Source organism: Glycine soja, chromosome 17, assembly GCF_004193775.1.
Source record: "Glycine soja cultivar W05 chromosome 17, ASM419377v2, whole genome shotgun sequence".
NCBI lineage: Eukaryota > Viridiplantae > Streptophyta > Magnoliopsida > Fabales > Fabaceae > Glycine > Glycine soja.
The window spans coordinates 39,145,050-39,282,282 of NC_041018.1; the positions used below are offsets into that span (position 1 = coordinate 39,145,050).

Below are 137,233 nucleotides of genomic sequence, written 5' to 3' on the forward strand. Positions count from 1 at the left end.
TGGTCCTCTTGGAGAGGTTTTGAACCTTAGTAACAATAATAATAACAGCAATGCAAGTGATCAATGTGGCAAGAACAACAACAACACTTCAGCTCTCAACCTCATGAAAGATGATGACGATGATGATGGGTGGGACAATAGTCCTCCTCCAATAGGGTCATCACCAACTGGGGTGCTTCAAAAAACAGCATTTGGATCACTTTCCAACAGCAGTGCTGGGAGCAGTCCAAGAGGGGCACCAGAGAACAACAACAAAGAATAGAGATTTCTGATGATTCCTTGTTTTCACGTTTGAACTGTTTTTTGTTGTTGTTGTTCTTCTTCTTCCTCAAAAAATTGTTTGGGAATGGATTGGCGTTTGTAGAATGTGTGGACCACAACAACTCAACAAGAGTTGTAGCTGGCTAGCTACTGTCTCTTTCACTCCAAAGTTCTTCAAAATCTTTGGTTTCACGGGTTTGTACTATTGTCTGGTTTTATATTTGGAATTGTTTAACTTGAAAAAATTACTTCTGTTTTCATCTTAACTTTTATATTGTTTTCATGTATGCCGGGTGTTTTGAAACATAGTTATGCTCTTAGGTTTTGCTTGGATAAATATTTTTTATAATTTTTTGACTCATATGTTTGAGGTTTTTGACGAATGATCAATTTTTTTTAGTCTTTAATAAAAAATTTCATTGCTTTAAATATTTGATATATAAAAAATTTTGTTGAATTTTTGTTATCAATTAAGTGATAAGGTGATACTATTTTAATGATTTATATACATTTGAAAAATTTATTTGTAATATGTAGTCATTACTTAACTAACATTAAAAATTTAAAATAAAAGTTTTGATGTATCAAGAATTCGATGCAACAAATTTTTTTATTAGTAAAATTAAACAAAAATCAATTACTTATTGAAAATCTAAAATATATTTAAGTTTAATTTTTTCTCATCAATTAAAATTATTTGATACATGAACTAATTTGTACTAATTTTTTCATATTAATTTTTCTAAAAAAAAAAATTTGAAAGATAAATCAAGAATTACAGAGGACACGAAATGTGACCCTCTAAGAGAAAAAGATACACGAAAGTTTACATCAACATAATCTAACAGCATTAGAAAGATGTGAAAAGCACACTAGACTTTGAAGGCAGTCACTAGGACTTAAACACCAATTCAGAAAAGCAATGCTACTCGAGCAATGTGAACATCAGGTACTACTTCATTGAAAATGGCCTTCAACAAGTTACAACATGCAAAATTAAGAACTGGATCTTCAATAACAAATCCACAAAACGCATAATGAACATCTTCAATAGCAACTCCCCTACGCAATAAGGCATCTGGAGTTGGTACCCTTGAAGGGACAACACAATTCCAAAAAGATTTAGAAAAAACAGAAAAGTTTAAGTCCATACCTTCCCCATCAAGGTTTTAGAACCGAGAATGCACCACAAGATCCCCAAAGCCAAACATCATGCTCATCTCCAACCAGAAAAGCACCATTGTCCAAAAACATGACCCAATTGTTGAACCAACTCCTCCCCATTGCCATTGCCACTTCCAGCCCGAGTCTATAAGTTAATTTTAACATATAGGGAAATTTGTTCCATATTTTATATATATGTTTTTCTCTAATAAGTATTTATGAAAATTTTATTAAAACAAACGTTAGTCATTATTTAATTTGTAAAATGAAAAGAATTTATTATAATTTCATTTTCTGAAATTTATTAAAATAAATTAACTAGAACTTTTTTTTTGACAAACAAATTAACTAGAACTTGTTTATATAAAAAAATATCCTAAACAATTAAATACATCTTACTAAAGTGGCTTAGGTGATCCTACTAAAAAAAATTATTAAAAGCTTGTTCACTTAAAAATGAAAAATGAAAAGTATTATAATGTTCATGACGGTGTAAAGTATTTTTGTATTATTATTCAATCATAAATTAATGTAATTAGTAAATTTATTATTTTTAATATATTTTTGAACGTTAAATTTATTATAATTTATAATTTGTTGATATTATAAACTTTTAACATTTTCAGTACATATAAACTAAACTGTTTATAAAAAAAAAATAAACTCCCACAATAAACTATGAGAAAAATAATACAAGTTCAAATGTAAAAAAAAAAAGAAAAAAAGAAAAAATAAACATTGCTGGAAAGTTTTTAGGGAGACTTATAATTCTATGCATTAATTTGCTTATTGCGTTTTCGAAGATTACACCCCTCACAGCCCAACATATGTATATATATGGGTGACTTAATGTATGTCCATACTCCATACCCCTTTTGTTTCTTTTTGGGGGGTAAGTTGCCATTTGGCACCGTTGAGCAAAAGTAGAAATGCAACTTGGGCACACAACTGGACCATAAAACATTAAAACCTTTTGTCCATCCCATCCCTCTGTCACTAAAACCATGCATTGTATTTGGATAGAATTTGCAATAAACAGTGATTAGATAAAGAAGACACTGTTCTTATTCTAGTTTATATTTAATAGTATGTTTGGTTGAAATGATGAAAATAGAAAATAAATATTTAAATTAAAATAATATAAAAAGTGTAAGATCCGAGTGAAACCCATCTATTTCTCCTCCATCAAACACAAGCGAAATTGATATTGTCTCCTAAATTTGAAAGAGAGATAAGGAATAAAAGCAATACAACTAAAATGGTCAAAGGGAAGAAAAATAGAGAGCTTTGTGATGATCTATTTCGTCGCATTTTCCTTTTTTTTCGTGGGATATATTTAATTTTTCCATTCACATTTGCTCTTAGACCCTCAAATCTTTTTTAAACAAAAAAATCTAATATACCTTAAAGAATACTACATGTCTTTTCTAATTTATCTTATTTTAAATACTAGAATTAATCAATTATCCGTAATCTTTCTACAATTTAATTTTTTTTATCTATATATATATATATATATATATATATATATATATATATATATATTTAAAATATTAGAAATTTAAAAAATTATATAAAAAAAAAAATCAGTCCCCCCTTTAACATGTTTATCTTCCACCTATAGTTTCATGGGTTGAAACTTGAAAGCATGTTCTATCCGAGGGAAACAACTAGGAAAATGTCGGAATAGTTGTGTACTAAAAGTTATCTGTTTGGCATTTTGCTCTACAACAATCAATCATTTTACAAAATCATCAATGAACCATTGTTCGAAAAATGCCTCAAAAAGAAAGGTACTTGATTTTGCATTTTTAGTACGCTGTGAATGGTTTGGCTTTTTGAACACAAAATGACCACCATGTATAGATGACCATGTGATTGAGTATCTCTAAAAAACGAAATCAATTATCGAGTATCTTGATTATGTGCCTGGGATTAATTTTTGTGAATGGCATAGTTTGTGTAATGTTTTAAACTAGCCACACAATAAAAAAAGAAAAAAGAAATTCACACATTAGTTTTTGTGATTAACAATTCAATTGCACATGGATGTAAAAAATTGTTTAGGTAATGTAACTAGTACAATTATTTACTGAGGAAAAATGGCAGTTTATACTGACTATTTAGTGTTGGAAAAAAGTGGTAAAATGGAGATGACACAAAGACTGAAGCAAGCACAAGCAAGAAGGAGGTGAAAATAGCAACAACAGACCAAGAACATGAAACAAGGGTGCAATCACAAAACACATGGGTGCAGTCAGTAGGAAAGCCCAAGAGGGTCATCACAAGACCTTCTTACCTCAACGACTACATATGATGAGGCTGGTATGAAGGGAAGCTGACGTGGTTGCGCAAAGGAGAATCCACAATTGCAGAATTGTTGGTTGATGGTACTGCAGGGGACAACATGATCACAATAAAATTAGCCAATGATTTGGAAAATATTCCCTGAGCATAAGAAGACAAATTTTGTTAGTAGGGAAGTTAGTATAAATAAGCAATTGTAATAACAATAAGACAGAAATGAAAATACAGCTTCTTTTCTCTCTGTGTCTGCTTCCCCTTTCCCTCTCTTAATTCTGGAGGAGCTGGCCTCGAACCCAGCATTATCAGTTTCTGTGTCTAACAAATTGGTGCTTTCGTTGCGAATCCACCTCCATGAGTTCCTCAGATAAGCTTGATGAGGCTCTGCTTCGCCTCTCTAACCATCAGGCCCTCCTTGGTGAATCCATGAATACCCTCACTCAGAAGATTGACGACCTTCTGACTCGGGTCACCCCATGTTTTCGTCTCCTTCTAGCTCATACACACCACCCCACCACCTGTACCTACACAAAGCCACAAAATGAAGCTCGAGGTTCCACTCTTTGATGGCACAGAACCTCTTGGTTGGATTTTCAAAATCAACCAATTTTTTGAATACCACAGAACACCAGAGAATGAAGGACTCACCATCACGTCGTTTTACATGGAAGGGCACGCGCTTTCGTGGTTTCAATGGATGACGGCCAACGGCCAGTTCACGTCGTGGACCGTGTTCCTCTAAGCTCTTCAGACACGATTCGCCCCATCCCAATATGATGATCCTACGGGGGCACTATTTAAGCTCACTCAGAGAGGGTCAGTGACTCAATACCTCTCTGAGTTCGAAGAACTAGCAAATCGAACCATTGGCCTTCCCCCGCCGTTCTTGCTCAGTTGCTTCGTCTCTGGGCTCACCCCAGAGATACGCCGTGAGGTTCAGGCGCTTCAGCCACTCACTCTGGTCCAAGCTGCAGTGCTGGCGCGCCTCCAAGAGGAGAAACTCTTGGACAACCGTCCTCCACCGCGACCAAGACCTGTTCCGCCAGTCCCAATCCCAGCCTTGGTTCCGCCTTCCCCACCACCTCATTCCCCACGCCCTACACCATTACCACCCCTCCTCCCTACTCCCACCCGCACTGCACCACCCCCAATACGCCGTCTATCTCCGGACGAAATCGCCTCACGACGGGAACGCGGTCTCTGTTTCTATTGTGATGAAAAATTCCATAGAGGACACAAATGTGCCTCTAGGATTTTTTTGTTGATTGCGAACGAAGAAGACAACCCCACTCCTCATATAGGATCCCCTAACCCGCCCCCCGACCCGCCAGACCATATTGATATTACTAACCCGGGCCCAGCCCAAATTAGCCTAAATTCACTTGCGGGTCACCTCGCCTCGGAAACCTTACAACTCATGGGCCAACTTTTCGGCCACCCTGTTGTGGTGCTCGTGGACGGTGGCAGCACCCATAATTTTATTCAACAGGAGCTCGTCACTCAATTGCGCCTTCCCTGTCAGCCCACTCCTTCACCATTACGTGTTATGGTGGGAAATGGTTAGAATCTTCAATGCACCAGCTTTTGCAAAGCCATCATTCTCGACATTCAATCCACTCAGTTCACCGTGGATTTACATGTCCTGCCCATTGCCAGAGCAAATGTGGTTTTGGGAGTTCAGTGGTTGAAATCCTTAGGACCCATTCTCACTGATTATAACTCCCTTTGCATGCAATTCATTTATGAGGGTCGTATCATCACACTTCAGGGAGACAAGGAATTCACTCTAAACCTGATAACTTCATCTCAATTTCGTCGTATGTCGCAGACAACAGAGACAGACCTGTATTGCCATATCTCCCTTATTGAGACTGACTCCATCACATCTCAGAACTTCCATCAGGATAGTCAAAAGCTCCTCACCAAGTTTGCGAGCCTGTTTCAGCAACCAAACACCCTACCCCCGGAATGTGAAATTGACCATCACATTCATCTTCTTCCTCACTCAGCTCCCATCAATGTCCGGCCATACAGATATCCCCACTTTCAGAAGTGTGAAATCGAAACACGAGTTGACGCAATGCTCCAAAAGGGTCTGATTCAACCAAGCACCAGCCCCTTATCTTCCCCGGTGTTGCTGGTGAAGAAGCATGACGGCACGTGGCGGTTCTCCATGGATTACCGCACCTTGAATGCAATTACGATTCATGATCGTTTCTCAATCCCAACGATTGATGAGCTCATGGATGAGCTTGGTGGTGCTCGTTGCTTCTCTAAACTCGATTTATTGCAGGGATATCATCAGATATGCATGCATTCCGACGACTTCCCGAAGACTGCCTTTCGCACCCATCATGGCCACTACGAGTTCAGAGTGATGCCATTTGGGTTGTGCAACGCGCCTTCATCCTTCCAGGCCACAATGAACGCCATTTTCCGCCCTTACTTGCGTCAATTTATCATTGTGTTCTTCGATGATATTCTCATATATAGTCCCTGCTTTGCTGACCATTTTCTTCACTTAGAACTCGCCTTTCAGGTACTCTCTGCTCACCACTTTGTTCTGAAACTCACCAAGTGCTTCTTTGCTCAAGATCAGGTGGAGTACTTGGGCCACTTGGCGTCCTATCGTGGTGTGGAGCCCCTCGCATCAAAAGTGGTGGCCATCCATAACTGGCCTATACCTCGGACAATTCGAGCAGTTCAAAGCTTCTTAGGATTGGCTGGATTCTATCGTCGTTTTATACGAGGGTATGCTTCTATTGCAGCTTCTATAGTGTGGTTTTTACACTTTTCTGATGTTGTTAGATTAAGCTGAGGTAAACTTCTTTGTACCTTTTCCTCTTCCTCTTACATGGTCATATTTCGTGCCCTTTTTTAATAGAGGGTTCTTGATTTGCCTTTCAAAAAAAAATTAATATCAAAATATTTTAGAAAATTAAACTATTTATAGTAACATTATTACATAAGTATATTTAACGACAATTTTTTTAAGAACCATGGTGATGAAAATTGTATTTTTGGACTCATGCTCACCCACCCTATTATCATCCTTATACTTTATAGGCTTAAATACTTTTTTAGTTTTTTATAATTTAACATTTTTTTATTTTTGTTCCTGTGATTTTTTTGTCCTTACAAAATGTGTTTTTTTATTTTTTATCTTTAAAATGCTTTGGATAGTACTTTAAACAATAAAAAAATACTTTAAACAATGAAAGAAATGTTATTTAAAACACTTTAAGGATTACAAATAAAACAACCAAATTTTAGAAGGACTGAAATAAATAAAAAATTATAAGAATGAAAATGAAAAAGTGTTAAATTATAGGAACCTAAAATTTATTTAAGCCTAGTTTATATTGATTCATCTTACCCATTGACTACAATCATTATTTGGCAACCATCAAGATTCTCACTAAATAGGATTATTATAAACTAAGTTCCAAAACGTTATAAGTATTCTTTTCATCATGGCTCTTTAATGTTTAAGTTCAATTGACGATAAATTTTGCGTATGTTTTTGTCAACAAACATAATTTCATAAAAAATCAAGGAAGGTGATAATTCTTCATTTGCAAGCCTTTTAACCTCCTGATATGTCCTTCACCTTGGTCCAATGTGTTAAATTTTTATGTTTAATTCAATCTTCTAAAATTATACGATTAAACTGTACATGGACAAATTAATAATCCGTATTAAATAAAAAAATATGTTATCGAAAGAAGAAAAAGATATCAAAAGAGAAAAATGTCGTTGGAAGAAGCACGTGGTATTGGAAGAAGAATGAGTAATCAAAAGATAGTTATCTAAGAAAAAAATGGTTAAGAACATTGCAGTAAAATTCAGGTTGTGAGGATATTTACAAGTTTCAATCCTTATTAAAAAAATATAAGTTTGATATTTATAGAGAACAAATTCTAAATACTCATGACAATTACAAATTTTAGCAAATCTCTATTGTCGATAACTTTGATCTTTGATCTCTATTATTAATAACTTTATCTTCATTCTTCACTGTTAATATTTGATCTTCATATTTTGATAATAAAATATCAAAAGACCAATTTTTTATATTGAAATAAAAAAAAATTGTGATGTTAATAGATTCATACATATTCTTTTTCTACCTTGCTTCTTAAGAAATTACACCAATTATATATTCTTTCTTGACCAAGTCTCTTCAAGCTTTAAACAATTTTTCATTGTTTTAAAAAAATACCTATAGATCAAAAACCAAAGAGAAAAGAAAAATTTAGTAAAAATGGTAAAGATAAAAAATAGAGAGAAAAACAACAAGTTATAAATTTAGGGGTGTTCGTAGGTCAGTTTGGGTTGATTTTGGTCAAATTCAAGATCCACCCCAATCAAATTTGATCGGTTCGGTTCGATTTTCACAATTTTTTTTTAAACTCAACCCAATCCAACCCATTCATGAACGTTTTGGTTCAGTTTGAGCCAACGAGTTATCCATTTAAATTTGATTTTTTTTTCTTCTTAGAACTACTATTTATATCATGATTCATCTAAATATCTAATATAATTAACACAATATTATCAAATGTTTAAAAGTAGTAAAATTGATTCATTTAATATCATCAACATAATATTTTAAAATAGACTAATACAAATCAAAGTAAAATATTCTTCAACGAGATTTACTACAATAGTTTGAATCACAACTATTTCCTACAAACTAATTTCTTACAATAAGCTTTGCTGGAACCAATTTTGCTACAATCAGACTTGTTATAACCAAATTTGCTGAAATAAATAAACAAAATATGATCCATTAATATTATAAACATGACAACAAAAATAAATATGAAAAAAAGGTGAAACAAATAGTAATATATCTTAAAGTAATATCTTAAGAAATTCTAACACTTGGAATCTTAGTATTAACAGTATTTAGAGTCAAACAAAATAACTCTAAAATTTTGATCGGTTTTAATCGAATATATAAATTTAAACTCGTGATCCAACTCGTACATGAACGATTTAGATCAGTTCAATTCAGTTTTGGCTCAAATACATAAATGACCAAATTCAAACTATTTGAATCGATTTGAGTTAATTTTAATTTGCGGATAATCCGTACCCATAAACACCCCTATATAAATTCACTAACCAAAAGAAAACACATGCTATATATTCAAACTACACTTCAAGTAGCAGGTATAAAGAACTCTATAAACTAATGATATAAAGGCTATTGTCAAACATTTATACTTTGATCATAATAAAAAAATCCACATATTAACGGTTTGGACTTACCAAATAAAACCTAGGTCTCTCTAATAATTAGTACCCTATATGGAGTAGCAGTCCATCCACCCTTCATTTTAAGCATAGCCTTTCCCTTTGTCGCTAGAAACTTACCTTGTGACCATCAATAATGCCGAAGAGAATCTTCACCTAAGCACCATGAAAACACCTCTCAACATCTGTAGCAATGATTTCAATGACACAAGCATTTTCCTCCGTTTAAAAGATCGCATTAATTCAAAATAGAATTAGAATTTAAATAGCATTTTGACAATACGTGAACTTCCCATGCATAAATGTTCCGCATACTCTACTTAGTGACCAGATATATAGCAGCCTTTCCCCACCAGTGGGTAGAATATCGCAAGCAATATGTCATGTAAAAGACAACCACACATGGTGGATTTTACTGTTTCATCATAACTTCTGCACCTGCTGCTAGCTAAAAATTGGAACTGTGTGCACTATTACATTACATTAGTCACATGCATGAACCTAGAAAATTTAATAATAATAACATGGTGAACATATATAAATCTTCTTAATTATATGGAGTATAAGTGAAGAGCTACAAATTCCTAAGTATTAATTCATACATGTCCTTTATATTGCAGCACATATATGTATCTATTCTTTGGTTTAGAAAAATTGTCCCATAGTTCTTTCTAAGAAAAAAAAATATTAAAGTGAATTTGTCTATCATAAGATTCGATTTAGAAGAATATTAAGAACTAAAAGATTTAAATATTATTGCTAACTTATGTCTAGGAGTGGTAAAAAAAAAAAAAAGACTCGCAACATTTTAAAAAAATTATCAAACAAAATGTTAAATTTATCCCATTATACATTAACGACAAGTTGGTGGTCAAAATAAAATATGATACGATAACTATTTAATGTTATTATAATTTGTTGGCTGTTAAACCAATAACATATGATAATATTACCTAATTGAATTAAGATCAATATAATAGAATAAACTATCCATCTCTCTATTATGTGATATAATATTATAATAGTTATTATATATAATTAGATTTAATTAAAAATAAATATAAAAGGTTAAATATTATTTTATTATAATGTTTGAAATGTCAATAATACCCTATAGAGTATAAAAAAAGAAATTTTTACTCATCTAATCACAAATTATTCTATGATAAGCTCACTGACTTTAAAAATCATGCCAACGATTATTATTAGTCCACGCTTAAATAAATAATTTTTTTTAGTAAAGCAGTAGCACTTTGACAATTCCAGCATAACATAGGTACGTGTACAGATTTATAGAGCTAGATTTTATCAGCATATAAGTACTAACAAGGCCAAGAAAAGGAAAGGAAATATTAAATTTAAAACCATCGTCGTCTCAATGTTCCTTGATGAAGCAAACTACCTACTACATATTCAAGATAGCTTACTCCAAATTAATCAACATCCGTCACTCTCATTCAATTTGAAAATTATTTTTTAACCAACCTTTGCAGGCGTTTAAACAAGACTTTCTAACCACGCAAGAAAAGTGTGCACATCGCCATTGGCGTCTATTTTGGTTACTAAGAACTGAATCAAATGCGCGTCTACGGCCACAAAATCGTGTTTACACAGTAAAATTTGTGTTTGGTTAATTTTAGAGATGAAAAGAATTAGTTTTCATTTTTTTCAATATGAGTTATGTTTAGATCAATTTTATCAAAATCTAAAATAAATGAATTGATGATAATGATCATTACTTATCAGTTCATCTTTAATTTGAAATTTCAGCGTACCATTCTGATTTTCTTCGACACAAGTAATATAAGTGCACTTGATTATTTATTCCCTTGGTACCCCAAAAGACAACAATAATTTTGGTGGCCATTGGAGAAATTCAGAATCTAATCATTTTGATGCCCATTGAATTTGATATATTTCCGAAGTGTTCATGGTACTTCTGATCCTTAATTGTAACGAAGCAAAAACAAGAAAAAACACAGAAATCCTAGATAACCATTGCATATCCACGGCATAATATATCAAGAAGAGAAGAAAATGAAGATGATCTAATTTGAAGCTAACAATAAAATTAAATAAAGAAGACGCTAGATAATAATTGGATCTTATAAAAACTTTGTACCCTTGCATATGCAAAGAGGCTGTTTCCGGATTTGAACCATGACCAACAAGTTACCAAGGCACAACTTTACCGCTGCACCAGGGCTCGCGCTCAATAATTGGATCTTATATTTTTATTTATTTATAATGTATGTAGTTAGAAACTTCTGATTTCCATTGGGCTAAATCCAATGAATTAAATCATTAGTCCAGGTCCAATGATTTATAAACTTTATACTTTAAATTTTTTGTATTTTCTAATCAAATTGAGAAACTTGTATTTTTTAACCTTCACTGGATTAAATCCAATGGATTAAGCCATTCATTGAACCCAATGAACCGATTATATCTAGCCTAATAGGCCTTAGACCAATCATTATGGTAAGAACATATATTCTCATATCTTATCATCTATTAACTATATGTTAATCATATTTCACTTGAATTATATTTTATATTCATGATTTCTAAAGATAAAATATAATTATATTTTTCTTGAATTATTTCTTATATCTATAATTTAAGGAGATAAGATATAATCTTATTTTACCATGATTAAAGAGTTCCATATAAATCACTTCTCATCCAAGAAGATTAAAATACACTTTTATACATTAAAGTAGGAGATCTTTAATACTAGAAAAAACCTTATTTGAGGATACGAACGAACACTCACTAAAAATAATCAACTAGATTTGAATATTAGTTATAAATAAAGTCTATATACAGTTGATAACAATAAAATGGTTGTAAAAAAATTCTGTTATAAAATGTTTCTAATAATTTCTCAAAAATATATATTGTTAAAATTATCTTAAGATGGTTATCTCATAGTGGCCGGAAAATTTAGAAATATTCTTCACCAAAAAGAAGTTTTGGCTATAAATTATAATTTTCAACCCCAAAATTGAAAAATGTGACACATCATGTCTGTCACGGTTAATTAACAACAAAGCCCTTTTTCTACGCTTCCTAGTTCCAATAGTTCCAAGTACCAATCATGATTCATGACGAGAACCTGTGTTAGTGAAGTGCATACTTTGTATCATTTGTCTTCTCTCTGTAGATTAATCTACAAGCTATAACCCCTCTTCACCAGAATTTAGATTAGCCGTTATTATTAATCACAAATCACGTGATATAGCATAGTCTCCTTTATTAATTAACAACCTAGAGAGACTAGTACTACTTACTTGTACATTGCAAGCAACAACAACAACTCCATCATCAATTCATCACAATGGAACAAACCAATTACAATGATGTTCATTGTGTAGAAACTATAGTAAACGTTCCTTTCTCATGGGAACACAAACCTGGTCTCTCTAAAGTCACTACTCATGGCCACCACAATGGCACTAGCATGGTGCTTCAGCCTCCTCCATGTTCATCATCATCATCAGGATCTGGAAGTGATCACAAACACAAAGTGGAGGAGGAATCTCAGATTCTTCGTGCCGTGCAAACGTCGCTCAGAATCAGCTCTTTTAGGATGGAGAGTCAGAAGGAAGAAGACCCTTTTGTTGAAGCTTACAAGAAATGCACACGAAGCCCCTTTATACATCAACAGAGTAATAGGGTCCAAAAGAACATTAGATCTAGGCCTAACATATGGAAGTACGTGAATTTTTTTTCTTGCAAGCACTCTGATGATGTTTGTGGTAACAAAGCTGTCCATACCTATAAAAGTTGAGATGATATCTTGAATTGTTTGTTTACAAAACATCAACAGCAAAACCTTGTCCCATTAAGTGAAGTCGGCTACATGAATTCCCTGACATCATTTTGTTCGGTTAAAAACCAAAGCTCCAGAAATATTATTTACTATCTGATGATCTCTCTTGACACTCGAAAGTCTTTCTTGACGCCATTCAGGCTTGAATTGTTTGTTTATTGGTTGTTGTTTTTTCTGGGGGGATCTTTATGTATTTACTGTATTTACTATATGGCAATTTAAGAGTGTCATAGATCTTTTGTATAGAAAAGGATTGGTGAAAATAAAACAAGGAAGAAAAAGCATAGCCCTTGACTAGTTTATAGTTTTCTGCAGCCTTGCATATACATGATTCAAAACAGATTGTCCCCTTTTATCTAATTTATAACCGTGGCCTGCTATGAACATTTTATGTGTTTGGATTCCATTGGAGCTAATCAAATGTGCACACTGTTACTGGCTGAGTTCTAGTAACGGTCCAAACCAAAGCCAACCGCTTTGATGATATTTGTGGTCCCAAAGCTATCTATACCTATAGAAGTTGAGATGATATTTTAATTGTTTATTTACAAAAAATCAACAACAAAGCCTTATCCCATTAAAGAGAAATTGACTACACGACATAATTTTGTTCGGTTAAAAACCAAAGTTTCAGAAATATTATTTACTATTGGACAACTTTCGCCGAAGTCTTTCTTGACGCCATTCAGGCTTGAATTTTTATTTGTTTTCACTGAGGGGATCTTAATGTATTTACTATATGACAATTTAAGTCAGTTTTTTGGTATAGAAAAGTATTGGTGAAAATAAAACAAGGAAGCAAGAGCCTTACATATTATCTAATTTATAGCCGTGGCCTGCTATGAGCGTTTTTATGTGTTTTGATTCCGATGGAGCTAATCAAATGTGTACACTATTACTGGCTGTGTTCTAGTAAACTGTCCAAACCAAAGTCATCAGCCGCAGCAGTAGACTTAGAAAATTCCTTAATGAAAACGACAAATAGCTAAACTGATTCAATGTTCCTCTGTGATCTTATTAACAGAACATGTGGTCTTATAGAAATATGGATTTTGTTACAATAACTAAAATTAAAAGAGTTATGTGTGTAATCTGATTAAAAACTATATATCTCAGTTCAATTTGTTAAATTCCTTAGAATGTCTTCTTGTGCAATTTGATGCTTTTTGGAAACTATGTTTTGAACTGGTCTAATATATAAGAACTAAGAGGAGGAACAAGTCAACCACATGAGTTTTGTCTTATACTCTTCTAACTTTTTGCTATTGTCTTCTTTTGAGTGATGCAAACCCGTGTGAACTTGGTCTTCTTTTCCCAATTCCTTTGTGTCATTATTTTCCAAACCCCAAAACTAAAATTGTCTATGATTACGTTTTATGTGGTTGTCCATTGAGACTATGCCATTGAGAACTATGTGATGATGGTAAGTGGACCAAATATATCAATATCTAAATTTATAATGGCCTCATCATAGATTTACACTTCACCACCACCTCACCTCAAGTCACATATATATAAGTATATGGTCTTGTCATTATTCCATTAACACGAAAATCTGAGAAGAATCAGAAGATGAGTCAACCAATAAGAAAGATAAGCTTCTCATGGGAAAAGAAGCCTGGTGTCTCCAAAGTAACAACTACTACTCATGGTGAAAATCTGATCCCAAAAGAGGAAGAGTTTTTGGCCAAGTTGCCACCACCACCTTGCACACCAGAAGAATCAAGTGCTACTCATCATCACAAAAACCACCACCCTCTTCTTGATTTTCAAATTCCACTTCCTCCTTGTGCTTTTCAGCCTCCCTTTTATAGAACTTCCTCCAAGAGGGGCCTTTGGGTTCAAGACAAAGACCCTTTCTTAGCAGCTTTCAAAGAGTGCACCAAGAATCATCAGAAAACTAGTGCTAAGGTGAACAAAAAGTTGATCAAAGATGGAATTGAGGCAAGGGTAAGGAAGAGCATGTCCTTTTTCTCATGTACTCGATCATGCACCGTTCATGACACTAATTTGGTCAGGATCTCTCATCTAGACAAAGATTAATGATATGTTTTAACTTTCTTAGTTTATGTTCTATTGAAGAGATTTCTGTACAAGTCAAAATCTAGTATAATAGGTGTGTGAAGAATAATCCAAGTGAGAATGATTATTCTGCTACTGCTAAGTACGATTTCTGTTCATGATGGAGAGCATTATGGTTAGCTTATTCTTGTGCTTCCGATGGCCATTGTTGACTAGAAAATCAAAAGCAGTATATGTATGAATTCAGCACTCCACGTACCCGTGTATGACTTTGCAATGGATAGTTATTATCTTCTAAAATACTACTATGTCTTAGGCATACCTTTGAAAATTTATTTAGGAAATTTGTTTAGTTGCATACATACAACTTGAATAAATAGTGTTGATTGAAATTTCAATCTTGTGTGGACTCATGATCCTTAATGAAGATTACTTACTATTTTTGGTGGGATTACTTCGTTCTAATACCATCATAATTAATGAAAAAAATACAACTTGAATAATACATACCTCATTTTCCTATTTGCAAATTTAGGATCCGCACCGTGGTTTAAGTTTATTTTACAAGCACTTCTCAAATTAGTTAATAGTTCGGTTAGCTATTAATTTAGGACCAGTTTGGTTTTTTAAATTGAAATGTACAATAATTCAGGTCAACTTTTTATTAGAAAAATTCAGTTATTTTTTTGTCATCTAATTTATTATTTTTGTTCAATTTATTCCTTTACTTTTTTTTGTTTAATTTAATACTCTAATTTTTAAAAATAATTTAATTTGATGTTTGTCATCCATTTCGTTAAAATTGTTAATGATAGGATTCGCGTGAGATGCCGTGTCCTTCCCTTAAGTAGACTAGTTGACACAAACTTCATGTTAGACATTCATTCTCGTTGGACTAAATTGAACTTTTTTGAAAAATTAGAAAACTAAATTAAATTAAAAAAAAATTAAAAAATCAAATCAAACCAAAATAATAGATTAGAGGATAAAAAAATTAATTTAACCTATTTTTTTCTCAGTTCGGTTCAACATCACTCCAGTTCGTTTTTTTTTCCTACCCCTACATACAAGTATGTATTTAATAACATGTTTTATTTCACAAACTTGTCAAAAAGTATTTATAAACAAAATTGAGTTAAAATGAATTAAACATTAAGTTACAATTAAGTTATGCATTTCTATTTTGGGAAAAGTTTGATAAGGGAACTTATTAAAAGTTGAGGGGTAATTTCCATTTAATGGAGAAGTTTTATAATTTTATCTTCTTATTTTTTTTTAAGAAAATGTTATTTGCCATGTTTATCGTAATTGACTCGATGGATATATCTTAGTGGTAATTATGTTATGTTATAGAACAAAAAATCTACAAGGGCCTAGTAGAATAACACTTAGTCGCCTCAAGTTAGGAATATAAGAGTTATTCTTGAATGACAAGTTACGTTCGGATCTTAGATAATATATTACCATTGATATATATATATATATATATATATATATATATATATATATATATATATATATATATATATATATATATATATATATATATATATATATATATATATATTACCATAGATAAAATATTACCAAAAAATAAATAATTGGGATGAATTATCTGCAGCCTATTTAAAGAATAAAGTAACAAAAGGTCTATCTCAATTAATTAAACAAAGTGTGTAAGTGTTATAAAATTTTTAACACTATTTTAAATTTCTATGAATAAAAAAGAGAATAAGGTGAAACAAAGAATTAAGATAAAATTAAATTAAATTTAAATCATGACCAACGATAAAGTTGTTTTTATATTATAGCCCAATCAAATGAGGTTAGAGTTTTGGACTTTTGGGCATGATTCCTCCTCTTTAGATTAGTGGGATATTGATTTTTTTTCTCTTCTTATTTCGTGAATTTACTTGGGAAATTGGACTTAGCATTTGAATGATTTTGAATTTCATAATTGATGTATCAAGAATTTGAACCATTGCCAAAAATCCATAAAGTTTTGATTTTATTTTCATGATTTTTAAATTGCCTATTTTTTATTCAATTGTGACAATAATAATTGAAAATGAGATCTCATGTATCTAAAGTCCATTGCTCGATCATAGATTAACATGGGTTTTATTCAGCGAAAAAAAAAGATTAACACGGGTTCCATTCTTTATGCTTATAATACTTTTACTAGTTGTGTTGAAGATGAAAACCAAAGACGAATCAACACCAAATAGTAAAAGCCTAAAAGGGGTGTTAATGCTACGATGAGGACAACATCGACTGTACCTCCAATTTACTATTGAGACCTCTCATTCTCATGAAAAGACCAAAATACTCCTTTCCCCCATTTAAATCTAAACACTCTCATACACTCCACCTCTACTCTTCTTCCTCTCCAATAGGGTTTAGGGTGTTAAAAAAGACAACTGAATTGAATTGCATGAAAATTGATTTGAAAAAAAATACTTAATTTGAATTAAATCAAACTGAACTAGAAACAATTCATCCAAACTGAACCGAATTGTTTTTTTTTAGTTTAGTGAATTATTTTCTCAAATTTGAATTGAACTATCTTTTGAACCAAACCAAATTATTATTTTTTGTATTGAAATAGGGGGTGGATAGTCAAACCCGTCAAAGTATATCCTTAGCACAAATTTTTTGGCAATTGTTTCTTGCACTTCAAATGTTTTAAAATTCCCACATTATTCTTATCTTATTCTGGAATATCTATTTTAGAATATAATTTTCCTATTATAAAATAGGTAATTTGGAATATCTTATCCAATTCTAAAATGTTTGTTCCAGAATACGATAAGCTATTCCATAATAGATTTCTACATTACCTATCTTATTCCAAAATACTTATTTTGGACACCCCTTTCATGGCACCGACATAAATACACACATTATTTCTTCAGTTCTTCACATATCATCGCAATTGCAAGATCACGTGAGTACTCTTCACATCCAGTGGGCATGGTGGTGTTGGGTGGTTGGGTGGAGGTGGATGCAGCGGTGGTGTGTAGTGGTTTTAAAGGTAGGACACAATGGTTAGGTGGGATCCTGGTGAGGGGTATTTTGGTTGTTCGGGTCTTTTGGGGTGCAGGAATTTAAAAAAGGAGCAGAAAGTAATTCCCAAATATTTTTTATTGCAGCCCAACTATCCTCAGGGGAACAAGATTCGAATCCAAATCCAATGCAAGCAAGCACATGGCGCCATGGCGATGGCAATGGCATGGAGTTGTAGATATTAATTTGAATGTGTTTGGATAGAAAATTTTAACTGGGGAAAGTAATTTATTAGAGAATTTGAATTTTTTAATCTAAAATTCATTGTTTGGATGTTTTTTTATGAAAAATTTAAATTTTGAAATTTTAAAACAAAATTTTAAACAACTAAAAATGTAAAAATTTAATTTCTTTTTAAAAGGTGAAAAATTGAAATTCTCTTATGGATAGAAGAACCTTCTAAAACATTTGTGTGTTTCCTTTATCACCTTCATCCTCTAAAAGTTCTCAAATTCTTGTTCTCGTGATTCTTAGCTCACGCTGATGATTCTCTTCTTCGAGAAGTACCGTCCAAGCTCACAGAGCGTCAACTGGGTGCGGGCATATGGGGACATATAGAACTGCACCCACTAGTTAGGGGAGCAACTGTCGCTGCCCATCAAACGATGAAGGTGCTCGTCGGTGTAGAGGGCTTGGACAATGCCTTGTGTCGTTGACTGAATGTTGTAGTCGAGTGTGGTGGTGTATGCTTTCGTGTCATGGTTTCCATGGGACTTCTCATGCATTAGTATTATTCTTTTTAGAAGCACACCAACCATATTTTCTTTTCCCTTTACATTCATTTTCTTTCACCCTCACAATTTTTTTTTTTATCTAAACACTAAATTTTGAAAATAAAAGAATTTTAATTGAAGTATTTAAAATTCTTAGAATTTAAAATTATGAGCAATTTTAAATTCTCTCATCCAAACATACTATTAGGGACTTTTACCAAAATGATGTAGTTTTTTTTTGGTTTTTCCATTTGGGGAGACCTTTATTGAAAGGATGCAATTTTTTTTTTAGTTTTTTGCATTTGAATTTTGATTTTAAATTATTACTAAAAATTAGATAAGTCATGTCTTGACTTATTATTTTTTTTATTTTTATAATTGAAGTTGTAAAATTTTTTACGACATTAAAGTTGTATAAATTTATTTTTGAACTTACGACTTTGAAGTTGTGAGTTTTTTTTTTTTACAACTTTGAAGTTGTATTTTTTTTATCTTTTAAAGATTTTTTTTAGGATATTTTATTTATTTGTATTTTCTTTTCTTTTGCTTTCAATTTTTTTTTAAAAATTGTAAATAATTTTATTTATTTGACTATTAAATAAATATTTTTAATTTTAGTTGTTATTAGTTTTATTTAATATCTTATATATATATATATATATATTTTATATGATTTTATTTAGTATTATATATATATTAATATCATTTTTTTAAATATTTTATATATATTTTTAATATTGTTTTATTTAATATATTTTGTATATTTAAAATTCATCTATATATTTTTAGTAATGTTATTGAATTTGATTTATTTTGTAAATGGAATAAAAAACTAAAATAATGATATTTAATATATATTTTTATTATCTCATTAAATACTTAAATTTTAGAAAACTAAAATTTTAAAACAAATATTAAAATATTTTATTACTGATGTTAACTTATAATTTATGAAATAATATTATTTTTTTATATAAAGGAATTTACTATTAACAACATCTAATAAATTAATAATAAAAGTATTTATTAAATTAAAAACAACATAATACATTAATATAAAATGAATAAGATAAATTAAAGGAAAACATAAAAAGTAAAAATTATATTAATCGTTTATGAATAGTTAGTATGATTATGCTAAATAAACATGTAATTTTTATTTAAATGTCTTGAATTTTTAAATTTACTTGTTCTAGAATTTTAGTTTTTTTTTTAAATTTAAGTATTTTATATTATTTACTTCTTTTACAAAAAAAATTAAATTTAATAACATTATTAAAAAATATAAAATATATTAAATAAAATATTATATAGAAATTATATAAAATATTTTTAAATAAAAAATATTAAAGAATATATAAAATATTAAATAAAACCATATAAAAAATATATACAAGATATTAAATAAAATAATAATAAGAAAAATTAAAAATATTAATTTAATAATTCAATAAAATTATTTACAATTTATTTAAAAAATTGAAAACAAAACAAAAGAAAATACAAGTAAATAAAAAATTCTAAAAAAATACTTTAAACATAAAAAAAAATAAAAAATACAACTTCAAAGTCTTAAAAAACGCATATAACTTTGAATTCGTAAATAAAAAAAATAATCATAAAAATTTTACGATTTTAATTCAGAAAGAGATATTACAACTTTAAATTTATCATTCGCATCAGTTAGGAATTATCTCATTTTTTGTAATAATTTAAAATTGATCCCAAATAAGAAAATTGAAAAAAATTTACACCCTTTTGGTAAAAATTGGTTGTTAATTAAGTAATAATTAGTAATTAAAATTCCATAAATGAAAATTGTTTTACTCTTACTTTTTTTTTTATCACATTCGTCTTCCTCAAAATGTTTTACTCTATGCTGTGGTTTTTTTCCCGGTTGTTTTGTGTCATGTACTGCAAGCTCTCTTAAAACCCTAGGACGTTGGGTTTCGATTCGTAGCCACAACCAACGAAGTTTCTGTCAATTCAGCTTGACCGACGATTAGCTTCTTCCACCTTTGCTCCCTATCTGCGCCACCAGTAAGTATTTCATCCCTATTTGTCGTGAATTCTCTAATTGCTCGCAAAATTGATTCATTTAAGTGAAATGAATCTAATCTATTAAAGTTTCGATTCTATACTTGTTAGGTTTGCAACGACTTACTTAGGTTAAGGTTCTAGCGGAATAGGCAAATCCAGGATTTGACGAACGTATTTTACTATATGTATTTGTAATTCTCTTATTTTCCTTTGAACGAATGATATTCGTTGCTGTTTTCGATTAGGATTTGATAGATTGAATATATAAAACAAATTGCCCAGCGTGATTAAGCCCGTGACCTTTCCCCTCTTCCCTTCTTCCTTAATCATCCAACCCACCATATATCTTCTGTTTGCTGTTGTAAGGTAAAATGAACCAAAAAATATGAATAACTAATTCTGTTTTCTCTAATGGCTGCCTTCAGTCATCCTTTTTTCTTTTCACTTTTATTGATATAGTAAATACTTAAAATGCTAGAAAATATGAATAATTTTCAGTATGTGTATACATATATTGTTTTTTTACCCTGATGACCATCCGCTTGTAATGGAACTAGGAAGCGAAGGTATAACCCTGTAAAACGCTATGCTGTCTGTAAATATTCATTTTGTGTACAAGCTTTTTTCTTACCTTGCATTACAAATACATCATAATTTATCAATGTAATAAGTCATGAAGATGCAATTGTATTTTGTTCTGACTGATGCATCCTCTTCTAATTTGCAGGAACCGTTTGTGTTAAATGGCCAATAATTCTCAACCCTCCAGCATGCAGGTAACATATTTCTTTCTCAATACTAACCAAGAATCTTGTTACAATGCAATATTTGTCTAATGTCTAGTAACTTGCTTTGGTTGTGTATAGTGTTAGGAAGTCCCACATTGCCTGCCTCAGTTCTTGGGGTGCAACTTATATATCTGTTGGGCAACTTCACTTAGGTCCAATTGGTTTTAAGTTGAAATCTAACATATAGTTAGTAACATACCTGCTTTGAATATGAGAATATTAAATGGTGATATGAAGAATAGCTAGTGTCTTAGTATTCGGCTTCTTTTGTTTTGTTTGTTTCCTTTTTAGAGTTAATTAATGCTGTCCCAGTTTTCGCTGTACATGATGCTTCTTAATTTTCATTTTTTTCTTTCTGTGTAACTCTCTCCATGTGTCTCTGTGTGTGTGTGATTGTTGGGTCCTCAGTTTTGGTTACCCTCATTTATTCAAATGATTTTTTTCTTCTTCATGTTATTAACTACAATTTCTTGCTCTTGAATAAGAATCTATCATATTTTTTTCCATCACTCTTATGTCCTTTCATCTGCAGTTTCGGCCAGTCATTCAAGCTCAGCAAGGGCAACCATTTGTTCCAATGAATTCACAACAATTTGGACCTGCAGGACATGCTATTCCTTCTTCAAATGCGGGAATGCCTGTCATTCAAGGTCAGCAATTGCAGTATTCTCAACCAATGCAGCAGTTGACTCCAAGACCAATGCAGCCTGGTCATCCTGTTCCTTCATCACAAGCTATACCTATGCAATATATTCAGACAAACCGGCCACTGACATCCATTCCAACACATTCACAGCAAACTGTTCCCCCTTTTAGCAATCATATGCCTGGCTTGGCTGTTTCAGTAGCAGCTCCTCATTCTTCATATGTATGGGCTACCTTAGTTTTTAGAGCTTTGCTGTTGTAGTCGATTACTAGATTTCTCTTGAGTTGTTTAGTACCTTCTATTCTCTAACATCATTGTACACATTTTCAGTTCACACTATCTTATGGTCAGCAGCAAGATAATGCAAACGCATTGGCTCAATACCAGCATCCACCTCAAATGTTTGCTTCTCCTGCTGGTCAATCTTGGCCATCCTCTGCATCTCAGAGTGTTGCGGCTGTTACATCTGTGCAGTCGGCTGGGGTGCAATCATCTGGTGCTGCATCAACTGATACGGTGAATGTTCTATCCATTCTTATCTTTTAATGCATATTACTGATGTTACGTTCAAATGCTTTTGTTTATACAAGCTGTGGATAGAGCTTGTTTGGAATTCCTATGGTGGAGCTCTCTTTTCTTATTTTTTTTTGGTATTATAGTTGTTATTTTTATGATAATGACATCAATACTTTCCAATAAGATGATAATTCTCTTGTCGTAGTGTTATATCATGTTTTCCCCCTATAGATGTGTGCTAAGCAGTCAATCCTAGATAGTGGTGTGGAGTCGAAGTCTAGAAAACAATATACATAATTTATAATTTTATATGGTAAGATAATTTCAGTATGGTGGGAGTCATTGTCTTGGGTGGGTTTTCGGGTGTCTTCCCAAACCACCCAAGGCAATACTTTATCCAACACATACATGGAATGGTAGGGGGAGTGAGGTCTAGCAGATGGAAGTGGTGGTGGTTGGCATTGACATGGAGCATTTGGCAGCAAAGAAACAATATTATATTCTCAAATGGGTCATTTGATGCTAACAGAATCTTAGACAATGCAGTCTTCTTATTATGGACGTGGCTCACAAATTTGGAGAAGGATTTCAACATGCATTTTAACTACTGGTCCTCAAACATCAGAGCAGCATTTCTCAATAGAGGAGGATAGACTATTAGAGCAAATTATGTAAAATGATATTATACCAGATTTTGGTCCCAACCTTTATGTATTGGGACTAATCTGGAATGTAGTTTGTAATTCTAGTACCACTGGTACTCAATTAATAGAATATTATTTTTGCAGGAAAAAAAAAATTTATATCATACACATAATGCTGAAAAATAGAAAAATACACAAAATTAAAGAGTAAAAAAGTAAGATGTCTCAGAGATTGAGAATATAATTGCAAAAAGAGATGAGAAGAAATAGGAGAAGAAAGGTTAAAAACTGAGAGAAGTGGGAAGCTAAAAAGGGGAAACACATGTGCTGAATGTTCACGTAAAAACAGGGGAACTTAAAGTAGGAAAACAAAAGGCTTAATAGGGGTAATTTGGTAAAAGGCTTAAATGGAAAAATGGAAAGGACGTCAACAAGAATTAATACAGGGGCAAAAATATAAAAGAAGGTTTAAAAATTAGAAAACCCAGAATCAAAAACGAAAAGGTTCTCTTAAAAAAAGAGAAAGAAAATGGAAAGTTAAAACAGGGGCGTGATTTCGATTCGCTTAGGTGTGGACAAGATTTTACCCAGAAATTGAAATCGAGGCTGCTTACGCATGCGGCCACAGCAATTTTGCTCCAAAATGTGGTCGCATTTGCACCTGCTGCGTCAGCAAACCAGCTCCACACCAACTAAAAGTGTTGTGCATGTACCAAATCTGTGGCTGCTCTCCGCTTGCCTATGTTGTGTGTGTCTCACTTTTAAAGAAAAAGTGTTAGGGATATTTTTATTCAGTTCTTTGTTTCTGTATCTTCCTTGGTCTGTTTGAACTTGCATTCTCTGCTTACCTTTCATTTTCTGCTGTGTCTGTGCCTGTGCCTAGGTATCCGTCATGGAATTTTATTGTAAAAGAATTGTGACTTTCTTGTTATGATATCATTTGAAGCAGATTCCTTGAGAGTAGCTAATTGAATCTCGGTAGTTCATGAAGTTTTTGATAATGCTTTACATTAAATGTGATTCAGTGAATTACATTATTTCTATGTTAATCATGTATTCTTCTGTTATATTATGATTTATGACAAATTTGAGCTAATATTATTACAATTCTCAGTATTTTGCTCTGACAAATTTTAGGTGACTAATGCTACTAACCAGCAATCCTTATCTGATTGGCAAGAGCACACTTCTGCTGATGGGAGAAGGTATTGGTTAACATAATCATATTCAGCTTTGCTAGCAAACACTAAATATCTTATATATTTCCTATTAACTATTTGTCAAAATAATATAATTTTTTGGTGCTTTTGTAATTCTCATTTTCTAGAATCATAATCAGAAGTTCTTGTTTTCTCAAATTAACTAGATATTATTACAACAAGAGGACAAGGCAATCAAGTTGGGAAAAACCTTTAGAATTGATGTCACCTATAGAGGTGAGTTGTTTTGATAATTTGTTGCTGTTCTTGTGAATGTTACTTTTTATTATCTGTTGGACATGCTTTGAAAGTGTAATGTGGTCAATCAAACTGGTATCTTATATGGATGTTGATCATTTCTACAATGTTTTCAATGATCATAGAAGGTTTATGGTGCGAATATCCTTTTATGTGCATGTGCTTCCACTGATTTGTAGATATCATGGCAAGTCAGGAGAAATTTTAACAACTGCCTATATGGTCACTGTGAAGGCGGGGGTAGCACTTTCTCAAGGCAGGCAACAGTTTGCTATTTACAATCTTTTTTTTTTTAAAACATAAATGTGAGGTTGGTGTATAGCTGTGGTTCTACAATACCATTAATTGATGGTTGGCAACATCCTTCCCATCCCCTTCCTTCAGCCACTTTTTAGGGTGATCTTTATGGTGTGTGTGTGTGTGATATCAATTGTCTCTTTTGTAAGTAAGTTTGGTGTTTTTGCACACACACACACACACACAAGAGATATATGGTGTGGTGTGATTGTGTGTCTATATATATTACTTCGTGCTTTCCTTTTCTTTCTTCATCTCTCTGTTTCTTTACCTCCTTCCCCTTTTACGATCTTGTGGTGGCTTATACATTGCAGTGGGGTATGCTTACATATTTATGCATAGGAGTATAAAAATTCTTCTTTATTGTATAATTTCTTGTACTGTGTTAGTTGTGGCAATATTATCGTATAACAATTAACTCTTCAGGGATGTTTTCTTCTTTCCTTTATTTGGTTAGTCCTTACCTATAGTTTCTTGCAGCAGCATGTGGTTAATTATTATAACCTTCATATGATGATCTTTCTTGGGTAGTATACTTTTAGCATTTTCAAATCCCACTAATTTTGCTGGATGTGACAGAGAGCTGATGCATCAACTGTTTGGAAAGAATTCACTTCAGAAGGAAGAAAGTGTGTTTGCTTTCCTATTATATATTGTATACTGCACCCATTTCTTATACACCTTTTATGTGTCATTAGTTTGTAATAATTCATGTAATGTTTTATGTTTTGGCTGTGTGGCATCTTGCAGGTATTATTACAACAAGGTTACTCAGCAATCAACGTGGTCAATACCAGAGGAACTTAAGGTTTGTTATTAATGATTATATTTGTATTTGTTTTTAATTTTCTTCACATCAGCATTTCTGTTCTTACCCCAAATTGCAATATTTCCATTCAGTTGGCTCGTGAGCAGGCACAGAAAGCTGCAAACCAGGGAATGCAGTCAGAAACAAATGATACATCCAATGCTGCAGTCTCCTCCACAGCAACACCAACACCAACACCAACAGCAGTTAATGCAGCTAGCTTGAACACTTCCTTGACATCAAATCATTCAAATGGGCTTGCTTCCAGCCCATCTTCTGTCACACCAATTGCAGCAACCGATTCTCAACAGTCGGTTTCTGGATTATCTGGGTCCTCTGTTTCTCACTCTATAGTTACCCCAAGCACCACAGGAGTAGAACCAAGCACTGTGGTAACTACGAGTGCTGCACCTACAATAGTTGCAGGAAGCTCTGGACTAGCTGAGAATTCACCTCAACAATCCAAAATGCCACCCCTGTATAAAACTCTGTTCTGCATGTTTATTGTTTATTTTTTCGCTGTCGTAGTTTTCAATACTGACTTGTGCATTGAAAATTTACCTGCAGTGTTGAAAATCAAGCATCTCAAGATTTTGCTTCTGTAAATGGATCTTCTCTTCAAGATATCGAGGTAATTATTATAATTGATAATTGATAGTTTTTTTTATTTATCATTAATTAGCCTGTACAGATTCTTAGACTCTTGAGATTTATATGGTATTAAGTGCTTGCTTGATTTGCTTAGCAATATGGTTTTGTCTTAAAATCTGTTTCCTAAAATAATTTTATGCTGCTCAGCAATCAATTCCTCCTCTAAAATTTATTAATTTAAAATTGTTTGCAATACAAGTTTTTTTTTAATAGCAGAAACGCCTGACAGATGTTTTCTCATTCTCCTATTTTGTGGTCCTAGGTCGAAGATGTGTGCCATCTAGAGTGGTGATGCATGTAGTGAGGCAGACTTGGTGTGCATGCCTGTTTTCTTTGTTTTAAAAACCAAAAACAGTCTGTATATAGGAGTGGTTATCTTCCTTTGTAATCATTAGATTAACAAATTAAATTTTCAGGGCCTGTATGTTTCCTATATTTGAAAACTTTTTATGTTTTTAAAAATGAAAAAATTGTTTGACAAGAGTAATTTTTGAAAATTGTTTTCAAAACTAACATCTCTTTTTTAAGTTTTCGAAACCAAAAAACCAGAACATCTCTATGTTCTGGTTTTCTACTTTCAGTTTTCTATTACTCCTGTTCTTCCTATCTTATTATTACTCCTATTCTCTAAAAATTAGTTTTTTATAACTGTTCTATAAAATAGTTTTAAAAAACTAAAACAAAGAATCAAACACACCCTTAGTCACTTCCTTTCAAATATTTTTAGTTTTCAAGTTGGTATCAATGCCCCTGATCTTGGGGGCTATGCTTCTGCATCTGAAATCTATCTGCCTTTGTTGCATTTCTGATCGCTCCAAATGCCTGGCCTTTTCTGAGACACCTAGCACCTACTGTGCATATTAAGCCCAGCATAAACATTCATGCACTTACACAAGCCTATAGAACAAATACATGAAACAGAATACTAGAATAAATTTGTAAGGTGTTATAGTCTTAATCTGTAATTGATCACTATTTTAAACTTTTGTTTAGTACCATGTCAGATTTTCAACCACCTAAAAAGCTAAACTGTTAAGAAAAGGGACCAACCATGTGTAGTAGGATTATGTGACTATAGAAATTCTAGTTTTCATTCAAAGTGGTGACATCAAGATTTATTTTTTGTACTACTGTTTATATACTTAGGATTATGGTGGATCATGGTGGTCAGCTACAAATCCGCCATATAAATGTGGTAGATGGTGTTGCGGCAAATGGTGGAAGCATTTTTTAATTATGGTTTTTAATTCTATTTTATACATGCATAATATACAAAAAATGCATAATTAACAGAATAAAAAATATATAGAATTAGAAAACAATTAAAAATATAACAATTTTTTTAAAAAATAAAAATATAATAGAATTAAAAAAATGAAAAGAATAAAAGAATTAAAAACCATATTTAAAAAATAGTTAGAAAATATAATAAAAATGTAACAGTTTTAAAAAAGAGTTTAAAAGATGATGGGATTAAAAGAACTGAATAAGAAAACAAAAATAAAAAATAATAATTCAAAAAAAGAATTAGAAAATATAGTTAAAAATAAAACGAAATTTATAAAAATCGAAAAATAAATAAAAAAGAATAATATTTTTGATAAATTAAAATAAATATTAATAAAAATAAATTGTCAAAATTAAAAATGGAATCAAAAGAGTAATAGAATATATAAAAAGAGAGGTAAATAAAACAGTTAAAAATAGATTAAAAAATAAAAAATAGTGCTTTTAAAAACAAAAGTTAAAAATAATATAATTAAAAAATAAAAGATAAATAATATTTTTAAAAATAATAAATAAAGAGAAGGAAATGAAGTAGAGTAAAACAATAGAATTCACAAAAGAAAAGAAGTGAGGAAAAAGAAAGAGGAAGCGTACAGAAGATTTGTACTTGTACAGATGCAACGAAGAAGGATGAGAAGTTGTCAAACCTCGAAAGTATGAGAGAGGTGGAATGGAAGGTCATTCATGGGCTCGATTGATAGATGTTAATGAAGCATGGTTGAAAATGAAAATCATTTGAAGGGTTTTCATGGCATGGGTTTGGGTCGGGTCACATGACCCAACCTTTTTGCCTTCTGTTTTTACTTGTTTTTCTTCCATTTTCTGCGAGACACCACAACTGCCATGGTCGCCATAGGTATGGTGGCTGCCATGTGAAACCTGCTATACCGCTGCCATATTGTCTATCTGTTTTCCGTCATGACTGCTATTTAACAACATTGGTCACAATTGAGAATAGAAAACTTCAAAAGGACAGTCATTAATTTGTTATCCAATCATGAACCTTTATTTAATTTACATATTTTTTCTTGCAACTCCTTCAGGAAGCCAAAAGATCATTGCCTGTGGTTGGAAAAAATAATGTTGTTCCACCTGAAGAGAAAACCAATGACGATGAAACCTTGGTATATGCAAATAAACTGGTAAGAATTCATGTCATGGAAATTTTCCTTTATTAAAACACTTTGAAGGTATCTTATCCTTTTCTACCATGATATATAATGCCACATTAAATTGCTCTGTTAGGAAGCAAAACTTGCATTTAAAGCTCTTTTGGAATCTGTGAATGTTCAGTCTGATTGGACATGGGAACAGGTAGTTGATGTAACTTGAATTTTTTGTACTCTTTTTTTTGGTGTGTGTGTGTATGCTGCAAATGCTAACTATTAGTTTTTAATTGTAATCCAGGCAATGAGAGAAATCATCAATGACAAAAGATATAATGCCCTAAAAACACTTGGTGAGCGAAAACAGGCTTTTAATGAGGTGAGAAACAGGCCTCACAGGGAAAATTGTATGCTTACCTTGAAGTGGATACTTATGCTTGCATCAACTCATTCAGTTGCGCGATATAGTTGCGTATCATTTTCTATGATTTTGTAATGATCCTGTGTGACTTTGTAACATTGAATCAATTTAATCTTTCATTCAGTATTTGGGTCAAAGGAAGAAGCTGGAGGCTGAAGAGAGGCGCATGAAGCAGAAAAGAGCCCGTGAAGAATTCACAAAAATGTTGGAAGTATGTTGAATAGAATACCTGATTATTTTGTGCTTTTATTAGTTAACTCTTTATGCATATTATCTTTTCAGGAGTGCAAGGAACTTACATCATCCATGAGGTGGAGGTATGTCTCTGCTTGTTTGGTTAACATTTTGTTTCTAGTTGGTCTCCTTAGGTTGAAATAATCCATCTTAAAATTTCTTATTGTTTACTGTAATCAGCAAAGCTATTAGTATGTTTGAAAATGATGAACGATTCAATGCTGTTGAAAGACTAAGGGACCGAGAAGATTTATTTGAAAGCTACATGGTGGAACTTGAGAGGAAGGTGATAATATGTTACATTCTGCTTCCTAGTGAACCTTTGCAATCATTACATACCATTTAAAGTGTAGATCTTGTGCCCAAGAAAGATGCATATTTTGTTTATATTTGTGGATTTTCTTTACATACTTGTAAATTTTGGGAAGAATCTTGTTTTTGTTTGGTGGTTAGTGGGCCTAGTGGCAGGTAAGTGGATGTTAGTCACATTGTAGCATTTTACATTTTGATTTGTGTATGTCTTTATACAATCAAGGGAAGGAGTTGAATTGTATCATTGGCTTGAGTAAAATATATATTGAAATGCTTAACTTAGTCCAGCATTCCAGCTTGCATCTCCTTATCTTATTCAAGATCCATTCTTTTTTGGAAGTAAATGCAATTTAAGGGACTTGTGATTTTTGTAATTTGTTTGCAGATTTTTCAGTGCAGGCAGGCTGTTATTTGACTGCCTTTTCTCAGGAACTGACTTTGTGTGCAATATTATGGTTGCTTTATTTTTCTGGCTGTTACATTGCAGGACACTAAATTTATTAAATATATCATTATTGTAATTAAAATTATGGTTGGAGTTGAGCCACTTAATGTAATTCATGTGAGAAGAAACTAGTAATAAAATGAAGGGAAACATGGATGGTAGAAACTAATAATCAGAACTAAAATATCACTATTATTTGCTGAAATTCACTCATTCATTCTCCAATACTGAACATAGATTCAAGAAACAGAGGGAATGTAGTTACATCTCATAAATAGAGCTTTAGACTATTTGAGGTTACTATCCAGTCCTTTCTAAAACCTTGTTTAATTTCTGCATACCTCAATCTCTAAACTCTAATTCCTTTCCCTCCTCTTTAATGCCTTCCTGCATATTGTACTCTCCCTTGCTTTCCATTTCCCTTTCTCTGTAAGTTAGGTTGTTGCAGTCCAAAGCCCTATTCTTTCCCTTCCTCACTAGTCCTCACTGCCCAGGGCTTGTATTATAAGATTCCCCCCTGCTTCTCCTAAATCTCATCGTAATACACCCCTTACATAGTGGTAGGGATCTATCAATAGAGTTTATTAATTACTATAAATGAAATTTTCATTATTGTCACCTTTGTCGACATCTTTGATATGACCACTCGCAATAGCTTGATAGATCTGGTGGAATAACTGTCAGCTAGAAATATAGGAATCTTAATTTTTTCAATTACTTTTGTGCTAGGTTGTTGTGGCTATAGAAGGGGAAAATAATAGTTATTTTGATGTGAAATCAAGTACATTGTTGACTATTGAAAAATGGTTATATGTTGGAAACTTTTCTTTGATATTACAAACAAATAGTGCACTTGATTATTTAAATCCAAGATTAAATGTCCAAAAGTGTTTCTACTATATCAAGCAAACAATGAATCTGACTGAGCATTGTTTGCTCGACTAGATTTCCATTCTCAAATTATATAAGCCTCATTCACAAAGCTAGAATAGTTTAAACACCATTGATAAGCGACATTCACACACTGAAGTCCAAGCCCATTGGCTAAATAAAATAAGAACTAAAACAAAATGGTAAAAAAGCAGGTGCTCTCTGATATGCAGAATGTAATTTCCTTAACATTTTGGAGTCCAAATTGCATGCTGAGATGCTTGATTGTCACCATTCTTCCAGGAGTTGGATGTTGGAAAGTTGTTTATAGCACTAACTTATGTTCCAAATTTGTCTTCCCCTCTAATTTATGTAGTCAAAGTGTGAACTTTTTGTTTTTTTGATAGGCAGTCAAAGTTTAAAATTTAAATTAGGTGCAAGGAGAAGAATCATATTACCTCTTTCTAGTTTCAACTTGCTATTTGGAACTATGAATAGATTTTAGGGGAAGGTTGATGGGTCGTCCACTGTTGATTGTTTTTAAATCTGGGGTGGATATCCATCTATTCCCGGAAGTCTAGGGTGGTTGCTTATAATGCTGATTCATGGTTTATTTAATCTGGATTACTGTGTTCTATTTGTTCCAAAGAATGCACAGCAGGCAGTTGGTACCTGGAACTGGGAGAATGAATCCCTGTTTAGAATAAAATATTACAATGAGTCGGCGGCACATCAACTCATCTTGATTTTAATTCAAGTTCCTCTTTAAAACTGAACTGCTAAAATTTGTAATAGATGTATGTCAAATTTTATTTCATGACATTCTTACTGTTATCCTTTCTGTGCAAAATTTAGGAAAAGGAAAATGCTGCAGAGGAACACCGCCGGAATATAGCAGAATATAGAAAATTTCTGGAGTCCTGTGACTATGTGAAGGTAATTTTTTAAAAAATGGAGTGCATTTCAGTCATTATGGTTGCTGTCGTTGAACCTTTTCCTTAACTATTTGCATTTCATTTTAGGCGAATAGTCATTGGCGAAAAATCCAAGATCGGTTAGAGGATGATGATAGATACTTGCGACTTGAAAAAATTGACTGCTTGCTAGTTTTCCAGGTATATTTTCTTTTAGTTGGTCATTTATGATGGATCTATGAGCTGAGATTGGCTTTGGCAGGACTATATTCGGGACTTGGAGAAAGAAGAAGAGGAACAAAAAAGAATACAGAAGGTAGAACCTAAGTGTATAATTATTGGTTATGATTTAGTCAATATTCTTGTTTGTATTTGCACTTATGACTATGATTATAGGATCAAATCCGTCGGGGTGAAAGGAAAAACCGTGATGCATTTCGCAAGTTGCTTGAAGAACATGTTGCTGCTGGAATTCTTACTGCTAAAACTCAATGGCATGAATATTGCTTGAAGGTAATAAAACTTTGGATTGGTTACAACGAAAGCTGGAATAATATGGAAAGAGAAATAAGCTGTGTTTTCTACTTTGTAGGTCAGGGATTTACCTCAATATCAAGCTGTTGCGTCAAATACATCTGGTTCCACTCCAAAAGATTTGTTTGAGGATGCTGCAGAGGATCTTGAAAAACAGGTTATCAAATTTCTTTCTAGTAATTTCTTTCAAATGTTGATGATGAGTTTGCTATTGATGTGTATTGCTGTTGGGAACTAGATGGATATTGTTATGGTCTAATGCTATTGGGCTGCTGGATTACTGTTATTTGAAGCAATCTTTCATTAGGCAACATCTCTATCTGTGGTGAAATCCTCTTTTGACTACATCCTTCATGTTTAGTTGATTCTTTCCGCGGATTTTGGCATCTTAGAATGTGGGTTTGGGCCTAACTCAACCCCAAAAGATAGCTCATGGGGTGAGGATTGCCCCCCCCCCACTTGGCACTATTTCTAACTGATGTGGGACTTGGGTTTTTTCCCCAATACACCCCTTTATGCCCAACACTTATGAGCTTGGTGCGTGGATAATATGGTGGGTAGCTTGTTTAATGGATTTAGGATAGCCTCTGATTGATACCATCTTAAAATGTGAATTTGAGCTTAACTCAACCCTAAAAGCTAGCTCAGGATGAGGGTTGCCCCCCGCATATAATCTATCTTGGCATTATTTCTAGCCAATGTGGGACTTGGGTATTTTTCCCAATAGGGCAAAACAATTGGAAAAATGTAATTTCTGTCCAGTTATATATTTGTTGAGTCCAATTGATTTAAAATAACTCCAAGAAAAAAAGATTGCTTTTATATTTTAAATTTATGTCATGATTCCTTAATTTAGGTAATGAAGTACTAAATTGTTAGTATTTTGATATCTATTTTGAGTAATGTCATCCTGGAGTATTATAGTGGTTGCCTTTTTTTTGGTGGAGATGGTTGCTGAATTATCAGTTTTTAACATGATTTTTTTGTTGTTGACAGTATCATGAAGACAAGACGCTCATAAAAGATACAATTAAGTCAGGCAAGGTAGGCATCACAAAGATCTTCTTCATTGCATTTTATCTGTAGCGTGTTTGATGACAAACTCTTCTTACCTAAGCTTCCTGTCTCATTCAAGCAGATCACTGTAGTGACTACATCAGTATTTGAAGAGTTTAAGGTTGCTGTCTTGGAAGAAGCTGCATGCCAAACAATATCCGAGATCAATTTGAAGGTAATGACTTTAATTCATTAGACATGTCTTTATTTCAGTTGTAATGTTTCATTTGATTTCATTTCTTGCTCTTAAAATATAAATTATGTAATGTATGGGAGTAGTTATTCAAATAACTGACTGTAATGTTAGCTTCAACTTGTTTTTGGTTCATTTTGAATATAATTACATCAGGCTTTTTTGCATTTTATTGAGATAGAAAATTAAATCTATTGTAAAATATAAAATCTGTAGTTATCACTTATCACAGTTGAGTTTTAACTTCAATTTAAGATTCATTTTCTCATTCTAACAATTGTTATATGCGCCTCCTTTTGATGTTATTGATTAACTTCAATAATATTGAATCACTTGTGCATGTTGGGTCAAATCTCTATTAATAGTTGTTAACCGGATGACCTATTTAATGTTGTTTATGCCTTTGCAACATGGATTATCAGACTATGGTATTTTGCTTATCTTTTGTAGCTTATATTCGAAGAGTTGTTAGAGAGAGCCAAGGAGAAGGAGGAGAAAGAAGCCAAGAAGCGCCAACGCCTTGCTGATGACTTTACTAACCTGTTATATACATTCAAGGTAAACTAGGATTCTACGAGTACTGATATATCTTTCACATTGTATGGCTCAATAAATTGATATTAAGCATCATATTTTATTTTTGTAGGATATTACTGCTTCCTCAAAATGGGAGGATTGCAAGTCTCTTTTTGAGGAGGCTCAAGAGTACAGGTATATTTATTATTTTTTGTTTTATCTACCTGGAGCAATTGTTCTAAGTACAGTGTCTCCATGACGGAAGAATTTTCGCTTGGTGTTTTTTATCCTGTACTGCCCTATAGGTCAATTGGAGACGAAAGCTATAGTAGAGAAATTTTTGAGGAATACATCACATACTTGAAGGAAAAAGCTAAAGAGAAGGAACGCAAGCGTGAAGAGGAAAAGGTGCATAATTTTATTTGCCACAGTTTTTGGTTTCATAAGAGCAACATCTACACATGTTTTGATATTTTTTCTAACACAATCTGGTTTCATAAGCCTCAACTTTCAAGTTTTTATTGCATTGTGTAATGATCTGGTTTAGTCATTGAAATAGCTCTGATATTTTTTTGCATTTTGATTTTTAGGTGAGACATTGAATCACATGTCCTCTTTTAGGAGATGATTTTAAAGAACTCTAGTGAATAGGGAGAGACTAACAGTAACAGGGAGAGACTTGGGGAGAAAAGAAAACTAGAAAAGAGAACTTGACTTCTTTTATTCCTACGCCTGTACACTTTTCCCGATACAGGTTTTACTGTTTCACTTTATGAATAGATGAGATTAAATATATTCTGATTTATTGTTTGTGAGTTCTGTTCTTTATGTTTATCATTATAAACGATTGGCGGTTAGACCAGACAATGATGCCATTTAACCATTGGTCTTCAACCCTATTCTCTATTTATTTACACCTGTGTACTTTGGTTGCCCTTGTTTTTCTGTACCAATTTCCTACTTATCAGAAGCTTAGAAGATTGCAGTTTTAGAGAAATGAGAATCATGTGAATTTCTTTTGTGAAATTTTTGTTTCCTTTCACCTTATAACAATTGAACTTAGTGGAGAACTGCATTGACATTCATTATTATTTGCAGTTTAGTGTTGCGTTTGGAATAACATTTAAAATTGTAAAAATTGTTTGCAGGCTAAAAAGGAGAAAGAAAGAGAAGAGAAAGAGAAACGGAAGGAGAAGGAGAAAAAAGAAAAAGATAGAGAACGTGAAAAAGATAAGTCTAAGGAACGTCATAGGAAGGATGAAACAGATAGTGATAATCAAGATATGACTGATGGCCATGGTTACAAAGAGGAGAAGAAAAAAGAAAAGGATAAGGAAAGGAAACATCGGAAAAGGCATCAGAGCAGTATAGATGATGTGGATTCTGAAAAGGAAGAGAAGGAAGAATCTAAAAAATCACGAAGGCATGGCAGTGAACGCAAGAAGTCTCGGAAGGTATGAATGAAAATTTTCCATGTTTATTCAGTTTAAGTCTTCGTTATATTCTTTTATGCATCTGAAATGTGTGGGACTATATTCTTGCAGCAAGCAGACTCTCCTGAATCAGACAACGAAAACCGGCATAGAAGACACAAGAGGGAGCACTGGGATGGTTCAAGGAAAACTGGGGGGCATGAGGAACTTGAAGACGGGGAGCTCGGGGATGATGTTGAGAACTAGTTGTTCTTTCCTAACTTTTTTGCAGTTAAGAGATAAAGAACTTCACCTGCATCTTTTGGAGAATATTGACTTTATTCAAGTACACTTATTGTGAATTCTCTGGGCACATCTATGAATTTAGGATCCTGAAAGGTAAAGAAATCTTTTGGTTCTCGTTATAGTTTTGACAATTTTTATGGCCGCCTAATTTGTACCAAGAGTGCTGAGTACTGCAAATCCAAATTTATACTGTATCATAAACTTTCGTTTATATGCTCAATATGCCGGCAGATGATTTGTGAATAAATGCTGAATCATTAGAGATCCTTTGAATATATTTCTTCTGAAACATTATCATCAGAAGATTTTTTTTTTTTTTTTTTTACGATCTTGAGCAGCTGAAGTTTTTTTGACCGGAAGAATTAATATCTATAATTCATCATGGGTCTCCATCGAGGAAAATGAAATGCTTATAACGCAGACATTTAACTTGTAAAATAGCGGATGTTAATATCATAGATTAAAATTTGCTTTTATAACTGCTAGTATTCGATAATTGAGGAAGAAAGGATCATTATTCTTGAGCTTATGCATAGTAATATTACTAATCCAACTAAAAATAAATGAATGTAGAAAATAGCCAAGCTATAATTAAAATCCAAATTCAAAATGAGGGGCTTTGGATGTTTCAGGTTGCAAGACATTAAGATGAAATTTTATGTATTTCGTGTCAAATTTCCTATCATTTCAAATACAATTTCATTGTGGATGTTATCTAAAATTGCATCAGTGATCTCAACACTAATGTCCTTCACGTGCGGTTCGAACTTGTTCCATTCCATGATTGAATTCAAGTAATCCAAAGCGAGTAAGTAGGTGAGGTTTTCTCCATCACCAGCTTGTTGGCCCCATTTTTTTGTTCTCTGAGGAAGGACCTTTGCAATCTGTAGAGGCCCCATGAATTGTCTGCTACCTTTCTTTCTGTCGTCTTGTGCTGGAAGGGTTATGGTAATATCTTTCACACAATCAAACAGCATCTTCTTTATCCTATGCAACACCCTTTTGGATTTCAATATCTGGGAAACATCATTAGTCCCAGGAAGAAGCACTCCTAACTCCCTAGTACAACAATTACCTTTCTTTATTGACTGATCAAGTAAACTACTCCAGATAGCTGCTGATAACAGTGAGTCCTCTCTGATTTTCTTTGGTAGAATGACACCACTCCGTATTCTCTGTTGCATTATCCTAACTTCCTCACTCACTGTTCCATCAGCAGAAGAATCTCACTCATAATACATCCTTATTAAACCATTTTATTTTATGATCTGGGACCATTACATGTCCATGATTCTGGTTAATCTCCATGTGACATGTAATCTAATATTTTGATTTACGAAAAAGAGTTAATGAAACTCGACTACATGTCATGTGAAAATTGACTGAAATCACGGAGACATGGTGATCCGGACCATACAATAATTTCTCCATGAACATAAACCGGCCAAAGAAGACCTACCATTTGGAGCTCTTTGTACAGGATTCTTCCTCAGTAATTCATGGCTACCTTCTATGAATCTCCGTCGCTTCCTTCTACAGTTATTAAGAGCAACAAAAAACAATTAATATTTTTCTCTAACGTAGAAAAAAATTGAGGGTAGTAAAATATTTAAGAATTTGAGTTCGTACCTCTGGGGTCCCATGTTGCATAAAGTGTGAGAATAAAGTAAGTGCTGGTCTATATGTGACAAAATGGAGGTTCCCTCTTCATCAATATCTTGGCATGAATTGAACATAGTAAAGCTGCTATCTGATGAAAACTGAACAATAGTAGGTTCAGGAACACCTTCATTTTTGTTTCTTTGGTCATGAAACTTGGTTAGACTATTTTTGCTTTCTTTGTTGAAACCAAGCTTGTTATATAGAGCTTTCAGAACTTGGCAAAATGGGAGGAGTAGACCCTTTTTCCTTTTGTTTAAGCCAGATTTGGTTGATTTCTCTGAAGTGTTGTTGCTTGAATCTCCATCATCCAAACTCCACCTTTTTGAATACTCACTTTCTGAAAGGTAAACCTCTAGGGGGAAAGGTTCTTGCTCCTCATTGAGAAATTCTGCTAGCCTTTTTCGTGGTTTTGGTGTTGCTGAAGCCATTTGAGGTTGACTATGTTGAAGGGTTTGAAGTTGTTATGGATTGGTAAGTACTAAGGAAGGAGTATAGAAGATGTTGCAGTTAAAACGATGATAGACAGTGCATATTTGAGAGCAGTAGCCATATAAGGAAGCTTTGGCAGTTTTTGAGCTCTGAGGCTCTGGTACCACACAGATAGATAGGATACAAATTCTACAAGTGACAAATCTTAAATTAAAATATAGTCACCAACGTGTCGAAAGTTTTTTTTTTTTACAAACAATCAATTAATGTCTCTGTTAAAAGTTTTATAACATCAAGCCTCAACCAATCAAAAGTTACTAATTATATAATTTTTAAAATAATTATCATAAAATTTAATAAATTTACCATTTTTTAGTTAGATGACAGTGTATAACTCTTCTATTTATACCCAACAGGGTTAGTTACATAACATGAATTAAATTTAGTGTTTAATTTTTATATATTGTGAGTGTAAAAGAAATTACAGAGTTAGTTAATCAAATTCATGTTAACTATAATTTTAAAAGTAATTATTGTAAAATAAACAAATTTATATATATGATTATAGATATATGATTTGTGATTGTCATTGGATTATCGTTTAAAAATCATTTACAATGTCCGAACAACTTACTCAAGAGTTTAATTCATTGTTAATTATATTCATAAAGAAAATATTTAGCTCAAAATCATTCTTAATGGTTTGGCTTGTGAATTTTTCTTTGTCCTTACTTGCCTCCAGCATAGGAGTATGATCTACCCTCTTAATTGAATCATTTGAGAAAAAATTAGTTGAAACTTTTACCGGTCTTATCCACACCTAACTAAACTCTTAAAGGTTTACTATTTTTTCTATAATAACTGACTAACTGTTTATCACAACTCTTTGTTTCTTCTTCCAATTTACTCATCCTTAATAATTTCTTATCTAATATTTTAATATTCGAATACAACATTCTTATTTCTATCACATTGAATTTACTATTTTATTGGTTTTTTTACTGTCCGACGTTTTTTATTAATTACTACCCGACATTGATTTTCATACAACATCGCAGGTCTTATAATTGTGGGATGGCTTTTTTTTTTTTTTCGTAAGCTTAGACGGTGCTTTTTGTCATAGATAATTTTTTTTGAAGGCCATAGCTAATTATTGTAACCATAATAAATGTTTTTAATTAGTTTATAATTTGTGCTAATTTATCTGTGTTGGTACACAAATTTAATATTGAAAATTAAAAAAAGTTATAGGATTCAGCATAAAAGTATCTAATATTGATATGTGTCTGATGCTAGTATGGCAATCATTTTGAAATTACAAGCTTCATAGTTTATATGGATATATGTATCTTCTTTTTTTTTTTAAAAAAAGAAGATATATCGGTCTATATTTTTACGAAGAAATATAATAATTGATTATTAACCTATTAATAAAATAATATGCTAACCAAAATTTATACATCATTGCTCAGTGGTAGGGTCCATTTTGATTCCTAACAAAGCTATAATTTTTGTTTGAAAATTTGTATATCTATATCTACAACAAAAATTATAAACTTGCTGATGAAAATTATGATTTTTGTTAAAGTAATAATAATAGTAGGGAGAGATTAAAGTTAACTCATTAATCAGTATAAAAATAATGTTAATAGCGCATAATTTCTTTAATATGTTGATTAAAGATTTTTTTTCTTAATTGTGTGATTAAAAACAAAGTTGTTAGAATACATAAAGTAACTTCGATAAACGATAATTTTACATGTTAAAAAGTGTTTTTCTAATCACTCATTGTCATACGAACGATGTGCATGTTAGTTTAGCTGTTGGTCAATTTGTACAGTTAGGGTTGTTGAAATTTTATTTTCACTCTAACGTTCAACAAGTAACATGGTCCACAGCAAATATGCACACCACTCTTTTCTGTTCTTGAAAAAATGATTGGTTGGATTTAGCATCTTCCTTCTTAAATAATAATTAAAAAAAAACTAACAGTTTGTTTACCAGTGTTTGAAAAAGTGAACTTTGAAAAAGACATTATGTTTGGTAGAAGTTCTTTATAACGGCTTAAAATGTTAATTATCATCTTAGTGTTTTAAAGTTTTATACTAAATTATTTTGAAAAAATCTAAAATATCACCATATTCATCATCATATATAATGTAACAAAAAAATTCAACCTCAAAAGTTTACAGTGATTTTAAAAAATATTTAAAAGACTATTTTAGTAGTAATCTTAAAGACTTATATAGTGGCATGTTAAATATTTAAAAAATTATTTTGTTTATCAAAATTTTAGATAACTAATGTAATAGAGCATATAATTTTAGAGGATTAACTTGAGAGTTTATTCTTAAAAGCAGCTTTGTATTTGGCTTCTATTTTTCCTAACTTGGAACTATATGTATTCTCTACTAGTGAGGCTAATTCAGTAATTCTTTGAATGAAAATTTTCATATATAATGTTTAAACTCAAAACTTTACTTAAAGAAAATAAACATGCAACATTTTATTTAACCACTTGTATGTTGTTTTTCTCATTCTTTCTATTCCCATGTTAAGTATATACGTTAATTTTTCCTGAGACTAAAAGTTTTAAAACCCATTACTAAGGTTAATTTCTGATAAGAGTAAATGTACTGAAACCCACATAGAATCCAGTTGTTTTAGATTTTTATATAAATGATTTTGAGAAAATGAAATTGAAAAATAATTTGTATTTAAGAATTATATTTAAAAATGAGTTTAGAAGAATTAATTTTTGTTTAGATGATTGAGCAAAATTACTTTTTAATCACAAATATAAATATGTTTTAAGTCCAATATCTAAAATACATCAAGAGAAATTTTATTTTTTAATATTTTATTTACCATATGATTTATTTAAATCAAAACCAATTCTGTAGGAATTGATTATTTTGGCCACCATGAATTTAGAAGGGGACCAACCAGGCTACCAATCATTTACTTTCACTGATACAATTTCCTTCTAAAACATTCATTCTCACATAATTTTATTTTTTTAAAAAATAAAAGTTAAATAAAATTTGATAACATTCATAAAAAATGAAGCATTAATTAAATATATTTTTAAATTTTCTCAAAACAACTATTACAATCATAGTGTGTCTAAAAGAAGTTGTTTTGATCTTAAAATAAACACCTTCAAGCAGTACTCTTGCTTAGACAAACAAGATTCACATATTACTTGTCAAAGATATCTCTTATTTGCAAATGAATATTGAAACTAACTTATAAGTATTTGATAAATGAGTTTATGTCATTAATTGTTAACATTTTCTCTAACAGAATTTAAAGTAGATTTGAACTTGTAGGTTATTATTACGGCCTGATTGTTTGAGTCATTATTTCTCAAACTTTATCATGCATTAAAAATAAATCATGATCACCCAACTCCGTGGGTACACACAAAAAATATTCTCAATAAGTAGAATAAATACTATAATATCCAATTCACCTCATATAAAAAATGTTTGAGATATCACCTTATTATCTTCTACCAAATATATATACCACTTCTTTTTTTTATCTATTTCTTTTTTAGTTTCTCCTTATTTCATCCCTACCAAAGATTCCCTTCATATTTTCATCTCATTCCATTATTTTCCATCCCCTCTCTATTTCCGGTCAAACAAAGTTAGGGTGGTCCTGGAAGAAGAAGCGCACCATAGTGGAATATGAAAAATAGAAACAAGTACTCTCAAGTCTCAATAGCTTAACTCTATGGGTATAGTCCTTGTTTAAGGAAAAGGTTGAAGAAGTACGAATGCATTTGGTTTGCTTTGAAGTAGAACCTTGAAAAAAGGAAATGCAATAATAATCATTTTATTTTTTAATAATGATATTAGTACGAAATAATTTCCACCAAAAATCATAATTAATATTCATAAGCATATATATATTTTTATCTCAATCTTATTTATTTTATACTTAATATAAGATTCAAACTTTCAACCACTTAATAGTAAGCATGGCACCCACGCGGGGTGGGGGTATTTTTTGCCCCGTCCCCATTTCTCGGCTCCCCGCGGGGATCCCGTTTTACATTAAAAAATGTCAAAAATTATAAAAAAAATATAATTTTTTTGTTTTATCTCAATTTTTCAACAATAATAAATTTAAGGTTTAATTCTAAGTTTAAAACATGACTAAAAATACCAAAAAAAATCAATAATAATAGTAATAAAATCACACAATTCGAAGTTGTGAAACCCAGAAATGCACGGTGCGATTTGGAGAAGAAAAAGGTGCAACGAAGACTCCCACAAGTTCACGGCTGAAACGAACAGCGAAGAAGGAACGGTGAAGAAGCAAAGCGAAGAAGTAAAGAGGGTGAAGAGAGTGTGAAATGGTGAAACGAATGATGAAGAAGTGAAGAAGGAATGAAGGTGAAGCAGTGAAGAATGAACAAAAGTAAAGAATGAAATCAAAGAACGAAGTCTGAATGTTTGATGCGACGTTTTAGGATTTAGGTAATGTTTGTGTCTTTGTGACTCGTGAGATATTACTTATATATTTGATAATTTTATTTTGTATTTTTTTTACTAGTAAAATATTATATTAACCCTTATATTTATGTTATACATATTATAAGTTATGATCATATATAAGTAAAATTCTATATACACGGGAATACTGGAATCTTGTAGGATGGGGAGCATAATCTCCGTCCCCGAATTAGCTGCGGGGGTTTTTCGTCCCCATCCCCGCAGTAAATTTTTCCCCGATTGTAGGGTCCCGAATGGGGAAGTCCCCGCGGGGATCCTCCATTTATGGGAAGAATTGACATGCCTACTTAATAGAAATAAATTACTACTAATTGAGACAACCATTATTGGTCTCAATAATAAAATTTTTATTATTGAAGCAATGCAATAATAAATGTTGTCAACTGTTGTTGGTTTGGAATAAATGGAATCAACTTTGGAGATGGATACAACGACTAATTTTGTACTATGTATGATCCACTTGCAAATCCAAATCTAGTCCAAAATCTTCTCCTTTTTACTATAATCTAACCCTTGTCTGTGACTTTGTGCCTTGGTCACGGGCATTTGACAATAATATATATACATCAATAAGTGCAAGTGTACGAAATGAGAAGAAAGCTTACAAACATTTTGATGTGGGGTTTTCTGACTCGACTTTATTCGAAAAATATGGAAGCATGATATTAATTTCTTTGCCTTCAGCTAAATCAACTCAGCAGCTTTGGACTCAATCGATGTAAACAACTATCAGTTTTCATATGAAGAGAAAGCATATCTACTAAATCTACCTCGTTAACGAATACAGTCATAAAAGAATGGACAATTTTCATCATATTTTTGCACAACGTTTCATGTTAGAGTTTAATTTCTATATATTGTTATTGTAAAAAAAAATTATACTGTATCAATCAATAGAAAAATTATGGTATTGTCTGCTTAATTTTTTCTTTTTTTAAGTGTTGAAAGTATCACTTTTGAATTGGTTAGATTTTGATTTCTCCAAAGGTCATGTTACTTAAAGTTGAATTGGAAGAAAATTTAAACTGAATGGAAATGTAATATTCCAATTTTCTTTATAAACCTTACCAAAAGCACTTGGTAAACTTTAAAGATCGAGTTAAATTGAATTCGATTCACATTTAGGCAAAAGAAATAAATATTGCGTACAAGTTCAAATATTTGTCCTGAATCATAAGGTTAAAATCACTACCGAATTCAATTTTAACAAATTGAATAATAAGATCTTATGTACTAATTAAATCTTAATCAATGATATTGACATTTTAACTTGATTTATCATTTGTCCTCAATTAGAAAATTAAATACTATTGGTTTGACGAAAAAAAAATTCCATAACTAGTTCTTTGATTTTAAGTATATTTGTTAGAATCAAAAGTGAAAAGCCTGTGTGAAATTGATAACTTCAAACAATTTATCTCTACCAACCATGTATAGCTTTTAATGAAATTATTGTAAATGTCAAAGTAACAATTTATCATTGAAAGCCTGTGTGAAAATGTATTTTACTCTTCATCTTATCCGTAAGTTATGGTATTATTCAGCATTCATATTTTTAAGATTTATTTTTCAAAGGAAAAATAGGTATTAGGTGTGCGCACAACTAGACACATCACTTGCAGTTGCAGAAGAGAAATGGATATATTTTTTGTAGGTGTGCTATGATATCAGTCCTTGCTAAATAGTGAATTAAGTACAAACTTATATCCCAAGCAATTGAGTTTTGCCTAGAATAAAATGACTGTGGAATAATTGTATAATAAATTTAATTTAATACATGAGCTACCAAAGACTCAAACATTCAAGGTATACAACATATCTAGTCCTTAAAACCAAAAGATTTGGGCACCAAGATTGTAGTCTGGGCTCTCCAATTCTCAATTTTGGTCTTAAGATCACTATGAAAGGAAATGAGTGATTTCTGACGATTAGTAAAAGCTGCAGCAATCTGCTTAACTTCCCCTTCTATATTTTTCCTTCTCAGCACTTCAGTATTTAACTCTTTCAAAGCATTTTCCTTTTGGCTGGAAACCATTGATAGCTTCTCTGATGATTCAGAGAACTTCTGCAGCAAAGAGTCTCTTTCGACCTTCAACAGTAGTAACTCCCTTTCTAGGTTTTCATATCTTTCATTTAAATCATCCTTTGCAGTTTCACCTCCCAAATCAGAGCCCTTAAGTCAAAAAAATTTAGTTTAGGATAATCAAGAACAGCCTACTATGCTTTGTCTCAAACTTTATGCTATAATGCAGTTCTATATTTTCACCTATGATGCCCTTTAGAAAACTGAATGCACAGATCTTTGCATAATCTAGTGAAAAACATCCTATAGACTTTTCAATCTGCAAGCGGCTTCCTTTAGCCTGAGTTTTAATCTCTCAACAATTCAGCCTTTTATTCTCTTCAATGGCATCTGATTCTATAAAAAGCTAAAGAGAAATAAAAAACAAATCTGTAACTCTACAGAGTGATTTTCCTGACTGTTTATTATTCCTACCCAATAGAAATTCCTCAGCTTTACCCAACATTCAATGAGTTCATTTTGGAGGTACTGACAATTCATATGGATAGGACAAGCTAACACAATATGAAGCAAGTTGACTCTTCTAGAGACCTACTTGTAACATACAGGGAAAGAAACCAGACACCATTGCCATCATTTGAAGGTTATTATAAGGACAATAATGTATAATTATACATTTGAAGGGTATGCACTATTTGCAACAAGGAGACCATGAGAGGAATCTCGATAAATAACACATTTTATTTCTTTCAAGTCTTGTGTTACACACTTACACGCATATTCCTCAAGGAAAGAAATGAGACATCAATTATTTATATCCTTCTATAATTTCTTAATCATTTCTATCTTACAAGTGCCAGGTAAGGCTTCAGTTACTATTGTACTAAAGCAATGGAGTTCTGAAAAGACAGAAGCCCTAAAAATAAGACAAAGAATAAAACTATGATTGATGATTTATATCTTGATATTTGTGAGCAGACAACTACCTTGGGTTCACAGCTGCACTTATGTTTCCACTCCTGTCCTGTTATTGAGGTTTCGGATAACTCCAACGATGTAATTATGTTATCAATCCTCTGACGAAACTCTTTTTGGTGTTCATTGATTAGAGCACTGTTTCCGGTGGAAGACCTTTCACCACCCGTATTCACAGCAAAATGACCTTCCAAAGTTGCAAATAGATGATCTCCAATTTCACTCATGGTTGAAAGTATCTTCGCAGTTGATAATGTGCCACCCGATGCAAATCTCTGTTTAGAACACATGAGAAATTATTTTAGATTCTTGAAATGATCAAGGCAAATTATGTTTGACAGAAACTAATATATGGTGCACTCATTCAACCTGCATTACTGACAAAGCCTCCTCAAAGCTATCTTTGAAGTTTCCCTCAGATTCAGATAACCTCAGAGGTAATTCATGAGTTAGTCGTGTTTCTTGTTGATGTTTGGGTGTCTCAACGATTAATTGCTTGCTTGATGGCACTTCTTCTGAATGCTTTTGCTGGATTTACATACATTAACACAGAGCCAAGCATAATACAGACAACAGGTTACAAAAAGAGTTCAAACAGCAAATGCTAGTAATACATAACATCATTTCAGTTTCACAAATGTGATTGAGATAGGATATCTCTATCAGATACTGACCTCGAGTTCATTTATTCTTTCTTTAGCTAGTTCCAGTTGTTTCCTCAAATCTTGAACCTCTCGTTCATACTTCTCAATTTCACTTGTACAACCCTGACAAACATAAGCCAAATGAAAATAAGTAACAACAACAAAAAACGCAGCATATACTTCTTAATTAGTAAATAAGGATATTAAAATGTGTTACTTAAAAGCCACGCATAAGCCACAGGGGCATAAACTGTTATTAAAATTAGTGAACACTTGAACTACGAAAAAATTTACACAAATTCCAGTTTTCATTTCAAAGCTTAAATACATGATCATGATAAGGTGAGTCTAATGGTTGGATACCATTTCGCGATAATAGTGAAATCAACAGGAATAGTTCAACAACAATAGAGGAGGAAATGTTGCAAAATCCATAAACCAAACAAAGAAAAATAATTTCCATCAAGTATGTCTAGACAACAATCTCTCTTCTGTCTTGTATCTTCATTTGTGGGGGACAACCTGTGCATAGCACTACTCTTCCTTTACTCTTAACTTTGTCCCTTTGGGGGGAGATGTGGATGGATGCGAAACAAAAGAAATGCAAGAGCAAAACATAAAAGAAAGTTCCTTTGGAAAAAAGATTAATAAATATGAACTCACAACAGTTGCATCACTTGTCGGGAATGACTGAACTTTTCGGTTGGTGGGAGGAGTAGTTTGAAGGGAATCAAGGTCCGCAATATAACCATTGTTCATTTTCACCCACATATCTTCATCAGCCACATTACAGAAAGCATCTGGAAGGGGGCTGTGATCTGGCAATGTTGAATTCTTTGATCGCCTGGCTACAAAAGCATTGGGATCTACCTTAGGAGATTTGAAAATATCTCCTTGAGATATACTACTACTAATGTCACTGTACTCTTCCACAAATCCGCGCCTAAAACATCCCGATCCCTAATAGAGAAAATGGTCAAAAAAATATCAGGAAGAATGGGAAAAGTAAATCCTATAAAGCAGCATAAAATATCAGTGGAACAAAAAATTTCATGCAAATTTAGATTAACTAAGGACCTAATGATAATTTCAGATAAATGGTGTACCTGATTGTCATTCGTCCCACAATCTGAGAAAGATTTAGTAGTGCAAGAATTTTCAATTTTCATCCGTTGCTCCCTAATCCATTGATCACGTGATTTCCTCTCTTCTTGCAGTTCCATTTCAAGCTTCCCACGCTCCATTTCATACTGTACAGTGGAATATGAACATTGAACAGATAATTAATTAACACAAAAAAAATAGAGTTAATTTGAATGTTAAAGAATGAATTTTTATTATGTAAGACCTACCTTGAGCAAATCGTTCCTGAGTTTAAGAATCTCTTGCTCGAGCACCTCAGCATGGGATCCCTAAATAGAAAATTATTATTATATAAGATTTTCTTTTGTGAATGTACAAATTATCATCAGGTGATGATTACCTGAAGCTTCTTACGTAGCTCCTCTATCTCTAATTGTTGCCGTTTTAACAAGGCTGCTTCCGTCAATATCTGTGAAATTCTAACTGTCAAGACATGGGCTTTGCCAAGTATGGGCTAGAAACAAATACCAGCATGCAAATGGAAGCAAACCATATAGGCATATAACTAGGTGAGAGGGAATTGAAGGTTTGTTATTGAAAAACCAATGTTAACTATTCCCTGAGAAAAACTAGTAAAATCTAGAGAGAAGTTTAGGCCGAACCCAATTTCTTGTTCCTTCATTAAATTTAAATTCCTTTTGGCCTCTGTAAGCTTCGTAATATGATTCTCATTTTAAACATTCAAAGTCTAATATTTTTTCCTCCCATGGTTAGTTACATAGAATATTCACTCAAGTGAATCATCTGGCACTAGGGAACAGAACGCTTTAGTCTGCTAATATCCTGACGAGCAAGTCTTACCAGTATGTATAAGTTGTTTTAAAATTTCTTCAAACAAGTTTTTTTCCATCTTTAAAAAGCTAATTTGCATGCTCTGTAAGATCTGCATGGTGGAAACTGATCATTATAAAGTGTTTAATTTCACAATGAATGGAACCTAGGCGTGACTACACATGCACCTGTAAACCTACACCAAGTTCACATTTATCAAGCAATATTAACATTTAGGGCCAGAAAATAAAATTAAATAGGGTAACAGGATAGTAAACTTGAAGTGCACAAAAATACACGGACCTCATTCACTTGAACACAATTTGTGATGCGCTTGGCTCTGCTAGCAAACTGAAGAGTTCCCCTTGTTTCTTCAATGTGAATCTGAATGGATTGACGAGTATTGTTATTAAAATATTTGTAATCTCCAAAGATGAAAAGAGCAACACAAAACCGAAATCAAAGCCTCTACCTCTTCTGGTGCTATGGTGCAAATAATGGACGTTTTGGCATTACCACCAAGAGCAGGTTGGAGTATACGAGTTAATTTACTATCACGATACGGGATATGCCCCCTGCCATAAAACAATAAGGGTGGAGCATTATTAATTTATCATCTTCCAAAGCCGCTAAAATTAAATTAAAATATTGTACAGAAGGTAGACGAAAAAAATATACACCTTTGCTTTGAACCCTCACTTAGTTTGTTGATAACGTTCCCCAAAACCATCAAGCTCTTGTTAATATATTTTCCTTCTTTTAAACGTACTCCATCAGCTCCAGTCTTAGCAATCCTTTCAGAACCAGCTAGATCTACTAAATTCTAATTCCACAAAACTCATCAATAAGCATGCAAATTACCTCAAAGAATTTTTTAATATATAAGGAAGGTGTGAGAAAAGGATACAAACCAAGACTGAAACTCTAACAACATCATTAATTGAACAATCATTGGAAGAATTGGAATCCTTTGCTTTGCTTTCAATCACCTGCATATATTTGATTATAGCATATGATTAAGGAGTAATTTTATGAGTAAAGGTATTCTGAGAAACATATATATCACAAATTAAAAAGTTTAGGGGATACCATTCTAAATATTGTGTGCGATCTGCTACTCCTTACATTCATATTTGTCTCACCAAAGTGTCTGTTAACTATAAAAATATCAAAGAACAATTTTCAACTTAAATATGGAATGCATGTATGTTCAAACTTCAGAGAAAATTATAAGAATATATCTGTATAAACACAAACCTTCCCCTGCTTTAATGAGATTCAGCACTTGTTCAGCATTATTTACAATTTCCTCTTTCAGCCCTGCAACAAATACTCCACGCTGGCAAAAATTAAAAACAAAAATCAGCACATTTTACTATATATATGTATCAGATACAAGAACATTAAATATAAAAAAAGGAATTCGTTTAGCAACTAGGCAACCTCCAAGCTCTCATGAATTTGCAATTTCTGATTTTCAACAACAAGAAGGTCATTAATTTCTTCGTTGTAGATCTCCATGTAGGAAACTCGTATCAGAAACTCTCGATCAGACATCTGAGGCACCAAATTAGTGGAACCAAATATCAACATCACTTGAATAACCACAAACTCGAGAAAATGAAAACCTCGTACTACAGCACTACACCTACCATCTCCATTGTCGCAAATATGTCTCCAACTGCGCGAGGAATCACTCCTGCGTCAGTTTCAGAACCATTCATGGTGAAAGTCTTGCCACTACTGGTCTGCCCATACGCAAATGCAGTTCCTGAGCATAGCATGTGACATAATCTCAACAAATCAGCATTTATATTTAGATATTACAAATAATAAATTCCAACACTAAGTGCATGTTTGGATTCACCTAAGATCATCCAAAATCACGTTGAAATACCAGTAATTTTAAATAAATATTCACACATTTAGTCCGTTGAGAAATTCAATTTTGAGCCGAAACAATTGAATAAAAAATTTGATAATGAGTTTTACTTTCAGAATAAAAACATCTGAAAACATAAACCATTTCACTTCAAAATTAATTTTAAACTATTCACTAGATCCCTATAACTGTCCCAATTTTGAGTTTTAGTCCTTGTACAAGAAAATTATAAGTTTTAGTCCCTATACAGGTTTTTGTAACAGTTTATAGAACTTCTTTACAGTGGTTTTACACCGTAGAACAAATTTTCAGTTAACTCAGACTAAAACTTAAATTTTTATGCAATGTGTAGAAACTAAAACTGATAACTTTCTTCTACAAAGACTAATTTTGTTTTATAAAAAAAATACCAAATTGACAGTTTAACCTTAATTTTAACAAAAATCAATTTTTACGTGTTTTTTATTTTAAAAAAAAAAACTTCTGAGACTCAAAGTCGATACACCACCAAAGCATACCATAATCTGAATGCTCGGCAATAGGCACTGTTTAGTTAGTTACCACTTGAGCTAAGCTAAGACTAAGTGTTTAATTGATTTTTTTTTTTATCAATGGAATCGAAAACAATAGAACCAAGGGGTTTACGATACTCGTACACTCCAACTAAGCTAAACCCCTAGGAAAAGTGTATTAATAAAATAAAATGTTTTTTTATCTAAACCTCCATCGGAGGAACCTTGTTTGAGTGAGGTAGGACTATTATGAGTGGCAAAGTTTTCTCTCCAAGTATTTAAAACGAAAGTTCATCCACTTGGTTAGTGGTAATATAATGAAATGTTTAGTAGATGCAAGAAACGAATGAGAAATGAATTTGGATACCGTTGAAGCCGTCGAGCGCGGCGTGAATGATGTCCTTGGCGAGAAGCTCGTAGACGCTAGCATTGGTGCTTCTTTCGTCAAATATGTGATCTGAAAGAACGAGAATTCAATTAACGACGGAAAATTGAAAAACAAAAAAAATAAAGAGGCTAGAGAAATTACTGATGATATACCGAAAGCGTAAGAAGAAGCAGAGAGTGGAGTGCCATGGATCTTGTGGAGAGAGATGCGGTTATCTTCGACCTTCCAGAAAGTTCCGACGGAGGAAGAAGAAGAGTCTTGGGAAACCAGTGGGCGAAGACGAACGGCGACGCAGATCTTCTCCATTTTTTTGATTCTCTGATGGATGGATAGAGCGGGCTCTGCTACGACCCTTTTTCTCTTTTTCTTCATTTTGAATTTTTGAATTGACGGAAATGCCCTCACTTATCGCGGCCCAACGGTTGGCTGAATTTGAATTCTGGACCTTCACAGTTCACACACGTGGACCAACAAGGAGCCGGGCAATTGTATTGTAGTATGTCTCTTATGCATATTTTTTTTAGGGGTGAATAGACATTTTAATTTCTGTCTTTATATTTATTTTGTAAATTAGTTTTTATTATTTTAAATGTAAAAAATAATTTTTATTTTTATATAAATATTATAAAATAATTCTAATAAAGTATATTGTTGACAATTTTAATATCATTTAGACTATTTAAAATGCCTATTTACTGTTTCTTAAAATATAAAAAAACTACATGTTGAAACCACTAAACAAACACATCCTAATTAATGAGAATATGATATCCAAGTGACCAACACACACCCGCCGAGAATGATCCCGCGCTTATTCAAAGACGGAAACAAGCAAACACCACAGTGGAGCCGAGACGGTGACGATGGACCTCATCATCCTCTCCGACGAAGAAGGCCCCTCAACGCCGTTCCTGCTCCGTCCCAAGAAACGCTGAACCGAACTGGATCCAAACCCAAACCGCACCGTCTTCGTCATCGACGATGACCCAACCCCTCACAAATCCACCACACCTTCTATCGTTCCCGAGACTCCAATGTCTGCGCTTTTCGATTCCGAGATTTCAATCGTCCAATGCACAATGCTTTCCGATCCCGCCGTTAGGGTTTCCCCTAAAAAATTATCCGGTATCAGTAAAATTTGACATTTACAGTAGTTATGGATGCAGCAGTATATGTAAAATTTGACATCCACCTCGCTAAATAAATATTCTTAGCAGCATGTAATTCACTTATTCCATTTATAACTTCTCTGTGCATACATGTTTAGTGTGTACCTAGTACTGTAGTTTCATTTTCATCTTGCATTGTTGTTCACGTTGTTTTTGTGATTGATATGAAAAGCTAGCTTCTGTACTTGCCACCATGAAAGTTCTTGTAATAAAAGACTTTATATTTCATGGTATTGTGAGCATTTCATTCGGGTTGTGATGCATTTCTTCTCAAACCTTTCGTACATAATCTCTTAAAATACTGTAAAGTGGAATTGAGTTTCAAAAGAAAGTGCACGGTGTGGAGTTGCAAATCTAACCATTGAACTTTTCTATAACGCCACCTTTGAGTGCAGCTTGACGTATGCTCTATTATTGTCAAACAGAAAAAATGGAAGGGGAGCAGGATACTCAATGGGGTGAGAATGGACCAAGAGATTCAAGATGGACTTCAAACTCAATGGGGTTTGGAAGTTCTGCTGGTATATGCTTGTTGACAAATTACATTTGTCATATAAATATGTTTACTTACATGTACTAAGACTTTCACATAAACATATCACTAATAATAAAAATTAGATTTTAATAATAAGAACTTATTTGTATAACAGACATAAAGATAAAGATTATTTTTTACATTTCAAAAATATAGGAACTAATTTACAAAATAAATACAAAGATAGAGACCAAAATATCTTTTCATTCTATTTTTTGGTTGATAACATAGTGGTGTAATATCACCAATTATCTATTATTTATCACTCCTAATTTTGTTTTTCAATTTTGTTTTCTCTTTTTTTTTTCTTTAAAATTCCTTCTTTTGGTTAAAATCATTGATTTTAACAAGAAGGATTCACCTAATTATAAGAAGTTTGAATAATTAAGGATGGATCCAAAGGAGACAAGTAGAGTCCTTGCACTCCTCTTCCTTAGAATTATTTGCATATACATGAGAAAAAATATTAATAAAGAAAAATATATAAAAATATGTTTTTAGATTGATATTTGTTTAATTTTTTTAGTAATAAATGTATATTTAATTTTATTCATAAAATTAACAATAAACATTTTTAAATTTATTATTTATTAAATAAATATTTATTAAAACTTAAGTATTTGAATAATTTTGTAAAAAAAATTATGATCCTCTTGATATACTCTAGATCCCTCCTTGTGAATAATATACATTAAATCACAGGTTATATAATCTTCAACTTAATTTAATTTCCTGATCACACAAATACTAATTTAGTCGCTAAAATTAATATATAATAGCCATCTTATTCCCTAATATATTAAACGATAATGATAATGATTATTATTTTAGTTTGTAAAATCACAAATATAAAGACAAAATTACATGTCACTATTAACGAAGGTTAGGTCCAGTTGAAGAAATTGGTCTCTCTTTACATGTTAAACTAGATTTGAATCTCTAAAAAAATTATTTATATTTAATGTCCAATCATATATTAAAAAGAATTGTCTCCAAACAATAATACAAAGAGAAAAAGTCGTTCATACTTGTTAATTTTATTACTTAATAACTATTAATTTCCATTTCTATACACTAGAGCTAGATGCACCCATAGACTTGACCAAATTTGTTCTTATTTCTATTTTTAATTTTATATACATTACTCATTTTTGTTTTTATAATTTATTTAATTAATTTCTCAAACTCAACAATATAATCATCCCACGTAAGAATTAATTGACACAAAATTATTTCAACTTAACTCATGATTTCATGTTCTAAGTCCTAGATATGTAATTGTAGTTAAATATTCAGATAGAAGATTTTGCTGCCTATAATAATCATATCCAACTCTAATAAGTAATTATTATCCATGAAAGATATATGTGATCTAGATTAATAAGAAAACTCAACACATTTGTTTACTATCAGAATCCTAGAAATAACTACGCTTTCTTACATTCCATTACCATTAATTGCTATTAACTTTTTATTATAATTAGCAATATTATTTAATAAAAAAATAAATTTCATGTTTATAAAAAAAGAAAAAAAAAACATTAGTACATGTGCTAGTATAAGCACCCATACTTAAAAGGTCTTAATTGGATAAGTTCCAATGAGAGATCTTATAAGATAGTAGTATATATCAATCTTGTTGAGAATAAAGAGAACAACAACCTCTCAATAAAGATGCTCTCGAAGACCTAATATTTAAACTAACTAACATTCAAATGATATGTACTTAGTTACAATATAACACTTCAATTGAATGCAAATCATCTCAACATATGTCTTCTTTGATAGAATATGAGGATTTCGTTTTTCAAATGGAATATCAAGAGTTTTTTTATACTTTGCATGAATGGAGAGGGCTCAGACTTGAGACTTGAGATGTCGTTTATGGTATAATTTTTTTTTGTTTTTCTTTTAAGAAATCTCATTTATGGTATTTAAACTTTATTATTAGAAAAAACATCTTCAACGATGATTCTTTGAGACATTCGATAACAGTTTTGAATCGTTTTTAAAGCCAAAATCGTGGAAAGTAAAAAACCATCTCAGAAGGGTATAATTTCTAAGACGATTTTATTCTAAAACATCTTAAAATGTCTTTTAAAAAATAATAAGAATTCTAAGACGATTTTTGGTAGAACTGTCTTAGAATTATTTTTTAAAAAAGAATTAAAAATTGCGTATTCTGAGATGATTTTTTCAAAAACCGTCTAAGAAAGTAAACTTTTTAAGATGGTTTTCTAAGATGATTTTTGGAAAAACCGTCGTAGAATGTCTTTTTTTAAAACAAACAAATTTGAAGATTCTAAGATAATTTTTGAAAAAATCATCTTAAAATGTAGATTTTCTAAGATGGTTTTTAGAAGAACCATATTAAAATATTTAAAAAAAAATAAAAAATATTAAAAGAATTTAAGATTCTAAGATAATTTTTCCAAAAAACGTCTTAGAATATAAACTTTCTAAGAAAATTTTTCCTAAAACCTTAGAATGTCTTTTAAAAAAAAATCAAAAATTGAATAGTTAACTCTGTTAGAAATGACAATAGAGCATTTACTATAAAGCACCAACCCTCTATGACCTAGCCATTTAAAACAAGGATCCTCTAGATCCAAATCATGATAACTAAATTACTAAAACTATCTTTGCAGGATATTTACCTAGCTAACTAGGCTTAAAATCATAACAAAATCAAATGCCATGTTATAATGATTTCAGCAATCAGTGACAAGAAAAACTAAAGTCATAACCTCAATTTAAAATCTCCTTTTGTACTTCCTTGGATGCTAGGAGGGCAGTAGCAACCTTAGCATCGATTTTTCTCTATGAGATTTTTAAACCTTCCACCATTATATGCCCTTGATCTTTTGGTAGACATGGACCTAGGTCCAAGGAGATAGTTTTTGCCTGTAGTATTACTTCGGATACACGATATTGCATTTTTTTTAGAAAAGGTATGTTCACTATCTTGGGAATACAAGTTCATATCCTCGTATGCTACATCAATTTTAACCTTCTTGACATTAGGCTCAGCCTAAGACATGCTCAGTGTGTTGTCTGCGCTAAGCGTGCAAGCAAGCACTGGTGCTAAGCGCACAACACGCTCTAAGCACGAAAACATGCATCTACGCTGAGCGAGCAGAGCGCGCTAAGCGTAAGTACGAAGGCCCAAATCCACTTTAGCAACTTGAAACACAAAATAGCAAATTAGGTCACAATGTGAAAATGGAAAGAAAAAAAAGAAAAACCTAATATTGTGACTGTAGAAGAGGCCGACGAGGATGAGGAGGAGGGAGAGGAAGGTGAGGTTGGAGGGGCATGGCTGGCTGCGAAAGGAGGTGTCGGCGAAGGCGATGAGGAGAGAGGTGATAGATGGAAAGACAATGAAGGTGTCAAAGTTGGCATGGCAGAGGAGATTGGTGTTGGTAAAGATGGTGAGATAAAAGATGAGTGTGGTGGGGAAGAATTTTTTGGCAATGGGGAGGATGAAGGGGTCGTGGTGGAGAAACCTTAATTTTTTTCAACCTTTATTGTGACTGTGTGAGAGCGAGAGAGTTGTGCGAATAATGAGAGAGCATGAAGGAATAAGGATACATAAATGAAAAGCGATTTCAATGACGGTTTTTCCAAAATCAACCGTCTTTGAACACTTGCTTTTAAAGATAATTTTTATAAAACTATCGCCGTTCATTTCATTTTATTTACAAATTTATCACCATATTTTATTTTAACACGATTTCAAAGCAACCATTGTGAATCTGACATTGTTAAATACTATTTTTTTAGTAGTACACTAGTGCTTGAATTTTCTTTAATTAAATTAAATTATCAAAATATGGTTATAAGGGTATTTTATGTAGCACATTGGAGTCTGGACTCGAGTATATTGTCGACATATGAACAAATACGTATACACAAACTGCTAAACAAACAGTAATGTATATAGTAAACAATCATCTCTTATCCATTGGAAAGAAGGAATACTTACACCACAAATAAGTAATGCACCATCATGGATTGATATCAGATATTGTGCTGTTGATTATCCTTTTTCTAGAACTAAAGTGATGTTATTATCCATGTGTCTAATCTGCATTTCTAGGTCAAAAGATGACACCTATTTCTTTAATCTTTCCAACAAAACAACGTTTTTTGGTAAGTTCTTAGAACTTGCTTATGAAGAAATAATAGGAAAAAAAATAGAAGCCGACTATGAAAGAAAAAGGTCAATTACTAAGATAATAATATTTGTAAACGCTCGCCCAAATATATCGTTAGTTTTATATATATGAGTCTTTCTTAAGGTGTATTCCCTAATTCTTTTAACTTCTCTCGCGTGATTCTTTGTGGATTTCATGGGGGCTACAAATCTGAATTCCAAATGGGTTCTTTGCATTTGGATATAAAACAACCAATTATCAAAAAGTGATTGTAACTTTGTTAGCTAGGCGGACTTTACTTGACTTCAATGTGTCTTTCCATCTTTAGTTTATTTATCTAGTCAATGATTGATATAAGGAAACAAAAATATAATATTATTATTTTTATCGAAAAAAAACATATTCTTTTTTTAAGGAAAAAACAATATTATTCTAAAAAACTATTATCTATTAATATACAAAAACATATCAAAGATTAAAATTATTTTTACTCCTTTAAAAAAATTAAAATTATCTTTACTGGTTTGTTTTTTTTATCTAATAAATGTTAGTATAGAGAGAGAGATGAAAAGAGGGAGAGAGAGGGAGATTGTTCTAGGAATATAGAAAAGTTATTTTCATCCATAACTCTTTAAAATATTAAATTTTATGAATTCACCAGTTAAATTAAAAGTTTTTATTGAATAGTAAGTCTGCAGTTTTTTTTATAAAAACTAAAACTATTCAATATTATTATTTAATTAAGTGTATCGCATTGGTGTATTTTTAAAATAAATTTTATTTATTTATTTATTTAAAATTTAACATACATAACTGTTGAATTAATATCTAAATATTACATAATTAAATAAATAAAATGTAATATATATATATATATATATATATATATATATATATACATATTAACGATATTAACTTTACCATAATTACTCAAAGTAATTTTCTCTAGAAAAAAGTCACGCTTTAACGGTATTTTATTTATTTATCTGAATGGGTGAATACGTCTTTATATCCTTTTTAATACTATAAAAGGTTGAGGAAATTACAGCAACGCTCCATTCACTTTTATCAAATTACACATAATTTTATTATTTGTATTTTTCTACACTAATTCCTGTTTAAGTTTAAAAATATTAACACTCTCTTCAATGTTTAAAAACATTACACTTGACATCTCCTCAATATTCCTTCAAATCTTACGTTAACATTCCTATAAGAAAGGTGAATATAATTGTTAAAAAAGTAAGGAATGTTTATGCAATTACACAAAATCTAAAAAAAATAATACTGTGATTTATTCTAAAAGGTTAATTTGAAAGTCGGTTTTCATATAGATTGATATTGCTCTCATCTTCATTCGAAAGATATTACTCTCATCTTGAATAAGTTTCTTCAAATGATGGGAACACTATTTTTTGAGTCAAATCTTGCATTTATATAAGATTAAATTTATTTTAAGATGACGTTAACAATTAATATTCATCGTCACACAATTCTATATTTTTTTATCGATGTAATTTTAAGAATCAAACTCCGGTATTTAAAGATTTATAACAACTCAGACGTGTTACTCAATTAACAAACTTGGAACTCTTACTACACACTTATGTATGATTATATAGAAATTATATATCTTTGATCACAGTAAAAAAAATCCCTAGTTATTTATACTTTTCATGACAAGATTTATTAATTAAGTTGAAGTGTAGAAACTAAATTATTATTGATTCACTTAAACTAAGATCTAACCACGACTTTCACATATAATGATATTTTTTATTTTAATTCACAAATATTAATTTATTAATTTTTCTTATAAATATCAGTGAGAAAAATTTGAACTCTGACGTTTTTTTTCTTCTCTCTTCATTCTTAAATCTTTATTTTTAACTATCAAGTCAATATATTATATCTATTTTCATATATAATCATATATTGTGCTTCTGCCACTAAAATTATTACCGACATTGATAGAAGGAACACTCACATGCATGGTTACAGGGATCAAATATTGGAGAGATTAGAGAATTGCTTACGAGGGAGTGGGAGGCTAAGGTGTTTACCATCTCTTCTTGAGAAATGAACGTGGTTGGCTGATTCTCGGGTAAAATGTTTTTTCAACACACATACACATATATACATGGACGGATCTATTTATTGAAGAAAGGGGGTAATTTTCCCCACTAGATTTTTATTTTTTCTTAGTATATCATGTATGTATAGTTATAAATGATTTTTATAACTTAAAATTTAATTAAATAAATAAATTATAATATAAATTTTGTCCTCACTAATTTATATATGAGTTTTGCTCCCAATACTAAAATACTCTGAATTCGTATATAAGGATTAACTTTTTTACTACATGCTTAAGAACATAATCATTTGTCAATTATACTACTCCATGTTAAACTATAGCAACTTTAAAGCATATTTATAAATTCAATGTCATATTTATAATATCCCTGAAATTCTTCTAACTTTATTTAAACAGTATTATAGACCTCCTGAAGACGGTTTACAAACAACAAAGTGGGATGCTTTTTTGTCACGGATGAAACAAATCCTATATGCCTAAGCCATCCTTGACCACTTAACCACGTGTAGTTTCATACTTAATCCACATGCAAGATATTAAATATTCTTTAGTTTTATTCTAATTCATAAAGTATATGAATCTCCCCTAAAAAATAAACTATATGGATCCATAATATGGATGGATCCAATTGTGTTGATTATAAAAATTATTTATATATGTAGTTAATTAATCCGTAATAAAGGATATATTTAGTGTGTATTTCGATAAACGTTAATAAAATTAATTTTATAAAAATAATTTTAAAATAATATGATTTATGTTTGGATGTTTTAATTAAGTTAGGATAAAATTTAATACAAATTTTTTTATTCAACATATAAGTTATTTTTTAAAATTATTTCAACTCATAATCAATTATAGGTTTAAAATTTATTTTGATTTCTTTTCTAATGTGACATCAAATATCAATTTTAAACGCAGAATCAAATCTCCAACACAAAATCAAACGTACACTTATATTTATGCTTTCGTTCTTGTTATTCTGTTAGAATCTATTTGAATTTCAAACTCCTTTGTAGTACATCTCTTATTGTGATCCACTAATTCATGATTGAGAGCTTGACCTCCAGCAACAAAGAGGACATAACACTATTGTCGATCGAGTGGAAAAATTTCCATACAAATCTATTGAAATGTTTGCATTGCCAGCTATTAAACAGTCATAGTAATGTACTCCATCGTAATTCTTTTCCTTTTTAAGATTTTGACACTCCTATTCTTTATTTTGCAGGGTAGTTGACTCCAAATTTTGGTCCGTCAGTTATTCTACAGTTATTGTTCTTGTGTTAAGCATGTTTATTGAAACAAAATTAGCCTTTTTTTCGCACAAACTACATCAATGTTGTTATGTGATTCTTGGCATGTCAAAATGCTCATATATCCCAATTCTATCTTGTAGTCTTTTTTTTTTTGTCCAAAATAGGCAAAAAGAATATTGCAAGTGTGGAAATAAGAGGGATTAGAATGTGTCAGTGTGGAAATAAGAGGGATTAGAATGTGTCATACTTAGTGTTATACCATCTTGCCGATTAAGGAAATTACTGTATATCTTTATAATAAGATAACTTCTCTCTTCAAAGAGATAAGGAATGTAAGAAAGTAATATTTTGTAATCCTCTATAGTCTAAATATTTGAATATTTTCGTGAATTATAGTCCTCAACATTATTGTGTACAGAACATTGTTACATACGAAATTTTTTACTAAAAATCCACCAATGAGATTGATTTTTTATTGGACAAATACTATTAAAGAATTAAAAGATATCGTAAAGTTTATGTCTTCTCAAATCTCAACTTTAATAGAATACAATGCAAACTAAATTCCTTTGCATACTCCTAATTAATCCCTTATTATCAATACGGCATAAACTAGTGAAGTCAAGTTAAGAACTATAAATTGTTTGGCTTTGTGAAAGAATGAATTAGTTAAGCTTAACTCATTTATTTAAATAAGTATAATTGAAAATTTATACTTGACTTGTTTAAAAAATAAATAAAGTTCGAGCTTAGTTTGTTTAGTTTATTTATAATTTAATTATTTTTTATTTTTCAAAAAAAATCTTTAAATTATTTTTTATCTTTACCAATTTAGCATTTAAGAAAATTACATATTATATATATATATATATATATATATATATATATATATATATATATATATATATATATATTAAACATGTGATATGATGATAGTGAGGCATGTATACATACGTACAAACAAACTATATAAGAATGATTACTGCTGAGTCTTTTTATTGATAAGAATTAAAAATAAGTAAAAAAAATTATAATAATTCATGTTTCATATTTAATGAATTGAATTAGACTTTTTGATGATTAATCTTGAGTTTGTAAAACTTAAATTTGTCTCATTTAAATAATCAAATATAATCTTAAACTTAAGCTTATCTATTTAATTAAATAAAGTAGTTTTTTTTGTATAATTTTAGATTTTTTTTGGTATGGTAAAAAAACTAGTTTAAACAAATATTTAGTAAATTAATCCAAAAGGTTGACATAATGTAAAATCAAATTCGTGTTTAATTATATTTTGAGTAAGATTAGTCTCTGATTCAAGTTGAAGGATAAGTATAATCTCTAATCCATGAAAAAAAAATATGTATTTTACAAATCAATAAACTGAAATAGTTGATAAATAATTCAACTAATAATTTAAACCCCCGTTAAGAGGTAATTGCAATATTCTTTCCCAATTGATGAATAAGCAATATGACAACACAATAAACTCAAGCTTCTATATACATTAAATGTGGAATATCAAGCTTTCCCTTGTACGAAGATGATGAATCTGTAGAGATGACAATCATTTTCAATCGATTTTGACCATAATCATAATCAATCTTAATTGTCCACTATATATTAGTAATTGAATCAAATTAAAAGCAAATATAGAGCTTTAAAACCAAAATTGATCGAATGTCTCTCTCTCTCTCTTTATATATATATATATATATATATATATATATATATATATATATATATATATATATATATATTGAAAGAATTGTTTGTAGTAATATCCACTTTTTGTGAACAGTAATCTCCACATTTAATCACATGTATTGAATAGTCTGAATGTTTTTGCTTTTTAGTGAATGAATAATCTGAAAGCTGCAAAGATCCTTATATACGTAACATTAATTTGAAAGTATTTTTTTTACATTACCTCTTTTTTTTTAAAAAAAAAAAGAAGGTAAAGTAATTCTATCGCTTATGATTAACAGAGCTGTTCACATGTGTTGGGGTCCTCTATGACCTCATTACCGAAATTTTGGCCACACGTCTCTTTTCCTTCTTTAATCACTTTTTTTGGGGGCAGCTTTGTTTATTTTAGTATTTTATTTTCTTTAAAGAGAGGGGCAGGGCAGAAGGCATGTGATCAACCAAATATCTTTGTCCACATCAAGTCATACTCAAATCAACAACTTCAATATAGTTGACGATTATCCAAATCCAAAAGACACAAAAAGAAGAAACAACAACATTATATATAGCATTAATTCCTTCCTTGGCCCATAACTAGCGTATTTACATGAAATTCTGATTGGCACAAACAACATATTCCATGAAGATTCCTATCATCGATCCATACTCAAATAATTGTCACTACAATGCTCGCCAGCTCTTAATTTATAACTCCATCACTCACTAATCTCTTACAATTTAATTACAAAAGCTACCATAAGACTAAACTAGCAATTAACAACACCAAAAAGTAGACACCCCCTAAATCTCTCTAACGTTCTCCTTCCAACAACGTGGGGTTTCTCGAAAACACCCCATGCACATTTCCTCTTCTCATAATAAAAGAGAAAATAAACTTAGAAAAAAATGTAAAAGCTTGAAATTAATTCTAACTAGCTTGTAGCTACTTCTAACTTTAACAAATGTGCACCCAACCCAATTTTAACGGTTCTAGTGAGTGGGGGGGGGGGGGGGGGGGGGGGCGATATTCATATAATCAACAGCTTAATTTATTATATAGTAAGCTAAACGACGTGGTGCGTAATTTGATATTTCATCATATACACAGTCTCTTATTTTTGTTGTTGTTACTTTTAGTTATAATTTGACACTATGACACTATACTATTGTGAAATCATCATGGTGCCTAAATTTTGATAAAGATCCGAGAGTCTAGCCATAAGGGTCACGGATTCGGATCTAAGACGTTCATTCTGCACGGAAAGTAGAAGATTCTGGTGCATGGTTAAGAATAACCGGTTTTTGTATTCTTGGTTTTCCGTTCTCAACCGGTTCAGTTGGTTCGTGAGGTTCTCCAAATGCCGCTTCTTTCTCCAGCGGGACCGCCTGGCCGACTCCCGGTTCGACTGCATTCGCCTAAGCTTTCTCTCGTGCATGGACCGGACTTCCCGGTTCGAACCTTGTGAACCGGATCCCAACCCGGGGCTGGCCGGTTCGTTAACGAGGGAAAATAGCTCCTCTATTTCACTTGGAGTGAACATGGTTTCAAGAACCGGGAAGTATGAGGAATGAACCGCTTCAGCTTCTTCGTGGAAGAACATTGTTGTTGTTGCAACAAGAAAATTAAAGAGGAAATTGAACCGGAATGTGTTCCAAAAAATGAACCGGAGGGTGGAAAGGAGGGGAAAAGGGAAGAACGTAAGTGTAGGGGACGGCTATTTAAGGTGAGAAAAAAGATGCAAAACATAACATGTGGGGCCTACCACAGCAAAAGAAATTGGAAAGCTACGCGCATTTGTCCAAAGAAAAAAAGTAGGGTAATATATGTCACTTTAAAAATGACTATTATTTAAAATAAAAAAAAAGATTATAATAGGAGAAGGTACTCTCTCTTATAAGGTCAGAAAAAATCATTAAGCTCTGTAAAAAAAAAAGTTAAAAAATTTATCTATCGCCTACTAACAAAAAAATTGAGAAGACTCGACCAAAATACGTACATTTGATTATTATATTTTAAAAACAAGTGAAATTTGTCCTCTGTTATAATTTTGTTAGTCTTATTAATTAATTTGTTAACATAACTAATGACTACCAGTCACACAATATGTATGCTGCGATAATTAAATAGTATTGTAAACTAATTCCACTGTATTTTAGATAAATGAAAACTAAAATAACAACTTTTAAAATATAAGAATTAGAACTAATTTTTACCAAATTTCAAGACATTCAAAACACATTTGTTGAAAGAGAGAAAAAAAAAAGGGTTTTCAGACTTTCAGATGTACGTATGGATGGGTGTCTTTCTTTTAGTAAAATCATCAACTATTCAATTCCATGCAAACTTTAGTGGTGGGGGGATTCATTGGAGGATCTAAGAGCTCTTTTATTTATTTATTTTATATTTATGATTAGGGTAAAACAGTGGGGTCCTCATGAAGACTGGCTTTAGCTTAATGACGAAGGATCAACCAAAAACGCGTATGCAACGAATTGGATTAGAAAGTTACCGGTCACCGCCACTACTGCGCCGAAGTCAGTTTGGACACGCACATGGAAGGTGAAAAAGCTGAAATTTTTACATAAACATAAAAAAAAAAAACTAATATATACACAAACATATATATCTTTTTGCTATTTACACAAACATAATTTTTATATTTTTATTATTCATAGTATAAATTTAAATTGAGAGAACTGAATTTCTATTGTGATTTTTAAAAAAATTTACAAAATCAAGTTGAGAATTCGGTCTCTTGGATTCTCAACTATATTTTATTTTTTTGAAAAAATATTTTTAAAAGATAATAAAATAATATAAATAAAAGAAATTAATTCAAAATAATAAAATTAGAAAATATAAACAAAGACAAATTAATTTTAAATAGCATTTTAACATGTGTATTTACATATAATAATAATAAAATATTTTATCTTTTATGTCATTTTTAAGATTTTTATTAAAATGTACAATATAAAAAATTATAATTTAATATAAATTAATATTTATATTTATTTAAGATATCATACATTTTTTTATTGTCACAATGGTACTACTTAAATAACTTATAAAATTAACGCAATTAAATTTTTATTTAAGTGGTTAAATTTTTTTTTTTGTTTTCCTATTACAATTATAAAGATGTTGTGTATTTTCCTAAGTTTTGATTTTTGTTTCGTTGGATTCTTTGACATAAAAATAATCCAATTAAATTATGATATAATTTTTTAATTATCAAATAAGTATTTAAATAAATTACAAACTTAAGACACTTGAAGATGTTGTGAATACTACTTAAAATTAATTTTTCCTTATTTATATTTTCTAATTTTATTATTTTGAATTAGTTTCCTTTATTTATATTATTTAATTTTATTATCTTTTAGAAAAAATATTTTTTTCAAAAATAAAACACAGTTGAAAATTTGAATTGGAGGGACTCGAATTCTCAATTTGATTTTGTAAATTTTTTTAAAAAAAATCATAATGTAAATTCGGATCTACAAACTCAAATTTACACTATCAATAATAAAAGTGTATGTGTGTAAATAATAAAGAAATATGTATGTTTGTGTATATATTAGTTTTTTGTTGTATGTTTGTGTAAAAATTTTGAAAAAGATTCCTCCATACATATTGTAGAAATAAAAAATAAATAAATTAATTAATCAGTGTCGTCAAGGTGAACTAATTATTGCTTAGTACGTGGAAAATCATGGCCACATAAGCCCACATATATAGCTCTTTTGGTTGTGGTTATAAATTTATTCTTTTCCTGTCCCACCCTAATGCACCCACGTTGTTAATCAAAGGCTACAATCACAATTTCAACGTAGACACTTAACAGTTAACAGAATTAAAAATCCAGAAGTCTCATCGTTGTCGCATTACACAATGAATTTGTCATAATTATAAAAAAAAAAAAAAAGTTTGAGTTATAGATTAGCTTCCGTAGATGTGAAATATCCAAACGCTTCATGAAAATAACTAAAGGAAAAGAATATAGATAAATACATATACAAAGTTACTAGCTAGGTTATTAATTTGTTGAATCGAGTGTTTATATTACTATGACCACTTAAAGTTAACTTTACATATATATTTTTTAAATAATATCTCTTGCAACTATAACAATCTTTCTAGTTATTAGCATGCAATTTAAATTTATTTATCTATAAAATTCCAGCCCAATAACTTTTGTCAAAATAAAATACTGTACGTCCTGCGACCATAGTAATGATCAAAATGCATATTGGGATATGGAAAATAGAAAAGAGCGAAATTTCGTGTTATTACAAGCAACCAAAACTCATTGATTGCTTTTTTTTTTTCTTCTTCTCATTCTTTTTGTTGATTTTACTTATAGATACATACCAAGTATCTATGACATTCTTGAAGAATATGATTACTTTTTTCTACTATTTCACTATACCTAGCATGATGTGATCTAGTGTAACTAAAGTTATTGCAAAGATTGATGGACGTCGTTATATCACTGTTTAGTGTACACTCGATCATCTTCAAGATATAGTTTTTTTATGTAAAGACATGATAATTGAGAAAGAATGTGAGCCCTAATTATACACATCTGGCTTAGTCGAAGTTTTAATGTAAAATAATATGTTTTTATCGACAAAATATTAGTTTATTAATTTTATTAGAAATATTAGTTAAAATAATTCAAATCCGCGACTTTTTTTTTTCTTTTTTTACACTTTCCTAATGAATGAATGAATTTTATATCTCTAACATAAAGTATTAGTACTAATGCTTGTAGAGGAAAAAAAAACAAAAGGAATATTCTTGAGTAGTACGTTTTTATAGTCGAGCACATTCTATAGGTATCAAGGGACAGTTTTTTTGCTTTGGTTGGAAGTTGGTTCCCCTGAACAATTAGCAAAATACTAAAGCGGTTGTGAGTGGAGGATAACATGCGACCCCTTAATTCTATGCCGTTTCAGTGTACTAAGATTAATTTAATTATGAACCGAAAAGAAGAGAATTTAGCAACTTCGTCTTTTAGCAAGCCAAAGTAGTTTGCATGTGCTTCAAGTAAATTTAATTTTAATGGAAAGAGGAGTAGTATCATTGGGATTCAATTCATTTCCTTTATATCCTTTATCAACTGTTGCACGTTGTCTTGTACATGCATTAGTAGGCATGTCCCTTTGGCTTTGTTTCCTTTAATTTGATGAGGAGAGGTAATTAACAACACATTAATTCTAACAAATTCCAACACATTCTTTATTATTGATAAATAATTATTGAAGACTATAAAGTAATGAATAAAACATGTTAAACAAAGAGTAAAATTTACATAAATTTATGATTTTTTATTTTTATAAATTTCAACCACTACTAAAAACTAAAAAGTTTATTAAAGAATATGTCATTATCATTTTTCTTCCTTGGATTTTACCTTCCCACCCTTCTTGATTTGCATCATCTTATTCTCTCATACATTTATAAGTTATAGTTCATGGACATGAGTACTGTAATCATTAATCAGTGGGCTCAGTCATCATTATAATAAGCAAATCTAGAATACACACGGGTATGGAAGTGATGAGAAGGGTGTGCCTATCATGTAAAGTACTGTATCATTGTCCCCTCATCAATTCTTTTGTTTTTGTCCTTTCTTCCCAAATCATTACAACTTACAAGCCAATAACAGCTCAGGGAAAGAATTGCGTATATGATTTGCTTAAGTATTCGAAACTATTTATAGTGGCTCATCATATATCCATGGCACTATAACACTTTAGATTACTATTAGCAGTGCACGTATATATCAAACTCATCATCCATTAGCATGCCACTGTAACACTTTACAATTAGCAGTGCACGTATATTAACCACTAACACTTGATTTTACGTTGTTAGAATGATTCAATCATTGATTACGTAGTGTTTCACTCTAATTAAAATGGCTTTAGTTGTGCTGTTTAGCTAATGATGGTTTTTCCTTCAAAATGGAAATAAACGATTTGATTTAAAATAAGAAGACGCTTAATAAGCAAGTCGTTGTAGTATAGTGGTAAGTATTCCCGCCTGTCACGCGGGTGACCCGGGTTCGATCCCCGGCAACGGCGTTTTCATTTTTTTTTCTTCGTTTTCCGCATTATTTATTATCAGCACGTTATCCATTTTTCTTTGGGTTAAAATAAAAAGCAAACAGAGCCCAACAAAAAAGGAACTGGACACAGCCTTTTGCATAAGGGAAAGATGGGCCCTTATGATCTGTTGTCAACGGCACAAAATCAATCCCAATTCAACTCTGTACCGGTAAAGGTGTCCTCTATTCTGGAGGTAGTTAAATGTAATCAATTTTAAAAATATTAAATGGGATTTGTTAATGTATGTTTTCACAAATAAAAGATTAAAAATATGTTTTATTTTTATTAATCGCTTAAAAACAAATATAAAATGCTTTTAGTAGTTTGGTATAAAAAAATGCTTTTAGTTTTTTTTTTTTATAATTTCCATGCTTAAGTTTTTTAAACATCTAAGCAAATTGGTTAGTGTCATGTTAAACTAATTACACTTATACTGGAACAGAGACGAACTTATTATAACACCTCTCTTTTCCGATCAAGGTAAATAATCAGTCAATCCACCAAGTATGGGGAATTTCAATGTTTTATGGATTTTCTTTTTCTTTCTTTCTTTCTTTTGGTCAAGAAGGCCAATACAGCAGTATTTCATGGAGGGGCCCCTAGAACCTAATCCCAATTGGGTCCTTAATTAGTGGCCTCCAGACAGAGCTTAGGAACATGATAAAGGAAGAAAGGGAGATAACCAACCAAGATAATTGAAAAGTTGTGGGGGAGAATGCTCCTTACTTTTAGAGATGATAATTTAATGGATAAAAAAGGTTTAATTATGCTTATTTCTTTAGTTTGGTTTGTGTGATTTTAGTTGTTTTTTTAAGTATTTTTAGTTAATTATGTTATTCTATTTTTAAAGATCTAGTAAATTGAGCCTTGTAGAATTATTGTTTAAGTTTAAATAATTTTTTGTTAATTTTTTTTTTTTTTTTGGGGTACTAAAGGGGCTAAAAGCTCGAACTAGAAACCATGAAAGAAGCCAATATAAAAAACATCCGCAAACAAAGATATCTGTATCCACGCATGAGGGCGATAAAAAAACTAAGAACACAATTAGTAGAATTCAAATCAAATTTGGCCACGTAGTTTGTCTCTTTAAGAATATGATTGGAGCTCGATCACAAGCCAATTAAACTTTGTTCATCATTGGATTCAAATCCTTCTAATAACATAATCAATAACATTTGTCGATCAAACAAACTTCTTTCACAATATCCACCACCTTGTTGCATAAGGAATAACAAGCATAAATTGCACCCATCCTTCAGAAACTGTACTTTTATAGCTGAATCAGACACAACCAACATCTCTCTAGTTATCCTTTTATCCTTGATAATTTTAAAACCATAATATAGATCCCATAACTCAGCTTGGACGACAGAACAAGCTCCCACTAGACAGGAAAACACAAAGACAAAGGTGTCACAACCACAAATTTGAATGGAAAATAAATAAGAGTATGATGTTTTGGATAGGAAAATTGATAGAGACTAAATATTCTTAAAATTTTAAAGCTGGAAGAATTTAATTGACTAAAAAATGAGAAACTAAACTCCCTCACCATCTAAACTAAACTAAATAAATAAATCAAAGGTGCAACAAAATCTAGGAAAAAAATTGTCATTGTTACTATTTAAACATATTTGGTAATTTAGATTACTATTTAAAATTAACCTTAACAAGAAAACTGCATTTTTTTTTACGATAAACAATATTTTGGAGATATGATTAAAAGATAATACTTTGTTTTTTTAACTAAACTTTATTTTCCCATCTTATGACCAACAATTGATCAACTTAAATACAAAACAGGTTCTTACAAATATCTCCATACATTTTTTGTAATTTTATTATAAATAATATAGAAAATTTAAACAAAATAAATTATCTTAAAAATCACTGTTCACCTTAACACATTTAAATATAAACTTATCATATTTCTATAACTAGCCATCAAAATAATCTACTTTTCACAAATTATTTGAGCACACGTTTATTTAATTATGTTGGATAATCAACGCTGTTATAAATAAAATTATTCATCCTCACAAAGGATCGTGAAAACACAACAAAGATTACATCATAGGAAAAATAATAACAAACGTAAAAATTTAACGTGATTTGACATCTCTTGCTTATGTCCATGAAACTGATTCAAAAAGTATTTCACTATCACAAAAATGATTACAAGATTGTAAGTCACCCTAAATAGTATATTCCTCTACAAACCTGAATATCTCACTCAATGGTTACAAGAAATGATATCACTCTCACACAAAGACACTTTTCTCTCAACAAAGTGACTTTGTTTCACAATCTATCTTCTCACACACTCTCTCTTCACTTGTTGTGTTTCTCCACTAAATCTCTTTTCTATTTATAGTGAAGATTGTCATCAACTATAATAAATAAGTTCTCTTGGAAGTACAAAAACAACTTCCAATGCATCCATTCAACTAAGATTCATCTAGTAAAATACAATCTTTCACTTTGCATTTAAGTAACCTAAACCTTAGTGATAAAAAATCAATTCTCAATATGTGTGCACCTTATCTTTTGCTTTAAACTCTACAATTCTCCCCCTCAAGGCAAAAGAGAAATATCCTTCAATCAATTTGAAAGTGAACAAACTCTCCCTCCAACAAAAGTATCTCCCAACACTTCTACAACATTGGAAAACTTCACTTTCTTCTTCACTTTGCTATTATGGTTCCTCTTCAAGGCTTGACCATCCAAATAACAAAGGTTACCTTTATTTTTCTGTCCTCGCAACACCTAGTGTCTCCCCTTGTACACTTTGCATCCCCACTTTGAACCAACATATTTGTACCCTTGTGATGTCATCTCCCTCATAGAAATCATATTGACAACAGCAGAAGGTACAAACCTCATATTTAAGAAAGTTCGAATAACACCATCATAGAGTTTTATCCTCACACTCCCTATGTCTTCAACCTTTATTTTTCTACTATTCCCTAACTTGAAATGGTTGAATTCTCCAAATCGGTTTTCAAAGTATCAAACATTTCTCGATCTCTACAAATGTGCTTTGAGGCAACATAATCCATCACCCATTTTGTTTTAGCAACCTCATCATTTGTTGCCAAAAACACATCATCTTCATCTTCATCTTCCACACTTTTTACTACATTAGCTTGGGAGTTGGCATCATCTTTGTTCATATCTCTTAATTTTTTCAAGTCCTCCTTCATTTATTTGCACCTCACTTGCACATGACCATTCTCACCATAATAGTAACATTGAATGTTACTCATATCTCGTTGTGGACGCGATTGTGATTTTGATCTTCCTCTTGGACCATCATGTCTCCTTGAATGATTACTCCATTGCTCAGACTCCACCGCAGTTATTGCATTGTGTTCATCATCAACATTTTCAGTTCTCGTCATTCTCTCATTTTCTCTAAGAGCGACAGTCACATCATCCAAATTCAAAGTTGATTTTCCCACAAGCAACGTTTGAATCAAAGCTTTGAAGGACTTTGGTAGTGTAGCCAATAACAACAACGTCTGTTCTTCATTAGAGAGTTTATCATCTGCATTCAACAGTTGACTTACTAGTTGATTGAACTTGTTGATGTGGTCATGAAGATCTCCTCTCATCTCCATTTTGAGTTGATACAACTCCATTTTTAAACATAGGTGTTTGGTTAGCGACTTTGACGCATAAATATTCTCAAGCTTCTCCCACAAGGCCTTCGGTGCTGTCTCCTTCAACACGTTGTGTTTTATCTCGGGAGCAAGGGCTAACTGAATCGTGTTTATAGCTCTCCTTTGGATCTTAGTGCACTCGATTTCATTTATAGAAGCCGGCCTTTCATCTTCTAACGCTTGATCAAGACCTTGTTGCACCAAAAGGTCTTGAATAGTACTCTGCCAAATCATAAAATTTATTTTTCTGTCAAACAATGGTATCTCGAACCTTTGTGTGCTCTCAGTCATAGCTCTAATACCACTGTTGGATAATCAACGCTCCCACAAATAAAATTATCCACCCCATAAAGGATCGTGAGAACACAACAAAGATTACACCGTAAGAAAAATAATAACAAACACAAGAATTTAATGTGGTTCGACACCTTTTGCCTACGTCCACGGAACCGACTCAAAAAGTATTTCATTATCACAAAAATTATTACAAGATTGTAATCCACCCCAAATTAGTGTATCACTCTACAAACCCGAGTACCCCACTTAATGATCACAAGAAATGATAACATTCTCACACAAAGATACCTTTCTCTCAACAAAGTGATTTTGTTTCACAATTTTTCTTCTCACACACTCTCTCTTCATGTGTTGTATTTCTCCACTAAATATCTTATCTATTTATAGTGAAAATTGTCACCAACTATAATAAATAAGTTCTCTTGGAAGTTGAAACAAAAATAACTTTCAATGCATCCATTCAACTAAGGTTCATCTAGTATATATAATTTTTCACTTTGTAATTAAGTCACCTAAACCTTAATAATAAATAATCAATTCTCAATATGCATGCACCTTATTTTTTGGTTTTAAACTCTACAAATTAAGGGATCAAAATAAATCTTAGATATTAAGAGATTATAAAAGTTTTTTATCTAACTAACATAATTATATACTTTAATTTGAAGACAAACCCACTTATTAAGTTGAAAAGACATCATTCCAATTGATTCACACATTTGGTATCACATGATGATGATAATATTATGTTTATGAAGTTTTTCTTTATATCTTGCATTTAAAGTTAGATGATGTATATTAATATATAGTTAGGTGCAAACATAGAATAAAAATAATCAAATTGTCATTATACATACAAAAATTAATATGTATTTAATACATGTTAAAATAAAAATTTTAATGAATAAAAGTGAAATACATTTTAATTATTTATATTTCACTTGACAGTTTTTATTATAATAGAGTAAATTAAACAATGATTCTCATCATTCGTATCATTTATTTAACCTGCAATCATGCATTTTAGGAGCGAAAAGGTGATGAAGATGTTTAAGGATTAAGCATATATCTTATTTGATTAATTTAACGATTAAAAAAAAGGTAAAATTTCGAGCGATTGACAGTTCGTGGGTCTTCACAATTCTGAATATTTCCCTGTCCAACCGAGGAAAGCATGGAAAATGTTATTTTTGTGTACCCTACATTTATTTTTATGATAACTTATTTCTTGATGAAAGTCATGAAATTAATAAAGGATCGGAAAAGGAAGTTTCTTTTTCTCCCCCCTTAGTTTAAAATAGTTATTTTTCTTTAGATGGATAATTAAATAAAAATTACTCATCTTTTAGGCCCTCCCATTCATAAGAGTATAAGTCTTGAGACTACCAAATATTTGATATAAGATGTATCAATTTGACGTGCTAAGTAGAACAATTGGTTGAGTATTAGTCATATCTGCAACCTTGAAATGAGTTGAATCTACGGCTTTAGAATTAGCCAAACTTGCAATGTTGGATTTAACTTTTTTAATCAAATGGCCCAAACTTGTCATTCATAAATTAACTAGAGCGTCAAAATTATATGTTAACATTCATGTCTTTTATCACATTCCATCTCATGTTTATTTTTTATTATGAATGAAATTATATGAACCTCTTTCCGTTAAAAAAAATATCTTAAAATAAACTAGCTCTTTCTCTTTCTTCTAAAATTAATTAGTTTAGAATGATATGAATCTATTTATCACGTTCGTAGTTAGAAGTTAGAACGGGCAAATTCTAACAAGGAACAATATTTTTAATCTCCTCTGAATCCTCTGAATCGCATCTACTTTTTCTTGGATTTGGTGTCCTTTCGTGATGGGAAAAAGTAGAAAAAAGTAAAAGAAACTTTACCCATTGAAACATGGCGATGATCATGACCAAGACGACCACATCATTCAATATCGTAGACATGGGAGGGACATACATACACACACACACACTAGACAGCTTTTTTTCAAAAGAAACATTTCAAAGCAACTTTAGTCCTTGGCGCTACCCAATAACTTTTTGCTAGCATATAGTTTATCTCATGATAATTCAGTGTGATAGCGTGCTCAATCTTCAATAATAACTGCTAATCGTTCTAAAAAGTCATACAAATAAAAAATTCAAAAGCTTTGCACAAATCATAGTGATCCTAGTAATAATGCTTCCAACCAAACGCATGCATGCCCTACTTCCTAGTTCCTACACTACCCAACCACCCACCCTTTTCCTTTCTTACCTCTAGTTAAAGTTAGAAACGGCATTTAGCAAAAGATCATTAATTCCTAATTAAATCAAAATAAACCTTGTCAAGAGTGGGTGATTTTGCATTTTCCTTCAATTAAAAGAAACCAATTAAAAAACTTTGTATACAATGGGTCAAGCAATGCAATTTGCTGCCAAGTTGCTAAGCATCATATTAAAATTTGGTAAAAGATATTCCAACAATTTGATAACCACATTGGTTTTCATTACTAGTAGAACAAAATTCCATTTTATTAATCTACCTCACCGATCATTTATTGTTATTTTCCGGCAATTTCCATTGACCATCGTGCATCATAAACGCAAGGCCACAGAAAATCTTACATATATTTTGATCATCAAAATTTCGAGCAAACCAAATTGATCGTTAATTGCACACAAATTATTAATCCTCTGGCAATCAATCAAGCTTACAATAACATTTTTTCTTTCTTTCTTTTCATTACACTTAAATCATCCTCGAAAATTTGTATATATTCAAAGGCAGTGAATGAAAAACGCTGTCCAATTTCATTCATAATGCTGAAATTACACTACATTATAAAACATCACTCACCAAGAAAAGAGAGATCGTTGACTTTCACTATATATTAGCGTTGGTCAACTACCAAGAACAATTAACTTTTCTTTCCTTTCACTTTCTTCCTTTGGCGGGTGGTGGTGTCCACGGTGCGGTGGCGGAGATTTCCGTCGTTGAGGATCAAGGGCACGTCGTCGTTGCCATCTTCGACGTCTTCTTCGGTGGCAATTCGGATGCAGCAACGTTCCAAGGAGGCAAAGAAAGCGGTTGTGACACCATTGATGAACCACATGGCCACACCATCAGATTTTCCGCAACCACGGACCCTGGATTCGCCACTATTTGTTGATCGGAGACTAAAGAAGCCATTGCTGCAGCTTGAAGAGGTAGAAGTGGCTTCCATGGTACTTTCAATTGAAATGGCCACGGCACACACAACCAAAATAAGAGGCGAAGGTTTTAGAGATAATGAAGTCTAGCTAGGTTTAGTTATAATCATACAATTTTGATTTTATTGACATAGACCAAAATAAAAATAAACAAACTTAATTGAAATTTTAGTCTCTTATTTAATTTCTGTTCTTTTCCCCCAAAATTTGGTTTCTTATTATTTTTATTGTGTGGTTTTGGTTAAATTAACATATAATATATATTTCATGAAAATATCAATATGATATTCTACTGTACTATCATGCCCCTACATGTGTATGAATGAGTTGATATCCTAATACATCAAAATTTATGTTAAATGTCAAACCTTAAATCAACATATGGACAAAAAATACATAATTAAAACGAGAGGACTAAATTCAAGAGAGAAAAAAAAACTAAAATTAAATGTTATCAATAATAGAAAGACCAAAGTGTAGTTAAGCTAAATAATTAAATAAAAGTGATGATATTAAAATGTGTTTTTGAGAATCGACCTTAAGGGTTATTTTGAGTGTGACCACAGAACATGATTAAAGAGAGATTTAAAAAACCAGACAACTTTAATGTGAAATTATTTTAAATTTTCTTGTGAGTTAGTGGTGACTCTTTCAAAACTCTTTCTATTCCTAAATTTTAACTTATTTAAGCATTAAAAGTAACAAAGTTTTAATTTCCACAAACCTTAAATTCCTATTTATATGTAATATTTTGTATTTGTATATATTTACAAATAGAAAAAATATTTCATATGTATATTTTTAAATCCTTGGACCCATAAAAGGTCAAGAGAAGTGTTTTTTTTTACCACCAAATACATCGATTAACTGACACAAAATTATTTTAATTTAATTAATAGTCTTGAGTTTGAGTTTTAGATATATAATTATATTAAATATTAGAAAAAGTATTTTATCATTTATAATAAATCTATCTAACTTGAGTGAGAGTCAAGAGTTATATTGACATAACTAGTGATATGAAGTTTTAGTCTTAAATATGTAATTTATTAAATACTTTAGAGAATTTTTTTAAAAAAAAAATAATAATCTTATCCGATTAAAAACATGATTATCTTTCAACAAATATTTGTGGCCCTAAAAGGAAATATTTTTTTGGGAGGGCCAATGATATTAGCACTATTCATTGTTTTTATTATAGTGATATTAAAATAGAAACAAACAGTAGTGCTTGTTGATAATAATGGGCCTGCAAGCCTCGGGAAGGGCCCAGTAATAATTGTCTCAGTATATTGCTTGCAAAAGTGATGAACTGATGATAAAAGAAAAGACACCATTTTTACATTTTATTTGACTAAAGGAAAAAACAAATAGAGTGTGTATGGGTAAGGGTTCACGACTTCATGTCATCATGTGGTTAGGTCGGGTCAAATTTAGAAAATTCGGAAACTCAAATAAATTATCAGAATTTGGGTATAATTGGATAGGTTCCAAGTTCCAACAATAATATTCAGTCGACCAACTCAACCTAAAATGGTAAGTTTGGTCTGGTATTTGGATTAAGTCTTTTATTGTCGTTGTTGCTTAGCATTAAACAACTTGTTGAAATGGAATGTTCACTATGAAATGATACATTTTATGGAAGAGTTTGTAAATTTAGTACATTCTTTTTTTTAGGAGAAATATAGTACATTCTTCAAAATCCAAAATTAAAATTTTGTTTTTCTGTTACATTATGATAATGATTTCAATCTCGCATGAAAGTTATTGGTCATTGGTGTCTCAAACTGATTTTCTGATGAACTAATTTGTGGTGTATAGTTCGTCAAGCTGAGGATGTCACGTGAATGAAGTATACTTTCTGCACGATTCATGATTGCCTTTCTTTCTGGATTAGGTCAAGTTCATGCTTTATGATTAATGTTTATTATAATAATCAAGTGACCTTCCCAATCGCTAAAGTTTAATATGGTAAATCGAAAGTGACAACCATGTCCACTTTTTGGAGGAAAAAACATTAGGTAGGATAATTAGATTTAATAAATGGATTTTTTTTTGCTGAATAATAAATGACTAAATACATGATTATGTAGGAAAAATACACTAGGTATGGTAAATTTTTAATATTATAATCACAAAGATTAAAAGCGAAATCATCTAAAAAAGGAGAAAAATAAATGACTTGATGATAAATAATTGAAGGTCTAACATTTTTTTTCATATAAATTGAACGTCTAACATAATTATAACACTCTAATCTTTTAAGAATATTAGTGTCAATTTTTTTTTTCTGAATAAAAATCAATGTCAATTAAGTTACAGTTTTAACAAAAAGTTAATAATTAAATGGAGAAATGTTAGCAACACTTCCTCTAATATTCTATTTTTAAAAATAATTTTTTAAGGTTTTCAAAATTTTATTTTTGATTGACTGAAAAAAAAATTTGAATATTTTTTTAAAAAAAAATAAATAAATACGTAATTAGCATAAAAAAACTGAAAGGATAATATCAGTAACAATGAACTAGTTAAATTACTTGTTTATATACACATGTGGCAATTCTGCATAGTATCAACAAATGGGCTTTCCTTTTTAATGAAGTAAACGGAAAATTGGACTTGGACCTAGCCTTTCCTTTTCCTCACATATGGTTGTCACGGCCCACGACTTGTCACCTTGTTTGTTTTAGATTTTACAGTTTATATTATTGCAAACCATAACGTAAAAGTATTCTAGACGGGTTATATCATGCTAGATTTTTTATTACTTATATAATAAATATCTTAGAAATTAGGTATTAAAAATAAATATTTTAAAAGTATTACTAAGAGTGTTTTTTATAAGATATTTTAGTTAGTTTTTAACTCTCTTTTTTTCTTGCTAAAAACATGTGATTATTTAATAAATAAGTTTTTTTTTGTTGTTTTTAATATTTTTTGAAACATTATTTAAAATAGATTTTTCAAAGGTTAAATTAGTTATTTATCATCTAATTTATTATTTAGGTTCAATTTGGCCAATTATTTTTTGTTCAACTTAGTCATTAATTTTTAAAATAGATTCATTTTTTGAAAAATGTGTATTTTGTATTGATTTAAAACTATTTAGTGATAATTTTGAATCATCATAAAAGTGTAATGTCATTAATTTAAACTGAATGACCAAATTAAATCAATTTAAAAAATTAAAGGACCAAATTTAACGAAAACAAATGACCAAATTGAATCTAAAAAGTAAATTAGAAAACTAAAAAACTAACTTAACCTTTTTAAAATGTGAAATTTATTCTCCTTTTGTCCTCAAACATTTATTAAATTTCACTTTTAATTTTTTCTATTTAAGATAAAATTTTATTATTTTTATCTTTCATATAATTTTATATTTTCAGGTATTTTAACAGATAATTTTATCAAATTCCTATGATTTAATAAATTATCTTTTCACAGTTATCAGTTAGTTTTTCAACTAACTTTATAACTTTTAGTTAATTTTTTAATTAACAATATAAAAACTTTTCCATGCATAGTGCATATGGGTTGAAGAGTAGTAATATGAGTGCTTGAATGCGGGTGCGGGAAGAGTAAGTATGGATACATCAAATTTCATAAAAAAGAAAATCATATCATTATGAAAGTTTTTTACTTATACTTCCACCACTTATAAAGGTTATGTTAAATAAAAATACATGAAAAGTTAGTTAGAAACTCAGAACTGAAAGCTAACTAAAAGTTAAAAGTTGAAAATTTAAGTTATTAAATTATAAATATTTGATAAAATTATTTACTAAAATAAACAAAAAATATAAAATTACAGAAAAATAATAAATCATAATTCATTTTAAAAAGATAATAAGGAAATTAAATAAATATATTGAAGATAAAAATAAAAAAATATTAAAAAAATTATAAACTAATATTTTAAAAAATACTACTTCAAAAAATATTTCATAAAACAGAAGTAATTATTAAAAAAATATTTATTAAACAATTAAACAAATTGTAGTTGAAGAAGTTACAATGAAATATGAAAGCATGACTTTTATAAAAAAATATATATATAGCAACTAAATTTTCATATTTCTTTAATCTAGTGAAAACATGAAATATGAGAACATGACTTTTAATTAAAAAAAATCTAACTATATATCCTGGGTATTTAGGATCATTAGATACTGTTTTGATTCTTGCGTATTTTCTATATCATTGCAACAGATAATGACAACTGACAACCATTGTTTTTTTACCCACCTACTTTACAACAGATAATTGTACATGTGTCTACATTTGGGGAAATTTTACCCACCTACTTTTCTCTCCCTTTCTTTTTACTTTATTTATTTATTTCATTCTTTCTTCTTTCTTCTTATTACTATATTTGTTTAAAACAAATATTTCACAAAATGGTATTAGAATTATATTACATTACTTTTACTGTTAAAATAATGGTTGAAAGTATACAATTATACATTATCAATCAATTTAGTTCTTGAAGTAATAAAATATGGTCAAATTGGTATCCAAAATAAATAAAATGGTTAAATAATTCCTGAACCTATAAACTATAATCAGTTTAGTCTTTAAAATTGTAATAGTCGAAAAAAATTGTTCCTAAAATCAAAAAAGGCTTAGTTATATTTTTTTGTCCAAATTTTAAATTTTTGTAAATTATGTCCTTAAAGTTTTTTATCACACATTTTGACCCTAAACTTACATATTTTTGCAATTTTTATCCTAGCATTTGTTTACTATCCAAAACCCTGTCCCCTAATTTCATAATTTTGTACCAAAAGTGGAATTAACCATTTAAAAAATATTAAAAGTGCTAGAGGGTGGGATTTAAACTTATAATAAAATCTCATTAATTATTTTTAAAATATTATTTGTAATCTATGTTATATTTTAAAAAATATATATTTATTAACTTAAAAAATTACAGTAAAGACATGTAAAAAATTTAATAATTTTTTTAGGGGAACAAGTATAATATAAGTAGTAGTGTTAATTAAATGGACCAATATGTAAATTCCTCGCGGATCACAATTTATGTCATAAATGATAATTTAAAAAGAAAATAACAAAAAAGTCATCATTTTTTACGATTAAAAAAGTCACCATTAAAAGTACATAGTAAACAAATCACCCTATATACGTAAAAAAATTCAAATTAGATGCAAATGTAATGTAACACATATAAAAGACCCATTAATTAGTCACTAAAAAGTTATCAAAAGAAGAAAATATGTTACACTGATTTCAGTATAAAAAAAATAAAAAATTGTAGGTCACTCTAAAACCAATAAAAATAATCAAAGAATTTTTTAATGTATGAAAATCAGAGATAAATACTAGAAGATTAATTGACAATAATTCACCTATCCAATCAAGTGAGTTGGATCTTTGATAATTAATTAAAATACAAAGAAGTACAAACATCACTTATTAATTAAGCAAAAATGTTGAGTATAAAAAAGCTAAAATGAAAAATACTATATCCAAATTCCTGCTTGGAAAACGGTTGATAGTATTCCAAATGAGTAAATACTATATCATCATGGCAATTAAAAAAGTCAACAAAATCCTAAAAAAACAGTCAACAGAACTAAATTCATATATTTCTTTCAAACATAAATAGCATTTAAAATTAATCATTTCAAATCAAGTCAAATAAAAAGTCAACAAAAAAATAAAAATTAAAACTTGGGACATGAGAATTTTACGCACATTGTTTGTGGTGTTTGCTTTCTCAATTTTGTGTATATAAAATTATAAATAAAAGGCTGTATTCATTGTCTTCTCACTTCTACAACACAAAGAATCAGAGTGATAAAAAGAATAGAGAAGTCAATATGTCAAAAGTGGTTACCTTCTTGACTTTGGTTCTTCTACTGATGAGCTTCAATTTAATCCATGCCTCCCATCCAAACCCTTCTCTTGACATTGTCTCTTCTTTAAATGGGGTACGTTTCCTTCTCAATTTTCATTTACCATAGTAAATTAATAAATTCATATATATGAAACAGTATTTTACCCTCTTTTTTTTGTGCGTCGTGTGGTGGGGGTGTTTAGAAAAATGGTTCTTATTTTGGTGGAGGCCGGCAAAAGTCCATATATTTTATTTTATGTTAAATTTTCCATTTACTTCCTTTTATTTACTTATTTATTTATTTCATTTGGTCTCTTTATTATAAAAAAAAATCAAGTTGATTTCTCAGTTTTTAAAATCGTTTCAATGTTATCCTTTTCATCCAATTGAATTTACTACAGATAACTTTGCACTAAAAATTATAGCTAATTGTGTGACCGTTCAAAATCACTGTTATAACACTTGAGTTTGAGTATGAAATATTTTAGGATGTGATAAATTATATCTTTTAGATATTTAAATTTTTGTTAATTGAATATTTTAGAGTTTTTATGGTCAAATAAGATTTTAATTTAAATTTAAAATATTTTTAATCTAGGATATCATTTTAATCTTGATTGAAGTTAACCATTCTTATTCTCATATAAAATATCATTTTTATATGATAGGTCATGTTAATCCATATATCTAAACAAATGTATGTTTTAATTTCCATTCCAAGAATTTTTTATTTATGTTTTTTGATATTGTAATATGTGAGTGATGTATCATTTTGAGTTATTTTTATAAATAAAATATTAACGAGTTTATTTGAAAATAATTTATCAATATTAATCTATTTTGACTGTTAATCAAACAGAATTAATAATTTGACTAGTATGTTTAAAAAGAACATAACACCTAACATGTTGTTTAAAATAGAATCATAATCATACATATTGATATTTTGTTTATAAAAATAATAATAAAATGATCAATTACTCAAAATATGGAGACACAGATATAATACTAAAAAGAAAAGTTGCCACAGATATAGAGATTAAAAGATTAACTAATTTTTAATTGATTTTGGTTTTGAGAATTGGCTTGTTTGAATTGAAGGATGTTGCGGCTTGGAAAGAAGAAATAGATGAAGAGAGTTGTGTAGAAGGAACAGAGGAATGTTTGAAGAGGAGGACACTGGCTGCACATCTTGATTATATCTACACTCAGAAGGGTAAAGAGGGTCACCACTCTTAATGACAATAAATCAATATATACCATGCATATGTCTGTGTGTATTTAATTATTTCATCAATAAATACCATGCATATATATGCTTTGGTTTTTATGGCCTTAATTGGTTGAATTTTGCGTATATTCTCTTCATTATTCCATGCGAGTGTGATAATTATTTAGCTTACTCCATAAACCTCTTGTTCTCTGCTCTTTCTGATTCGGTTATTCAGAGTTAATCTAAGGTGACGACTGGTAAATGATAACTCTTTAATTTATAATTAAATTATTTTTGGGAAGAGGATTTTCAATTTTTCATGGATAGGATATTTAGGAAATCTTAAAAGAAGTGTTTAATTAATATTTAACTTTTCTCATAAGTTGTTATTCCCGTCATTTCATTATAATTACGTGTAAGAAAAAATTTTGTCCAAAATAATTGTTATTTTAATTTTTAATGTAACTTTAATTATCTTTTTTTACTTATATCACTTATGATTTTTTTTATGTGTAAAATAACTTAGAACCACAATTATAACGAGATGAAGGGAGCATGTGATATCAATATAGTGCAATGCACTGCATTGAATCCCGATTCCTATCTTTCATCCTTTATCAAATTCATTCCAAAGCATATACTCTCTATCTCAAAATAATAGTCATTCTAAATTATTTTACATAGACTAAGAAAAAATAATAAATAAATAAAAGAGAGTAATAATTTTACAAAATTAACTTTATATCATCATTAATTTATTTATAATTTTTGTTATCCACCATTTGTATTATAAGGGATAGAAATGAAAAAAAGTAATTAATGTTACATTGAAAAACCAAAATGACAAGGGACAAATTTTTTTTCCTTTTACACAATAATTATAATGGGACGAAAGCAATAATAATAATAATATTTAGACTATATAGGTAACCGGCCTAGGAAAATACACATATATACACTCAGAACCTTTAACATAATGAAGGCAATTATTTCTTGAGAGTACTCAGGCATCATAGTATGAGAATACTACTAGCACCCTGATATTTGGTCAAACCGAATACTTGAGTACTTTCACAGTCAAACAATATTTACAATATTTAGCTAATCGACGTTGTTTAATGTACGAATATAAGTACATATCAGAATCTCTAAAAGATTCATACTCAAGGTATTTAGGTACTTGGTCAGGCCGAATACCTGAATACCCTTTAAAGTCTACATTGCGACATAATCAAGTACTGTACTCAACAGAATCAAGTATCTAGACACCTAAGAACAATAAACCTTAGTTATGACTATAAAATGTAATTATCTTATGAAAATACCATTAAAACTACTAAAAAGAACCTTAATGACAATTATCATAACATTGTCTAATATGGTAATAACTTACCAAAGTCTATAGATTCAAGGCTCATTAAAATATGTATAAACAATTAAGTGAATATCAAAATAAAACATTATTCATTATATTAAATACTAATTTATTAGTCTCGTTGGAGTACCTTTGGTAGGCACCCCTCCCTTTTGACCAACTAGCACTAAATACCGAGAGGAGAGAAGACTTTTGAGAAAGAACAAGCTAAGAAAAAGATTACATATCTACCCTTTTGTAGGTACAATATTTAATAATAAATTCACAAATTTATTATTATTATTACTATAAATTTTCCTCTCTTTTTCTTTCTCTCTATCTTTTTACTTAAAAAAATCATCCATTTACACAAAACTCACTTCTAGTTTATACTTTCTTTGTTTCTATTTATAAGACATAATTGACTAAATTATACTTATTAAAAAAATTAATTAATTTAGCCTTAGTATTAAAATTGTTTTTAATTGTAATATTTTTTTTAAATTGTTATTACTATTAATGAGAGTTTACTCATCTTCTCTAATCTTTAGAGGAGAGAAAAATGATAATTAAAAATAGTATTTATTTATAGATTAAATAAATAAAAATATTTTAATTAAAATATAATTAGTTAACAAGAGAGATGAAACAAAATCTTATAATAAATGGAAAAAAATTATTATTTATTTCTTATAGATAATGACAAACGGAGTAATTATAAGGGGTTTAAAAGCTTACCTGGGTATGCAATAATGTAAAATTCAGCTACAATCCTTGTCCACTGCTACATATTTCTTTGTCTTTCCTTTAATTTATTGTGTTATATTTATTATTTATAAATATTTGATCTAATACAATCAATACTGTTATAAAAAATTAACAGAGTTGTTATATTTGTAATATAATTCCGGTTCCTATTTATAAGAACAAAATATAAAATAATAATTATTTTTTATAAGATTTAATCTATAAAATTTCTTGTATTAATTATTTTTAGATTATAAATATCTTTAATTAAAAGAAGAGAGAGAATATATTGACAAATAATAAATTTGTTTAAAATTTATAACTTTATTCAAAACTATCATTATTATTAATATTCTTTTTCTTCTAATTAATTTGTCAATACATTTTTCTCTTCTTTTAATGAGGGGTATATGTAGTCTAAAAATAATTAATATAAGAAATATTATAAATTGGCTCTTGTACAAAAGAATAAATACTATTTCAAATTTGGATTCCATAAATAGGAACCGATGGAGTATAAAAGAAGTAAATTACTCACTCCCATCTCAAATATAACAAGAAAAAAACATGACACACACTAACTAAGAAAGTTAATTATATTTAATTGCATCATTTTCAATTAAAAATTATTTTGTTCTTAATTTATCTTTTATTGAAACTTGGTATCAAGGATAGGTTTCCTATCCTTGAAACTAACATCTCAATTAAATAAAAAAGTATTTTAGAGATAATAACATTAAATAAAATAAAATTGGTTGAAATTTTCTTATAATAAATTTTTTTTATATTTATAATAAAAATATATATTTTTCTTATATTTAAGACCAGATAAGAAAAAGAAATACTATAACTCTTCTAAAAAATAATTTAATACTATGATGAAATAAATTTACCAGATAAGAAAAAGAAATACTATAACTCTTCTAAAAAATAATTTAATACTATGATGAAATAAATTTAAGATCAACGTTACATCTTATATAAAATTAAGTCATCATAAGATTTGATTTGTTCAATGAATTCTACATTCTGATAATAAAATTGTTTTAAATAATTAAACCTTTAAAAGAATTAGTATTTCTTGCGACTTATTAATTGGTTGATTGTATGCAATAATATTTTATTTGACCTACAATAAATTGCATTTAATAATATATTTGTTTCCACTGATTACTTGTGGTGTTTACAATTTCAATCCCAAGCATACCCTCAATTTTGTCTTTATATTAAAGGCTCGATCTACTCACTGTCTTCCCACTCAACAAAGAATTTGATCAGTGATAAAAAAAAAAAGAAAGACGAATAGAGAGAACCCAATATGTCTAAACTAGCCACTCTCTTGACTTTGGCTCTTCTACTGAGCTTCAATTTAATCTATGCCTCCCGTCCAAACCCTTCACTTATCAGTGTCTCTTCTTTGCATGGGGTATGTTTCCTTTTCAATTTCCATTAACCTTAGTAAATTAATAAATCCATATGAAACTTTTTTCCCTTCTTGTGGGTGTGGTTTTAGAAAATTGGTTCTTATCAAGCAGGCAAAAGTCCAAATATTTTATTGTATATCATAACACGATGAATTTCGATGTTTGATGGTGTTGTTTATTCTTTGTTCATTTTTAAAATTGATTTTAGCTTTGAGAATTGGCATGTTTGAATTTGAAGGATGTTGCGGCTACAAAGGCAGAAGAGATAGATGGTGAGAGTTGTGAAGAAGGGACAGAGGAATGTTTGGCAAGAAGGACACTTGCTGCGCATCTCGATTATATCTACACTCAGAAGGATAAACTGGGTCAGCATTCTTAATGGCATCACAGGCATATGAATTGCAATACTATAAATAAATTAATGTACCACACATATATGTATGTGTGTACTTATTTCATTAACAAACAAATGCTTTGCTTGAATGTTCGCATATTTTCTCCTAATTATTCCATGCGAGAGAAATAACAATCTACCGTACTCCATTCGATTTCAAATATAAGATAAAATTACTGTTTTTTTTTCTTCATCAAGAAAATTTTAATTAATTTTACCTCTTATTTAATGTTAGTATTTTTAAAATATTCTTCATTTATTTAAGGTGTTAGTTTAAATGACTCTCATTTATTTATTTATTTATGCTACAAAGTTTCAAATGAAGGATGACTTGAAAAAAATTACTTTTTAATTAAAACTGGTACATTTAAATGTGATTAATTAATTTTATCAATTACTGCAAATTAAGTTTTTTCTTATATTTAAGATTGAAGTAATACTTCTTAAACCTTCCGATTCTCTCTGCTAGGATTATAGTCTCTAAGGTATTATTCTTAATAAATTACAAATAGTAAGATGTAAGCTCTACCGATCGAATTTTATGATTATAAATTTCAACCCATGGGAGAAAGTGTATTATAAAAAGTGTGTCATGTAGTGTATTTTTAGCATTTCTCTTTGATTATTCAGGCTTTAATCTAAGGTGACAAATGATATATAAAAAATCTTAGCAATGAAATACTATTTCCTTTGGTCTTGATTATAAGAAAAAAAAACATACTTCCTACTTATTAAGAAAATTAATCAATTTCATTAAATCATGTCATTTCTTATTAACAATAAATATTTTTCTTAAATTATAATTCATTAGAACTTTACATCAAACATAAAAAAATCTTTAACCTCATTAAATAAAAAATATTTTTAAAAAAATCTTATTAAACAAGATATAAATAATTAAGATTTATTTATATTAAGAAAGAATTTTATATTTTTAAGAGGAGAGGAAGTATAATGTTGAAAGGTGGGAAGAGTTTCACTGTTTTAAGGTTACAAAACTTACCAAAGTAGTCAAACTTCAAAGACTGTTTTAAGGTTACAAAACTTAACAAAGTAGTCAAACTTCAAAGCAATAACGCCTGAGCATAAAAAGCACAGGGTGGCCGAGGCACCAATCTTATCCGGCAGATTGAATGACATTAAATGAACGACGCATGCATTTACATCTTCAAAACTTGTGACTAAATGAGGGGGAGTATATTGATTGACATTTTTAGTTTTCAATAAAATATTACTCCCTCGATTCCTTATTATAGTCAATTCATTAAAATTAAAAAATTAGTTGATTTAATTAAAAATATTATATTTTTTTTTCAAAATTATTCCTATGAATAAGAATAAAACTTACAGATATTAATGGATTATGTTTCCCTTATATGAGAAGAGATAAATTATGACGGGAATGACAAATAATACAATTTTCCAAAGTCTATGAATATCTCCGGGCAAACTTACAATATTTGTTATTGTTATTAGAGTTGTGAAAATGGATCTAAATTTAGGGGTCAATTTGATTAATTATGGATTTAGTGCATATCAAGTCTAAAATGGAGGAAGTTTTGTAGTCAATTTTAAAATTTGATCTGATCCAATTCACCCGAGTGTTAACCCTTGATAGGTTAGGTTGATCTACTTGACCCACCTAAAAAAACAATCTGTTAGTATTTTGTAATATTTTTTTAAGATTTTAAAATATTTTGTTCATTTAAATAGAAATAGAGTAAAACTCACCTAAAATACATTCTTAATTTTTTAATATTGTTCAACATTATTTTATTTAGTGTTTTGGTTAACACTATTTTTAAAACTTGTGTTATCATAATTCTAGACTTCTACCTTGTGACAATATGTTTGTTGTGGTGTGTGAATAGTGATAAATTTAATTTAACTAACATTTTTTTAATTTATTCAAATTTATTTTACTAAAAAAAATTATTTTTTATGAATTTTTTAATATAAAAAATAAATATTTTTCATTTTATTTTAAGTGGATTGGTGGACCAATCCATTTAACCCACATATCATGGTAGGTTGAGCCGGATCACTTTTTTCTTGAATCAACTTTAAGTAAATAGGATTGAGTTTGTTTATTTAAGAGGTGGGTGAGTTCAACGAATCGGACTAACCCGTTTAAATAACTTTAATCATAATAATAATATAAAATATCCTCTATTAGAAATAATGATTAATTTTTGTCAAGACTATAAGTACACATAATATAAGATAAATATTTTTTCCCAACAAAGACTATTTTTCATCTAAATAATAAAATTAATATATTCTATAACTAATTATTGAACTAATAGAAAAGACTTTAGTTAAAGATATTTTTTTATAAAAATTAATTAATTCATGGGAATTTTAAATTGGACGGACTAAATCACACTTTTAAATTCAATTGAAGGACAATTAAATAATTATGTGTAACATTTAATGATTTCAATTATTGTAGAATTAATTAATGTACCTATAGTTTAAATCATTAAATTGTTTATGTGAGATTTTTTTAAAATATTTTTGTTTGTTTAAGATATTACAAAAATGAATAAAAAAACCTGAAGAGAAATCAATAGCAAAGTAATTTAAAATTGTATTGATTTCACATATAATATTTAAGTTTGCAGGAATGATTATAGTTGACGACCAGTCAAAATAAAAATTATAGTTGACGAAGTTACTAGGAATGAACTATGAGAGCATGACGTACTCTTTATAAAACAATCTTACTAAATTATAGCATTCCTTTAATACGCTGACGTAAGGAAATATGAGAGCATGACTTTTAATCAAAAAGAGAAAAAAAAAAAACCCAACTATATATCGTACGTATACGTAGGTAAATGAGAAATTACATTCCATTAATTTTGGGGTGTGTACGTAGAGATTCAAAGAAATGATCGAATCCAGTTCGTATCACCAAATTGTAAAAATAATTACTAGGTAGACTAAGGGTTCTAATGAAAATAGATAAAGTGGTAGATGTAATAAGTCATATATATAAAGAGAGATATGAAAAAAAAAACTAGAAATTAAGACATGAAAGAGAAGTTTGTATAAATTAACTTTTCTTGACAACTATATAGAGACCGGTAAAAAAATATACAACTGAATTATTCATTTGTATACGGAATAGTTGAATAGTTGAATTTCTTAATGTGTATATACTTTTATGCTACTTTGATCAAATAAGTTTATAACTTAATTAATTAAAGCAACGTCTAAACTACTAAAGTAGCTTACTAAATATACTCTTTTAGTCCTTTTTTTTTTAAAAAAAAAGTAGACTTAAAATTGTAATCAATTATGCATTTTTTCTATAACTTTAATTCATTATTTTTTTTTACATTTTTATGTTTACATGAATTTTAATAAAATAATTATATAGTAGAACAAAAAAATATTTTTACCTTCTTGGAAACGGCAGATAGATATAGTATATTCCAAATCGATCGTGACAATTAAAAAGTCAAGAAAGTTTGAGACACGAGAAATTTACGTTTGAATAGTTTCGATAGGTTGTTTGTGGTCATGTTTACACTCTGAACCCCAACCCTACCCTCAATTTTATCTATATATAAAAGGCTCTCGTAAGTCCTCTCTATCTTCCCACTCAACACAAAGAATCTGAGGTTCTTAGTGATAAAAAGAGTAGAGAACCGAGTATGTCTAAAGTGGCCACCCTCTTCACTTTAGCTCTTCTGTTAAGCTTCAATTTAATCCATGCCTCCCGTCTTAATCCTTCACTTAAAGTTTTTTCTTCTTTGCGTGAGGTACGATTTCTTCTCAGTTTTCATCCACCTTAGTAATAATTAAATTAATACATGTTAAACTTTTTTTCTCTTTCATTTTTTTTTTTTTGTGAGTGGGTGTGTGGTTTTAGAAAATTGGTTCTTATTTTGGTGGAGGCTAACAAAATTCCAAAATATTTTATTTTATCATCACATGAATTATGATGATGAATAAGGATTGAATATTTTTTTTTATGATAAATATTAACTGTTAGTTTATTAGTAGGTTAAACTCTATAATTTTTTTTTCACTTTTTACTATCAAGTCAACCTTTATGTTTATCAAAAGTATAAAGATTAAAAATACTTTTTTTTCTTTATTTTATCGATCATCTCATGATGAATTGTGATGTTTGAAGTATATATTGTATATTCTTTGTTGATTTTAAATTGATTTTGGTTTTGAGAATTGGCATGTTTGAATTGAAGGATGTTGCAGCTACAAAGGAAGAGATAAATGAAGAGAGTTGTGAAGAAGGCACAGAAGAATGTTTGATAAGAAGGACGCTAGCTGCACATGTCGATTATATCTACACTCAGAAGCATAAACCCAAACCTTAATATATGGCATAATCACAGCACTTTCGGGACCAAATATATATAGCAATATACAATAATGAATCAATGAATATACCATACGTATATATGTGTGTACTTATTTCGTTAGTAAACATATGCTTTGGTTGAATTTTTTGTTTTCTCTTTTGGCCTTGGTTGAGTTTTGTGTAATTCCCATATATTGATCATTCTCCTAATTATTATTCCATGAGAGAGTGTGATAAAATGAATAACACGCATGCATCTACTTCTTCCTGAAAACTTGTGATCGAGTTAATATTTGTTGGCTATGTTTCTCAAGTTCTTTTTATCATATATGAATACAAAGTACAAACCGTCCATGACTATACAGATTTTTTAACCTGAATTCTCACTTATAAATTGATTATAATAACACGATCTTAGTTACTAGTTAGCATTATTACTGCACTTACATCCAGAAACCTCTTCCTGCATAAACTGCTGCTATATATAAAAACTACTGGTGTCAGTTTTGAAAGCAATAATGTGAATCCGAGTAATCAACTACTTTAACTGTACCTGGAATTGAATAAGCTCTCGATAATTGATGCCATAATAGTACAGAAGCAATCATTTTAGCTTCATTAAAATAATAAAACATGACTAATTCGGGAGAGTGAAATGACAGTGAATTAATTAAAATAAATTTTTTAAATTAAACTAGAGTGTAAAAATATAAGTTTTATCTCATTTTATCGTTTGTTTAACTTATTTTTAGTTATTTTTATTGTAAACAAACAGATCCTAAGTAATTTTATGATCCATTTAAAATGGGTGAAAATGGAAAGAATGGAAATTGAAAAAAAAAACATGTATAACGGTATTTTTTTAGTTTGATTGTAAGAAAAAAATTACTTTCAAGAACAAGAATTTTAATTTTAATTTTATTCTAATTTAAATTTTAAAATTTTGTTTTCTCTCTCAATTTCTTTCTCCTGTGCCAAACATTGGGTTAGTGTGATGTTTATAGAAACCAGAAAGTATAAGGATAGAATGATATAGAATGAGTGTACTATATAGCCTCACACAAAAAGTCTTTGTTCAACAGCTATGTTGTCCCTCTCATGGCTCAAAATGATAGACACTCGTCAATTTTACTTAAACAAAAAGAAGACCACATTTAAAATGGAAAAAAAAAGGAAAGAAAAGAAAAGGCCAACGATGTATAGAAGTTACGTGACTAAAATGACATCTATATAATCTAGTTATAAGACTCAACTTGGGGACCGGGGGAGAGAGAATGCACTAAAAATCATGCTTTTGAGTCAAACAAAGTCAGACAGTAACCAGTGGTTAAGAGTATAATGACAGTTTATTTGCCATGATTAAGAATATAATGACAGTTTATTTACCATTATGAATAGAATAATGGAGAAATGTATTTTACTTTATATTTTAAGTTAAATATAGAAAATATTTTTATATTGATATATGGTTCTTAAACTTCTAAAAAATTGAATTTAATCTCTTTTAAGAATTTACATAACAATAATGTTTACAGCTTGTTGATTTATCACATAACTAAAAAATATAATAGAATAATTTCATGTAACTTTTTTGGATAAATTATATTTTTAAAACTCTTATTAAATAGTTTGGTGTCATACTTGACTAAAAAAAACTAAAATCTTTAAAAAACTAAAATCAAAACAAAAATCTTTAAAAAATTAAAATATAACAAAATCTGATATTTTATAAGAAAAAAAAAAGTATTTGTCATTTTTAATTAGTGTAAAAAAAAACTATAATTCCAATGCATAAAAATTGAAGTCTTACAAATTGTAGAATTCCAGTGTATATGTAACATCGTTCACGTTTTTCGAGCAAAATTCAACCTTTGATGTAACCATCAATCTCATGGTCCTCCTCTGTAGTGTGAATTGGTTCCCAACACCTAACTCTCTTGGCACAAAAGTAAAAGCAGTGTCAAACAAGGCTGTGTCTTGTTTGTCATCAATCATCATGCGTCAATGTTGTCCCAAACATCAGCTTCAATCGGTCACAGAAGAAAAATCAAAGTGACAATAAAATGTGAGGAGGAATCAGATATTGGCTAGTGTTTCTGAATTTGGATAAACATGTTTTATTAGTGGATTTTTTCTATGAATACCCTTGACAAAATTAAAGTAGTTGCTGCCAACACGTGGAAATTAATTGAGCCTGTGATCTCATGTGCTAATAATAATAATACATTAAAAAAATGATTCTTACACACTCACATGGTGCATATGTGTACACTTAGTGGGACATAGGAAGAGAAAACAAAGAAATGAAATATTTGATGTGAGAAGAAAATAGAAAAAAATGAGGTGAAAAGTTACAAATATTATACAAGTGTATGAACGCCATTGTTGTAACATATTTATTTCCAGTGTTCACTCTTTTTGCTTTGTATTTGAATAAGCATACTTGTAAAAATTGGACAGCACTAAGAAAGAAAAAAAATTGTTGATGATTGATGGATTTATATAATCATATATTTCAATCAAAACGAGCGAGGTTGATGTTAATAAAATGAAATTCAGTTTAAGTTAGAAACCATAGGCCCGAGAGGGACGAAGCAGAAGCACACTCACACACATACTTCAAAATATGTAAGCCCCAGCATAAGTAAGAATTTCTCCACAACTTCTGACTATGATCCAATTCTTTTTTTCAGGGCCCAGTCTCTGTCTATAAAGTTATTGATTCAGAATTGCCACTAGAAGAATGCAAACATGGTGAGTGAACAAAACAATAATTAATCATTATATTGCCCTTAAGAAATATTACAAATTAATAGTATGAGCGTTTAACAGTTGAATAATACTACCATTGGAATAGACTCAGATACAAATACAATACCAGAAAACAAGAATTTTAATAGTAACCATCAGTGACACTAGAGTGGTTAAACAAGGTTTAATCTGAAAGTGTATCACTGATTTTCAACAAATATGATCAAAGTATAAGATATTCAAGATGTTAATTACACGTTACTCTATAATCACCAGAGCACCATAGCAGAACCAAGAAATACGTGAGACAAAAATAGTAATTAATGATATAACATATATACCCTCTTTGTCTCGAGCATATTATTTGTCTTTCTAAGTAATGTACTCACTCCCCGAGTCAAATACAAGAAACAAAAACTAATTCATGCTAATCAAGAAAATTAGAACATTTAAAAAAACATTATTTTCTTAAATTGCTTTTCATTAGAATTTAATATATGAAGAATAAAAAATTATCATTAGAAAAAAAAATACAATCTCAATTATATAACTAAAAGATATTTTGAAATAATGTCATTAAATAGGATAAAATTAGTTAAAAATTATTTATATTTTAGACCACTGTATATAACTTTTTTTACTTGTATTTGAATATTGAGGGGTATACCTTATAAGAAAAACATTAACTACATATGTTATTATGATAAAATTGATTTTTGTTAGAAAAAAATCTATATCAAAAGAGTTAGAATATAACTGCGAATCCATTTTACGATTCTTTACTTAAAAAAATACAAAATTAATTATATACACAAATAACACAACTAAAAAATTATTTATATAGATGATATAAATCATTGTGTATGTTGAAAAATCGGTTCACCACATCAAGCTTTATTTTTAAAAAAAAACTCAGTTAAAAAATTATTTCTTAGGAAATTGATTTTTTTTACTGCGTTTTTTTTTAAAATTATTTTTGTATTTTAATTTTTGTGGGTTATTAATTGTCTATATTTATGTTTTGTTTAAACTAAAAATAATTTTATTTTTTATATGTTGTTAATTTTTTTGCATATTTTATGTTTTATCATTTTTTGAAGAATTGAAATCCTTTGTATTTTTATTTTATTTAATTATTAAAATACATAATTAATCAACAACTTAATTGGAATTAAAAAAATATTCAACCAACAAGTTAAATTGAGCTAAAACATTTAAATTACAAAATAGGTATAAAATTACAAACAATAGAACAAAATATTTAAATTTAAAATAATACAATAATATTTTAAAATACAAACAACATGACATAAACTTAACGTTGTTAGTTTAGCTTATATGGTGGGAGCATTTGTTTTTTGAATGGTTTGAGATGCGAAATATAAAACACCATTTTGGTTGACTCGGTTCTCGGATATCATTTTGGTGTGGATACGAGAGAAGTCAAGATGATCTTTAGAATTTATTTTCATCTTTGGGTCGGGACATATTCTTGGCTTATGACACGGTGGTCAATACACTTTGTTGAGCAATTTGCCAAACAATTCTATGTACATGTTGGAAACACTTTCCATCGTACACACAAAATGTATGTAGTTCTTATATTTATGGTAGGCATGCTTACAAATAGCAACAACATAAAAACAAAACATGTTCACCTTTTGGAATTTGTCACAGTCACACCACCTTTCATCCCACCTAACTGTGAAATTTCCAGCAGATCGAACTTCTTTCGAGTTAATTGTCTCCTGGATTAAGAACTGTGTGTCGTATCAACCAAACTCAAGAATTTGTCTTTCTTTGTGTGTCTTCCATAACTTTGTTTAATACTTCTATATAAACTTGTCCAAATGTAATCATTATGTGACTTTTCTCCCTCTTTGGTTGAACAATGTATTACACCTTGTATAGGTTGATTTTACCAACACATATATTGGCAAATTTCGTGTTTTCTTGAGTACCGAATTAATTAACTCAAAAAGATTGGTGGTCATGTGTCCTCATCGTTGGCCACTCCCATGCGAGAGTTCACTTTTCTCGTGGAATCTCCCTGAGCCAATTAATTGCTAGTTTAACTTGTGCATCTTCCCTCAAAGTGTTATAGTAGTGATTGAATTAAGGCTTTGTCCTTGCATATGCCGAGTAGTTATAAAAAAAAGACAATTCCAATTATTATTTATAACACAAAAAAGTGATATTTACTATGAAGAGAAAAAAGTTTGACACTCACCCATATTGATAATTAGTTTTTTGAAGTCATTGTTCTTGAACCTCCTTATGTAATTCTATTAAAAGTGTCATATGTAGAACAAATGCACAAAAATTTGTGTTATCCACCCACTATCACGTCTTTGAGTATACATTTTTTATTGATTGATGCTTGTCTGAAATCAAACATAAACTATCTTGTGGCGTGATATGTTTTTAAATTTTTGAGGAAGAAGAAGCATGCTTTCGTTGTTTCACTTTCAACAATGACAAAGACTATTGGAAGAATTTTATTGTTGTCGTCTTGTGCAATTGCCACAAAGAGAGTTTTTTGTACTTTCCGTACAACCATGTTACATCAACCTGAACCACTGCTTGTAATATTGAAACCCATCAATACACAGTATGAAATTTCATTATAGGAAGGGATAGTGTTTGAATGCTCTAATGGTCCTAATGTCATCACAATAAATGAGAACATGTCGCTTGATGCTTTAAGAAAAATAATTTTTGATGCCAACAGAGATTGAAAAATTTCACTTGATCTTTTTATCGTCAACCAATTTATATAGGTGATTGTTGTGTTGAATACGACTGTATGAAACTCAAACACTACGATGGTGTGGGAAAAATATTTTCATCTATTTGAAATTTAGTATCAAATGTCTGATTGAGTTGAATGCAACTTTTAGGTGTTCTTTAGATGAAATCCTTGTCCTATTACACAAATCAAGAAAATCAAGAATTGTTGATGATAACATTGCTTAGGTGCATGATAAATTTGTGTAGTCATTATGCAAACTAATTGTTCTAACTTTTTTATGTACTTTAATGATGGTAGTCCTGAGTTATTTATCTATGTTTTTTTTTTCATCTTCTTTAATCTAGATAAACTTGGTTTCATTTTTTTTTCTTTTTTTAAGGTACATTTACTTTCAAATTATGTCACCTATTCTAAATATTTCATTTAAGGAATAATTGTTTTTTAAATACTATTTGATAAAAATGGATTACAAGTATTTTTTTAAATAAACAAATTTAAAATGATCTCAATCTTATAAATTTATTTCCATAATAACAACATAGATTATATGTGCATGTTGTGTCATAGGGATAGATTCTATGATTCTATGTGCATGTTATGTCACAAGGAGGAAGAATCTTTGTGGCATATTATTGTGTGGAATTGACATATGAGAAAAATTTGGACAGAATTTTAAACAAAAAGAAAATAATATAACAAAAAATAAAAATTTTAAAATGAATAACAAAAGATTTAAAAAACCTTTAAAAAAAATAAGGGATTTCTTAACTGGATTTTTTTAAGGAACGTTGAGAAATCGGTTCTTGTGAGACCGATTTCTAGACGTATAAAAAGAAGTAGTTAAGCGAATAGTAAAATATATCATTTTTGTAAATAAAGTTTAGGATGTATTATTTGGATAAGTAATTAATTTATTTGTATTTTTTAAGTAAAAAAGTCTCCATTTTACATGTAGATGAGAGACTAATAAATAGAGATGTCATTAAAAAGTTATTAATATTTACTTATTTTTCTAAAATGACAAATTTTGGAGACAAATTAGAATAAAAAAACCGAAAGAGTATCATCCATGGTGTGAAAAGAATGTTAAGCATGCGTACTGTGTTCATACTAGTGAATGTATCAAGACTCGAAGCACTAGGTGTACGTAGTTTGATGCTCTAGAAGTTGTTGGCAAAACCCACGTGTTGTGTATATAAGGAATTTGTATATTTCATTCACATTGTTAATTTATTGTCACGATACATTATATATAAAATACATCAGATAAAGCCTCCTATAACAGACTCTGGAAGATAAATAGAAAGTTTGTTAGAGAAGATAACAACATAGACTTTGAACAAATCAGCTCATTAGATTTAATAAAACTTATGACCACTCAGACTTTAGTGAGTAAGCATAATATATATATATATATATATATATATATATATATATATATATATATATATATATAATCATGAACTCCTAACAACCACGGTCAATAGTCAATGAGGAGATAAGAGGAGCTACACCAAACTACATTAACAGTTTCAAAATTAACAAATATATGCCACAGCAGCCAGTGGTATAGTTGGTAGTTACAATAAACACTGTATTTTTTTGCACAGCAAAAAATTTGTATTTTATTAATAAGCAGTTAAGATTGTCACAAGAAGTTCCAATCTCAACCATAGGCAAAGTACAATAAAAAGCTGCTCCATTTTGTTAAGCTTACATAACCCATTGCCATTACAGAAACAATAGCAGAGATTTGAACCAGAAAACTAAAGCACGCGTAGGTTGGTTATTCCTGCACAAAGATTACACATCCACTTCATATTTTCCTTCACCCTTCCACTATCGCATGCAGCTGCTACAGGCACGATACAGGGTCCAATTTCCATGCATACAATGATAAATCAAAACCCTTACCCTTTGTTTGAATGGGGCAATTTGATAGGGGAATTCATTTTTTTAAGTAATTTAAAATAATTCATGATAAAATAGCTTTTGACTAGAGTATTTGAAATGAGATTTAATTTATGATATTTTTATGAATCATTTTGATTGACTAAAATAGTGGGATTTCAAATTCTCTCATAAAATATAGAATTTGAAATTCTTTTTTTGGAGATGTTCACTCTAACTCACGTTCTTGCTCGCGATTCTTTTTCGTTCAACACTCATAACTATGGGTGACCAAAGTTTTTACGGCCGATATCGATATAAGTTGTTTTTCACTGACGTTGACCGATGTTTTTTGGGTAAGAATTTTTTTTGTATGATGTCAACCAAAGTTATTTTTTTGTCGATATCGACTATGATTTTATTTAGATGATGTTGGTTAGGGTTATTTTCTCATTGACGTCACTCATGGGAAATTTTTACTAATGTCGGCTAAGGATTTTTTTGTCCATTGTCATCCAGGTTTTTTCAGTTGATGTTGACCAATGATTTTTTTTTGCCAATGTTGGCTAGATTTTTTCTACTGACATCGGTCATGACTAACTTTTGAGTAAACACCTATTAGAGTTTTTCAGCTGATGTCAGCTAGATTTTTCCAGCCAACATCAGCCAAAGCTATTTTTAGCCAATATCGGTTAAGGTTATTTTTTAGTCGATGTTAGCTAGGGTGTTTTGGCTGATGTCAACTAGATTTCCTTAGCCGACGTTGGTTAGGATTTTTTTGTTGACATCGACAAGAGTTTTCTGCCTGATATCAGCCAGAGCTATTTCTTAATCACATTAACTAGGTTTTTTGGTTGATGTTGGCTAGAGTTTTTTCTGCTAACACCAGTTAGGTATTTTTTATCAACATCGGACATGACTATTTTTAGTCGACATCAACTAGGTTCTTACAGTCGACATCCACTAGAGTTTTTTCGATCGACATCGGTCAGTGCTATGTTTTAGCCAATATCAGCCAAGGCTATTTTATATCCAATGTTAGGTAGGGTTTTTTGTCCGACATTGGTCAGGGCTATTTTTTTAACCAATTTCGACTAGGGATTTTTTGGTCAATGTTGACCAATGATGTTTTTCGGCCGACATCGGATAGGTTCTATTAGTCGGCATCGATCAAGCTATATTTTAGCCGATATTTGATAAATTTTTTTGTCAACGTCTGCTATGATTTTTTAGGCCGACTTTGGCTAAAAATAGTCTTGGTCAATGTCGTTCGAAAGGACCCTAGCAGGTGTCGGCCAAAAAAATCCTAGTCGACGTTAGTAAAAAAAATCTAGTCAACATCGGCTGAAAAATAGACTCAACCAACGTTAGCCAAAAAATAGCTCCGACTGATGTCAACTAACAAATATTCCCGACATATTTTGACAAAAAAAAATCTTATTTGATGTCGACGAAAAAATAGCATTGGTTGATGTCGGTTTATAAACATCACAGATTGTGGTCAAACAAAACAACCCTAGTTAAAATTATCAATATTTTGTATTTATAAATTTTAAAAATTGAAAATGTTTTTTATTAATATTTCAAAATTAGATTGTGTTTATTTTCTATAAAGTTTAATATTAAAAATTCATCTATTTAAAATACAAAATTAAAATTTTGTATATGAAAGAAATTAAATTGTCTTATTCAAACAAAAAATTTAAAATGAAAGAAATTTAAATTAATTTATCCAAACAAAACATTTAAAAAATGAAAAAAAATAAAATCAAAGAAATTCAAATTCTAGACATTTTAAATTGCTTCAAATTTTGAAATTCCTAATCCATATAAAGTTTATTGTTTTCGTGACGCCATAACCATGCTTTGTATTTGAATTCGTCCAAAATTGCTGCTGAGTCCCGTTGAATATCATGTCATTGCGGTGCTTCCATAGAGTTCATATAACAGCAGCCCAAGTCCCCCAACAATAAACGCTGGTATATAATCTCGGGTTTAGTAAAAAACAAATAAAGTGACCAATTAATTTCTTCCTTTTTATGTTGTGACACTAGATAAACAATTTCAAAGTTAAATATTAACAGATTTAAATTAATTGATTAAATATTATGTGTGAGTTAAAACATGTTTTTAATTTCGAAATTCTACTATAAAGAAATTCAATGTTAATAAAATATCATGACAAAAGGCATTAAAAATATATATGTCCCTTTATTTCTTCAGTTACATGTCGTTTAAGGTTAGGTAGATTAAAAAAGTAATCTCTTCATTTTATTAAAAAATATTTAATTTTTTATATTCTTTTATATATTATTGTTTTTGTATTCTATAAATTTGCAATTAAGAAAATAATAATTAATAATTTTTGAAAATTTAAATGACATAAATAAATAAAAATTCTTTGAAAGTAATTAAAAAAATTGAGAAAAAAATTGAGTTTCGTTTTAAAGGAGGAAAAAAATTGAGAAGAAGAAAGATAAATTAAATTAAAATAATATCAATTAAAACTAAGGATATTTCATAATTCGTATCATCTCACTGACTCGAACCGTTTCAAAAATTATTTTAGATGAGTTGGGATTTAAGAAGTTAGATTAAAATATTTAGAAATTTAATCCCGTCACAGATTCCTTGTTAGTACTTTTTTCTTTCTATTTCTATCCATAATCCAAATGACATTTTTTTAATACAATTCTCCTCTATTTTTGTCCTTTCTAGATTCTTTCTTTTTCTTTTCTTCTCTATTTCATTCTTAATCAAAAACAAACCATAACTCTACATTCACGAGGCCATCACCAAATAATGAAAATTCAAATTCTATGACTGATGAGAAATTATATAATCTGTATACTCTAGCACACATATATGATATATCGATCGTCTAACAATTTGTTGTCCCTACCATATCTAGCCTTGAAGCCGAAACAAAGTAAAAAAAAAAAAGTGTAAAATATTCAATTCCCAGCCTGAAATAACATTATACAACTTAATCGCAGCATCCTCCTAAGTGTGTGGATTTAACATGGTACTAATTAAATCGCCACAATTATATAGTTTGAATTGGTGTTTCATACCAGCTTTGAACTTGCATTGCAATTAACAAGTTCAATGTCATAATCTCATCATCCTCAAGAGCATTGAAAGATATGTCTTTTTCACTCACAACACAAATGTTTGTTTAACCATATCCCCCTAAATCAGGATCTTCCTCCATCCAAGCATCCACATCGTCATCTTCATATATATAGTCCTAATGAATAATTTAAGAGGTTGAACCACTTTTAGATCCTCTCCCTCAATTTTAAATATTGGTTTTTCCTCAATAAAAGACTTAGCAAGGCTTGGTCTTCAAAATTTTCACGTCTGTCATGAGATCGAGCTATCAACAGACAACAATATTGCCATTAATTTCTTGATTGTTGGCAATATAGGAAATTTGTTACAAATTGATGAACACCATTTTACTGAAAGAGTAATGATTAATACATGAATATTTCTCATATCACTTATCATTTTTTTCTCTTTTTTTTATCGCATCATATCACCTATATCCACATTTTTCTTTCTTATAACTTTATTATTTTAGATATCTAGTAGCACACAGGTTTCATCCATCATTTTCGTTACTGAAAGATGCTTGAACTAAACCTTTATAGGTTCATGCATGATTGAATAGTAAACGAACACTTTTTCCGCTGAATAAGTACACTGTCAGACTCACTAGTATATTCTATCAAATCGAAAATTGAAGAAGATGTAAGTACGAGCAACCATTTGAGGTATGGTGTCACTAATTAAGTAGTATAAAAACTAAAAAGCAAAAGTTACAATAATTGTAAATTAAGTTATCAGTGAGTTGGTTTTATAGTACCATTTCCAATGCATGTCAATTGTCAATACAGAAAATAATTTGCAAGACATAAATGAAAAAAGTTTTTTCTTTTTTAGAAGAAATAAAAAAAGTGTAGACACCATTACTCCCCAAACTCATACCTGGATTCAAGACAAACAGAATTTACATGTATATGTGGACCATCTTAGCCAATCTAGGTAAACCCTGTGGGCAAAATCAAATTCAACCGTTGTTGTACCAAGTAAACAATGGGGAGTTATTTCCTGCACCTCTAGATTTGTTTCCTGCACCTTTCTAAGCTTCCAGAACACTTATTTCTTATTTCAGAATGTAAAATTACATTTTGAAAAGACTTTTCCAAAAATGTAAAAATTTACATTCCGAAAAAATCTCTTCAAAATTTAATTTTACATTCCTTAGGTGCAGAATACAATTAGGAAAATGCATGAAGTAATTGCCTAACAATGTTGTGGACTTATCAGTCACTTGTTAGTAAAGCCCAATTTTATGCAGATCACGTTAAAAGATCATTCAACAAGCTCAAATTATATCTTTTTTATTTTTTATTTTTTGGTGGACTAAAAAAGGTGATTGATTAGGTTCTGTTGTGAAAGAGAATTAAAAAGAAGTAAAGTAAATAGTAAAATGAGATAAGATCAATATTTTTATACTCTATTTTAATTTAAAATTTTCATCCTCAATATACTTTGATCTTATTTTATTTCACTTTACCGAACAAACACTTAGATTCGGTTGAAATCCTCCATGGATGACCTTACATTAGTGTCTTTTAAAATAACTCTAAATTGATATTTTGGATGACGAACTGTCCTGTTGTCATAAATTATAACTTAATTCATGTGCTTAAAAAAAACATTTTAATACACATGACCGACAATTGTTAAAAAAACTTGCAGCTAACATTTTATTTTACTAGCATGTGTTTTAGTCTAAACCACGTGTAACTTTTTCGGAGGTAATTCTGATGAGGTCGAAAAAAATTATTATAAACAACAAAAAAATTTCTTTTAATTATTTAACACAGTTATATATCCAATCGAACTCAAGATATTTAATTAAATTAAAATAACTTCATGTCAATTAATTAGCCTGCTTTAATTTTATTTTACTATTATTGTTACTGGAGAATTGTGGTTGTGAAATTTTTGAAATGGTTCAGTGGCCAAGCCACACCAAGAAGCTAAAGGCAAAATTGGTTTCAAATTTGAAAATGGACAGTCATAAATTATGTCTTCTTTCTGTTCAAGTTCAATTAAATACTAGTACGTCACCCACCTGATTCAGATCCTTTCTTTTGTTGACAGATTACCTTTTTCGAACAAACAAACATTTAATAATCATTATTATTTGATAGTTTAATACTGCAATTGTCCAATATTTTAAATTATTTTATTAAGCAAAATAAACATAGCACATTGATCTCAACATCTCATTCTCATCCATTCAGCTATGTCGTGTCAAAATTACATTTGCTTCTTCCAGAAATTATGTTGAAGGAAAATTGGAAAACAACTATAGTTTGTTACATGGATTCTTCAGAATGTAGAAACTTGAATATTTTTTCTTACCATAGTTTGTTACAAAAACAAATTTCAAAGACTCCAATTCTGTGTAGGGAGAAAACAGCGTGATTGAGTAGGGACTGGACCACTAAAAATATCAATTTCTATAATCTCACAACTCAGCTTCCAACAAATTTTATCGATTGCCTGATTGGCATTAAAGACAGCCAGGATGCAGATTTGAATCACCAACTAGCTATATATCATAAGCCTTGGATTTATTTACAGTTTCTCAAAAAAAAAAAAAAGGGGGAAAATCTAAAAATTCATAAACATATGAATACAATTTGACAGAATATGAAGAAGCTATAAACAAAATTTCTCTAGTTTTTTTCTTTTTCATTGTATTGTTGTGGTGAGCATACACTTGGAAACCAAGATGCTAGTAGAGTAATTCAGGCTGCACATTTTCAAAAACTCAGAAGACATTTGCTTCAACCCAGGGTTGCATCCACTCTGAATCACCAAAAGAAGCTTTGCTGCCAATCCAGCCTCCACAGCCTGTGAGGCACATTCCTCAGGGGCAAGCTTGTAAATAGCCCACAATATTGACAATGCTAATTGTGTACACCTCTCTGAGACTCTCATCAGCAACTTCACCACATTTGGAATGATATTTGGACATTCCTTCAAAGCCATTCTTCCCTCTTGGAGTGTTGACAACACCTTAAGAATGTAGAGTGCTTTCTCCAAGCACTCATTGTTCAAACTAGGCAAAAGCTCAACCAATAGAGAAATTGCTCCTAGGCTTATCAAAGAGCTTCTAACTGATTCATGGGAACATGTTATAGCTTTAAGTAATATGAGACCAATTGAGACCATTTTATTTGGGTGTTTCTTATCCCTCACTAGCCTCAATAAACCAACCAAAAGACTCAAACTTGAAACAACCTCATTGTTCCCTTCCATCAACAACATCTCAATCAACTTGGCACAGTTCATTTTGGTCTCAATGGTTCCCTCATTCATGATATCCACCAACAATGAAATCTCAGCAGGATGCATGAGGCTTCTCTTCACCTCAGAACTCAAATCCAAACACACAATGATCCCAATAGCTTCTGACCCAACAGCATGGGAAGTGAAAGGACCCAAAAAATTGAAAACCAAAGCAACACCACCATTTTCCTCCAGAGTCTTTCTTGCATTGACATGAGAACTAACAAGTTGCCTTAGATCTTGAAGTGCTCGAACTCTGGCTTGACCCTTTACCTTCTTGAGAGTGTTCAAGATTTCCAAGGCTCTTCCTTGAACATCTTCAAGCTTCTTCTTCATGGCCAAGTACTTTTGAGAGAACCAAGTGAGGATCAAGTGGGAGAGGGTGCTGTTGGGAGTGACAACATCGTCCCAAAGCTCTTGCATTGTTGTTGGACATGTTTTGTGACCAAGTGAGAACCATTTGAGGATGTTGGATCTGTCGTAGGTTTGGCCAGTACAAAGGGTCACAGGGTCTTGCATTGGTTCATGGGAGATTGGGCAGATGAACACTGAAGGCACATGAATGGATTCCATTTCCTCAATCATCACCTTCAGATCCACACCAGCTTCTATATTTGCATTGTCATATTTTCTCTCCATAGATGCCTGAAAAAAATGCATTTTTGCACACCCTTCTTCTATCATAAGCTGGAGAAAACTTGGGTTGAGGAAGGAATGCTAAAGAAGGGACCCAAATGAACAAGGATAAGAAGCGTGGGGGAATGATGGAAAGGAAAGAAGGAAACAATGAGAGAAAAGAAACAAATAGTCGTTAAAAGGGACAAGATTTAAGTTCCATCCAGGCTTTGCTTTTTTATTTTTTTAATCTTTAATCTATTAAATTAGAGATTAATTTACTCGTGATTATATCTATTGTTAGATAGAAAGAATTTTACATTAAAAATTGAATATAATTTTTTTTTATTAAATAAATTATTTTTATTCATGTAACCCTAACAAATCTTATAATAGTGTGTAACCATTGGTCTACTCTTTCTTTTAAGGGCTTTTTTATGATAAAAAAGTGTTGCCTTTGCATATTCATTATCAGTCGCTTGATTGGGTTTTAATTTTAATCCATAGCTAACAGCAATGCTCTCTCTTCCTCTTCAAGCTCCCTCAAAAGTAAGATATCATCGACCACAGATCGACAAAAGAATCGAACCTAAAGGTTTTTCATATGAAGAACAAAATGACTACTAGAGAAAAAAGCTTGCATTGTGTATTTTGGGTGTTGTTAATGATAATAGGAGTATTTTTTTTTAACTTCGAAATTTGTAATAAATAAAAGTGAAATTCTATTTAATAAATTTTATTTAATAATAAAAGTTGTGTTCTAAAAGTTGTATTAGAAAATATATACAAAGTGTTTTCATAAAAATATCTAGTCTTTCAATTTTATACTATTGATTTTCGCAGTGAGTGATGAGCATTATAACACTTTCTCCATCCCACTAGGTGACCCTGTAACACAAGTGCTGTCATAGAGTTTTGAGTCAGTGACACTGTATGGTACTAGTTCTTTAATTTTTATCTTATAATAAAAAATAAAAAAGTTTGATTCTCCTCTATCTAATATCTATGACTACGAGTTGCTTGCGGGGCCACAAGGGACAATCTTGAACTTGAAGACGCAACCTGGGGCAGATAGTCAAAAAGGTGAATAGATGCCATCAATCCACACATTCAACCAGAAATTATATTTTTAAGAATTTTTTTATATTGTTATTATTAGAAAAAAGATATAATTTTTAATATAATTATTGATAAATTAATAATTTTATGTATGTTATGTTTTTTTTAAGGGATGTATGTAATGTTTCTTAACTAAATAATAGTATAAAAAAACTATGTTATCAATATACAACAACAACTAAATCTTATTACAATAAATAAGATTGGCTATAATGATCATAATATTGGCAATAATGTGATTATGTTCGGTTGAAGATTAAAATTTCAGTATAGTTTATCATAATATCTCTCTTAATTATCAGTAAATTTTAATTAAATTTATTTTTTTATAACAAAATAAATAATGTGATAAAAATAAATAATATAAAACCATTACAATATTAATATTATTTAATTTCAGTTGCAGGTCGCAGATGGAGATGCTTCCTGTATTTTGAATAATATATAAAAGGTAAGGAAAATAAAAAAAAAATCTTCTCTAATTTGTTTACTTTTATGTTCAAGTTATTGCTATTACTATTCAATACAAAATTTAGGATGTTTGATTTTTTATATAAAAAAAGTTTAAAGAAAATAAAAAATTAAATTATTTAGTAAAAAAATAATTTATGTTTGCCTTTATATTTATATACATATATATTATATAGATAGATAGACACACGAAAAAATAAGTGAGATTTCTTCTTTTTAGTGCATAAAGTAGCTTTCCCGCTTTACTAAACGGGTCATATATAGTTATGTGTTATATGTTTATTTATTTTAAAATAAGAGAAATAAAATTATATATTTTAAGTAATGGTATTATAAGAAAACTAAAATTATATTTAATCGTTTCTTTTATCCATAATTTTAAAAGACATACTAAACCTAGAAAGGAGAGAATCATTGTTTCTTCTTCTTCTTTTTCTTTTTTTCATTCCTCGATTTGGGACACAGCTTTAGTGCATTTTAAAAATAAAAACCCTTTAAACTATCTCTAAAATTATGTTCAATACAGAAGTTGTAAAAGAGTTGTTTTTAGTAACCTACTTCACCATTAATATTCGGTTATCTAAACATTGTGTTTGGTTTTATATTGAGCAATTGACAGAGAATAAGATTATTTCATTTTATTTTTATTATTAATTTTTAGATATTTTTATGTTACATCATTTATTTTAATCATTATATTATTTACAATATTATTTTTTATAATACCTTTTCAATTAAAATACATTTGTTCTTCATGAACCAAAAAAGAAAATGTATTGGGTATCGCTTGCCAGGAATAAGAAGCTTAAATGTTGAAGAGGTGACCCCAAAAATGAGTATTTTTTTTTTATTGAGAGTTATAGAAAGATTTCCGTTGTAGTAGCTACCCATTTTGAACACAAAATTTTGATTCTTATTCTACACGTACATCATCTTTGTGATGGGTGTTATTAGGTGCATTGCTAGTGCATCGAGTATTTCTTCTTTTTTCTAATTTTGCCCTTCATGTTTCTTTTGTAAGATCTTAGGAAGAATTTTGAAAAATATTTGTTATCAATTAATTTAAAAATAATGGTCTAAGCAAGACTAAAATCTATGATTTTTAAGTTATTAGCACAACATTTTAATCAATTAAACTAATGAGTCAATTATATTATAAAATAAATAATGTTGTTATACATAACATTAAAATTTCTAATGTATATTTAATATAAATTTAAATAATAAATTTTATGACAATTAATTTTGATATAAATCATACAAATTATTTAATCCATATATTTTTTAAAAATAAAAAATATTTACTATTACAAAATTTAATATATATTATATTAAATTTTGTAATAGTATAAAAAATTTAATGCACAAATGAATAATTTAACATATTAATAATTAAAAAAATAAAACTTTAAGGAATTAAAAAAACCAAAAAACCAATATATATTTATATTGGTTTTTTTTTAATTTATAATGATTTTTTGGTTTTCTTTAATTCCTTAAAGTTTTATTTTTTTTAATTATTAATATGTTAAATTACTCATTTGTGCATTAATTTTTTTTACTATTATAAAATTTAATATGTATTAAATTTTGTAATAGTAAATATTTTTTATTTTTAAAAAAATATATGAATTAAATAATTCGTATGATTTATATCAAAATTAATTGTCACAAAATTTATTATTTAAATTTACATGCGCATTAAATATACATTAGAAATTTTAGTATTATTTATAGCAATATTATTTATTTTATAACATAATTGATTCGTTAACTTAATTGGCTAAAGCGTTGGGCTAATAATCTGAAAGTCACAGGTTTAAGTCTTGCTCGGACTATTATTTTTAAATTAATTGGTAACAAATATTATTCAAAAAAAAAATTTAAAAAAGATGTAAGACATTATCATAAAGAAGAGATCTTCCATAATACGGAACGCTTACGGCAAAAGCGTGAAGGGCAAAATTGAAAAAAAAAAAGGAAATGCTGGGTGCATTAGACCGTTTTAGTCCATTGTTCCAGAACTTACATAAATAAGCACGGCTTAAATTATTCATTTAATTTCTATAATTATTTACATTTTAAGTTTTAGTTTGCTTAAAAAAAATTAGTTCACATTTAAGAAAAAATATGTCATTAATTCATTGTTCGAAGTGATATTGAACTCGGTAAGATCTTGAGTTCGAATCTTATAAATAGAAAAGAATATGTAATTAGAAGAGGATAATCTTACTAAAGGTTATCACTTAAGTTCTTTGACAAAGATTAGTCATCAATAAAGACAATAAATTTAACTAGAGATGATCAATCAGATTATCTAACAAAGATTACTCATCGATATAAAACCCGTAAATATTCCATAACAATAATATATTAATAAAAAAAATATCTTTTATTTTTAGTAAGTTTGTCTTATACATATATAAAAGTTTAATTTTGTTAATAATATTAGAGAAACTTTCCGACAGTATAAAACTGTTATTAAAAAAAATTGACTGATAAACCACTGCAAAAAAATTATATAAGAAAAAAATTATATTTATTCGTATAAAAAAATTAAAATAAAATAATTATAAGGACTAAGTAAATACTTTAGTTATAAACAAATTAAAGTTTATTTTTTTTACAAAAAAGGGTTTTAATCCACACTTAAAACCGAATACTAAAAGTCACGAGAAAAACTCTTAGAAAATACATCAGCGAACACCTTAAAAAAGCGAAAGAAAGCACCCAAGCAAAACGAAAATTTCCTCTAAGTCTTTGTCTAAGCTTAAGCCATGCATATTAAAGTATTATTAAAGGATAATTAATAGGAATTATGAAAATTCTCCATCACCTAATAATAATAATGTATCATGTTAGTGACCCTCTTCTTGCTGAACGTAATTAACTTGGCTCACGTAAACTCTTTGGTGGTCCAAGTTCAACGCTGCGCCACCACTCACGAGGCTGCTTTTGAAACAATTGAAAATACAAAATCGAATCAAATAGCAATTAACACAAACATCAGTTACAGAAATATTTTAGTAAGCATGCGTACACTTGATAATGAATTTGATTTTTTAAATTTTATTTTGCTTTAAAGAAAAATTAAATATGTGGATTATGTTTAGAAATTTTTCTCTAAAAAAATATTTTGGTAGTTAAATTTACTTTTAGTATAGTTTTTTAAGTTATTGTAAAAGTTATAATTTATAATATGTACTTAATTAAATTTAAGTTTAAAGGAAAAATTAGTTTTACTTCAAATCAACCATACATGTTGGCTCAATAATTAATGTTTTTATCCATAGTGTGTTTCTAAACGGGTGCTAAAACACTAATGAACTATTGGTATATGGCATTAAAGACGTGGATTTAGTTATTCATGTCTATAATAATAATAATAATAATAAAAGAAAGTTAAAGATATGATCATTCCCTAAAATTGCAATTTATTCCGTATGATTTTGTGTTATTGCTTATGAAGTCGCCTTTAGCAGCTTAGCTATTTTCTTAGCTTGAGTGGTGTTTATTTAATAAAAAATAATAATCATTCAAAGTTCAAATGCCATGGAGATGAGGTAATTAACAGACAAAGACTGGAGAGCTTCTTATCATAATTGAAATTTTGAAATGGTCCTTCTTCAATTCTCAATTTAACGGTTTGAATTGAAACAAAATCTATATTTGAATTCCAATAGCCATGGATTTTTATTATGATCAAACATGACGGTTAAACAAACTAATAAAACTAGACTTTCTTGGACTCAGTCCAGTTTTGAACAGATACTAATCATTTTTATTTTATTTTAAATTGAGCATCTTTAAAGTGAGGAAACCTATAGAGTAGGAAACTAAAAAACTATTTACACTTATGATGGTATATTTGGAATGTGGAGAGAAAGTGGGAGAGGAGAGAAATATTTTGAAAATTGAATTGAAAATGTTTAATACAGGTGAGGAATGTTTGAATAGAATCTTTTTTGTTGATCCGCACAAGCAAATACTCTTTATAGTGTATTTGTAAGAACTATTTTGATGCTTAAGTCAGATTGCATTTGTAATAAAATTAGAAAGAAATAATATATGTTTTTTGGGGGTTTAATTTTTGTAAAGGAAATTATAATATAATTTTTAAAAGAATAATATATATAATTCCATATTAAGAAAAATATAATTTATATTAAAGTTATTTTTTAATTATTGTATAAATATATTCTTTTATATATTTATCTCCACTCTCTTTTTCATTTATCCAAATAAGAGAATATTCTCTCACTTATTTTCTTCTTGTTTCTATTCATTCTAGCAGTATCGATCGTTATAAAGTGAATTGTGAAATTCGACAAACTTTATCTGTGGTATTAGAAATTTGAATCCTAATACGTGAATATGTCATGCAAGGAGTTATTTTACCCAATCACATCTCCGATCGACCTCTTGAATCTTGATTATTCTCGTGGCATTGAACGTGACGATTCTATGTGTATATATATATATATATATATATATATATATATATATATATATATATATATATATATATCAGGTGATAGAATATATCATCACTTAAAGAAGTTTGTCATGAATTACAATTTATATATATCATGCATTGGTTATTCATTATTTATTGGGATTTAGTTATTGTTGAATGAGATTTTTCGAGTTTAATATATTCAAAATGAAAAACCACTAAAATATAAGAGAAAAAGAATAATACACTAATAATATAAAATTTGTTATATAATCATCAAATCACATTTTATCTTATATAATAAATTTATTGATTTTTTTAAATAATTATTTTAAAATAAATTAAATATAAAATTTATTTTACACTATTAATACATAAACATTAAGCTCAAACTATAATAAACCACTGACATTTAAGATTAAACTCAAACTATAATAAACCAAAACTGACATTTAAGATAAAATTTAAGATGATGTAAACATTATTTTTTAAAGCCAACATATATAACATTCCTCATTTTTACCTCTATTAACATCCATACTTTGCAATATTTTTATTCTCTTCCCGTTAGACCACGCACTTATTAAGGATTCCTAATGTCTGTTCAGAGAATTCAAGAAACTTCAGCAAACTCTATATAAACTCTGTTCAGATGAGTTACCCTTGATGCTATAAGTTCATTGAAGATTCACTCAACCAACTTATCAACTATACCTTATTTGAATCTCCGTCTGACAATCCAATCCCTTTGCTATTTAATATTTGTTGTGGTGAGTATTTCCCTACTTTTTCAAAACTTTAAAGTGAAATTTTCTCTGAGATAAACAAGTAAAGGTACATATACTTTTAATTTTTTTAGTGAACTATATTTATGATATGTTTTTAAATTAAATTACTGATGACCATATCTTTAATTTAGTTTAAAATATTTTTTGTGCATAAAAGAAGTACTTTTATTTTTTTATTAATATTTATGATAAGTTTTTAAATATTATTGATTATTTCTTTGAAAGATAAATTATACACTGACAATATCAAATAATATTTCATTATTATTTAATCAAAAACTATTATGTATGTTAAATTTATTCATTTTTACAATAATTATCTTTAAAAATCTTACTAACATGTTCAGTCCGTATTAGTTAACGGTGCAAATTTTTTACAATTTTTAGACTGATAATATATATAATCATTAAACTCTATGCATAAATTTTACACTGTTAAAACGTAATAACTAATAATATAACAATACGTAAATATTTAACAAGTATTAGTAAACATAATAAAATATAAAACTTTCCCAAAAACTTTCAATAAAAATTGACTCAGTAGAATTTAATTTGTTATATTTAAAAACAAAGGACCACAGACATATATGCTTACATTGTTTTTTCTTTTTTAAGGTTTATATATCTCAATAACTGTAAAAAAAAAAAGGAGGGTTTTTTCTTTACAAAGAGCACCTTCCTGATTTTAAAAGAATTATCTTGTCTATTATAACATATTTTTACAACATTTGTTTTTATAAAATTATCTTTTCATCCTTTTTATCATACTAGCACCTTCAATTCCTTAATACATTTCTAGAAAGGTCAACTGTATTGGTTATGTATAGTAAGCATTCAGTGCAGACGTATACACATATGTAATATATAATAATAATAATAATAATAGTCAATAATATGCATGTGGTGTTTGCTGACCAGAATATCATGGCTTCTCGATATTCTTGAGAAGGATAACGAGATCGTTCTTGAATTGTATTTCTCATGCAGAGATGACTTGTCACCCAATTTTTGGCTTATTGGGTATTATCGTATACTTAAAAAAGAATTATATTAATTAAATTGAAATCACCGCAGTGCTTGACTCTAACTAATATCTTGTCTTTTTGCTTATTTTGCCTCCGAAGAATTCTGAAACTTCCGTTTCGACTTTCACGTGTCGTTTGTCTCCGCGTCGGAAAATAAACCAAGAGTAGGAGATTGACGAGATTTCCGTGAAACTAACAAACACAGCCTTATTTAGCTGAGTTTTGTTTCATCCATATAATATGGGTGAGCTGGTCCAAATACGTGTGTTGCAAGTGTTTTTTATTTTGAGATTTTAATTTCCCAAGTTTCACATATGAATATTTGCATAACCACTAAACACATGGATTAATTTGAGTTATAAATATTATTAAATATTTTTAAAAAATTATCATTCATAATAATTCCACCCAATTTAAACATGATTGTTTTCGGTAAAAGATACCTATAATTTTTAAAAATATTAATACTTTGTAATTTATTAGCAACTTTTCTGCCAAATGAAAAAAATATTTGACATGCCACGCGAGTGATAATTAAATTGAATAGGTTTGTTATTATAGTTTTATTATGTCGACAAATTTCATTAGATATTATTTAAATTTTGAATAGATATGCTAAAAATATACTATGTAAAATATATGAACATTTAGCGTTTTGGAAAATAAATAAAAGGTTAATACTTAATATACAGTTAAAAATATTAAAGAGCGCAGCCATGAATTAAAATAAATGTTTAATTATTTTAAAAGCTTAACTCTATTATTTTTCATTTTAATTTATGAAAAAGTCATTAAATAAATTTCAAAGTTGCTTCTATTAAAAAAATGATAATTAATTTGTAAAATACAAAAAATAAATATATAAAAATGATATTTAAGTTCTTCTAGATTTAGTACAATTATTAGGCATCATATATATGTGGGTGATGATTTCAGTTGTTACTTGGAAAGTGTGAAAAAGAGGTCAATCCCAGTTCAACACCTGCTTCATTTTTATCAGTTTCCAATGTGGGGAAGCTTTTTATTTCTTCTGGAAACTAAGATGAAGCCCTAGTTTTTTATATTTCAATATTATCGTCGTTTAGCTTTTAATTCGCATAGCTAGAGTCGTGTTGTTTCTTCTTAGTCGTATGTATGCTGCTAGAAGATCGAGTACGTAATTTCCACTTTAGCTGTTGTTTCCTACTTTACTAGTTGTTTCAATATCGTGTAATTTTTCTACTTGCACCCTTCCTCAATATACAAGGGGCGCCTCCAGATTAATGGCTCAATAATCAATATAGAATGTATATTTGCCATGCACGTTGTAAAAAATGACTTTACAATCATAACTACACATTTTGGCCACATTTACAACTAATTCATACATGATCTTTATGTAATCAAATGAGAAATTTGTAAAATAGATAAGATTAACAAGTGTAGTCTCGATCTTAGGCTCTAATGACGAATAGAAGACACGTGCATAGTATATTTGTTTACAATTTTTACTCTCATTATATTTTGAACTTTTAACTAACTTTTGTTATATGGAAAATGTTCTTTTTTTTATGACTTAAAGTTTATGTTTAGTCTTTGTATTGCACTAGCTAATTGTTTTTTAGTTTTATTTTTTAACTTTTTTGAAATAGTTTCTGTATAGTTCATTTGTTTTTACATTAGTTCATGCCATTATCCTACTATTAACTATTGACACATTACGACAGGTTATTTTACATAATTTTTATTTTAGTATCTCTAATAAATGCATAGTTTTAATTTTTATTTTGAATGCATGACTCTTTAATCACTTTTAAGTGCAGTTAGGTAACTACAGGTATAATACTAAAGAATTAAATATTATAGAAACTGTTTAAAAATTAAAAGGACTAAAAAATGAATAAAAAGATATATATATATATATATATATATATATATATATATATATATATATATATAAAGATAAAAATTATATTTAAATCTGATTTTTTTTTATAGAAATATACCATATAACGATAATTAATTAGCAGTAACTTGTTTTTCATCTATAAAATTTTAAATATATTTAGAATAATTAGTGTCTGTTGATTAATTTGCTGCAGATAGAGACACTTTTTTTCCCTTAAGGATAACACTCGGCTACTCTTCGTAGAATCCTAGAAGTGTTATTTTTTTTATTTAAAAAAAGGCTAAATTTACTAATATGAGAAATATTAATCACATTTAAGAAAAATAAAATATTTATTTACTATTTTTTTGGCAAATGAAATACTCCGAATCATGTGATGAATAGTTTTTGGCCAATAATGTAAATGGTTTCATCCAAATCCAAGTGGCGATTGCCATCCCGAAAAAGGCGGAATATTTTTATGATTAGGATTTAGGCTTATATGCTTTTCCTTTATTTGTTCTTAATTATTATTCTTATTTTCTAAAATGGTGACAACTGGGCGTGAGTCGCATGACATAAATACTCTATACTTTTTTTAATAATGGTTGCTATACATTCACGGAAACTATGTGTTTTAAATACAATCTTAAGATTTTTTATTCAAGTGTATTTATTTATTCTTATATTAATATATATATATATATATTATATTTTAAATTTATTTTTTTCAATTTGCCCTGGCTGGAAGGGAGCATACGTGCTTTGTATTTTCCATATCATTCCAGAGGATTAAAAAAAATCATGTTTGAACTGAAAACAGTCAATGCCCTTCTAATCTAACTCATCTCTATTTTATTCAATTTTCAACAAATTGATTAAACTAATAATACCACATAGTGAATTCAAAAAAAAAGAAAAAAAGAGAGAGAGAACCACGTAGTACACATCAGTAATAGTCTGTTCCACGGTTTCATTCTTATCTTTTATAATAATCATAATCATATGGTCTTCTCAATCCGGTGTGCTATGAAAAAGTCCACCTGACTCTGCTGCTCATAGTTTCCTTGGCATCTTACAAATCCCACATATATATACATCCACCCACATAGGGGATTGATCAAATTCACTTTGATATTCATTCCTTCTTTCATTTCATTAGCAAAAGTGATCAATTAAGTGTTAATTAACCATCGATCATGATGAGGAGCAAGAAGCAGAGCCAGAACAAGTTTGTTCGAATCATGGCATCACCAATCAGAGCACTGGGAAAAGCACGTGACATGTACGTGCGGAGCATAACGAACTGCGGCCAGCACGTGAGCTACTACGGCGGCGACCCCACAGAAGGCGCGGGAAGGTTCTCGAGGAGCCACAGCGTGGCCACGTCGACGAGGTCCGAGGTTGTCAGCGAGGATTATGCGGAGCTTCTCAGGGCCGCGTCCGCGAGAACCTTGGCGAATCGAATCGACATGGATTTGGTCCTCAAACAACAACAACATGCGAACTCATCGAAAGGTAATAATTTGCCCAAGTCTAGCAGTGTTGGGATGGCGAGGATTGAGGAGGATAAGCCCTATGACTCTGAAAAGGGTGTGACGGATTCGTATCCGAGGAGTAGAAGCTATGCTGTGGAGGCCAAGAGAAGACCTTCTTCTGCTTTTCAAATTCCCAGTTCCAGACTTGTCTCCATCTAAGTATACTTAGATATAATTAAGTGAGAGAAAGAGATTTTAATTAATTAGTTGAATTTGTAACAATTAATCCTTCTCCTTTCTTTATCTGTTTTCTCATGATAAACTTTATTGATTCTATTGTTTTTGGATAGAGATTTTCTTGTAAATAAGATTTTTTTTAGCTTGTCGGTGGAACTATGAGAGTTTCTTGATGTTGGTAATTATTTACTATATTCATCTTTAGTTTTTAAGTATTTTTATAGCATCTATAATGTGAATTGTTAATGGATGTTTTTAAAAATATATTATTTTTAATGTCAAATATGATTTGGAGTTCTTTAAAATTAAAAAGAATTATTTATATAAATAATTATTATTTATTTAATTTGGTATTAAATATCAAAAAGAAAAATATAATATTTGTAAGTTAAATAACTCGTTAATAAAAATACTTAATTGAAGAAAATTATTTAAGTTTCTTAAAATTTTGGTGGCCTAAATTGAGTTGTTTATATTAATATTATTAAAAATTAAGACGTATTATAATTAAGAGTAATTAGCCACAAGTTTTATGTTTTCTTGGATTTTAATAAATGAGATGAGATAATATTTGATTACATAGTTCGGTTTCAAAGGGTTTTGGGGCTTACACAGTTCCGTTTCAAAGGGTTTTGGGGCTTTAGGCTCTTTAAGGGTTTAAACCTTCGATTTTCGATGGGGCGTGGGCGGCCAAAAAAGGGGTCGACGTCGACGTCGCAACTGCAATCAAACCAACTAGCACAACAAGTGACGCAGATAGAAGAAGATGAACGGAGTATTGCAAAAAACCTAAATCCCAGATTTGGGGAAAAATCAACGGCTACTGATGAAGAAACAACAATCCAGATGGAAAAGAAGATTGATGACGAACAACGGAAGTTGTGGGTGGATGTTGTGAATGAGAACAGAAATCCGACGAAGGGGATGCCATTAAAGTATTTTGCGCCACAGATAGTCAATGGGGAGGTCGAAGTAATGATTGAAGATGAGGATATTGAATCAGAACTGAAATTCTGGGATACAACCTTAATCATGTATGTTCTTGGGGCTGATATGAGTATGCATTCGGTTAAGCACTTCATGATGCAAAATTGGAACTTTGTTCCCCTTCCTGACATGTATTATCATGATGAAGGGTACTTTCTTCTGCGATTTAGTTCACATAGAGAAAGAGAGGAAGTAATGATGAAGGGCCCTTATACAATCAGAAACATGTCGGTACTGCTTAGGGAATGGAGAAGAGATTTCAACCTTAAAAAGGACCTGCTAAGAACCCTACCATTATGGGTTAAACTTCCATATTTACCACTGTACCTATGGGGCGATAACACATTAGGAAAAATTGTGAGTGCCATTGGTAGTCCAATCGTGACAGATGAATGTACGACGAGCAAACTTCGAGTATCTTATGCAAGAATATTGGTGGAAGTTGATATAACAAAGGAATTACCGCAAGAGATCACCATCCGAGATAGAAGTGGAAACAAGTTGCAGCAGGCCATAGAATTTGAATGGAAACCATAATTCTGCCCCAAATGCCAAAAGATAGGGCATAAATGTGGTGAACCAAAAAGAGAGGAAAAACAATGGAGGCCTAGAGCTAAAGCGATCAACACAGGAAAACAACAGATACAGGTATCGACTGTACCAAAGGTAACTCCAGCAAAGCAACCTGAAGGGAGTACTTCTTATGATCATGGACCATTACTTTTCCAAGTACAGCCAAGTGAAGAGTGGATTACTCCTACAAAGAATGCAAATGAAAGAGGAAAAAACCATAAGAAGATTACAACACCAGACTGGTTACGATGTACAAATGGATTTGATGCTCTAGGAGTTTCGAAGGACTCGCGAGCATTAGATGATCCAGGCCCATGTTAGTATCCTGGAATGTACGGGGGCTCAACAAAGCAGGTAAACATAAGGAGATTAGCTCCCATCTCCTCTCCATTAGAGCTGATATAAACATCCTGCTGGAAACGAGGATTAAAAAAGAAAAGGCGAAGGTTATTACGGGCAAGCTCAATCTTCCGGGTTGCTATATAGATAATTATATCACCACCCAAATGGAAGAATCTGGCTGAACTGGAATGATGCTAACAAACACGTTACTGAGATTATTAGTACGGATCAGATGGTGCACTGCGAAGTTAAAGATATGCAGGGGAATTTAAGCTTCTGTCTGACTGCTGTCTATGCGCAAAACAAACTGGAGCATAGGAGGAAGTTATGGCATGATATTGAACAGATCCAACATCAAGGGCCTTGGTGTATAGTTGGTGATTTCAACAATGTGCTAAGGACAAAAGACAGAATTGGTGGGAATCGAGTAACTGAGGCTGAATACAAGGACCTGCAAGATATGATGATTAGAGTTGGGCTATTTGAAGTGGGATCCAAAGGTGATTATTACACATGGTTTAACAAACATAGCGTGGATCCTATTTATTCAAGGATAGATAGAATGGTTTGCAATGTAGATTGGTTTCAAAGTCACCAGGATACCATTTTACATGTTTTACCCCCAAGTGTTTTTTATCACTCTATACTGTACCTGACTGGGCAGGAAACACCCCCATGCAGGAAGAGGAATTTTAAGTTTCTCAATTGTGTGACCAAGCTGCCAGGTTTTGATGACGCTGTCGCGCAGAGTTGGAATAGCCCTGTTGATGGTAGTCCTATGGTAGTGGTGTGGAAGAAATTGAAAAGATTAAGAAAAGTTTTAGGTACTCTGTCAAAACAATTTGCCCATACGAAACTCCAGCTGGCCAAAGCTCGGGAAGATCTTGCTGAAGCTCAAGACTCGCTTGTAAATGACAGGATGAATAGAGAGAAAATTGATAAAGTGAAGATGTGTACAGAAACTATGATTAGGTGGAACGAGATTGATGAGGAAATTCTGCAACAGAGATCAAAACTTGACTGGCTCAAACTAGGGGACGAAAATAACGCGTACTTCCATGCCTCAATTAGAGCCAAACATAAGGCAAAAAGTATTGACAAGCTTGAATTGGATGATGGCAGTGTTGTTCAGGATCAGGACGAGATTGAGGCTGAGGTGTTGAGATTTTATAAGAGCTTAATGGGGGATAAAACAAAAACGATCCAAGCTATTGATATAGTGGCAATGAGAGCAGGCACCCAAGTAAAACCAGAGCAGGCTGACATGTTGACATCGCAAGTTATTGATCAGGAGATTGTTAAGTCCTTAAATAGCATTGGAGACTTGAAATCTCTCGGGATTGACGATTACGGTGCGATGTTTTTTAAGGCTAGTTGGAATACTATAAGAACTGATGTGATTGCTGCAGTAAAAGAATTTTTTGAGCATGGGAAGATGTACATGGCGGTAAATTGCACACTAGTAACGCTGGTTCCAAAACATGACAAGACAAAAACAATTCGAGAATATCGACCAATTGCAGGCTGTACTACTCTATACAAAATCATTTCAAAAATTCTCACGATGAGCTGAATTTGTTGTCCTGCCTACTATACCAAGATGTATGAATTTGTTGTAAAAGGGTATAGTAGGCAGGGCGGTACACCAAGATGTATGATCCAATTGGATTTACAGAAGGCGTATGATATGGTCGATTGGCGAGCTTTAGAGTCCATCTTGAATGAGATTGGTTTACCAACGAAATTTGTTAATTGGATAATGCTTGCTGTATCCACGGTCTCTTACAGATTCAATGTCAACGGCAATTACAGTAACATTATGAAGGCTCAAAGAGGGGTGAGGCAAGGGGACCCCATATCCCTTTACCTGTTCGTGATCATTATGGAATATCTTGATAGGGTGTTGTATAAGATGCAAAGGAATCCCGACTACAATCATCATGCGAAATGCGAGAAACTAAGTATCACTCATTTGACGTTTGCGGACGATATTTTGTTGTTTTCCAGGGGTGACACGAAATCAGTTGAGATCATGATGGAAGCTGTTAATAAGTTTACAAAATCCACGGGTTTGATGCTCAACGTCACTAAAAGTCGCATTTATTTTGGTGGAGTGGATAATGGTACAAAAGATGAAATCTTGCAGACAACATTATTTGTGGAAGGATCACTCCCATTCAAATACTTGGGTGTTCCTCTCACAACAAAGCGACTCTCTATTGATCACTATATGATGTTGATTGATAAAATTGTGGATAGGGCAAAGCACTGGAGCACGAGACTGCTAAGTTATGCTGGGCGACTGCAGCTTCTCAAAAGTATTAGTTTCGCTATTACTAATTATTGGCTTCAGTGTATTCCGCTACCGAAGTTTGTGATTAAGAAGATCAATTCTATTTGCCGTACTTTTCTGTGGACAGGTAGTGCGGAGACTAGTAAAAAAAGCCTAGTTGCATGGAGTAATGTTTGTAAACCTATTAAAAATGGGGGTTTGAATGTTATCGACTTGGAAATTTGGAATACAGTCACTATGCTTAAACTTCTCTGGAATCTTTGCAGGAAGGCAGATAGTTTGTGGGTCCGTTGGATTCATACGTACTATTTCAAAAACAAGAACGTGATGGAGGAGAATGTGAAACCAGATAGTACTTGGATAATGAAAGCGATCTTGAATAACAGAGAAAAAGTGCCGTCTATCCAAGGGAAGTGGGAAGACATGATGATGAAAGAGAGATTTTGTATGATAGATATCTACATGGAACTTAGAAAAAAGGATGGTGAGGTTATGCCTTGGAGGAAATTGATGTACTGCAATGCAGCAAGACCTCGAGCAGTTATGACCTTGTGGCTCACTTGCCACCAAAAGCTTGCAACGAAAACTCGGCTTGTGAGATATGGAATGGTTGCAAACAGCACCTGTTGTTTCTGTGGTGCAGAAGAAACTACTGCCCACTTATTTTTTGGTTGTGCCACTATGAGAAAAGTGTGGAAAAATATTCTGGTGTGGATCGGTTTTCATCATGAACCAAATACCTGGGATAGAGAAATCATTTGGTTACTCCGCTACGGATCTGGCAAAGGGTGGAAGGCGGCTTTACTAAGGTTAGCAGTAACTAAAACCATCTACGGTTTATGGAACTATAAGAATGAACATTGCTTTGGAAAACCAAAAGATATAGATACTATACGAAATAACATTATAAATATGATAACATATAGTGACTGGTATAGTAATAAGATTAGAGCTCGCATTGCAGAGCTCATGTTATAGGTTTAGAGAGGTTCTTTTGGATTTAGGTTGTTTGAACTTTTGGTTGTTTTGAGGCTGGATCATTGGATCGCCATGCTTTGTATCTAGTACCTTTTTGAATTAATATACTTTTATTAAAAAAAAAAAATGAGATGAGATGGCGAAAGCGGAGAACTATTATTGGAATGGTTATTAACTAATTTGTCTCTCTATAGTAAGAGAATTCGTGTAATAATGACATAAACTTTACACCTTGCAAGCTACAGATTTGTTTTGTGCGAATTAAATTGAATACGAATCAGAGTAAGTGAGGCTTCCCTTTCACTTGTCAGGGGTTTTGTAGCTGTTGTAACTAATTGATGGTGACTTTTGTTTCAGGGACAATTTTTTTTTATAGTCTCCATCGTAATTATTGTTCCTAAAAATAAAATATGAAGATATTATTTGTGAGTATATCATAAAAAATGTATTTAATTTCTTTATATAAAAAAATATTTTTTTCCTAATTATAAGAAATATGTAACTACTTTATTCTTTGTTAATTAATTTTCTTATATATGATTACTTTAGTATGATGTTCATTAAGGAAATATTTATTAAATTAATTATGAGATTAAAATTTGTTGTATAAATTAAAGTTTAACTTAGATTTTTTTCTTATAAATTTAAGATATTTTATGTTGTTAATTGAATTACTTATGGATTATTAAATATGTTTTTAATTCTAATGACATAAGTGAGTTTTAATTTTAATCTTTTTTTTTTCTTTTACATCCTCTAAAATTTGATACCATTATTTTTAGTTCTTATAGAATAAATTTTTTTGTCAAAAATTAAGGATAAAAGATATATTTAAACCTTATATTTCCAAACCACATACATTTTAACATCTACAATTAAGACGAGTGTTAATAATATACTTTTAACACATTTTATTTTTAAAATTTATGTAAATCTCACTAATTTATGGATAAAATGTACAAATTGAAAAATAAAATCCACATAATTGATGAAAGTTATATAAGCTTCACCCTGTCTTAAAAAAAGAAAAGAGAAAGAAAAATGTTATATGGTGACCGACTTACACTATAAAAAAGATATGATTAACCTATATTTATAATGTATGATAAGTTTATTAACTTTTAAAATAATTAATTTAAAGTAATTTAATTGGTAATATGTGATTGTAAATGACGGTGTAAAATTATTTTATATTATATAAATATTAAACTCTTTAAAAAATGTAAATTTCACCCAATAAAAAAATATGTGAAAAAAGAATATTAAAACTAAAAGAGTCCATTAATACCATTTCTCACCCGGACAAATTTACGTCAATCTCACTCTCCTCTCGTATGCAAATCTCTCAAGTTTATGGTTGAAATGAACAAATTATGTATTATGACCCGTGAAAATAAAATCTTAGATATATATTTTATTATTCTTTTTTATATTTTTTTTACTTCTAGCATACTTTTCAAACATGTCTCATTTTTTTTACAATATCTTAGATATATAATTGTTATAGTTTTATACAAACATCCTGATTTCCTGTTAAAATAAAATCTTCATATATAATAATTATAATTTATAATTATAACTTTTTTAAGGCGAATTATAATTATAAGTTTTTTTAGAGGATTTATAATTATAACTTAAAAACCAAGAATCCGATAATAACTGTGAAAAGACTTTTTTGGTCAAATTCAACATACAGTTGGTCAAAATAATTGATTATGAAGTATAAACGTTTTTAAATGTTACACAAGGTATCATCACGGATTTTGGTATGATATGACAGGAACATAAAGGATTCCACCTTAATATATTCCTTTGAAAAAAGTATTACTCTTTTACGTAATATTAATATACTAGACAAAACTCCTTTAAGTTTTGTTTTTTTCAACTATTTTTACACTTCTTAGACTCTTTCAAATATCCTTAAAAAAAAAAGACTCTTTCAAATATATATAGGAAGTGGTGTTATTATACTTTCTTCTAAAATAACATTTTTCTTAGATTCAAACTTTTATCGATTCCTCAAAAAACAATTGGTTTATTACTATTTCGATACAAGTTTATTAGTAACATCTAGTTCGCCTTGAGTCCTAGCATTTTGGCTCATTTACTTTATCTTAGTGGTGATGGAGCAGAATTTGTAGATAATTCTACTGAGTGATTTTCAAATTTGGAGCTGAAGCTTTACCTTCTTTCAGACTTAGCGATTCATATTACATTGTGTGATTTGAAGTCACTCTATTTTTCATTTATCAATTACAATTTAATCTAATTACAATTATTATCGTGAAGGTATGATAGGGAGGAAGGCAGCACTATGTTTGATGGAGATAACTCATCACTTTTTCTTGGAGACAAAGCTTTCTTTCAGAAAAAAGAGGCTGATTTTGCCAAAAGACTGGTAAGTTTTTTTTATTTCTCATCATATTTAAGCTAAATTTTCCTGTAATTGTAAGTGTATGGGTGTTGTCTGTTTGGAGCTTCCTGCTGCTAATTAAAGTGTTAAGTAGATAAAATAAAGATAGTTAGTGTCCATAAGGAGATATGATAAAAACTGAAAAACTTGCGAGGGAAAAAGTTCTGCACCCTATGTTTTGTATTTTGATTCTTTAATCTCATTGTGCTTACCTGGATCTCATATAGCCAAAGATTGAAGTTTATGAAAGTTATTATCATGTTTGTTGTGATTTAGTTTTGGAGCAGTTACTTTATCTTCATTCGCGTGCTTGGAAGTGGCGTGATAAGCTAGATAGATATATTTTATGTTGCAATCTACTAACTTAGTTGGCTTTTGTGTGAATGGCACTTGAACTCTGGCATGTACTTTGATTAAATGGACCAGAAAACTAATACATGGTAAATGCTGCTTATACTGTATCCATTTCCAATGCTTATACTGTATCCATTGCCAGATTGATGCAGACATTGCCGTAGTGGGAAAACAAGGTGAAATTGATTTTGAGGAAGCTAAGTTTTCACAGCATTTGAAGAAGGGAGAAGCTGTGAGTGACTTTGCTAAGTTAAAAATCATTTCAGAGCAAAGGAAATATCTGCCAGAAGAGTTATTACAGGTTGATTTTTTTTTTTTCATTGTTATATATGCATAAAGTAATGATATTTGATAGGGCTGCTTTTTGGCAAAATGCAAGGAACTTATGGGAATCCAATCTCTCGAGTTGATGTAATTAACAATCACAAATTCACAATCAATCACTCTAAATGCTCAAAATTAGGACAATGATGTGTGGATTGTTGGCACATTAATCATAAACTTCTTGTGTTATGGTCTAACTTCAGTGGTTAAACTTTGCAGTAAATGACTGATGGGGTACTTCTACGTGAAACACTCAAGGAGCCCGTAAATGCATTTTGCTCTCTATGGTATGGGTTGTACCACGAGCTAATCCTGACCACAAAGGAGTACATGCAGTGCTCCATAGCAGTGGAGCCACAGTTAAGGAGTCTGATACATCATTACCGAACTTTTCTTCCACAGTTTTGAGACCAAAGAGACTTCAGGTGCTTTGCTTTTAAATAGCTGATCTAATATTCATTGTAACTAAGAAATTCATTATATAATATAACACTTTTTTTATCTCCAAAACTTTCTCAACTCTTATTGATGGATTATTTCATGGAAATTTCCCTGCATTAGTCTTTTATTTTCACTTAATTTGGGACAAAAAACATAAAGGGCCAAAATATAGATTACAAAAAAAGCAGTATACATCATATACAGTGTCCATGTTGAGCAGTCTGCAGAACTCTATACTAAATTACTAATAAATCATACATAAGCACTACATAGTATTTACTACACCATAGGTATAATGATAAAGTATTCTTTTATATTTTGGCATTCGATGGGTGTGCAGTATGTAATAAGTATTCTAAGATAAGGAAACTACTGAAAGCTTTAGGTTGTGCAGTGTCCAATGCATGCAATTACTATACTGTTTTTTTCTTCTTTTTCTGTTGATGACATGGAAGATGATGCTTGTTGATCCACTGTGTCATAGCAGTAGTCCAATTCCCTACCTAGGTGCTGGGAAGTGAAGGAAAGTGGGTATTGGAATTTAAATTTGCAAGTAACAGAAAAGTTTGCATTTCACACACTCGTGCTTACACTATCAACTTCATTATCAAACTTCCAATGCCTCTGCATTTTGCTTTTCTTTAGAATCTTTCTGTGCTTGACACACTAAATTGATGTTTCTTGTCATTTTGTTTTTCCAGTGATTGTGCAACGCTAGCTAGCTGTCATTTTGTCCTTCAATTGAATCATTGTATATGACACGCTAGGTTATGATCATAGAAGAGATTAATCAAGAAAGGTTTCACTGAGGTTTATAGTGCATTTTCAGAATGTGATTAGTTAGTTATCTAAGCTAGTGGTACCATGTGAAGTATGAAATTTTGACCAATATATTTAGTTAGTTCTTATCTGTGGATATGAAGGTACATGAGGCTAAGAGGGTGCACAATGGTCACTGCCTCTGCCATTATGCTAGGAATTTGGATTCCATGTGGCCATGCCATTACACTGTTGTGTTTGCAAAGAAGTTGAATTTAAAGTAACCAGCATTCGGGCTGGACAACACTCGAGATGCTTTAGATTTTTGCATCCGAATGCGAGAATTGCATGTCCCTCTCAAGTGAGGCAGATGCATGCTTAAAAATAAAATGGGACACTCACATGCTGGATAACATGACATTAATAATGTGTAATTTTGGTTCATAGTGGCACGTCAATTTATGTGTAAGATATTTATGATGTTATCATGTTAATGTTATATCATCATTCATATGTCACATTAATAATTTTTGTTTAAAAGTTAATAGTAAATAAAAAATTATTAAATTTTAAAAATATAATGGTGAAATTAGAAACCAAAATTATTCAATCATTAAAAGACTAAAAATGGATTTGAGAAAAAAATCATAATAATCAACTAATCATTAAATACAGAATTTAAAAATGGAAATAAAAAGTAAATATGGAACATTTAAGCAAACTCACTCCAAGCCAAATATAGATTTTTTAAAATAAAATAAAATACAATATTCACAGGATTCTATGTACATTTTGATTCTAATGTTAATTAAATAATATTAATAGTTTTATAATCTCTTTATCTATCGATATAATAATATTATTTGTAAAAATTATTATGTTCTATAAATTCAGTCAAAATTCAGTATGTACAGCAATTTTTTTTTTTATAAATTATTTAAAAGTCATACCTAAAAGAATTTCTAATTGATTTTCCACAGTCAAACTTTAAAAACCTCAGCATTGAGGTATATATATATATATATATATATATATATATATATATATATATATACATTCATTCAGTCCAAATCATTTTTTATTCACTCACACAGACACAGTTCAGGAGGCACACATGTGACACCTGATTGTTGTTCTAACAATCCGAGGAAGATTGTTCGAGAATAGACTAGAAAGGAAAAAACATGGTGGTGCTGTTGTCGGAGGAGGATGAATTCGACGAGGAGCCCGGCGAGGTAGTGGATTCAGCGCCGCCGCAGAAGGTCGGCGAAGAGAGAGAATTCAGTGGTTTCAAGAAGAAGCTTTTCAAACCCGGACAGGGATTGGAATTCCCCAACTTCGACGACGTCGTAACTGGTTAGTATTCTTTTTTTTTTTTTTTTATCGGCAACTGTTAATTTGTTAGTTTTATTAGAAATGTCAATTGCGGGATTCGAACCACAACCACTCCCCCCTTCCCTTCTTCCTTTACTCTTCCCCAACCACCAACCAGTGTGCCAACTTTATATCTCCAAAAAAAAAAAAACTTCAATGTTCAATCTATTGATACAAAATTTAGTTATTTATCACTTACCAGTGCATTATGCTTTGTTACATTATTTAATTCAATGTAGTTCGCTGTGTTGGAATTGGAACATTGCTCGATGGAACAACGTTTGATTCCACTAGGGAGAGGGATCAACCTAGGACGTTTGCTCTTGGAAAAGATGACATTGGTGCTGGTTTGGACCGTGCCATTATCACTATGAAGAAAGGGGAGGTGGCATTGTTCACGTTGCCCGGAGATGGTGGTGATGGCGATGTTTCGCTTGATTCCGACGACTCTTCGGCTGTGCGGTTTGAGGTGGAGCTCGTTTCGTGGATCACGGTGGTGGATGTTTGCAAAGATGGTGGAGTTGTCAAGAAAATTCTGGAGAAGGGGAGTGGCATTGAGCGCCCTGGTGATCTTGATGAAGTGCTTGGTAATCTAATATAGTTGATTTTTCTTGATTATGAATGTTTTTTCAACTTCCCATTGATTGAACATATCAACAAGTTGAGAGTTGTATGTTAGAATTTGATTTTTCCAATACACCCCACTTATATACTCTATATTGGCCTTATCTCTAGTTAATGTGGGACTTGGGTTTTTCCGAATATAACCATTAAGTGTGTGAATCAACACAAGGCTTTTCCAGCTTAATTAGCAGTCTCGAGTGAGAGAGAGCTTTGTTGTCCATAATGCTCTTGTCTGACTTGAATAGATATACATGATTGTTTCCTATGAAGGATGCATGTGATTTCACACACACAAAAGAAATTGATTTTTATATTCTTTTAATGTACAGATTTTTTACACTATTAACCAAGTACAAATTAGATATGATTTTTAATGTAATTATTACAAAAGGCAATAATTTTATTGCACGTGGTGATCCATGATTGGGTTTCAGTGTAAAAAGCCTTTACACCATTAGGGCATTTTAATTAAATTCATGTTGCTATTCATTTTGATGTTTTTTTTTATGTATCGCTTTTGGCATGTTTTATGAATAAAGATTGTTTCGGCTTATTAGTTCTTGTTGGATATTTTGCTGCTGCAGTAAAGTATCGGGTGGTGCTTGGTGATGGCACTGTTGTTGTGGAGACGCTGGAAGGAGGAGTTGAGTTTCACATGAAGGATGGTAATAACGTTGAGTTGTGCTGTTTTTTGGATGAAATATAATTTCATTTTTCGTCTCACAGGTTGTTTGACCAAATATGGTGCTACTTGTAGGTCATCTTTTTCCTATATTGCCAAAAGTAATCATGACTATGACAAGGGGAGAGAAGGCTGAATTAATTCTCCAACCCCAGTGTATGTCTTTTATTCTTCTAATCTGCCTACATTATCTGTATTTTTTGTGTTTCGGGTAACCAGATGAAAGGTTTATTATGTGGGCATATATTTCCTCATTTTGTTGAGATGCATGAAACTTTGGTCTCAAAATATGACTCTGATTGAAATGAAAATGGTGTAACCATCTATGCAGTCCATTGAAATGTTTCTGCCTTCTCCCAGTCAGTTTCTGTTTGCTAGCATTTTGGTTACTTTACCATAATTGCCCTTGATAAATTGATCAGTCTAGGGAACTGCAAACATCAACATTTGTGCATCAACTGTGTAAGCCAATTGAAAGTTAAACTGGCTTTTGGCATAATTCTTTTCTGCAAATTAGGGTTCATTTCCATTTATTCTTATTAATTTTTGCTGCTTCTTTCAAATTCCTTGGCTTCAAGTTATTCCATATCTGGATGTCAGCTTGGAGTTACACTTTTATTCATTAGCTTGATAGATATTGCAGTCCACTATCTCTTGTAATTAATTTGGAAGTTATTAATACGGTTACTCCAGATGCCTTTGGGGAGAAGGGGAGAGAAGCTGGCAGTGGGCTCTGTTCAATTCCTCCGAATTCAGTGCTGCATGTTAATATTGAATTGGTGTCCTTCAAGCCTGTCATAAATGTTACTGGTGACTCCAAGGTGATTAAAAAGATTTTGAAAGAAGGGGAGGGTGCTTTCACAGCCAATGAAGGTGCAAATGTTACTGGTAAGAAAACAACTCTCATTTAACCTCAACAAGTTTAACCACTTGGGTTGATGGGTTATTAATGTAGTTGATATGAATCGGAATGGATCTAGAATTGTAAGGATTAACGTCATAAGATGAAAGAGGAAATTTCAAATCTATGGCCATGGCCAGATGTTTCATTATAATCTATATTAGCAGAATCTTTGCATGACTCTAATTTTTCTATTTCTGATTTCTTTCATTTCCTTTAGTGTTAAAATTATAAGCATATAAGTAGTGAATCACATAAACTATGTTATTCTCTTGTGAATAGTTTCATGTTAATGTTCCCAAATCTAGTGTCACTTGATGTTATTGGGGACAAGGGTTTAATGTTCTTTTTCCCATGTTATCTGCCAATCCAATTTCAAGTTTACTTCAACGATAAATCATCCCAATTTTTTTTTTTAAAATGAAAACATTAAAGAAATGTATTAACTTCTGTGTCTAGACAGGCCACAATAGTACAACCACACATAAATAATAAAGATAGAATGACCATTGTTATGGTCACGACTCAGCAGACAAACAATACAAATTGTACTGCGTAACTTGTATATAGCTTCTTTTTAGAATGGTTTTCTGGGTAAATACTCATATTGTAAGTATATAAAGTTTGTTGTTTCTTTAAAGTAAGAAGGTACTACAACTATAATTTTATTAATTGTGAAAATTAAAGTCCAAGAAGAAAAGGAAAAAAAATCCTCAGTTTACTAATTGCTTTTGATGAAATTATGGCAGTGAGCTTCACAGCTATGCTAGAAGATGGCACTGTATTTGAGAAAAGAGGAATTGGTGAAACACTACCCTTGGAATTCATAACTGATGAGGGTGAGCTTATTCTTATCCTTCTTTAATTACACTCTTTTGTATGTTTTTTAGTTAGAATATATGAAAATATCTTATCATAACTTGGAATGTCTTAGATTATTCTCAAGGATTAGTTTCTCTATTTCCTCATCATTTGTTAGGATTGGTTACCATATTTCCTTATCTAGTCATGATTTATTTCCATATTTAGTTAATATTATGATTAGTATAAATAAGGGTTAGTGCTCTGTTTTATGAACATATCATACTCATCAAGACATTGTAATAAATCTCAGTTAATATTGATTCAGTGTTTCATTCTATTTTATCTCTCTTCCTCCCTATACCTAAAACTTCATAATTTAAACATATGCATTTTTCCACTTGCTTGGTAATGAACTGAGGATTATTGAGTATTTATGACATCTAGGAAGGGATGATAATAGTGTTTCTACTTTGTTGTCTGTAGAACAAGTGATTACTGGTCTAGACCGAGCTGTGGCAACAATGAAGAAGGGTGAGAGGGCGATAATTAGCATACATCCTGATTATGCATTTGGAGATGTTGAAGTGAGACGAGATATTGCTATTGTGCCACCGGGCTCAAATGTAGTCTATGACATTGAGATGATGGATTTTATTAAGGTAAGAGGAAAAAAATATCAAAATAGTAAGGAGATGGAAACTTGTATCATTTACCCAAAAGAGTGGAGAAAACCAAAATGACTTGCAGTATGCTTTAGTTTCTCTTTCAGTGTATAGTTTGTCTGTTAGATACATATATGTATAGTTTCTCATGCAGCATTGCTTTCAATAATTCTAACTTTTATTTGATTTAAAGGAGAAAGCACCATGGGAATTGAATAGTAAGGAGAAAATTGAGGTGGCTGGGAGGATGAAAGAAGAAGGAAATGTATTATTTAAAGTTGGCAATTATCAGCGAGCAGGAAAGAAATATGAAAAGGTAAATCCTTGACTTGTGTTGGGTTTGGTTTTTTAAGTTTCATTAAGATTCCTTTAGTTCATGATTTCTGCCAAATCCATGATACCTTGTTCTCTCTCAGGCTGCTGATTTTGTTGATGAAGATGGATCCTTTGGGTTTGATGAGCAAAAGCAAGCTCAGACACTGAAAGTGTCATGCTGGTTGAATAGTGCAGCTTGTAGCCTTAAACTTGATGACTTTCCTGGAGCAATCAAGCTATGTTCACAGGTAACGGCCTATCAAGTCCTGCATAAGATTTGAAAAAGCCAATTCTGTGAGCAGATTGGCTAATTGGAGAGAATAACTATGGGTGGGAGAAGTGATAACAAGTTGTATGCTTTAGGTATAACAAATTAGGAGGTTAAGGAAATCAAAATAATTCTCACGAGAGTCCTGGTCTGCTATTTCTGAATTATGAGTTTCTTGAGGTAACTTGCTTGTATGCAATAGTCTGAGAAATTCTTTCGAATGTTAAAAAAACTGGGAATTAACCGAGATTTCAGAAACAGAAATAAGAAAGAAACATAAATAATAGTGTTTTGAATATTCAGAGGATGATAATAGTGTTTTCACAACAAATCTAGGTTTACCTCTCAAGTTCCTCCCTTTCCACTGAATTCTTTCTTTCATCTCCTTGCTCCTTCTCTTGCTTTTAACGATTAACACTTTAACAGGCTTCACCCTTTTCTCACTCTCCCTTTACACTACTGTTAGATGTCTAGACAGTTACTAGAAAAATCCCTGTTTGCATCCCCTTTTCTTTATCTCTCTTTCTCACGTGGGTGAATAAGACACCACATTTCCCTTTATGGCTTCTCACCCAGACTCTAGTAATAGCAGGGTTTCTGTATCTATCAATTATATTCTGCTAAGTTGTTTCATCAGATGATGGTGCATAAATGGTTGTAATGTTGTAGTCAAGGGGGGCTTCAACACTGGTTGTGCTGAGATTGTTCTTTGCATAATTTAACAGATATTTTAGTATTGTTGTCTGCTAAAGGCACTTATATGTTTCAATTATGAAAAGATTCACACTATGTCTTCTCAATTTCTAGATGAATAATGGCAATGCCTACATGTAACTACCACAGTATGGGCATAGAAAATTATTATGTTGGCATATACAGATACTGGTAAACTTGTAAAATAGTTAAGTGGAAAATTTTCCACATATATTGGAAGCTTCATGTATGCTGATGCATGCCTCTGAGTGCAAACAAGGAAGGGATGGATTAATATCTACTCATATTCAACTTCTAAGATGTATGCCTGGTTATTAGAGTAGCTATCATAATGAATTTCTTACTCTCCTCTCAGGTGCTTGATGTTGAATTTTGCAATGTGAAAGCTTTTTACAGACGAGCACAAGCATATATAGAAACTGGAGATTATCTTTTAGCAGATGTAGACATCAAGAAAGCTCTTGTGGTGGACCCACAAAACAGGTACTTAAAAGGGTTGATTCTCCAAAAAGAAATTACTGTTCGTTTAAAATGGATGCTTCTCATACTCATATTAAAGAAATGATGATTTTTCATTTTCCAGAGATGTTAAGGTAATTCAGAAGAAATTGAAGCAACTTCAAGCTGACAGTGACAAAAAAGATGCTAAGCTATATGAAAACATGCTTGCACGTAAAACAAAGGACCCATCTATGGCTATAAAGGTGAGTATTGTTTAGATTTAATGACTCTTTCTGCTTGTGTATTTAATATTAGGTGTCCTGCTTCCAGTCCTGCATACCTTTTTTTTTGGGAGAAAATTGAGTACAAGTAGGGTTGAAATAATAGACATACTTCTTTAGAAAAAGAAAAGCTAAAAAAAGTGAGAGAAAGAAAAGATGCTAACTCAATCATTAATTCTAGGTAAGGACCTATGGTGGTATGTGTATCATAACAGGGTCGACTTTGTTCACTATTCCGTATTTTATTAAAATGTGATTTTGCAGCAGATGCTGAACCCAATTACTATTGTGTGGATCTAGAGTCAGATTGTGTGTGAATGGACTTTTGGGTTGTTCATCAATGACCGAATCTTAACAAGGAGAGGATCTTTTTTTAGATCCCTAGGCTTACATTGTCTAATGTGTACATCTTTTTTCGATCTAATAACTGCTTGCGGATCTATGAAGCTAATATGGGTGCTACATAAACATGGAATTTTCCTTCCAAGTCTAGGTTGATGCCTTGATAAGGCAATGGATAAAGAAAGATTTCAACAATTCCGATGTTGTCAACTTAGGATTTTTTTTTTATCATTTCTTCTCCTTTTTTATTTTGTTCTTATCTCTATTGTTTGTCATTTATAAACACCCAATGTTCTTGCTTCCACATAAATTGTATTTGTAACTAAAGTTCTTACTCTTATCAAACAGAGATTGAAGGTAGAGAAAGATCAGGGGGAAAATGAAGAGGTTGCAAGAATGGAAATTGACGAAGTTGCTGATAGCGCAGTGATTCAATAGTTGATTCTTGTTGAACATGTATAGATTATAATATAAAGCTTCTATTAACAAAATATGTAAACTAGTAGATGGAAGTTGCAAATTGGATTCGGATGAAAACCTACATGTTCCAATAGAGTACATTTATGTATTCCATCAACTTGTAATCTTGCCACATTTCAGATGAACATTATACATACTACATTCGCATGCAAATCTTGTTTAATTGTTAGCTCTTTACATTTATTTTGGATAGTTATATTGTACCTAATGCCATTAGGTGGCTAACAAAAGAAAGAGTATTGTTGTTAAAGGTTGTAGTAATATCACTTTGGTCAATGGTTAGTGTAGTTTTTATGTGTAGGAATTGAAGAAAATGTCAACATGTCTAGATATTAAAATTTGTGATTCAACCAAAAACTCTATAATTGATCGGTTCAGTTCGGATATGATTCAAATACAAAAATTATTAAGCTCAAATTGTTTGGGTCAAATCGAGTTCGCACCTCTATTAGAATAACTCACATTTTACTCAACCAATTGCGTTAAATGCTCTAATGTAGGTTAAGATAAGATAATGTTTAAATGAGAATTGCAATAAGTATTAAAATGTTTTATGCACTGATAATGTAAAATTATTTTGCACTATCAGGGCATAAACATTAAACAGTGGAGGTTGGTGGTTGTAGGAACGGCGATGTTGGGGTTGTTCATGGTAGCCGCCAAAATGGATTTGCCGTCGAAACTACTTGTCCTGACGAAAAGTCTGACACACCACCATCTCCAGTGAACCCTAACGATGACACTATAGGATTCAACGAATAAAATAAGGAGCAAGCAAGAAAGAAAAAAAAAAGTAGTAAAAATGTTGTGTTTTTGTAGAAACACATTAGAAAAAAGAAAGAGATAGTGTTTGTTTTACACTATCAGTACATAAACATTAAACAGTGGAGGTTGGTGGTTATAGAAGCGACGACATTGGGATTATTTATGGTAGCCGCCAAAATGGATCTACCGTCAAAATCACATGTTCCAACGAAAAGTTTGATGCACCATCGCCTTCAGTGAAACTTGGCGATGACACTAGGATTTGGCAAATAAAAGGAGCAAGCAAGCAAGAAATAAAAAATGGTTAAAAGGTTGTATTTTTTTAGGAACACATAAGAAAAAAAAAAAAGAAAGAGGGATAATGTGTGTTTTGGTTATGTGGTGTGGTGCTTCTTATGGGGTTGAAATGATTCTTATGAATATCAGAAAATGTTTGATTTTTGGATAAAGTTTCAGCCTTTATTCACATTTTGTTATAAGCATTGTCGTCCATGACAAAAGGTCGATGAAGGTGGGCACCAACAATTATAACGTGTGATTAAGAGTTCGATCTGGGTTTGGGAGAAAGAGATTTCTTGTGTGTATATATATATATATATATATTTTCCCTGCAATTTGTGGCGATTATTAACCCACAAAAATTGTGTTTTGATTTTTTTTTTTAATTTGTGACGATTTTTAATTTCACGATTTATATTTTAAAATTTAAATTAAAAATATGTCATGTAGGTTTAGATGAATCCGAACCTAGCTCTAGACCAAAAAGTCACATATTTAAATTTTGTAATGATGAAAAACAAATCAAAAATTTTATAGGGATGAAATTTTTTTTATAATTTTAGAGGGACGGAAAAATATTTTAGTCTTATATAAAACTTTTATATAACATACTAGTTTAGTGCTACTGCAATGAACAAATAAATTTGGAGAGAGATTTTTTGGATCGTATAAAAATTATGTTGATAAATTTAATATTTTTTTATATTATTGAAAAAATCTAAAATTAATTCATATATATTCAATATAAAAATTATTTATTAACAAGAAGTAATAGAAGATAATTGAATGTGATTTTTTATATAATTATAAATTTAAATTTAAATTCAAAGAAATTTGCATAATTGTAACAAAAAAAAAGACTAAACTGTTCCAAAAAAAAAACTTTGTATAAACAACTTAAATTACATAATGAAACTTCAAACTCTAAATTAAATAAAGAGCAGTATTGTTGATTGTGATTTTTAAATTATAAGTCATAATTTTATATATGTCATAGTTAATTAGTTGTATTGTCCTTTATTAATATATTTCTTAATTAAATTATATTTTTATCAGCTTTTAATTAATGATCTGTTTGTTCAAATTATTTGTTAAAAATAATTTTTTACTTAAAATAAATAGTTTGCTATTTTTTTTGGTTTGTTTGTTTAAATTTCTTTTGCTTAAAAATTATTTTTATGTTTTTTAAAGAAGAAAATTCTATCTGTTTTTTTCTTTTTAGAAACATGCCCTAAATTACTAAAATTTTATAATAACTAACCCTTAATTTATTCAGCAAACAAGAAATTAAAACATAATTTTGTATTTGTAATCTGTGATAATTAATAAGTTGTATTACCGTTTATCAACATCTCTTAATTAATTATTTTATTAGCTCTTACTTAAATTACTAAAATGTTATTAATGATACTTTATCAATATTATTTTATTATCATATATGTTACAGTTTAATACTTATACACTACACTAATTGTGTAAATTACCTTTATCCGGTCATGCAATTACAAATAATGTTTGAATTATTTTAAGATAATTATTTTAAAATTTAAAAAACTTATTATATAGAATGGATTATGATTGGATGATTATATAAAATTTTTTATAATCTCAATGCATATTTTTCTTATATATTTAAACATGTTATATTCAATTTTCATGCAATGTACAATATTCTTCATCTCCCATATTGATCTATTAATTGCTAATCAGTCAACATTAAAATATAATAAACAATATAGATAATTATAATAAAAAATTAAATACATTTTGTTTTAATTAAAATAGTATAAGTAAATACATTTTAAGTTGTTGTTCTAAATAATTCTTAAATTAAAATGTTATGTTAATTTTAATATACATAAATTAGTTGTACAATTACGTTCATCAGCCATATTTGAATTTACACTGTTTAATTAATTTAAAATTAATAATATAATTCAAAAGTTTTTATAGACATTATTGTAGTATTGATTTAATTAAAAATAATAGTATATTAATTTATTGTCCTAATGTAATTTAAAATAGTGGAACAATAAAAAATGTTGTTTTTTTATTTAAAGTTTTTTTACCACTGTATTTTGAAATAATATTATGCTTGATTAATATTTTTTCCAGTTAAATTATAATCTTTTACCTTTCAGGCAAAATATACAAAAAAGATTTTTCATATATTCACCTTAGCAAAAAATTCCAACTCTCTTCAAATATCGAAATAGAAGATGTGATTTTGAACTAACAATTTTCTTCAATGGTACCATTTTCAAACTTTTAGTGTGCTAGCTTTAAGTGATGACTCATCACAAATTCAATAAAGCTCAAGTTTGAGAGGTAATTTAGTTGTGACTTGTGAGGAAAGAACCAAAATGCCAGCGTTGGAGAAAGATTACTTGTATAAAAAAATTAAAATAATCTTGTAGTTTTTCTTTTATATTGATATTGATTAGTTGATATTAATGATATA

At 30.3% G+C, this 137,233-nt stretch overlaps 12 protein-coding genes and 1 non-coding gene across 13 annotated transcripts in view; 8 read left to right on the top strand and 5 right to left on the bottom strand.

Annotated features, from left to right (window-relative positions):
• LOC114393605 (growth-regulating factor 1-like) overlaps positions 1-527 on the top strand; it is a 4,457-nt gene extending 3,930 nt beyond the window's left edge. Inside the window, exon 4 of the mRNA XM_028354961.1 lies at positions 1-527. This exon is cut by the window's left edge and continues 609 nt beyond it. Coding sequence (XP_028210762.1) covers positions 1-262 — 262 coding nt within the window. The 3' untranslated portion in view covers positions 263-527.
• A 13,706-nt stretch (positions 528-14,233) lies between these two features.
• LOC114392539 lies at positions 14,234-15,246 on the top strand. The gene has a single exon (XM_028353710.1). It carries the CDS (start codon positions 14,399-14,401, stop codon positions 14,867-14,869), a length of 471 nt encoding a protein of 156 aa, XP_028209511.1. The 5' UTR covers positions 14,234-14,398; the 3' UTR covers positions 14,870-15,246.
• Positions 15,247-20,472: 5,226 nt separating this feature from the next.
• LOC114394000 (pre-mRNA-processing protein 40A-like) lies at positions 20,473-36,393 on the top strand. The gene is made up of 28 exons (XM_028355536.1): positions 20,473-20,667; positions 21,395-21,443; positions 21,988-22,323; positions 22,432-22,617; positions 24,399-24,466; positions 24,628-24,697; positions 25,595-25,644; positions 25,766-25,823; positions 25,916-26,301; positions 26,391-26,454; positions 28,805-28,903; positions 29,007-29,075; positions 29,169-29,246; positions 29,413-29,499; positions 29,571-29,605; positions 29,703-29,808; positions 32,005-32,085; positions 32,172-32,264; positions 32,326-32,379; positions 32,460-32,576; positions 32,656-32,754; positions 33,594-33,641; positions 33,736-33,828; positions 34,297-34,404; positions 34,493-34,557; positions 34,668-34,770; positions 35,511-35,816; positions 35,907-36,393. The coding sequence occupies exons 2-28, from the start codon at positions 21,411-21,413 to the stop codon at positions 36,039-36,041; spliced, it is 3,027 nt and encodes a 1,008-aa protein (XP_028211337.1). The 5' UTR covers positions 20,473-20,667; positions 21,395-21,410; the 3' UTR covers positions 36,042-36,393.
• A 251-nt stretch (positions 36,394-36,644) lies between these two features.
• Positions 36,645-38,345, bottom strand: LOC114394001. Its single transcript, XM_028355537.1, has 3 exons — positions 37,710-38,345; positions 37,540-37,613; positions 36,645-37,284 (listed from the first exon to the last, which is right to left on the bottom strand). Exons 1-3 carry the CDS (start codon positions 38,168-38,170, stop codon positions 36,737-36,739), a joined length of 1,083 nt encoding a protein of 360 aa, XP_028211338.1. The 5' UTR covers positions 38,171-38,345; the 3' UTR covers positions 36,645-36,736.
• Positions 38,346-44,315: 5,970 nt separating this feature from the next.
• LOC114392520 (kinesin-like protein KIN-7N) lies at positions 44,316-51,383 on the bottom strand. The gene is made up of 18 exons (XM_028353685.1): positions 51,188-51,383; positions 51,015-51,104; positions 49,906-50,024; positions 49,697-49,810; positions 49,511-49,592; positions 49,343-49,410; positions 49,165-49,242; positions 48,934-49,076; positions 48,726-48,828; positions 48,557-48,637; positions 47,823-47,891; positions 47,692-47,751; positions 47,446-47,589; positions 47,003-47,299; positions 46,370-46,462; positions 46,065-46,223; positions 45,707-45,970; positions 44,316-44,870 (listed from the first exon to the last, which is right to left on the bottom strand). Exons 1-18 carry the CDS (start codon positions 51,339-51,341, stop codon positions 44,517-44,519), a joined length of 2,472 nt encoding a protein of 823 aa, XP_028209486.1. The 5' UTR covers positions 51,342-51,383; the 3' UTR covers positions 44,316-44,516.
• An 11,722-nt stretch (positions 51,384-63,105) lies between these two features.
• LOC114391750 (basic leucine zipper 4) lies at positions 63,106-63,543 on the bottom strand. Its single transcript, XM_028352704.1, has one exon. It carries the CDS (start codon positions 63,541-63,543, stop codon positions 63,106-63,108), a length of 438 nt encoding a protein of 145 aa, XP_028208505.1.
• Positions 63,544-67,963: 4,420 nt separating this feature from the next.
• On the top strand, positions 67,964-68,035 carry TRNAD-GUC. Its single transcript has one exon. It is a non-coding gene; the product is annotated as a tRNA-Asp (tRNA).
• A 6,637-nt stretch (positions 68,036-74,672) lies between these two features.
• On the bottom strand, positions 74,673-75,320 carry LOC114392784. Its single transcript, XM_028354009.1, has one exon. The coding sequence runs from the start codon at positions 75,233-75,235 to the stop codon at positions 74,930-74,932; it is 306 nt and encodes a 101-aa protein (XP_028209810.1). The 5' UTR covers positions 75,236-75,320; the 3' UTR covers positions 74,673-74,929.
• Positions 75,321-85,654: 10,334 nt separating this feature from the next.
• Positions 85,655-90,823, top strand: LOC114391751. Its single transcript, XM_028352705.1, has 4 exons — positions 85,655-85,824; positions 86,061-86,198; positions 89,798-89,986; positions 90,434-90,823. The coding sequence occupies exons 1-4, from the start codon at positions 85,717-85,719 to the stop codon at positions 90,563-90,565; spliced, it is 567 nt and encodes a 188-aa protein (XP_028208506.1). The 5' UTR covers positions 85,655-85,716; the 3' UTR covers positions 90,566-90,823.
• A 12,608-nt stretch (positions 90,824-103,431) lies between these two features.
• LOC114393041 (U-box domain-containing protein 30-like) lies at positions 103,432-105,121 on the bottom strand. The gene has a single exon (XM_028354297.1). It carries the CDS (start codon positions 104,999-105,001, stop codon positions 103,718-103,720), a length of 1,284 nt encoding a protein of 427 aa, XP_028210098.1. The 5' UTR covers positions 105,002-105,121; the 3' UTR covers positions 103,432-103,717.
• A 10,545-nt stretch (positions 105,122-115,666) lies between these two features.
• On the top strand, positions 115,667-116,568 carry LOC114392550. Its single transcript, XM_028353724.1, has one exon. The coding sequence runs from the start codon at positions 115,861-115,863 to the stop codon at positions 116,356-116,358; it is 498 nt and encodes a 165-aa protein (XP_028209525.1). The 5' UTR covers positions 115,667-115,860; the 3' UTR covers positions 116,359-116,568.
• A 7,064-nt stretch (positions 116,569-123,632) lies between these two features.
• Positions 123,633-125,067, top strand: LOC114392668 (pre-mRNA-splicing factor ATP-dependent RNA helicase DEAH7-like). Its single transcript, XM_028353877.1, has 3 exons — positions 123,633-123,947; positions 124,459-124,617; positions 124,860-125,067. Exons 1-3 carry the CDS (start codon positions 123,864-123,866, stop codon positions 124,860-124,862), a joined length of 246 nt encoding a protein of 81 aa, XP_028209678.1. The 5' UTR covers positions 123,633-123,863; the 3' UTR covers positions 124,863-125,067.
• Positions 125,068-126,906: 1,839 nt separating this feature from the next.
• Positions 126,907-133,881, top strand: LOC114394043 (peptidyl-prolyl cis-trans isomerase FKBP62-like). Its single transcript, XM_028355590.1, has 12 exons — positions 126,907-127,196; positions 127,454-127,801; positions 128,423-128,503; positions 128,596-128,676; positions 129,214-129,408; positions 130,171-130,260; positions 130,709-130,884; positions 131,081-131,203; positions 131,304-131,450; positions 132,540-132,667; positions 132,768-132,888; positions 133,597-133,881. Exons 1-12 carry the CDS (start codon positions 127,025-127,027, stop codon positions 133,684-133,686), a joined length of 1,752 nt encoding a protein of 583 aa, XP_028211391.1. The 5' UTR covers positions 126,907-127,024; the 3' UTR covers positions 133,687-133,881.
• The last annotated feature ends 3,352 nt before the right edge of the window (positions 133,882-137,233 follow it).

Coding starts and splice junctions, on each gene's coding strand:
- LOC114392539 (XM_028353710.1), top strand. CDS start 14,399: ATGAGTCAACCAATAAGAAAGATAAGCTTCTCATGGGAAAAGAAGCCT.
- LOC114394000 (XM_028355536.1), top strand. CDS start 21,411: ATGGCCAATAATTCTCAACCCTCCAGCATGCAG. Junction 29,606..29,702: donor ACATCATCCATGAGGTGGAG/GTATGTCTCTGC, acceptor TACTGTAATCAG/CAAAGCTATTAGTATGTTTG. Junction 32,577..32,655: donor GGCATGAATATTGCTTGAAG/GTAATAAAACTT, acceptor TCTACTTTGTAG/GTCAGGGATTTACCTCAATA.
- LOC114394001 (XM_028355537.1), bottom strand. CDS start 38,170: ATGGCTTCAGCAACACCAAAACCACGAAAAAGGCTAGCAGAATTTCTC. Junction 37,614..37,709: donor TGCAACATGGGACCCCAGAG/GTACGAACTCAA, acceptor TAATAACTGTAG/AAGGAAGCGACGGAGATTCA. Junction 37,285..37,539: donor TGTACAAAGAGCTCCAAATG/GTAGGTCTTCTT, acceptor CTGATGGAACAG/TGAGTGAGGAAGTTAGGATA.
- LOC114392520 (XM_028353685.1), bottom strand. CDS start 51,341: ATGGAGAAGATCTGCGTCGCCGTTCGTCTTCGCCCACTGGTTTCCCAA. Junction 47,752..47,822: donor AGCTACGTAAGAAGCTTCAG/GTAATCATCACC, acceptor TTTTCTATTTAG/GGATCCCATGCTGAGGTGCT. Junction 44,871..45,706: donor AGTGCAGCTGTGAACCCAAG/GTAGTTGTCTGC, acceptor TTTTGACTTAAG/GGCTCTGATTTGGGAGGTGA.
- LOC114391750 (XM_028352704.1), bottom strand. CDS start 63,543: ATGTTCTTCCACGAAGAAGCTGAAGCGGTTCATTCCTCATACTTCCCG.
- LOC114392784 (XM_028354009.1), bottom strand. CDS start 75,235: ATGGAAGCCACTTCTACCTCTTCAAGCTGCAGCAATGGCTTCTTTAGT.
- LOC114391751 (XM_028352705.1), top strand. CDS start 85,717: ATGTCTAAACTAGCCACTCTCTTGACTTTGGCTCTTCTACTGAGCTTC. Junction 85,825..86,060: donor GTGTCTCTTCTTTGCATGGG/GTATGTTTCCTT, acceptor TTGAATTTGAAG/GATGTTGCGGCTACAAAGGC. Junction 89,987..90,433: donor TTTTTTCTTCTTTGCGTGAG/GTACGATTTCTT, acceptor TTTGAATTGAAG/GATGTTGCAGCTACAAAGGA.
- LOC114393041 (XM_028354297.1), bottom strand. CDS start 105,001: ATGATAGAAGAAGGGTGTGCAAAAATGCATTTTTTTCAGGCATCTATG.
- LOC114392550 (XM_028353724.1), top strand. CDS start 115,861: ATGATGAGGAGCAAGAAGCAGAGCCAGAACAAGTTTGTTCGAATCATG.
- LOC114392668 (XM_028353877.1), top strand. CDS start 123,864: ATGTTTGATGGAGATAACTCATCACTTTTTCTTGGAGACAAAGCTTTC. Junction 123,948..124,458: donor CTGATTTTGCCAAAAGACTG/GTAAGTTTTTTT, acceptor ATCCATTGCCAG/ATTGATGCAGACATTGCCGT.
- LOC114394043 (XM_028355590.1), top strand. CDS start 127,025: ATGGTGGTGCTGTTGTCGGAGGAGGATGAATTCGACGAGGAGCCCGGC. Junction 129,409..130,170: donor TGAAGGTGCAAATGTTACTG/GTAAGAAAACAA, acceptor AAATTATGGCAG/TGAGCTTCACAGCTATGCTA. Junction 131,204..131,303: donor CAGGAAAGAAATATGAAAAG/GTAAATCCTTGA, acceptor GTTCTCTCTCAG/GCTGCTGATTTTGTTGATGA.